The sequence below is a fragment of the Raphanus sativus genome, chromosome 3 (genome assembly GCF_000801105.2).
Source record: "Raphanus sativus cultivar WK10039 chromosome 3, ASM80110v3, whole genome shotgun sequence".
NCBI classification, from domain to species: domain Eukaryota; kingdom Viridiplantae; phylum Streptophyta; class Magnoliopsida; order Brassicales; family Brassicaceae; genus Raphanus; species Raphanus sativus.
Genome location: NC_079513.1, coordinates 16,149,109 through 16,291,634, shown reverse-complemented (window position 1 = coordinate 16,291,634; position 142,526 = coordinate 16,149,109). Strand labels below are relative to the sequence as shown.

The 142,526-nt window shown below is 32.8% G+C and overlaps 17 protein-coding genes, 5 long non-coding RNA genes and 1 pseudogene across 33 annotated transcripts in view; 11 read left to right on the top strand and 12 right to left on the bottom strand.

The window, feature by feature from the left end:
* The window catches only part of LOC108846534 (jasmonate-induced oxygenase 4-like), a 2,992-nt gene extending 2,947 nt beyond the window's left edge, over positions 1–45 (bottom strand). The window contains exon 1 of the mRNA XM_018619760.2: positions 1–45. This exon is cut by the window's left edge and continues 638 nt beyond it. The gene's annotated coding sequence lies outside the window, so the exon portion shown is untranslated.
* A 6,704-nt stretch (positions 46–6,749) lies between these two features.
* On the top strand, positions 6,750–7,387 carry LOC130509558 (uncharacterized). The gene is made up of 2 exons (XR_008943586.1): positions 6,750–6,933; positions 7,036–7,387. It is a non-coding gene; the product is annotated as an uncharacterized LOC130509558 (long non-coding RNA).
* A 19,690-nt stretch (positions 7,388–27,077) lies between these two features.
* On the bottom strand, positions 27,078–28,933 carry LOC130509083 (bifunctional monothiol glutaredoxin-S16, chloroplastic). The gene is made up of 2 exons (XM_057004664.1): positions 28,520–28,933; positions 27,078–27,678 (listed from the first exon to the last, which is right to left on the bottom strand). The coding sequence occupies exons 1-2, from the start codon at positions 28,895–28,897 to the stop codon at positions 27,178–27,180; spliced, it is 879 nt and encodes a 292-aa protein (XP_056860644.1). The 5' UTR covers positions 28,898–28,933; the 3' UTR covers positions 27,078–27,177.
* Positions 28,934–30,005: 1,072 nt separating this feature from the next.
* Positions 30,006–33,740, top strand: LOC108846758 (ethylene-overproduction protein 1-like). The gene is made up of 4 exons (XM_018619965.2): positions 30,006–32,191; positions 32,419–32,710; positions 32,790–33,099; positions 33,184–33,740. Exons 1-4 carry the CDS (start codon positions 30,225–30,227, stop codon positions 33,402–33,404), a joined length of 2,790 nt encoding a protein of 929 aa, XP_018475467.2. The 5' UTR covers positions 30,006–30,224; the 3' UTR covers positions 33,405–33,740.
* Positions 33,741–40,518: 6,778 nt separating this feature from the next.
* Positions 40,519–41,652, bottom strand: LOC108838479 (uncharacterized; the record flags this gene model as incomplete). The annotated part of the gene is made up of 2 exons (XM_057006368.1): positions 40,519–40,890; positions 41,485–41,652. Coding segments are annotated over 2 exons (540 nt in total), but the record flags the coding sequence as incomplete, so codon positions are not given.
* Positions 41,653–45,297: 3,645 nt separating this feature from the next.
* Positions 45,298–48,010, bottom strand: LOC108838771 (uncharacterized). Its single transcript, XM_057006367.1, has 7 exons — positions 47,939–48,010; positions 47,774–47,857; positions 47,525–47,674; positions 47,111–47,275; positions 46,454–46,507; positions 46,163–46,309; positions 45,298–45,669 (listed from the first exon to the last, which is right to left on the bottom strand). The coding sequence occupies exons 1-7, from the start codon at positions 48,008–48,010 to the stop codon at positions 45,298–45,300; spliced, it is 1,044 nt and encodes a 347-aa protein (XP_056862347.1).
* A 574-nt stretch (positions 48,011–48,584) lies between these two features.
* LOC130509613 (uncharacterized) lies at positions 48,585–52,034 on the top strand. Of its 11 annotated transcripts, none has more exons than XR_008943639.1 (9): positions 48,586–49,164; positions 49,265–49,377; positions 49,603–49,679; positions 49,851–49,916; positions 50,008–50,067; positions 50,155–50,976; positions 51,081–51,141; positions 51,262–51,306; positions 51,494–52,031. It is a non-coding gene; the product is annotated as an uncharacterized LOC130509613 (long non-coding RNA). The 11 variants fall into 11 exon arrangements; XR_008943636.1 differs by having other exon boundaries at positions 50,155–51,141; positions 51,494–51,556; positions 51,706–52,031; XR_008943631.1 differs by having other exon boundaries at positions 48,585–49,164; positions 50,155–51,306; positions 51,494–51,556; positions 51,706–52,032.
* Positions 52,035–52,434: 400 nt separating this feature from the next.
* Positions 52,435–55,635, bottom strand: LOC108845318 (uncharacterized). Its single transcript, XM_057006366.1, has 7 exons — positions 55,564–55,635; positions 55,399–55,482; positions 55,149–55,298; positions 54,406–54,570; positions 54,076–54,129; positions 53,782–53,931; positions 52,435–52,806 (listed from the first exon to the last, which is right to left on the bottom strand). The coding sequence occupies exons 1-7, from the start codon at positions 55,633–55,635 to the stop codon at positions 52,435–52,437; spliced, it is 1,047 nt and encodes a 348-aa protein (XP_056862346.1).
* A 275-nt stretch (positions 55,636–55,910) lies between these two features.
* On the bottom strand, positions 55,911–57,760 carry LOC108844775 (uncharacterized). Its single transcript, XR_001948508.2, has 2 exons — positions 56,941–57,760; positions 55,911–56,817 (listed from the first exon to the last, which is right to left on the bottom strand). It is a non-coding gene; the product is annotated as an uncharacterized LOC108844775 (long non-coding RNA).
* Positions 57,761–63,657: 5,897 nt separating this feature from the next.
* On the bottom strand, positions 63,658–63,987 carry LOC130510030 (probable fructokinase-1; the record flags this gene model as incomplete). Its single annotated transcript, XM_057006365.1, has 1 exon — positions 63,658–63,987. A coding segment is annotated over one exon (330 nt), but the record flags the coding sequence as incomplete, so codon positions are not given.
* Positions 63,988–64,483: 496 nt separating this feature from the next.
* LOC108846098 (abscisic acid receptor PYL4) lies at positions 64,484–65,443 on the top strand. The gene has a single exon (XM_018619307.2). It carries the CDS (start codon positions 64,679–64,681, stop codon positions 65,300–65,302), a length of 624 nt encoding a protein of 207 aa, XP_018474809.1. The 5' UTR covers positions 64,484–64,678; the 3' UTR covers positions 65,303–65,443.
* A 662-nt stretch (positions 65,444–66,105) lies between these two features.
* Positions 66,106–68,698, bottom strand: LOC130510029 (uncharacterized). Its single transcript, XM_057006364.1, has 6 exons — positions 68,069–68,698; positions 67,339–67,569; positions 67,136–67,265; positions 66,761–67,057; positions 66,457–66,678; positions 66,106–66,393 (listed from the first exon to the last, which is right to left on the bottom strand). Coding segments are annotated over exons 1-6 (1,170 nt in total). The 5' UTR covers positions 68,071–68,698.
* A 296-nt stretch (positions 68,699–68,994) lies between these two features.
* On the bottom strand, positions 68,995–69,768 carry LOC130509768 (uncharacterized). The gene is made up of 2 exons (XM_057005957.1): positions 69,363–69,768; positions 68,995–69,276 (listed from the first exon to the last, which is right to left on the bottom strand). The coding sequence occupies exons 1-2, from the start codon at positions 69,516–69,518 to the stop codon at positions 69,007–69,009; spliced, it is 426 nt and encodes a 141-aa protein (XP_056861937.1). The 5' UTR covers positions 69,519–69,768; the 3' UTR covers positions 68,995–69,006.
* A 38-nt stretch (positions 69,769–69,806) lies between these two features.
* LOC130510028 (uncharacterized) lies at positions 69,807–73,001 on the bottom strand. The gene is made up of 3 exons (XM_057006363.1): positions 70,638–73,001; positions 70,010–70,541; positions 69,807–69,927 (listed from the first exon to the last, which is right to left on the bottom strand). The coding sequence occupies exons 1-3, from the start codon at positions 72,691–72,693 to the stop codon at positions 69,807–69,809; spliced, it is 2,709 nt and encodes a 902-aa protein (XP_056862343.1). The 5' UTR covers positions 72,694–73,001.
* A 4,802-nt stretch (positions 73,002–77,803) lies between these two features.
* Positions 77,804–81,516, top strand: LOC108846139 (protein trichome birefringence-like 34). Its single transcript, XM_018619361.2, is given in 6 exon segments — positions 77,804–77,840; positions 77,843–78,152; positions 80,202–80,379; positions 80,529–80,725; positions 80,814–80,972; positions 81,129–81,516. Coding segments are annotated over 6 exon segments (1,227 nt in total). The 5' UTR covers positions 77,804–77,818; the 3' UTR covers positions 81,490–81,516.
* A 3,340-nt stretch (positions 81,517–84,856) lies between these two features.
* Positions 84,857–85,607, top strand: LOC108846581 (uncharacterized). The gene is made up of 2 exons (XR_008943353.1): positions 84,857–85,235; positions 85,334–85,607. It is a non-coding gene; the product is annotated as an uncharacterized LOC108846581 (long non-coding RNA).
* A 10,169-nt stretch (positions 85,608–95,776) lies between these two features.
* On the top strand, positions 95,777–99,598 carry LOC130509081 (protein DETOXIFICATION 44, chloroplastic-like). Of its 2 annotated transcripts, XM_057004658.1 has the most exons (13): positions 96,071–97,066; positions 97,140–97,249; positions 97,323–97,475; positions 97,559–97,680; positions 97,760–97,895; positions 98,033–98,129; positions 98,245–98,345; positions 98,423–98,586; positions 98,677–98,748; positions 98,830–98,946; positions 99,025–99,120; positions 99,213–99,334; positions 99,419–99,598. In XM_057004658.1, exons 1-13 carry the CDS (start codon positions 96,849–96,851, stop codon positions 99,477–99,479), a joined length of 1,569 nt encoding a protein of 522 aa, XP_056860638.1. In that variant the 5' UTR covers positions 96,071–96,848; the 3' UTR covers positions 99,480–99,598. The 2 variants fall into 2 exon arrangements, 1 of the variants encoding a protein (XP_056860638.1); XR_008943221.1 differs by lacking the exon at positions 99,419–99,598 and having other exon boundaries at positions 95,777–97,066; positions 99,035–99,120.
* Positions 99,599–101,035: 1,437 nt separating this feature from the next.
* LOC130509082 (PRA1 family protein B4) lies at positions 101,036–102,082 on the bottom strand. Its single transcript, XM_057004659.1, has one exon. The coding sequence runs from the start codon at positions 101,996–101,998 to the stop codon at positions 101,333–101,335; it is 666 nt and encodes a 221-aa protein (XP_056860639.1). The 5' UTR covers positions 101,999–102,082; the 3' UTR covers positions 101,036–101,332.
* Positions 102,083–103,178: 1,096 nt separating this feature from the next.
* Positions 103,179–105,046, bottom strand: LOC130509080 (WEB family protein At2g38370-like). The gene is made up of 2 exons (XM_057004657.1): positions 104,613–105,046; positions 103,179–104,376 (listed from the first exon to the last, which is right to left on the bottom strand). The coding sequence occupies exons 1-2, from the start codon at positions 104,805–104,807 to the stop codon at positions 103,255–103,257; spliced, it is 1,317 nt and encodes a 438-aa protein (XP_056860637.1). The 5' UTR covers positions 104,808–105,046; the 3' UTR covers positions 103,179–103,254.
* Positions 105,047–114,003: 8,957 nt separating this feature from the next.
* On the top strand, positions 114,004–115,183 carry LOC130510188 (uncharacterized). The gene is made up of 3 exons (XR_008943863.1): positions 114,004–114,298; positions 114,382–114,704; positions 114,851–115,183. It is a non-coding gene; the product is annotated as an uncharacterized LOC130510188 (long non-coding RNA).
* A 3,519-nt stretch (positions 115,184–118,702) lies between these two features.
* LOC108844308 (peroxidase 22) lies at positions 118,703–121,680 on the top strand. The gene is made up of 4 exons (XM_018617538.2): positions 118,703–118,990; positions 119,146–119,337; positions 119,430–119,598; positions 121,119–121,680. The coding sequence occupies exons 1-4, from the start codon at positions 118,763–118,765 to the stop codon at positions 121,580–121,582; spliced, it is 1,053 nt and encodes a 350-aa protein (XP_018473040.1). The 5' UTR covers positions 118,703–118,762; the 3' UTR covers positions 121,583–121,680.
* A 5,138-nt stretch (positions 121,681–126,818) lies between these two features.
* Positions 126,819–129,035, top strand: LOC108844285 (peroxidase 22). Its single transcript, XM_018617511.2, has 4 exons — positions 126,819–127,102; positions 127,428–127,619; positions 127,713–127,878; positions 128,431–129,035. Exons 1-4 carry the CDS (start codon positions 126,875–126,877, stop codon positions 128,889–128,891), a joined length of 1,047 nt encoding a protein of 348 aa, XP_018473013.1. The 5' UTR covers positions 126,819–126,874; the 3' UTR covers positions 128,892–129,035.
* A 9,272-nt stretch (positions 129,036–138,307) lies between these two features.
* LOC130509435 (alanine--glyoxylate aminotransferase 2 homolog 2, mitochondrial-like) lies at positions 138,308–141,005 on the top strand (annotated as a pseudogene).
* Positions 141,006–142,526: the final 1,521 nt, after the last annotated feature.

Below are 142,526 nucleotides of genomic sequence, written 5' to 3'. Positions count from 1 at the left end.
TTAGTGACACGATAATATCTTATTCTACTTTTTCATTGTGTTTTGAGGTTGACCTAGGTTGACCTAAAAAACTTTTGCATGCTGAATGGTTAAATAAGACACGTTTTTTATAGAATTGTGGGTGATACTGTGTGTGGTCTATTTTAATTGTCTTTGAAGTGAAGGAGCCGTCGAACGAATCACGGCACCGTGCGATTGATTTTGCAATTCATTTACTCCTATTAGTTAAAAGCTTACGGGAGAGACCAAAGCTAACACTTTATCTTTCACTTTTTGTTTTGTAAAAACACTTTATCCTACTAAAAATCGTCCTACAAGATTCAAAGTAAATTTTCAGTTCTTTGAATACCTTAAATTTTAGTTTTTGTTTTGCTTCTTCCTTTTCTTTTATAGCAAGATGCATTAAAAATTTAGATGCATTAACCACAAAGTGAACAATTTACCTTTCGTTAAATGGGCAAAAAAATTATATCCACTTTACAAATATATAAAATCAAGAATTTTCGAAATTTTGTATAAAAATTAGAATTTTCTTTTAGAACATTTTGAATTTTTTTTTCTGAAATCTTTTTTTACGGGAAGCGTCTTAATTTTATTTTATTTTTAACATTTCTGAAAGTATATGATCTCTTTCTAAATTTGAGTTATATGAATATTTTTAAAAAATTACTGAATAAGTATAATATCTTTCAGAATTTTAAGAAGATAATAATAAATATGTAAAATACCTTCATAAAATTTTTAAAAAACTTTCACAAATGTGTATTTAAGAAAAAAATCATGAATATATATTTATGAATACCTTACTGATTTCGAATTATATGTATATTTAGTAAGATATTCTTACACTGACACACACACATATATATATATATATAACATATCCCAAAGTTATAAGAAGATCTTGATATGTAAATTTTATAAAAATATTATACATATTTAGAAGTAACTTTGTAAATTTTAGAAAGATGTTATGTATTCAATATTTGTTTTCTAAATATGTATATAAATTAAATTCATGAATATGTCATACCTGTTATGTATTAAATATTAAATATTTGTTTTCTTAAATATACATGCAAGTTTACATTCAGGAAGTCTAGTTATATGCTTACAAACACAAATTTGAATTCATAATTTATTTTTATAAATTCATAAAGTTACCATATACATCTAGGAAGGTATTTCAAACCTTTTTTAAGATACAAATCATGCATTTTCTAAAAAGATTCGGTTAACTAAAGAAAAAGAAACTAAGACCAAAAAAATCATAATCCAAAACTTATTTTCTTTTTATAGTGAAATTCGTCTTTTGATTCCTATTTTATATAAATACTGGAATAACTAGGGGTGGGCAAAAAAACCGAACCGAGTCAAAACGAACCAACCGAACCAAACCGAACCGAGTCAAAACCGAATCAAACTAGTTATGGTTTTTCGTTGGAAAATTTTTAGAATCGAATTAACCAAACCGAACTGAACCGAAACCGAATTCATAAAATAACCGAAGTGCCACTCCTATTGCCTATAGTATTTATATTAGGTTCAAAGATAATAATCTAAAATAAGTAAATTACATTTTAATGTTTGGTTTTATATTTGTTTTTACGTTTAAACACAAAGAAATTATTGATTTAGGTCTATATTGGATTTAATTCACATAATTTACTTTTTATTTTCACCAACATGATGATTTCATGACCATGCGTTGATGTTTCAAAACATGATTTTTCTTAAAAAAACTAAACTAAGAAAATCTGATTAAATCGAACCGAAACACAAACCGAACCAAATACAAACCGAACCGAAACCGATCTAACCAAACTAAATATGGTTTACTTCAACTTAAAATTTTCTAAAACTGAATTAACCAAACCGAACCGATAAAATAATCGAAGTGCCTACCCCTAGGAACAACGAATTGAAATGGAAATTTTTTGGTTCAAATGAGTTTTCTAAGTATAATCATAAATGTTTGAAAACTGATATAATAGATTTTGACGTTTTTGATTCCTTCGTTTTATTGGTACTTAAAATAAATAATTAAAAACCAATAGTCATATGATAGAAAATAGAATTTTGGTTGAAATGGTTTTTCTTAAATTTAACATAAAAATTTTCAAAATTGATTGATAAGATTAATCCTTTGGTTTTTAGGGGTAGAAAAAACGAATCAAACCAATCAGAATTGAACAATCCCAAACTAAACCAATCCAAACCAAAACTAATATATATATATTTAAACCATTCGGTTATAGTTTTTAACAATCTAAAAATTCAATTTGGTTTGGTATTAAACTAAACTAAACCAAAAACTCGAAACATATTTAATTAGATTAAATAAACATAGTTAACTATTTTTAAGATTCAAAATAGTTAACCACATAACCTAAAAATTAAATATAATTTTATATAAAATACTTCAAATGAATACAAGAAATACAACTAACAATAAATAAATAAAATATGAATTTTCTGCACAATCATCAAAATTAAAAACGGTCTCTGATAACTATATTATGTTTGGAAAATGATTTAAAATATTGAATCATTTCTTCTATATTTTTACTGTGATATTTTATATAAAAATATTAAAAATTAATGATTAAGTAATTAAATAATGATTTGTTTTATATTTATCAATTCTTTTCTTAAAAGAACTAGACCAAAAATAAAAATTAACTTGATTGAACTAAACCAACAACAAACCAAATTAACTCAAACTAAAGTAATTTCAGTTGGTTTTGATTATTCTTTTTAGAACCAAACAAATCAAACTGAATCTAAACCGAAAACGAACTAAAAATCCAAATGCTTATCACTCATCCACAACATATACATGTACCAATATATATATATATCTGAATATTATGAACTCTAACCAAGTGAGGACGGCCTAGTGGTCTTGAGGGAGCTTCGGCCCCAATACGGACCCGGGTTCGAATCCCGCTGGCCACTGGGGGTTAAATTTAAAATCTGGGCTCCTCCAGCGTCCGGTGACCGAGGCGTACTCCGGCCGATAATGTAGGCTGATACGGACACTCGCCGCTAGTCTGGATCCACTTCGGTGGATGCCAGGATACACCGGGTTATTCAAAAAAAAAAAGATAATGTTGGTATATGTAATGTGACTTGTTACTCTTAATAGTACGTTTTAAAAACATTTAGAAACATTGAGTAGACAGAAATTCATTGCTTTAATTTGTATTCTTCATATTGTAATTTATTTGGTTAATGAGAATATTTCCAGTCATTTTCTAATATAGCTGCGCTCAACCGTTTTTCTCAGATCACCTTTTCGTTTTGTTTCCATTTTGTACAGTTCATTGGAATTTTTCTTTTTCTTTCATACGTACGTAAGTTATGATGTAAAATAGTGAGTATTATGTCATTTACCACAAGTTCTTTTTTGAGAAAGAAGACTAAACCAGTAGATTATTTTTACTACTCAAGTATATTGAGCTTCTTTAATTTTATTGATTGAAAAGCAAATAATTTGCACCGTGCTCTCAATATAGCACAACTACTTGTACAGTATTATTAATACCTTTTATTTATCAATACGAATTGCATTTTTCAAAAAGGATTTAAACACGTTTTCAACCAAATTTTAGTTGTCGGACAAAATGTTCTTTCTTTGAAATATTATTGATAACAAATTAATAATGGGGACCATACGTTAAAGAAGAGGTTATGTATATTTAGGTGTATGTATCACATCTATCTTATTAAAACAGAAACATTTTGTTGGACCTAACATTTATTTTGTAAGTTTTTAAATTAAATACATCTTTATACTTTATAGTTAGACCTACATTAAATCACTAATGTTCTTTTCTTTATACTACTATCCATGTTTCCAAATATCTATCTTATTTAAACAGAAACATTTTGTTGGACCTAACATTTATTTTGTAAGTTTTTAAATTAAATACACATTTATACTTTATAGTTAGACCTACATTAAATCACTAATGTTCTTTTCTTTATATTACTATCCATGTTTCCAAACAATATACTTATTTTTTATACTACTATCAATGTTTCCAAACAATATATTTTTATACTACTATCAATGTTTCCAAACAATACAATAATTAATCTTAGTTATTTTATATATATCATTTTCTCTTTAAAATTTTGTAGAAACGTTATAATTTCATAAACTGCAAAATAATAAACTTTAAAATTTGGATTATAAGATTACAAATTATGAAACTATTACAATTTAAATCCAATTAGATTACATATCGGTCATCCATCAGTTCAATCGGTTAGTCTCGGGTTTTAATGATTTTTTTTAATATGTATATTTTAAAAACCTAAATTGAATTGTTAGATCTCCGGATTAACCGGTATAATCACAATCGGGTTGAATTTAAAAACACTGATTTAAATGCAAAAATATTTTAAATACACTCTTTTAAAATTACCAAAATATTTGTTAAATTATTAGTGAAATTTTTCATCGTAAAATATTCCGCGCTTCCAAAGCGCGGGTCAAAATCTAGTGTCTTAATTAAAATCGGCTGAAACATCGGTACTATAACTCCTTGTTGCGACTTCTGTCTTTTTTCCTGAACGTTTTCGAATGTTAGTTTTAAATTACATAAATAGATGTTTAATATGGAAATGTCGATCCACATCCGAGATATAAACAGTTTTTTTTGTTTTCAAATAATGACATTCACCAAGTTCATAATACTATATTACATGGTGGATATAGTATATTACTTTTAGAGTTTACGGGGAACTAAACTTTAGTTCTCCTTAATAATTCAGGGAACTTTAGTGGCAAAATTATATGGATTTTGTACTAATATATTATTGAATAGAATAGACTGATATTACCACATAGATGGGATCATATCACTAATACAAGTAACAGAATAACTAGGGTAAATTAGTGAAACTCCACCCAGATGATAACACTAAACCCTAACCTGGAAATCTCAACCCACATTTGTGATATAAACAATTTTCCCTGATTTAAAATAATGACTTTTACCAGGTTCATAATACTATATTACATGGTGGATATAGTATAGTACTTTTATAGTGTACGGAAACTAAACTTTAGTTCTTGTTCAATAATTCAGGGGATTTTATTAGCAAAGTTATATGGATGTTGTACTACTATATTATTGAATAGAATAAACTGACATTACGACATAGATGAGGTCGTATCACTAATATAAGTAACATAGTAATAAGAGTGATTTAGTGAAACTCAACCCAGATGATAAAACTATACCCTAACTCGGAAATGTAAACCCACATCCGAGATATAAATAGTTTATCCCATTTTCAAATGTTGACAGTCACTAGATTGTTACATTTTTAAGAAATAGTATAAAAATATATCACAAATAGTATAGTAACTTTACATAAATAGCTACATTAAAAAATATATACTATACTATTTTGTTCACCAAAAATAGTATAGACGGCGAATTCATCTTTTTCAATTCTTCTTTTTCTAAACATGCTGATACACCTTCAATTCGTTCACCGTCATTATTCTTCATCACCATATAAAGATCATCTTTATCTCCTTTTTTTTTTTCGACACAGCGACGCTTTTGTTGGTCCGCCATTGTTATTTTTCACCATTGGATCACTGAAACAAAAACAGAGTATAAAAATAGAAACATGGTATAAAAACATAAACAAAGTATAAAAACAGAAACATAATATAAAACAAAACAGAGTATAAAAGCGCGATGTCACATCATTCTCTATGGTGCTATCTTCTCCTCCAAACTCAATTTTGTAAGCCCCGAATTTTTGTTTCTTCATTTCTTTGAAATTTGGTGGTGTGTGTTTGTACGTATGAAGAAAAAATAGAGATACGGTAAAAAGAGGATGAAGAAGAGAAGAGATGTGCATTAATGATAATCACACTATTCCAATAATACCAAAAAAAACACTTCTAATTTTATAAGCACCATGAATGGATTCAAACAGGCTGGAAACACAACTTTTGCATCATGCGAGAGGCCCCATGGCTTAGGATCAAAATTTTTCCATCTGCTTTGAGTGGAGAGACATACGGAGGCCAAATAAGAATGCAGTCATTAAGATCCATAAACATCATCTGTTCCACGTCGGAAGATCTGCTCGATGTCCGACAGAGAAACAACCAAAACACTGAAAGAAACAACATAAGCCAAAGCTCTGATGTGCATATGATATACCGAACATGGCCGAGATACCAATATATTAAAATTGGATCTATGATATCAAGTTGATAAGTGGGTTATTCACTCCTTCGATCAAAAGATCCGGAACATCTATCATCATAGAAGAAAAGTTCATAATCAAAATAAAAACATTCAACCAAAAATCGCTCTAATCATGCTATTTCACAACAACCTTCTTCAGACCGAAACAGTAGCAGAAACATCACCGAAAACAAGGCATGTTTATCCTTAAAGCCGGAAAACACTAAAACACTAAAATATCATAAAAGAAGACAAATAAGGATAAATGAGATTGAGGAGAGTTTCTCTTGGTGACGGCAAAGAGAGCCAACTGCAGGAAGAGCAAGGATTTCACTAAAAAGTTTAAAAGCAGCTGATAGATCTGAGAAAAAAATTGAAAAAGGAGTTGATTATCTGTGACACCAAATTACATGTGACATTTAAAAAGTGTTTTTTTTTTAAGAAAAACAACAAATAAATGTATTTAAACTAACTCCCCATCTCTTTAGCTAAAAGAGTCAACTATCAACTACACGTCACAAGATTCTAATTTGCTGAGTACTCTGTCAATTAAGAAATAAGAGACATGTTTTAAACTTTCTGATCACAATACCGTTGGATACGAGAAACCAACCAGCCATGTCATGAGTTTTCAAGTCACAAATTTTCTAATAAAAATATAGACACAAGCTTCTTCTAGGCGTTTTCGGTTGATCTTCGATTTGATTCTGTATCCAGTATTTTAGCCTTTTGTTATTGCATATATATCCTGAGATCTCTTGTTTCTTCTCTCGTTTTGATCTTCTGTCTCCTTGTCTTTTGCATGCGACAGAATCTGGAGTCAATTGCAACTGCTCCTTGTTATTTACATGATCTGATCGAGGTCTGCTATTTTTCAAGTTCAAATTGGTGTTTAAAGTCATCTCATCGACATCGCCTTGTCCGGTTTGAAGATTATGGAAAAAGATTGTCATGTTGTCTCTCGGGTTCTGAAGCTTTTTTCTCTATCTTGTTTGGGCTATTCTCTATATGAAGTTGCGTATCTCGGTGGTTTGATCAAGCTTTATCTCCATCGTTTGTCTATTCCTAAAATTCTCTTTTAAAGTCTACATGCAAAATGAGTTCTTAATTTGTTCTGGATTTAGTTGATTGTCCCTTGATGTTATAGAAGTTTGTTTGTTTCATCTTGTCTCCTTCTTGTGGCCAAATGTTTTCGGGGGTATATGTTTAATCCACGGGACTGGTTGTGTTCTTATGTATAAGCTCTTGATATAATCTTCAGAATCAATATAATCAATCATGTTTAAAAAAGGGCGTATTTAAACTAGCGTACTAACCTTTGGATGAATTATTTTCGATTTATAGTAAATATATTGTAGGGGTGTCAAAATGAGTTATATCATGAGTTGGCTCAGCTCAGTTCAACTTTTCATGAGCATGAACTCTATTTCTTAGACTCATTTAATAAATAAGCTTAATGATCGAGTTTAAATTAGATCACGAGTTATATGAACGATCTTTAATGAATATGAGCTAACTAATGAGCTTGGTTGCTTATATATGATTTCTGTTTTTCTTATTTAAGAAAGATAGTTTCTATATTAATCATATTTATTTTATAAAATTAACATGTTTTCAAAATTTTATAAATATATACAAGAATATTGATATCAATGTTCATATTATATATCTTTAGAATTAAAATATAAAACAAAATATTTTTAAGACTCTCATGGAAATATATATTGATACGATTTGAATAGATAAAGAGTTTGAAGATGAATCATCTCAAAACTCTTATGTAAAACAGATTTTTGGATCACTAATTTAGCTTTGATTTAATATATTATAAGGTGTTGATTTTATTCGGTATTTAATATTAACGTCTTGGATTTCTAATATTTAAATTTTAAATTATATTATAAAAATATTCTATATTTTAATTATTTTGATAATTTTGATAATTTTTCATATTGATCGTGAGTTTAACTCATTTAATCCATGATCTAAATGATCTGAGTTCGAGTTTACATATTGAAACTTATATAATAAATGAGATGAGTTTAGCTAACTCATGAAATAGACAAGCTCATTATGAGCTGAGCTGAGCTGAGCTGAACTGAGGCAGTTATCTCATTTTGATATCTCTTATACTTTGTAAGTGAACACAAAATGCATTTAATATATAAATGAGTATAATTAGCAAATTAGTACTTCTCCGTTTCTTAAACTTACATATTCTAAAAAAGATATTTTAAAAAGATCTAACTTTTTAAATTTTTAATGCATGTTTTATTATTTAATTGTAAACCTGAAAAAAAACTTAATTGTATTTATTGAATTTTTATGCGTATAAAATTATGGAAAAAAGATAAAAAAATATAAATTTAATGTGTTTTATTAAAATGTGTGAGTATAAATGATAATGATAAATAACGTAAAATCCACTCACACAATCTAAAAGCTGAATCCGTACAACAATAAAGTGACAATTAATCTCAAGAAGAGAGTGGTAACAAATTTATTTCATAAACATTGATTATATTGCGACAGTCAAATATAAATTATTTGGGTCAAACTAAAGTGATTATTACATTATAAAAAGAAAACGATAGAAATATCCACATCCGTGACGTGGATAGATAATACACTTTAGTTAGAGACTAATCTTTTTCCAAATAAATGATTTCACATAATCAAATATGACACAGTTACCGAAAGTTTTTCTTTAATATTTTTGTCAAAAAGAAAAATACAAAAAGTTAAATTGTATTAGAATACATAGAGAAAAAAAGAGTAAACGCGTCGACAGATGGCGACAGGAGAAAAGAATGACGATCAAAGAAACTAGACATCTTTCTATAGACGTTTTCACATTGTATTTCTCATTTTCGATGTTGAAAAGTGAAAGCCCCTAAAAAGATCTAACCTTTGCTTTAGTCTTTAGAGATCTTAGGTGGTTCTTGTTTCTCTTTTACCTGGTTTCTTGATTATTTCTTCATATGGATGGGCATCAGCATCAGCTTCACCACCTGCAATCCCTCAATAAATATCAACACCATGTTCATCCTCAATCTCAAACGCCAGTAGCGTCTCCGCAACTGTGGCTGCAGGGGAAAGGTTTCCACAGTGGAGCTTAGAAGAGACAAAAGAGTTGATTGCCGTAAGAGGAGAGCTGGATCAAACTTTCATGGAGACAAAACGGAACAAGCTTCTCTGGGAGGTTGTCTCTAACAAGATGAGAGACAAAAGCTTTCTTCGTAGCCCTGAACAGTGCAAGTGCAAGTGGAAGAACCTCGTCACTCGTTTTAAGGTCCCCATTAATCTTCTAAAGGCAGTGCAGAGACAGAGTGAAGAAGATAACTTTTATGTTTATTCAATAGTTTCTTGCTTGGCTTTTACGCTTACAACGCATCCATATTTATACAGAGTAAAGGTAGATTGAGTAAGACAAATAAGAGGACAGTTCAGCACGTCACAGCACACACTCCCAATGCATCAAATCTGTTTGATAGCTGTATATCCTGAGCTGTTAATCCCGTACGAAGACCAGCTTTTGTCTTCTCTGAAACAAAGTCTTTGTGACCGTTAGAAGAGATAGGAGTGGGCCTGATATCAGCTTGGGCTTTAGTAGAAACGTTTGCAGCAGTTGGGCTTATACACCCCCTCAAACTTGGGGCAGGAGCATCACGGACGCCAAGTTTGCTGCGTAAGTTACAGAAAGCTTGTTGAGGTAGAGGTTTGGTAAAGATGTCAGCCAACTGAAGATCTGCAGGGACATGGCTGACAACTAAAGCTCCAAGCGCCACACGCTCCCGGACATAGTGGAAATCTGTATCGAAGTGTTTACTTCTGTTGTGCATCACCGGATTTGCTGAGAGATAGACCGCAGACAGGTTGTCACAAAACAGTTCCGGCGTGTCAGGCAAAGAGATTCCCATTTCACCAAGTAAAGATGCTAACCACTTGAGCTCAGTAGCAGTTAAGGAGAGGGTACGATACTCTGCTTCAGTAGATGATCTTGAGACAGTGGGGTGGCGTTTAGCGGACCAAGAGATGATGTTGGAGCCAAGGAATGTGCAGAGACCACCAGTTGAGCGTCGAGTCTCGCGACAACCTGCCCAATCACTGTCGCTAAAACCATAGAGAAGAAAGCCTGTGCTTGAGTTGATGTTCAAGCCATATCGGAGTGTACCCTTCAGATAGCGTAGTATACGCTTGAGGTTTGCAAAATCTGCGACCGTAGGGGCATGCATCTTCTGACACACATAATTCACAGCAAACTGGATATCCGGTCTTGTCAAGGTGAGATACTGAAGCTTACCCGCGAGACTGCGGAAGTAGGTGGGTTCTGAGAAGAGTTGATCTTGTCCGGAGACTCTGTCCAACTGAGACGGAAGAGGAGTGGGCATTGGAGCACAATCTGACATCGCTGCACTTGCCAGAAGATCCTTTGTGTATTTCTCTTGGCATAGGAACAGACCGTCTGAAGTAGTTGTTACCTGAATGCCAAGGAAATAGTGAATTGGCCCCATGTCCTTCATGCGGAAAGTAGTGTTGAGATGAACCAGCAGCTGCTCCAGTAACTTGTCATTGTTACCAGTGAGCAACATGTCGTCAACGTACAACAACAAGTACATCACATCGTCTCCATGTAGATACACGAACAGAGATGGATCTCCATGAGTACATTTGAACCCAAATTCAATCAAAAATGTACTAAACTTATCAAACCATGCTCTCGGTGACTGACGCAAACCGTAAATTGCTTTTCTCAGTTTGCAGAGGTAGTTAGGCTTAGTTGGATCCTCAAAACCGGGTGGTTGTTTCATGAACACCGGTTCCTTGAGATCACCATGCAAAAAAGCATTTTCAACGTCTAACTGTTTTATTTTCCAACCTTTGACTGCAGCAACATGAAGAACAGAACGTATTGTTGCAGTTCTCACAACAGGACTGTATGTCTCAACGAAGTCAATGCCTTCTTCCTGTTCGTTGCCACGAGCCACCAAACGAGATTTGCGTTTGTTAAGAGTTCCATCTGCATTCAACTTGGACTTATGAACCCAACCACAACTAATGGGCTGGATATCTGGCTCAGGTGGTACCAAATCCCAAGTGTGGGTTATCTCCATGTTATTTTTCTCATGCTGCATAGAAGCTGTCCAAAACGGGTCTTTTAGAGCTGCAGCAACTGACCGTGGTTCAGGGAACTGAGGAGTTACTGCAAGCAACGCATAGCGAGGATTTGGTTTTCTGATGCCGTCTTTGGCACGTGTGACCATTGGATGAACAGGTTCTGGCTGAGGAGCCTGTTGAACAACCGCAGCAGGTACCACTGGAGGAGCCTGAAGTGGTGGAAAATCATCAGCTGAGAAGATCGAATCATTAGACTGTGTTGAAGCAGGAGATAACAGAGGGGCTGCTTGAGGCTTATTTCTTCTTGGCAATAGCTCATCGTCCACTACAGGTGTCTCTAGCACAGGCTGCTGAGGTTTTTCCACATCGTACAACCACGCAGACAGCAACGGTGTGTCCAAGGACTGGAGAAAGGACTGATACTCCTTGTTGTAAGGAAAGCTACTTTCGTCAAATAGAACGTGACGGCTTATATACACACGTCCAGAAGGTGGATGAAGACACCTATAGCCTTTGTGTTTATCACTGTAGCCAATGAAAACACAATGAAGACTCTTCGGATCGAACTTGTTTTGACCATAAGGACGAAGAAACGGGTAGCAACTGCATCCAAAGACGCGAAGAGAAGTGTACACCGGAGCTCTCCCAACCAGTACTTCATACGGACTCTTATGTTCTGGAAGAACAGAGGAAGGAAGAAGATTTCCCAAATATGTCGCCGTGAGAAAAGCTTCAACCCATAGCTCATGAGGAACACGACTGTGGAACATCAGAGACATACCAAGCTCAGTAACGTAGCGATGTTTCCTCTCTGCTAAGCCGTTCTGTTGAGGTGTATGTGGACATGACATATGATGCTTTATTCCACACGAAGTCAGATGAGCACTAAACTGTTTACTGGTGAATTCACCACCACCATCGCTTTGAAACGTTTTTATTTTGCAGTCTAGTTGTCGTTCTACCTGATTCTGATAGTGTATGAAAGCTGAAAAGAAGTCTGATTTCATTCTCAAAGGATACAACCAAGTGAATCTTGAGTATTGATCGACAAATACAGCATAATATCTAAAACCTTGCGTAGAAACCACTGGAGATGGACCCCATAAATCACAGTGGACACGCTCAAGAGGTTTAACAGCTACAAAATCAGAATGACTAAAAGGTAAACGACTCGACTTTCCCATCTGACAAGCCTCACAGAACTTCAGACTGGATTTATTGATGACTACGGCTTTATTGCTTGACAAACGCTGGAGAACTTCTTGGTGAGGATGACCTAGCCTCATATGCCACACATCACCACTTGCAGCTTGCTGTCTGTGAGAATAGAAAGCTATAAACTTCGTGTTCTCCAGGATGTAAAGATCCTTTTCTCTAGTTCCTTTGGTGAGCAGCTGCCTTGTCTGTTTGTCCTTCACAATAACACTATCAGCATCGAACTCAATAGAACAGGGGTAGTCAGCAGTAAGCTTTGACACTGAAAGTAAGGACTTAGTTATGCCAGGACAAACGAGAACGTCATTTAAGGGAATGTTACCTTGAAGACTAGGCAAAACTGCAGAGCCAATCTGGCTGATGGGGAGATACTCACCATTACCTACGAGAACCAAGTCATCACCTGAATAGGCCTGTGACGACTGAAGGTTAGCCGGGTTGTTTGTGATATGCGCAGTTGCTCCAGAATCTGCGTACCAGTCATGACCAGGAGGATGTGAGGACTCAGTTCGAACAGCAGCCAGAGCATGGGGAGGGTCTTCAGTCTGAAAAGAGTGGTCAAAACGCTTGTAACATCTTGCAGCAACATGACCAAACTTATTGCAGATTTGGCATGTTGGACGGTTGTTAGCGCCAGTAGAAGAACCACGACCAGCGCCCTGACTGATTTGCTGTGGAAAGCCGCGACCTTGTGTGGAGTAGCTCCCGCGTCCACGGTGACTACCACGCTGACCACGACCTCGAGAGTAGTATCCTCCTCTGTTGGCGTAAAAAGCTTGATGGAGAGAAGTTTCGGTGGGAGCTTCGTAGGCAGAAAGCTTTTCATTAAAGCCAATAAGCTTAAAAATGACATCTTCGAAGTTAGGACCTGGAAAGGAGTCCATGGAGTTCTCGATGACGGTGGTAATAGACTCATACTCCTTGCCAAGACCACGCAAGACACCAAAAATTTTCTCTTGTTCGGACAAAGGAGCACCAATAGAGGCAAGTTGATCGCAAAGGGACTTCATTTCGGACAGGTACTCAGACAACTTGCGTGTTCCTTTCTTGGTGCTCTGTATTCGGCTCTGAAGATCCAGCTTTCTTGTCGGCGAGACGCGGTTGTACTTCTGCGCTAGATACTGCCACAGTTCTTGAGATGAACGCAAACCATAGACAGACTTGATGGCTTCTTCAGAAAGAGAACCAACAAGCCAGGCCATGATGCGTTGATCTGTTCGAACCCATCTTGCGTACTCTGGATTTGGCGTCTCGGTGACATGATCTTCAGCTTGGATGGTAAGAATCGGCTGGGGACGAGGAGTTTCACCGGTCACATGACCAAAAAGAGACTGCGAGTGAAGAAAATGCTCAAACTGGAACTTCCAAGACAGATAGTTCGAGTCATTGAGCTTGAGAGTCACACACTGTGTGATTGTTAACGGAGAAGAGATTGGATCGTCGTCCATAGCTCTGATACCATAAAGGCAGTGCAGAGACAGAGTGAAGAAGATAACTTTTATGTTTATTCAATAGTTTCTTGCTTGGCTTTTACGCTTACAACGCATCCATATTTATACAGAGTAAAGGTAGATTGAGTAAGACAAATAAGAGGACAGTTCAGCACGTCACAGCACACACTCCCAATGCATCAAATCTGTTTGATAGCTGTATATCCTGAGCTGTTAATCCCGTACGAAGACCAGCTTTTGTCTTCTCTGAAACAAAGTCTTTGTGACCGTTAGAAGAGATAGGAGTGGGCCTGATATCAGCTTGGGCTTTAGTAGAAACGTTTGCAGCAGTTGGGCTTATATCTTCCATCTCTCTTTCCTTTTATTTTATTTAGGTTATTATGTTTAATTATATACTCTGCTATAGTTAGAGGTCGTGCATGAAAACTATGCTATATACAAAATAAGTATACATGTTACAAGAAAGTCCGAATCTTATTAGTAGTCCATAATCTTTTCGGGACAGAGACCCGCAAATTAGTATTCTCCATAGGTAGAGATTATCTAAGTAGTTTTCAATATATGCATGTTATCCTATTGGTCATGTGTCTCTAGGGAAGTGAGACAATGGATGCAGAGTCAGCAAGACAACAATTCCGTTTTTTTGATAATATGGAAATTATATTTACAAGTAGAATGCAAAAAATGATATGGGTCGAATCCGAGGGAAGAGAAGGAGTAAGTGGGACAACCAGAAAAAGATGTCACTCAGAGCAGTTTTCTTCAGATGAAGAAGAAGAGAAGGTGAATGAAGAGCTAGTAGATATCAGCCACGACCCAAAAATATCAAACCCGAAAAAGAACATGGTGAAGAAGCAAAAAGGAGGTATTAGTAATAGTAATACCAGTAATAGTGTAAGAGAGGTTTTAGATGAGTTTATGAGACATCAATCGAGAATGGAGACTGAGTGGAGAGAAAGATGGAGGCTAGGGAGAAGGAGAGAGTAGAGAAAGAACAAGAATGGAGAAGGAAGATGGCGGAGATTGAGAAGGAGAGGGTAGAAATGGAGCGGATGTGGAGGGACAGAGAGGAGCAAAGGCGGTCCAGGGAGGAGATTAGGGCAGAGAAGAGAGATTCACTGATCAATGCATTGCTTGCTAAGCTTACAAGAGATGGTTCTCTCTAGGTCTAATATTTTAACGTAAGTTAACATGTTCTTTCTAGACATGGTATAGGGGTGTGGGTGTAGGTGTAGTTATTTGATGGGAATAGTTAGTATATCCTTGGAAAAACTTAACACTCGTACATTGACATTGAGTTTTCTCTTTATGAATGCATTAACCCCACATTCTTTCTTCCTGGTTTTGATTTCGGTTAATCTGTCGGCCCATAATATTTGTATGCCATTTAATCTTAAACAGTGTTGTCTTTACAGTTTACATTAATCTAGTTGATAACAATTGAACGCAAAGTGCAGATATATATATATATATATATATATATATATATATATATATATATATAATATATTTGGATCATTTATAATTTTCAACTAGATGTTTCACTCACGTAAAGCGCGGACATAATCATATTACAAATATTTACTATCATAAGATAATTGATTACACAATTTTAGTTACATCTTCTCATAACAAACTTGTGTACAGATCTATGTTGTACGTACATCAATAAAGATATCAGTTATAACATCTACAGTTTATTCTCATAAGAAACTGAACAGAGACATATACGAATATAACTACGACTGATAGAGGCGACTGACTGCTAATAGTTCCGAGTCCTTCCCACTGCACGAAAGAACAAACAAAGAAGAAAAGCCAAGTTTTTTTTTTTTTTTTTTTTTTGGTATGAATGTAAATTTTATACCATTTTAATTTTTGACAGAAGTTACTGTTGTGGAATCGATTCAAGACGAGAACAAGTTCGATGCGATCAATCAACAACAAGCAAGTACGAATGTGTGATAAATCAATACGCAAACGAGATAAGAGAAACAAGAAAGCATAAAAGAGACACAGCGAGATGTTATCCAGTTCGAGCGCAAACCGCGATTCTACGTCTGGCCGAGGATCACCTCGGAATTCACTAAGCTCAGTGTTTACAACACCGCCGTATCACCACCGCAAACTCTCACCGGAAAAGCCCCAAGAGAAATCACTCACCCCGTAGAAACTCAATTTCTCTCTATCGCTTTTCTCTCTCACCGTGTTTCCCAGAATGATCCACACACAACAACACGTCACACCAGCTGGATAATAACCGTATTGAACGGCCTCCAGAGGTGGACCCCACTCTGTAACAAACTCTCGATGAACTAAAGAAGACGACGTGATACGACGGCGTTTACAATTAAATCGAACCGACTCCTAAACCGGAATACAAATCTAATTTCAATCAGACCAATTCCGGTTCTGATTTCCTTCAGTCTTCGCAACCAACTTCCAACAAACTCCACCTTGATTGCAAGACTTCCACTGAGCTTAAATGAATCCCATCCTCGATTTTTCCTTCTGTCTCTAGTGAGCAGAAGAGCCGAGTAAGCTCAACAGATGTTTGAACTTACTTACCGGCAGTACCTTCGTGAAGATATCAGCAATGTTCTTCTCCATATGAACCTTTGACACTTGAACTTCACCTTTCTCCACCAATTCTCTGACAAAACTAAGCTTCCTTGCCATGTGCTTTGTTCGCTCATGATGAACATTGTTCTTAGCAAGAGCCCTAGCACTTTGAGAATCACAGAAGATCTCAATACTCTCTTGTTTATACCCAAACTCTTCACTGAGACCCATTAACCACACAGCCTCCTTTGATGCTTCAGTTAAAGAAATGTACTCAGACTCAGTAGTAGAGAGAGCTACAACTTTCTGTAAGCTCGATCTCCAGCTTATAGCACAGCCTCCAGACAGAAACGTGTAACCTGAAATAGATCTTCTTCTATCCAAATCACCTCCAAAGTCAGAGTCACAGAAACCAACAATCTTGAACTCTTCTGATTTCTCAAACTTCAAACTCAAGCGACGAGTCCCATTAACATATCTCAGTATCCATTTGACTGCATCTCAGTGTTCTCTGACAGGATCACTCATGAATCTACTTACTAGACCCACAGGATACGCAAGATCAGGTCTAGTACCTATCATCCCATACATGAGACTACCAACAGCATTGCAGTAAGGTACTGATCTCATGTACTCCTCATCCACTCTAGCCCTTTTAGGATCCGCTGTCATTAGTTTGAAATGAGCTCCAATGGGCGTGTTAACACTCTTAGAGTTTTCCATAGAGTACGTCTTTAACACCTTTCCCATATAACTTTCTTGAGACAAAATCAGAGTTCCCTTGGTTCTGTCTCTAATGATTTCAATCCCAAGAATTTTCTTGGCAGCTCCTAAGTCCTTCATCTCGAACCGTGAACTTAGTTGATCTTTGATGTCTTGAATGATCTTTATGTTCTTGCTTGCTAATAACATGTCATCAACATAGAGCAACAAGTACACGTAATCTTCTCCCACACGCTTAATGTAGACACACTGATCATGACAGCTTCTCTTGAAATCAATATCCTTCATGAACTGATCAAACTTCTTGTTCCACTGTCTTGGACTTTGTTTGAGTCCATACAATGACTTTCTCAATCTGCATACCCAGTCCTCCTTGCCTTTTACTTCATATCCTTCAGGTTGAGCCATGTAAATCTCTTCTTCAAGATCACCATGAAGAAATGCGGTTTTTACATCTAACTGCTCTAACTCCATATCTTCTTGAACCACAATGGACATCAGGTATCTTATAGATACATGTTTGACGACTGGTGAGAAAATTTCATTGTAATCTACTCCTTCCTTCTGAGCATAACCCTTAGCTACAAGTCTGCCTTTGTACCTTGGATCCTCTACTCCTTCAATACCAGGCTTTCTCTTATAGATCCACTTGCATCCTATGACTGTTCTTCCTTTTGGCTTCTTTACAAGATCCCACGTATGATTCCTTAGTAAAGAATCCATTTCATCATCAGATGCAAGAATCCATTGTTTCCTATGAGGATCTCTCATTGCAGACTTGTAGTCACACGGCTCTATGATGTCTCCATCTTCAGAGACCATACATGCTAGGTATACATAGTCATCAAGCTTCTTTGGAGGATTTGGTTCTCGTCTAACCCTATCACGGGCCAACTTGTAGCTTCCCGGAGCATTATCTTCACCTGAGCTTTCTTGATCTGAAACCACTTCCTCAGTATCACTGTCGTCAACTGAGACTACCTCTTTGTTAGTAACACCTTCGTTTGAATTTTTCTGACTCTCTCCACCTGAACTCATACCCTTCTCTTCAGATACTCCAAGCTCAAGATCAAGAAATCCAGTGTTACTGTCTCTCTGTTCAGACGACTTTCCCTTCAGATCCTTGTAACATTCATCCTCCTTGAATGTAACATTTCTACTGATAATACTCCTCTTATCTTCCAGCGACCACACCTTATATCCTTTCACACCTGGAGGATACCCAATGAAAATACCCTTCTTTGCTCTAGGTTGTAGCTTTCCTTCATCAGAGTGATGATAACACACACAACCAAACTTCTTAAGATGGCCAAACTGCGGAACTGTTTGTGACCAAACTTCTTCAGGTATCTCATTTTCAATGGATGCAGATGGAGTACGGTTTATCAGATAAACCGCTGTGTTAACAGCCTCAGCCCATAAGCACTTAGGAAGTCCAGACTCATTCAACATGCTTCTAACTCTTTCCAGAATAGTTCTGTTCATTCTCTCCACAACACCATTCTGTTGTGGAGTGTAAGGAATAGTCTTGTGCCTTGCTATCCCATTCTCAGAGCAGAAACCATCGAACTCTTTGTTACAAAACTCAAGACCATTATCAGTTCTCAGCTTCTTCACTTTAAGACCAGATTGCTTCTCAACTAAACTCTTCCACTCTGCAAACTTATCAAACGCCTGATTCTTAGTCTTCAAGAAGTAGACCCATACTTTTCTTGAGTGATCATCAATCAGGCTCAAGAAATAATGACAGTTACCGAGTGATTTTGGGACTGAAGGAGAGCCCCAAAGATCAGCATGAATATACTCCAGACATGCCTTGCTTGTATGTTGACCAGAACCAAAACTTACACGATGAGCCTTTCCAACTACACAGCTTTCACAAAACTGCAGTGTTGAAACTTTCTTCTTATCAAGAAAACCTTTTCTTATTAGTACATCCAATCCCTTTTGGCTCACATGTCCCAGTCTACTATGCCATAGACTGGTTTAATCTCTCAAAGACACCAGGTTCACTTCATCAACATGACTTCTTCCTTGAAGAAAGTACATATTACTCTCTCTCTTGGCTTTCAAAACAGTTCTGCAACCTTTTGTTATCTTTAGTAAACCATGTTCTGAAGAGAACGAGCACCCTTCACTCTCAAACACTCCGAGTGACAGTAGGTTTCTTGAGTACTGAGGAATGTACCTTACATTCTTAATCAAGACAAAGCTCCCGTCTGTTGTTTTTATACGAACTGTACCAATTCCCTTTACAGAGGATGTGGATTCATTTGCCATTCTTACTGATCCTGCATCCTTCTCTTCAAGCTCAATGAACCAATCCTTTCTTGGGGTCATATGAAAGGAACAACCAGTATCCATTATCCAAATCTCTTTGTAGTCAAATGCTTCAGCTACATTGACTTCTGACACAGTAAGAGATTCAATAAACTCAATACCAGTAACTGCAGATGACTCCCCGTTCTCCTTGTCAGCTTCCTTCCCTTTCCCATTGCTTCGCTTGGGACAATTTCTTTTGAAATGTCCTTCAGAACCACACGTCCAACAGGTAGGTTGGTTCCCTTTTCCCCGAGACTTCGATCTACCTTTGCCTTTGGACTTGTTCTGATTCGTCTCTCGAGTCCCTGATCTTCCTCTGTTGTTATAGTTTGAGTACAACACTTCACCATGAGGTTTACTTCCTTTTCCATTTCCATTTGCTCCTAACTCCAGTTGCTTTGAATGGATAGAGCTTATAACTTCATCAAGAGTCACAGTCGTTTTGCTATATCTCAATGTATCTCTCAGTTGATCAAACTGTTTTGGGAGAGACATCAAGAGCAGAATAGCCTGATCTTCATCAGATATCTCCACCATGACGTTACTCAAATCTGTTATGATTCTCAGGAACTCATCAATGTTATTCTCAATAGACAGAGACTCATTCATACGATAGCCATACAAGCACTGCTTCAGATACATCCTGTTTGGAAGCGACGTAGACATATACTGAGCGTCCAGTATCTTCAACATACCAACTGCAGTCTTCTCCTTTATAATCTTCCTCAAGATCTGATCAGTCACATACATGATAATGGTACTCCGTACCTTCCTCTGCTTCTCTGCTAACGATACATCGGCTGTTTGCTTTGAGTCCGATGTATCATCACTGCCTTTAAGCTTCAGATCTTCAGATTTTCCTTCTAATCTCTTCAGATCTTCTTCTTGGCTTATAAGAGCATCTCTAAGACCAAGAAGATCCAGGTTAGCTAGTAACCTCTCCTTCCACATGTTGTAGTCGATAGTTCCATTGAACTTCTCCATCTCGATCTTCGCCGAAACCATCGTGACGAGATCTCCTTCGTCACCGCTGATCAGCCAACCTTCGATCCCTTCCTGTAACAGCCGAACCAGGCTCTGATACCACTTGTTGTGGAATCGATTCAAGACGAGAACAAGTTCGATGCGATCAATCAACAACAAGCAAGTACGAATGTGTGATCAATCAATACGCAAACGAGATAAGAGAAACGAGAAAGCATAAAAGAGACACAGCGAGATGTTATCCAGTTCGAACGCAAACCGCGACTCTACGTCTGGCCGAGGATCAGCTCGGAATTCACTAAGCTCAGTGTTTACAACACCGCCGTATCACCACCGCAAACTCTCACCGGAAAAGCCCCAAGAGAAATCATTCACCCCCGTAGAAACTCAATTTCTCTCTATCGCTTTTCTCTCTCACCGTGTTTCCCAGAATGATCCACACACAACAACACGTCACACCAGCTGGATAATAACCGTATTGAACGGCCTCCAGAGGTGGACCCCACTCTGTAACAAACTCTCGATGAACTAAAGAAGACGACGTGATACGACGGCGTTTACAATTAAATCGAACCGACTCCTAAACCGGAATACAAATCTAATTTCAATCAGACCAACTCCGGTTCTGATTTCCTTCAGTCTTTGCAACCAACTTCCAACAGTTACAATGAAAACAAATAGCAGAAAAATAAAGACAACTACACAACACCAAAATACAAAAAGAAAAACACAGCAAAATCTAGAAATACAAAAACTGAAACAGAGCTTGGATAACATAACAACGCACTTTGCCTAGGATCGCAATGAGCCAAGAGCTGGAGTCTCATTGTTGTGGCTGCTAAGTTGCCGCGAGTCTACGGAGGATTGGCCAGCCCTCAAAACCCCTCCGGACCTACAGCTTCATCACATACACGCCTTTGATAACCTGCAAAATTAGCTCACACACCTTCCAAGAAAAGCCAAGTTGTATATTAAGAAACGAACCATCCAAACATACATAAAACATAGAAGAATACTTCCAATTTACAAAGCCTACATCTAATGTAATAAAAAATACAACAAAAGAGTACATGTAGTCATGCACTAAGAAAATCTATATATATATATATATATATATATATATGTCAAACCTCCAAAACAAATCTAGAAATAAAGAGAGAAACACACAACAAAATAATACAAAACCAAGCTTTGTTGTTGTTTATATTACCCTTCACGCAAACAACTATAACCAGTTATATTTTCTGATCTGCACCGAACAACGATTGAACCACTGAAAACAGAACATCCGTATCAGCATGAAAGTGGAGAATGGAATGTTAGCAAATAAAACAAACAGGGTAAACGATAAATCATAGTATGAAAAAAGAGTAAAACCAAGACGACTTGGAATGAATGAGAACAACGAAAGCTATAGAGATAATATATTTGTGTCATATTGTAGTCGTAAGATTATGATATATTTGTGTCATATTGTAGTCGTAAGATTAATACAGTAATATATTTTAGAGTAAAAATAATCATTTATTAAGGGTATCAACAATAATAAGATGTCTAGTTTTAAATTTGAGAGATCAAATATAAAAAACCAATTCGCAAATGATAGTATAGATTTATAATTTTATATATTATTTCGTATTTCTACAATTTCATTTAAATTGTCATTGTACGATAAAACTTTTATTTCAAAATAAACTAGGTGTTTTCCTGTACCATGTGCAGTGATAAATTTTTAAAATTCGAGTTTTATTTAAAACTGAAATTATTAATATTATATATTTTATTATTTTTGACTAATATTTAATATAAATTTGATTTGATTAAATATAAGATTAAGAATTTTTTTTGTTTATTTAAAATTATATTTAAGAATATGTATATATATATTTAAAATTTAAATCTTAGTAATTTTTATATATTTCTTTTGGTTATATATATATTAAATCAACTTATATAAAACTACTAAAAATTCATATAAAATTTGTATAGTTATCAAAAATTAAAACTAAACAACATTTATAACATTTGTATATCAAAAAAAAACTAATAATATTACGATTATAAATTTATAATTTTTAAAAAATTGTAGAAAATTTTTGCAATACAAATTCTATAATTATAAAAATAAAATTCAATAATATTTCAAAATTTATAGTTTCATATTTGAAAATATTTATTTTAGTGATGATTTATGAGTTATTACCATATTCTAAAAAATTACCAAAAATATAAATCGGCATTAAATATAATGAATGATTTATTGTCATATTCTATAAAGTTTTCCAAAAATATATGTTAATATTAAATGCAATTGTCTATGTCATATATAACTATAAATTATGTCATCTTTTGTAAGTGTCATGTCATATTTTTAAGTGCTATGTCATCTTTTTGCGAGAATGATTGTAATAATAACACGTATACAAATCACTTCGTAAATAATGTGCATGATATATTATTTTAGAATTGCAATACAAAATTTTATTTTATTTTCTATATTATATCATTTTTATAGTTTCCGGTCTATTTTTCTATTGATTAAGATATAATTTAAAGTAGATATAATAATATTTTGGGAAAATCCCATGAAAAACCTTCAAAGTGGCAAGTACTTCCACTTTAAACCTCCAAATTTTATGTTTCCATAATAAACCTTGAAATTAAAGATATTTTTAACAAAAACCTTCAAAATGACTAACGTGTTTTATGTGATGTTAAGATAACTAACGTGTTTTATGTTTCTTAGAAACGACAACGAAGAAGATAGTTTCTTTGAAGTCTCTGATGTATCTGTTCATCATTTTCGCCTACGGTATTGCAATTTCATCATCGGTTTTTGCCAGAGCACAAGATGAAGAGAAGCAAAGAGAAAACCATAAGATGAAAAGACGAGAAGCATTGGGCGTAGGTTCCTTCTAGATTTCAAGGAAATTCCGAAGAGAAGCAACATCACATTCGAATGATCTCTTTGAGGTACTATCTTACTCCATGGACTCGAAAATCTAGAATAAGAAGATTCAAAATATTAGAACTATCTTACTCCATGTTGTGTATAACACGATCTCTTTTTCACTTATAAATTTTTTTCTTAGATTTTCTATTATTTTCTTTCATAAACACTTATGATGGCTCATGAATAAAATAAAAAATGGTTTGTTAAAAATATAAGTAATTACAATAAGTCACATGTTTTATCGAAAGGAGACAGAGTTAATAACAACATTAATAGAGTTTATTATTCTGTTTATTTTAACATCACATAAAACATGTTAATCTTTTGAAGGTTTTTGTTAAAAATATCTTCAATTTCAAGGTTTATTATGGAAACATAAAATTTGGAGGTTTAAAGTGGAAGTGCTTGCCACTTATAAGGTTTTTCATGGGATTTTTTTTTATTTAGAAAATATATAAAACTAAATATTTTCTGCTCACGGAACATAGTGAGTATTTCACACATGAGACTTTTTATGTAAAAAATACTTAATAAAAATTATTGTTACAAGAGATGTGTCTCTCCGTTGTCAAGATCAATCGTATTAATTGATCAATGTTTTTTTTTTGCTAAAATATTGATTGATCAATGTTTTGTTGCAAAGTTGATATTTTGCTGCAGACAATTTTTTTCTGTTGCGTATTAGTAAATAATAAAATTTGTAATTCTATTTTATCCAAAGGACCAAAGATGCCGTTCAAGTTTTTTTTTAACATAGTTTTCCGACCGGCATCTTAGCTCTCGTAAAGCAGTCAACTCCTGCTGAGTCGCACTAAACCAGAATCGATCCTGAGATTTAAAGGATCATAAGTGATTTATTAAAGATGTAAATAAAAATTATTTTTAACAAATTTTGTGGTTAAATTTTTTTTTTTGGGAATCTATATTCATGTAGTTTTCAAAAAAAATTTTTTTTTGGGAATCTATATTCATGTAGTTTTCAAAAAAAATTGGGGATTTAAAATAAATGTTTCATTCAGTTTTATTTAGGACCGGCCCTGTACTAGACACAGACCCTTCTATCGGTTCATGATATTTTAAAATTTGAACTTACATTTTTGAATTCATTGCTGATTAAACGAAGCTTTCAGGATATAGAATTTGCTCAAAAGAGGGGACAGACTAAGTGGCAGACAAAGTTACCTTTATCCCACGTCTGGATTCAAAATGTTGAGAAAACGTTTTTTTCCTTGATGTATTTTGATATCAACATGGTAACTAATTCGTACTCGTAACTATATCTTCGTGGCCCATAAGAATATCTAACATTCTAAGCATATCGAAGGATGCAACACTGAGAGAAAGATGATTCACGTGCTTGGTTGGTGCATGCATTAGAGAATCGTGAAGCGTTTGGTTGAGAGGGACAACAAGACATACCATCACCGACATTGACCTTTTTGACAAAGCAAATACTACAACTTGTCTGTCGAGACTCGAAAAATCGGCCGTTAATACCATTTCTGATGGGGAAGCTGTTAGTATTCTACCCTTTTGCTTACTCTTTTCTTTCCTCGTATAAAGAGAAAAGAATCAAACTGAAAATTTCTTTACAAAATACTTTGTTTGTTTGATTTGATTCTGTTATCTGGCATGTGTTAAATATGTAACTGGCATGTGTACTCTTCTGCAGATTCATAAAATCTAAGAAAGATCATGCACCTATCTTAACAGCTATTAAAAGTACTTCCAATATGAATATCTTCTTGATAAAAAATATTTTAGAAAGCAAAAAGTGAAGATAAAAAAGACATTTTTGATGTGGCTGCAAATAATTTTATTGTAAGATCTTAGCTGTAGGTTTAAAAAGATTTAATTATTTCTATGTAAATTTTCTAAAGCAAAAAAATAAATGCTCTGGATTTATTGCTTTCCACAGCCAAAGATAAATAAAAAGGAAATAAAAATCTGTAACTTTAAAAAATCTTTATAAAATACGATTGATAAAATAAAGTTGGTTTATAGAAATAATTTGGGCTTTAAGAAAGATTCTACAACACTTCTAAAGCATTTGTCAATCATCCCCATAATATCTCGAAGAAAAGTTTGTCGAATTATATCAGATAGTCACTTCACATAGCTAAATTTATATTAAAAACGTATTATAAAACTATATTAGAATACTAATATACAAATTTTATGAAATTATTGGTTTTCGAAATAGTATGGTTGCTCTAAGATCACCTTCATTAGTATAAGTTTTATATAATATTTGAAAAATATTGATATTTAAAATAATTTGTTATATAATTGAAATTGTGGTTAAAACTATCAAATAAGAGATAAAGTAGCATTTAAAAATTTCATGATTATGTTAAAATATCTTAAATCTGAATTATTTTTCTCTCTTATATTTTTATTATTTTTCTTTAATAAAATTTTTTAGTTTTGGTATTTTAATGGATTTATAAATTCAAACAAATTATTAGTCCTATAGTTTTCAGTCTTTTGTTAAAAATATGTTTAATTGATTCTATGATTTACAAATTCTAATTCAGATAACATGAATTTACCAATATATTTGATTTAGCAATAGATTAAATCCATTTAAATAGTTTTTTTTTGTTAAAAATGTGAAGACACAAATTAAAAAAAAAACAAAATTTTGTGTTTACACAAAATAATCTGAAGACACAAAATTTTGAATTTTTAAATACTAATGATAATCAAGTGGTAACCTAGTTACAATCTTTTGGAACTTAGTGTGTACCCACATTAATCATGTATTCGGTTTTTTATGACACCTAAATTAGCATTATTTGGTCAGTTCTCACTTAGGTTTTGGTCCATGTAGTTTATATAATAGACCGTAACAGATAATCGATCTTTCCCTTAACATTAATTGGAATGCATTTCAAACTCAGATAAGACAGTGTGGTATGCTTTCGGATGAGTCAACTTTGTAGTACTAAGTGTGTTTACCGACAAATCAGTCGATAGTATTTATAAAAAAAAACTACTAAATAAATTAGGCATTTTGTTCGCACTTGCAGACTTAATAATTTTATAAAAATTTGTAAATGAATATATTATCAATTCAAACACCATTAGAATCAATTATTTTCAGATTTTTAAAATATTTAATAATTAATTAAATTTTAAATTGTTTAAAAAAAATATTTTAATAAAATATATTTTATTACATGAAATAAACTTGAAAACATACATATATACATAAAACTATATACATGATTTATATTTATTTTTAAATTATTATGATATAAAATATTTTTGGCTAACATAATGCATAATATTTTAAAAAAATGATGATTATCAATTAATGAAACTCGTTTATAATTGATAGGTTATTATATATTAACAAATCTAATATAATTTTTTATTAAGGGTAATTAAGATTTTAGAGGTTCATCAAAAATCAATTTGCAAATAATATAATATAAATTTTTTTTTTTGTATTTTTGTCAATTTTTCTAAGAAATTATCATAAATTTGCAAATAGTAGTTTAACAATCTGGAAGCTTTAAATATGTGAACAAGCAAGTTTCAAATTAAAGAGGTTCCAAACGTTTATGATAAATGTTTTGAGTTATACAAACTAGAAACAGAGAAATAAACAGAGATGAAACTACTTAAACATATTGGCAAGCTCGCCATTCTCGTACATTGAGGTCAATATATCACAACCTCCTAACAGTTCTCCTTTCACAAACACCTGCGGGAACGTAGGCCAATTACTATAACTCTTCAGCTTCTCTCTTAGCCCATGGTTATAATCATCGTCAAGAACATCAACCGTTTCATAATCCACTCCTTGGCTCTCAAGAATCCCAACAACTCTCTGTGAGAATCCACATTGAGGAGCGCTTCTCGACCCTTTTATGAAAGCTACCACCTTGTTCTCTTTCACTAACCGGTCAATCAGTTCCTCTAAGGGGACATTGAGCTCGACATGGCGACCTGGAGTGAGACGGATGTCAGATTTCTTCCTTGGAGTCTGTTTGACCCATGTGTTGTTCCCTGACTTGTTCCCTGGAGGGACATTTCCCGTTACTTTTATGTGCTCTTCTATCCATGATTTCCATGCTTGTGTTAGAACAGCTTTGTCTGGATCTTCTACTATACCAACCTAAGCAAGCAATGATGACACATTCAAACATAATGTCAAAACTTGCCACTATTCATCATGTACATAAAGTTGTTGTTGGCTATGAGTCCATGGGCAAACAAACAAACAAACACAACAAGGCCTCTTACAGTTTCTATTTCCATGTTAATCTGTAATGTTAACTAAAGTTCAAAAGAGCTATTTGAGATATCATATGACTGTAAGCTGATAAGAGTAAAGTATCATGGACACAATACAAACTAACTCTTCTTATTAACTGAAAGTACAAAACATCAAATAGAACAAACTAACCTTCCAAAACTCTTCAAACTAACGACCACTATTCATGTATCTACAAACAAAAATCCTCGGAACCAAGTAATGAAAAGGAAGTGCAAGGAAATGAAAAATCCTAACATAATATGGTTCACACTCTCTTTGACCTGTCTCAGTCTTTTCCATATACAAACTATCTCAAGGCTTGGAAACATCTTCTTGTGGTTCTCTATTAATTAGGCTCGTTCATGTGGTTGCGTATTTTAGCACTTGTGGTTCTGATAGACATGCTCAATAGATGAATGTTTCGTATGTGAGCTAAGCTAAGTTGGATAACATAATACTTTCCTCACCAAAATTAACTCGACAAGTATATTGTGCGCTCTACTCCTATACACATATGTGCTGACGTGGCATATGAACATGATAATGTGCATACTCATTCCGATTATTTATCACAGTAACATAAAATACAATAATGAACGGCTAATGTGACAAGTGTAGTTGATGATCATCAAGAACTTCATTAGCTTCCAAACAATCAATTCACTGATTCAATTGTCAATCGAGGAGACGATGAGCTCACCTTGACGGAGCCACAAAGCTCCGGAACCGATTTCACGTGAGCAGCTACACTCGCCCCGATGTTCCGAGATATTCCGACGAACTGAAGCTCGTCGCTCTTATCGTAGACGGCGTACACGCCGGACTCCGCCGGAATCGACTCGGCCTCCGCGATCGGGAGCTGCTCCGTCTCCCCCAGTGACTTTAAGGCGGAGGCGATTAGGAAGGGACGGCGAGATCGGGGTGTGTCGACGCGGAGGGTGGAGGAGAGAGAGGGGAAGGAGAAGGATGGTGTAAAGCGTGAATAGAGAGTAAGGGTAGGGGTATTTCTGGAAATATGTGGACGGGAAACACGGGGAGAGGGTGAGGCGTGCACAGAGGAGAAACTGATTGCAGCCATTTTTGTCGCAGGAGAGATTCGAGTTATCGGTTGGGATGAGATCATTAGTTTTTTTAACTGTAGTCATATGGATATGGGCTTTATTTTAAGGCCCTATAAATATTGGGCTTTAAAATCTCATTTTCGTTTTCTTGAGGTCGTTTCGTTTGTATACTTGTTTAGATTTTCATGTTTGAACTCAATCGCTATGGTAAACTCCACTTGGTTTTAATTATAAAAGCTCTCACTACAATATATTCTCATGCTTTTTCTCATTAATTACTCATTTATTTTGGACCTGGTGTTCTCCATATCTTTCTTCTTGTTACATAAAACAATCAACAAACATTCCCTCCATAGTTCTATATCTCCTCTCTGTAACATCATGGTTTTACTTCAACATGTAAGTCTCTATTTGGAAACATCCACCGAGATCTCTAGAAATTAGAGATCACGTCAAGCAACTTTGTTATACAAAACAGTTTATTTTTCTTTTGAATTAATTTAGCATTCATTCAAAAATAATAATCTGGAATGGTAATAATCATCTTTAGAGCCAAAGAAAAATAACAACAATAGAACATCATTGTTGACTCAGAAGCAATGAGTATAACAACATTTCTCCTTGTCAGTTAGAGAAGGTTAGATGTAGAAGGTAGACAATAATCTCTTCTAATTTTCCTCCATAACTTGAGACCAAATCCGTTGTTTCTAAGCAAATGTCTTCATTTTAAGCTCTCTTCAGTTCCTATATAAACATACTTTTTTGGACTTTGTTGAAGCTCAATCAATTATCTTCCCTGAGAGTTTCCATAGTATCTTATGCAAGAATCTAGACAAGTAACTGAGGTAAACATCAAGATTCTGCAACATGGTTTTATATCCATATGTAAACCATATCAACCAGTATCACACAAAAGGGAAATAAAAGACAAACTCCCCAAATAAAAAGACACCAAAATGACATAACCAATAATAAAACACTGCATTTTTAGAGAGAGAGAGAATAAACCAAAAGCTGAAGAGAGAGAGAGAGATCATTCCTCCAATTCCCTTCTCTCTACTTTTACGGACATAACGAGAAAATAGAAAGGAAATAATGAAAACTACACTGCGAAAACACGTTTTGTGTCCAGAACGAGAATCAAAATAAAGGAAAGAGAAGAGAGACGAAGAGATCTCTCTCGGTGGTCTCAGGTTCAGAGATCTCCGGTGGGACATCCCGGCGTCATCTCTAGTTTCCCGATTAGCCCTTTTAACTCAAAATCTCAAATTGTCTAAATTTAGAAACTTTCCTTAAAAAGTTACCCTATTTTTCTTCATTTGATTGACTGATTGATTGAAGAAGATGCATCCTAATCTATTCACGACAATGCGAACGTTGAAACTCACCGAAGGATGCAAAGCCACGACTCTCAACCCTCCTCCGCCGCCACCTCCTCCCTCTACCACCGAAAGAGCCGGCGAAAAGTTGTTTCACCATCTCCACGATCATCTCCGAGTCAACTCGTTCCGTTCCAAATCCACCCGGACTCATCAAAACGCCGTCGTTTCGAAAGACTCTCTCCTCCCTTACGGTCTCCCCGTCGCAAATCTCCTCGAACCGCAGATAGACCCTTCCCTCAAATTCGTAGACTTGATCGGCAAGCTATCCGAAGTCTACCGACAAATCGAGAACTGCTCGCATTTCGAGAAGTCTGATGCTTATCTAGAGCAATGCGCAATCTTCCGGGGCTTATCGGATCCGAAACTTTTCCGGCGGAGTCTCCGGTCAGCTAGGCAACACGCTTTTAACGTTCACACCAAACTTGTCTTAGCTTCTTGGCTACGTTACGAGAGGAGAGAAGATGAGCTGATCGGGACAACATCGATGGATTGCTGCGGAAGAAACCTCGAATGCCCTAAAGCGAGTCTCGTCTCCGGGTACGACCCGGAACGGGTGTACGATCCATGTCTCTGTTCCGGGTACAACGTTGACGTTGATGTTCAAGAGTGCTCGACGTCAGAGGTGGATTACGACATGTCCTTCTGTATAGGCGACGAGGAAATTCCTTGCGTGAGGCGCAAGATAGCGTCTTTATCAGAACCCTTTAGGGCAATGTTATACGGTGGCTTTAGAGAGACGGAGCGAAATACTATCAGCTTGAACGGAATCTCTGTGGAAGGGATGAGAGCTGCTGAGATGTTTAGTAGGGTTCGAAAAGTTGAGATGTTTCCTCCTAACGTTGTCTTGGAGCTACTCACATTAGCGAACCAGTTCTGCTGCGACGAGTTGAAAGCAGCTTGTGACATGACTTTGGCTCGTCTCGTTAGTAATCTCGATGACGCGGTGTTGTTGGTTGAGTATGGTTTGGAGGAGGCTGCGTACCTTCTTGTGGCTGCTTGTCTTCAGGTTTTTCTAAGAGAGTTGCCTAGCTCGCTGCATAACCCGAACGTTGTGAAGATTCTCTGTAGCGTCGAGGGGCGGGAAAGGCTGGCCTTGGTTGGGCATGCTTCGTTTACGTTGTACCTCTTCTTAAGCCAGATTGCTATGGAAGACGATATGGAATCAAACACAACGGTAATGGTGTTAGAATGTTTGGTCGAATGCGCGGTGGAGGCTTGGCAGAAACAGCTCGCTTGTCACCAGTTAGGTGTTGTGATGCTTGAGAGGAAAGAATACAAAGATGCTCAGAGATGGTTTAGCGCAGCGGTCAAGGCAGGTCATGTTTACTCCCTTGTTGGTGTAGCCAGGTGTAAGTTTAAGCGAGGACATCGATATTCGGCTTATAAGACCATGAACTCGTTGATTTCGGGTTCCCCTGCTGCCACTGGATGGATGCACCAGGAGAGGTCTTTGTACCGAAGCTGTGATGAGAAGATGTTTGATATAGAAATCGCCACGGATTTGGACCCTACTTTGACTTTCCCTTACAAGTTCAGGGCAGTGTCGTTGGTCGAGGAGAGTCAGTTTGGTTCTGCGGTCGCGGAGCTGAACAAGATTCTGAGGTTTAAGGTCTCTCCTGACTGTTTAGAGATGCGGGCGTGGATTTCTATAGCCATGAAGAACTATGAAGGTGCTTTGAAAGATATTAGAGCGCTTTTGACATTGGAACCGAACTTCCTGATGTTTAACAAGAAAATTCATGGTGACCATATGGTGGAGCTCCTCCGACCATTGGTCCAGAGACGGAACCAAGCTGATTGCTGGATGCAGCTCTATGATCGTTGGTCCTCTGTCGATGATATTGGATCTCTGGCTGTTGTTCATCATATGCTGGCTAATGATCCAGGGAAGAGCCTTCTGCGTTTCAGACAGTCTCTTCTTCTCTTAAGGTACAATTCTGTTTCATAGAAATAGATTTTATGTTTAATATAATTTTTTATTTAATAATAGTAAATTTCAAGTAAATTAGTTGAGTTTATTGAAGTAAACTTCAATAAACTAATAAGTACGTAATATAATGCATTATGCTATTTATTAATGTGTTTTGGGTATATGTTTTGTTACACTATAAGTGATATGTTTAGTTTCATCTGAATCTTATTGTGTGATATTTCAGGCTAAATTGTCAAAAGGCAGCAATGCGTAGCCTTAGGCTGGCTCGGAACCATTCAAAGACGGAGCATGAGAGACTTGTGTATGAAGGATGGATATTGTATGACACAGGCCACCGTGAGGAAGCTCTGGCCAAGGCTGAGGAATCTGTTTCTATACAAAGATCCTTCGAAGCGTATTTCCTTAAAGCTTATGCTCTTGCAGACTCCACGCTCGACCCTGAGTCCTCAAAGTATGTCATTCAGCTCCTTGAAGAAGCACTTAGATGTCCATCAGATGGTCTCCGTAAGGGACAAGTAAGTAAAGAAGCTGTTCCCCATTAGTTTTATCATCATCTGACTGCAATTTCATGAAGAGTTTCTGTTGTATTTGCAGGCTTTGAACAACTTGGGAAGTGTATATGTTGACTGCGATAAGCTGGATCTTGCAGCTGATTGCTACAAGAACGCGCTAACCATCAAACACACACGAGCTCACCAAGGCTTAGCTCGTGTTTACCATCTGAAAAGCCAAAGGAAAGATGCGTATAATGAGATGACAAAGTTGATAGAGAAAGCTCAGAACAATGCATCGGCCTTTGAGAAGCGTTCAGAGTATTGTGACCGAGAGATGGCACAGAGAGACCTAGTGATGGCGACACAGTTAGATCCTCTGAGAACTTACCCATACAGATACAGAGCCGCAGGTCTGCAAAAGTTTCACATCCATTTCTTGTTTCTTATTGCTGTTTTTTGTTTGAGAACTAACCCTCATGATATTGAGTTTATAGTTCTTATGGACGACCATAGAGAAACTGAAGCCATTGAAGAGTTATCAAAAGCTATAGCCTTTAAACCTGACCTCCAGCTGTTACATCTCCGAGCAGCATTCTTCGCTTCAATGCGTGAAACCACAAACGCTATCAGAGACTGTGAAGCAGCTCTGAGTCTTGATCCATGCCACAAAGATACCATCAACCTCTATCACAAAGTACGTGAACCACAGTCATAGACAAACCCATCTGCCATCTTATTTATATCCTAAACTATGGCGAGAGCTTCTTTCGTCTAAAACCACATATACATGTACCGTTCCATATCTATTATGGAACATTCCAATGAGAAACTAAGCTTGGTTCTTTTTGTGATCAATAAGTTTTGATAGAAAGATCTGGGAACAAACCAAAAGGAGCAGCAACATAGAATGTAAATATAACTTCATACTTTGGGTTTTGGGATTGATTCTGGTTTGATGACTGGATAAGGTTAATATATGATTAGTGCAGAGTGTGTTCCGGACAAAACAGAACACTAAAAATATTGATATGTCATGTTTTGTTTTTAGATATCTCACTTTGTGTTGCTTCTTCTTTTCATTCCTTCATATTTTTAATGTGTAATTGTGTATGTGACATTATTCTTCTCATGATCGTTAAATTGATTCTCAGACCCCTGAGATTTTTTCCCGTTGCAAAACAAGAAACATTGACGTGAGTAATCAATCATCACTATAGAAATTGTACATATAAAACCCATGTAAAAATCTTTCATTTTAAGCCCACAAATTGGACATTAAATTAGCCATAGAAATATGTAATTTTAGTCGTTTCTTTGTATTTTGAAAGTTAAAACAACAATTCCATATTTTTATACCCTTTGTTTAAAGTATATATGAGAAATATACAACGGATTTTAAAAAACTAGAAAATGGGCTGTTCAAGCATTATTGTTGTTCATAACAAAACATAAGCAAATTATAAGTAAAATACAAGTAAACATTAGTAAAACATAAGCAAGGTATAAGCAAACAATCTAAGTGGAATGCATGCCCACTTATCGTATATGCCAATATGATATCAGTTTCAAATTCTTCTAAGCAAATATTACATTCGCTTTCCCCATGCACATAACATGAAATTAATTCATTTCTCCTAACCTATTGTCCAAATTTTCAAGCTTTTATCTATCCTCTTAAATTTGTTCACATCATGCTTTAGGATGTGTTCTAATTGCCACGTGTAATTTATTGGTGTTTGATTAATTTGGAAGAAAATACGTTTTCAAAACTTTTTGGAAAATTTTGGTTGTTTTAGTAGAAAGTAGAAACGGTCTTCTTTTAACTATTTGAAGCACATCAGTAAAAATTAAGTGAAACGACGTCGTTTTACATGATTTGAAAATAAAATCAAGTCAACCACTAGGTTCGAAACCAGGTTATTTGGATAAAATGACAAGGTATTTTATCACTGGGCTAGTGGCTCAGTCAATAAAGTTACTAACACATGTAATTATATTTGGTACCGATTGAATATAAAAAAATTATCTAAAAACTTAAAAAAAAATTTAAAATTTCTAAAAACTGAAAAATTAATTCCAAAAAAGAAAATTTTCATTTCTCAAATTATAAAAAAAAATTGAAAAAAAATCGAAAAAAATTCCAAAAAGTTATAAATATTTCGAATCTGAAAACATATAATCAGAAACAATGAAAAATAATTTATTATTATTATTATTATTTATTTTTATAGTTTCTGATTATATGTTTTCAGAATTGAATTTTTGTCACTTTTTTTTTGAATTTTGTTTTTGAATTATTTTGTTTTTTAAATTTTCTTTTAATAATTTGAAAAATGAAAATTTTCTTCTTGGGCATTTTAAAAAAAAAAAAAAATTATTTTTTGTAGATTCCGATTATTTTCAGATTCGAATTTATTTTTATAACTTTTTTTTCTATTTTCGATTTTTTATTTAATTTCAAAATTTTTAATCCTAAAATGATTTTTTCTTTTTGAATTTGTTTTTAAAAATGAAAATTTTGGAAGATTTTTGATTTTTTAAGGAAAAATAAAATATTATTTTTAATTTCAGTTTCAAAATTAATTTTATAAAAAAATTTCAAATTTTTGGAATTTTAAAGACCTTTTAATTTTTATTGAATTTTTTATATTCAAAATCAATACCAAATAAATCTAAACGTGTTTGTTTCTAAATTGATTGAGCCACTAGCCTAGTGGTAAATATCTTGCTATTTGATCCAAACAACCTGAGTTCAAACCCTGGTGTCTACCAATTTTTATTTTCAAATCGTGTAAAATAAAACGACGTCGTTTCACTTAACACCAACAATTAACGTTGTCTTAACTCTCGTTTAACGGTGTGCTAATTTGGTCAGTCAGTCTTAAGTTTCTTAATAATCTAAATAAATCGATAAAAATTCAGGGTTTTATTGGTCAGACAAGTGTACAAGTTTCTTTTGGCAATTCTTGAAAAGTTCAGTGTTTTTTTGGCCGATTTCCCGAATGAAATTTGTTATTTGCTTAGTCAGAATTGGTTTAATTTGCTTCCCTCAAATAAAAACTCATTTGCCCATCAGATTTTCATCTTTGGGAATAATACTCAGCTATCTAAATGGACTTTAAACTCACGGGTTTAACGCATTTGTTCTGAAAACTTAATCAGTTACTATTCGTAAGATCTATATTATTAAAACAGAAACATTCTGCATTTTTTCTAGGTGAATTTTTAAATTGAACCTACTTTTGTATGATATATTTTATCTGATCCTATTAATTAACAATTAATGTTAGTAATTTTTTCCTTATTCTATTTTGCTAATTAACTTAATATCTTATATGCATTTCATTTTATGTGTGATTTTTCTATTTGGATTATTCACTAAAAATTTACAAAATGTATTTCAATAAGACTTATAATAAAATATTTATAATTATTTTATTCATAATATCTTTTGATATCTTAAATCAAACTCTTGGTTTGAAAAGTATAACAAAACTCTTTCACCAATTTTAGGCAGCGAAAATGAATATTAGTGATTTTTCAGACAATTATTGAAAAATTAGTTTATAATGATTTTTCAGACAATTATTGAAACATTAAAAAACACTAATGTTGGTTACAAGTAAAACTTTTAGTATAAATCCAAAAAGCATTTTAATTAACTATGTAAAATATATTTTAAAATTTTATTAAAATGACGAAAAGTACTAACAATATTTTAACATTCACTTTCTCCATGCACAAAGAGGAAGTTCTCCCTACTTATAGGAACCAGTTGTATTTCTTGGTGTCCTAACTCTATATCTCCAGTATTCACAATTGGAACCGCTATACATATCAAATAATCTAATTACCCAGTACAACACTACAAACACGCCTATAAATATAGAAATATAGACGCATACACTAGAATCACAAAGAACTTGTTTCCAGATGAATTATAACCGTCATCATAAGGTGGTGATGATATCTACAAAAAACTTAAGAAAAGTACAATGTGTAAGTCGAAAAGAATCAATGTGTAAGTCGGAAGAATGAATGGGTTGAATAATTTTGAAACAAACCAAAATGATATGATTATGTTGATATCAGATTAAGGGAGAGAAAGAGAATATATAATCGACGACAAACTAATAATTACATAGTTAATTGATTCTCAGACCCCTGAGATTTTTTCCCCTTGCAAAACAAGAGACATAGACGTGAGTAATCAATCATCACCATAGAAATTGTACATATAAAACCCATGTAAAAATCTTCCATTTTGAGCACACAAATTGGACACTAAAGTAGCCCTTGAAATATGTAAGTAGTTGTTTCTTTGTATTTTGAAAGTTGAAACAACAATTCCATATTTTTATACCTTTGCTGAAAGTATGAAAAATGGATTTTCAAACAGCTAGAAATTGGGTTGTTCAAACATTATTGTTGTTTATAACAAACATTAGCAAAACACAAGTAAACATTAGCAAAACACGAGTAAAAATTAGCAAAACATATGAAAAATATAAGTAAACAATCCAAGTCGAATGTCAGTTTGCAAAAGAAAATCAATTATATAAGTTATTATATTTCTAACAGTATTATTTCTTACATTTAGTCGTTATTTAAATTAAGTGGCGACGCGTGTAGGCATTTTCATATTTTATGAATTTATTTTTACAGTTTTTGGCAAAAATATATATTTTACCTAAATGTTTAAAACCCTTTTGACTTGAAATCAACTCAACACATTTGATACACAGACTTTCTTTCTTCAAATTATTTGTTTTCAACATAACATCTACATTACTTAGTTTTTCGAAAATTTTATCATTCTGCTAATATTTGTGGATTTACATATATAAATTAATGTTCTGTAACAACGCTTAGAATTGAGTAATTGTTAACTAGCTATACAACGTAGAAAGTCTCTATTAAAGTCTTGATTGATTATTTTTCTACGGCTGTTTTGATTTGATTTAAGTAATCAGTCAGCTCATTTAAATCTGAAACTTTTCTTGCAAAAGTGTGGAAGGAGATGAATTTAAGAGATGTGAAACTTAATTACTTATACTACAAAAGTAATCTAAATTATGATTGAAGGGAACTATGCTCCTACTGATTTTATATTTTACTCAGTGATTATTTACTGAGATCGTTTGGAGACAATGAAACTGTTCTTTATTATCTCTAGATGGCAGTCTATTCTGAAAACTTAAAAAAATACATGAGATTAATTAGCATAGTAGCTCATGTAAGCAATGGATTATATTCCAAGTTTGTTTATGCATGATCATTTTCCCAAACCTTTGAAAATGATACAAAAAAACAATTAAACCAATTCATCTGTCTTTGACTCAGAATCTTTCAAGGATATATAACACCTTACATTTAACAAAAGAGTCAATGGAAGTATAGAACTTTTCTCCCTTACATAACCTTGCCTAATTGTTGTTCACTAGTCATTAGTATCATCCAAAAGCATTGCTTCAACAACCACGTAACATAGTCTTATTATTACTAAAAGACTAAACAAAATTTATACGACAAGTTGGATAGTTGTTTGCATTCCATCTACATAGACAATGTAAGTGGAATGCATGCCCACATAGCGTTATTGGCAAATACGACGTTGGATGCAAATTCCTCTAAGCAAATTTACACTCCCTTTCCCCATTCACATATGAAAATTTCCCTTAAATAATAGTACTTCGTGATGCCCATTAACATCATCAACATCAATAACCCCTAGCTATATATCTCCAGTATTCAATAACCCGTAGCTATATATCTTCATCATAGTGCGAAGACATCTATAAAAACGTATGAAAATAAAATATATGTAAGTTTAAAAGAATCAATCAGTTTTGAAGAAAAACAAAATATTATTACCTTGATGATGAAGAAATGAGGAGAGCGAACAGGGAAGAGGAAAAAAAACTATGAAAAAACGATGGTCCCTCTAGTTTCTATACAATAAACTAAATTGTTTATATACAATAATGTTATTTTAATGTTAAAATTTCATTTATGTTTTACTTCATCATTTTCCCAAATTAAAAATTGCTCTTTAAAATTTTAATGTTTTAGTACATTATACTGTTCAGAATAATAAATTGTAAAATTCAAAAATTGATTGTATATTGATTTAAAATTATTTTAAATAGTAACTATAAACAGTGATACATTTATAGTTCATTTAATTAGCTTTTTAATAAGTGTGAAGACACAAAAGGATATCCCTCGGAAACAAAGTAATATCTTAAGAAAAGTCACAATTCTTTTAAGAAAACATTCAGGCTTCTGAAATATGTGCAGATGTGCCCTCATATTATATCTTTTTAGTTTTTAATATAGTTTCTATTAGTTTTTCTTATTAAAATCACATTATGCTTATAAATTATAAATATTTTCTTAACGCTTTTGGTTCCAAAATTATTAGGATGGCTTCAGCGGGAATTGGGGATTAAAAATATTTAATAAAGTATTTTATTACATGTACCATAATCTACTAGTTATGTTACATATTTTCATTTCATCTCAAATCTATATTTTATTTTGACTCTAACAATACCAATGGATATGTTAAGTTTCATATGCTAGCATCAATTTTATGAAAGTAATATTTTACTACTAACCAAAATTAATAAATATATTTGAAATAAGTGTTTTAATATATATCCAGTTGAAAAAGTATTTTGGTTAGTGAATCTTTAGGTTATAAGAAAAGTACTTCAAAAAATAAAGATTTTAGTTTGAAAATTTCCTGTAGTTTTACGGACAAGAACAAGATTAAGAACTTATTTTAGATGATTATGCTAGCTCTTACAAGATTATTTCATGTTTAATTGAACCAAAATCCCCACCATACTTGAATCTTGTGGTGTTTCAGCAGTGGATGTTTAGGTTTACATTTAAATTTAAATATGAAGAAAGTAATGATTTAGTGCCAAATGATGATTTTTTATGTTTATATAAATTATATTTTTATAACAGAACTAGATAAAAAAAAATCAACTCGATTAAACTGAACAAACACAAACAAAACAAAATTAAACCAAACCGAACCGAATATACATCAAACTGAAGTAAAACTGAATCAAACTGAATACGAACCAAACAAAACTAATTTGGCTTGAATTTGGTTAAAGTTTTCCTGGACCAAAATTAACCAAATCGAGCCGAACCCAAACCGTACCCATAATTAAACCGAAAATGACACCCCTATGTGTTAGAGTGATTTTTTCTCTGTCATAGCATTTAGAGTTAAAAATAGAAATTACCTGGAGATGCTCTTACTGAGAAAAAAATAGTGGTGAGTTGGAATAGATTTTACTATAAATATTATTATATAGGTAGATATACATTTGGGTTGGAGAAAATGCTCTAATAAACTGTACTAATCGATTATATGACCTGCAGATACTTTTTTTTTTTGATCGAATACCTGCAGATACTTAAATTATAAATTTGAGCTTTGTGTATTGTTTTCTGGATTGAGGAGAGAAATAGATCATGTAGAGTGATTGTTTCTTTTATTTTGAAGAATAGATGATTATGTATTTAAGGTCTCTAAAAGGGGTTATGAAATCACCAAAAAAAATATTTAGTTAGTTTTTTTAGAGAAAGGGTAGAGAGATATAATAAGAGAAAAGAAGAGAGAGAAGAAAATTGGTTAGTTTGTAAATTTTATTTTCAAGGTTATTGAGTGGAATTTCTGTAGAAACAACCATAGAAGGAAGTTTGAGAGAGAAAGTGAGAGATGATGAACACAGTTTAGTCAAATTTTATTTACTTTTAAAATTTGATAATTTTGATCGGTAGTAAATATGTAAAATTCATAAACATCAAGTACCACAGTCTACACCTGGACCTCCAAAGGAGAAGGATACTCCATTCGATTTCACATAACCCCAATAAGATAATCTATAACACTGGTACGAATCTGAATAACGTCTTGTTTTACTGTCTTCAATATCAACTAATTGATAGTTAGAGTTCTTAACTTTGACATGCAGATAATGTGAACTCTTCTGAAAATCGATAACCAGAAAATGTCCATTTCGCATGGGAGGACTTATTCCATCCGGAGACATAAATGTATTTCCTCCAAAACGTAATAAAGATGCTCCATTGTTTAGATGAGTGAATAATTCTTTAGGCCAGTAACCAACTACATCGTTGAATATTTTTAATCCCCAGTTTCCGCTTAAGCCATCCTAACAAATATTAAAACAAAGAAAAGTAATTAAGAAAATATCTAAAATTCAGATAAGTAAAACTAAGAGAAGCTATATTAAAAACTAAACATATATAATATGAGGACACATCCAAACATATTTCAGAAACCTGAACTAAATGTTGGCTTAGTGGCAGTGTCTAGTAGGCACTCCATCACTTAGGTTCAATTCATTTTTCGCTGAAATAGATTATTTATAATGTTTGGGTTCCCGGTAAACAGGTTAAAACTATTTTTTTACTAAAAAATATTTCAGAAGTCTATTTAGAAAAAGAAAATTGTAACCTTTATTAACATATTTATTTGTTCCAAGAGATATCTTTTTGATTTTTTTTCAATTTTTTTTCTTTTTGATTTCACATATTAAAAACTCAGTAAATCTAATATATATATATATATATATATTGTCTATAGTTAACTATTTAAAATAACCTAAAATCAATATAAAAATTTACAATGTATTATTGGAATAATAAAAATCTACTTAGACATTAAATTTTTAGTTTTCGAACAGTAATTTATATTTTAGAATACAATGAAGTAAAACATAAATGAAATTCAAATATGTTTTTACCTGGAATACTTGCGGTGTGAAAGAAATTGTTTCGTTACCACCGTAAATAGAGGTTCTAGAAAACACTTTTCCAATCCAAGGAATCTGAGTGACAATAACAAAGCCAGGACATTGTATGTTGTAACACCCCGAGTTTTTATAACCATCTGCCTGATAAACTAAAAAGAATTAGAGGGAACGATACTATGGAAGGAGAAACACTATGGTTTGCTTTGTTTTAAATATTCACGAATTGTTTACAGGTTTGCAATGTATAAAGAAACATAATTACGAAAATAGTTGATTTACTTACGGTCCAAATCTCGTGCGAGTGTCACCATACAATCTTGGATGTGCCTAAATACAATTATTAAATACACGACGAAAATACAATTATTTTCTTAATAACAATAAAATATTAACAGTCAATTACACATTTATTTTTTATTTTGTTTTTAACCTCTAAACCACTAAAAAGTTTATATGTGACATGAACGTTATAGCTTAATTTTGAGTCAACAATTTTAGTCATATTATTTTATTAATTTATTGCTAGTCATAAAAACCAGTTTGACTGTTTGAGTTAATTTAGGTCAGGTCTACAAAACTATAAAAAAAAAAAATTGACGACGTCTAGAAACCTATCTCCTATATCAATAAATTGAAACAAGTTTCTTCGCAACAAGCCACATCAGCAAGGGTTTTGCTGGGATTTTTTTCTGGCACCGGAGAGACCCTCTCTCTTCTTCTTTTATGGTTACCCTGTTCTATTCATGTTCTTTGGTCCTTGCGAAGTGACTTGTCTATGCGGTGATCCTTGCGAAGTGACGAGTCTTGTCGAATCTCTCTGTCTTTCATTGGCGTTTCCTGGCCTGATAATGCTCAAGTATCTCGTGTTGGCCCTTCTCGAGGAGTTGGTTTGTCTGGAAATTTCTTGTTTCAATAGATTATGTTCTGTTTGGATCGTATAGGCTTCGGCGTCATTTGATTCTCGAAGAGATTTGCCTGGTTGGTTAGGTTCTGTTGGTCTTTTCAGTAAGTTGTTGGGTGGTATCTTACTTCTTTTTGCAACGGGATGGTTTCCCTTCATTGGTTGCCCATCATCAATGTCTAGCTTTGATGGTGGTAGTTCGGTTCGGTTTCTTGTTAAAATCTGGTATCAGTTCTTAACTCTGCTTGTTATAGGTGGCCAGTTTGTTCTCTCGGTTCTTGACAGAGGGGATAGGCCTTATTCCCTGTTTCATAGTGGCTTCTACTAGTCGTGTCATGTGTTGATTGACCGACCTCGTCGTATTCCGAAGTCTACGAAGATCAATTGATCTTATCTTACCGGATTATGAAGCCTCAAGTTCTTCGTGATGAAGTGGTGACCTCTCATCATTTTTCAAGGGGGAAGAAGTATCATGTGCCTTGCTGTGGACGTCAATATGCAGGGGTTGATTCTAGGCAGCCATGGCTGAACAAGAAATACTTGATGGATAAAATCGTTTCAGCCTTGTTTGATAACTTCAGTTCGTTCCTCCTCAGCTTTGGTTTCAGTGCAGTTTTCCGGACCCATCACTGTTTGTATATCACAGTGGCTCTTATTTGATCTACTCTATTTTTTTTTCTTTTCTTTTGAAACACTATGAGCAAAAATGAGCAATTGTTGAATAAACTGTTACAGGAACTCAGGTATGTGTTTAGAATGAAAAATATCGGGATCCAAATCCAACGTCATAGCAAAGGGTTGTTTCTGAGTCAAGCTAAGTATGCTCCAGGAATGAGAGACTGTTCTCATATGGCTACCTTTGAAGTTAAATAACCTGACAGGACAAGATGTAGCTTTCGAGGATCCAAGCTACGTCAGAAGTTTGGCTAGTAAACTGCAGTATTTTAACTCTCACAAGGCCGGATCTTCAGTTTGCAGTAAACTACTACATATGAGGCATGTTCCCAGCATCTCTGACTTCAGCCTCTTGAAAAGAATACTCAGGTATGTTAAAGAGAATTATGAAAGGAGCATAAGTATGCTCTCATACAAATTTGACTCTCATATGCTATAGTGATAGTGATTGGGCAGGATGCAATGAATCAAGAAGGTCTACGGGTGGATTTTGAATATTTCTCGGTTCAAGTCTGATATCATGATCTGCAAAGAGGCATGAGACTGTCTCCAGATCCTTTACTGAAGCAGAGTATAGGACTACGTCTCAAGTTGCGTCTGAAGTTGTCTGGTTGCAGAACTTGTTGAAGATAATGAGATTGTAGCAGACTGTTACTCCCTTGATGTTATGCGATAATCTGTCAACCGTATGTCTTACTGCCAATCCTATGTTCCACAAAAAGAACAAAAAAAAAACATTTTGATATTAATTATCATTTTGTAAGAGAAATGGTTGCTCTGAAGGCAATGGAAGTCAATCATATCTCTGCAACTCTCCAGCTCGCATATGTCTTCACAAAGTCCTTCACAGTCAAGAATCATTCTTCACATTACGCAAAAAACTCGGTGTCTCTTTTCCCTCGACTCGAAGTTTGAGGGAGGGAATTAGACTAAAGTGTCTCAAACACTTCAACTAAAGCAGAAAGTTCAGCTACTGGGAAGACTTCGAGTCTTTCAGAGGGTTCTGTTTCATCACTAGCCGTTAAAGCTCTTAATGTCACCTGCAGTAAAAAGAGCAACATACATCCTTGTCGTCAAGATTGTACAAAGCTTACAGCTAAAGGCATCTTTACCTCCAACGCCTGGATTCATGTGCAATCATTTGCTAACGTCAGCTTTACGATATTTTTATATTCTGTATAAGGACACATCCTATTGTAATTGTTTTCTTCACATCTGTGCTGGTATTTTTTTCATTTTATAACTTTAGTATTATCATAATTTTTTTGAATACATGATTTATATTTAAGTGTTATGTATTCTAGAACCATTAAATTTTATTTTTTAGGTTTCTTATTACTTTATTAATATATAGTTATTTGTAATGTATTTTACCTTTTCATTAATTGTTATTACATTTTTGAGTCTTGTGCAATTAATATATAATCTGAAATAATCAAATAAAAAATCTTTTTCAACATATGATTTTGAAAAAATATATAGCTATAGAAATAAAATTTCAACATATGTTAATAAATTTATTTTGGTATAAGAATATTACGTAATTAACAAATTTAAACCCGTTTAATGGTAAATGATATTTTATATAAATGAAGAGTTTAAATAATTAAATAGGTTAAATTACCAATTTAATATAATTTTATCATATTTTATTTTTATAATAATTCTGTTTTAATATAATGCAGACTATAATATACACTTATAAAAATAGCATAGAACTTTTTTGTTTTGTAATAAATTTAATTAATGTTAATTAATATTATATTATTAATTACAAAATTAATTAATGAATTATTTAATTAAAAATATTTAAAAAGATTAGTACGATTTTGTTAGATTGTTCTCAACAGAATAATTGATTTATTATTAATATCTTTATTGATTATTATTTTATATTATGTAATTAATGCTATGGACCTATTATAACTTTTTGTGGTAGATAAAAATAATATTTCTCTTTTAATAGAAAAGATTGGTTAGTGAAATAGATTATATGACCTGCAGATTCTTAAATTATAAATTTGAGCTTCATTGATTGCCTTTTCGACTAGTGAGAGCAATAGATTATGTAGAGTGGTTGTTTCTTTTATTTGAATAAATGATGATATACTTTTTGGTAAAGAAAACATGAATGAGAACCTGAAAGATGAGCATAGTTTAGTCAAATTTTATTTAATTTTTAAATTTGATAATTCTTGTCGGTGGTACATATGTTAAATTCATAATCATCAAGTACCACAGTTTCCACCTTGACCTCCAAAGGAGAAGGATACTCCATTCGACCTAGCATAACCCCAATAGGACAATCTATAACACTGGTATGAATCTGAATAACTTCTTGTTTTCCTGTCTTCAATATCAAGTAATTGATAGTTCGAGTTCCTAACTTTGACATGCAGAAAAAATGAACTTTTCTGAAAGTCGATAACTGGAAAATGCCCATTTCCCATTGGAGGACTTATTCCATCAGGAGCCATAAATGTATTTCCTCCAAAACGTATTAAAGATGCTCCATTATTTAAATGTGTAAATAACTCTTTGGGCCAATAACCAATTACTTCATCGACTACTTTTAATCCCCAATTTCCACTTAAGCCATCCTAGTAAATATTAAAACAAAAAATAATAATTAAGAAGATATCAATAATTTATAAGCATGATGTGAATTTAGATTTAGAAAACTAATAGAAACAATAATTTAAAAAATATATATACTATGACGACACATCCGAACACATTTCATAAGCCTGAATGTTTAACTTAAAATTATGACTTTTATTAAGATATTTCTTTGTTTCCGAGAGATATCCTTTTGGTATCTTCACACATTAAAAATTTCATTAAAACCAATTATAAATATATCATCGTCAATAAGTTAACTAGTTAAAATAATTTCAAACCAATATACAATCTTTTCTGAAATTTTGCAATTTATTTTTCCGAGTAGTAAATTGTATATAGAACATTACAATTTTAATTTTAAAATAAATTTTTATATTTAGAATATGATGAAATAAATCATGAATGAAATTTTTAACTTTATTTTTTCAAAAACACAATTGTAAAAACCCTTTGTAGTATATAAGTTTTTACCTGGAATACTTGTGGTGTGAACGTAACTGATACATTACCATAAATAGACGTTCTAGGAAATGCTATTCCAATCCAAGGAATTCGAGTTACAATAACAAAGCCAGGACATTGTATGTTATAGCATCCAGTGTTTTTATAACCATCCGCCTGATACACTAAAAAGAATTAGAAGGCAAGATACTATGAAAAGAGAAAGACTAATGGTTCGGGTTTGTTTTAATTAACCACAAACTATTTACATGTTTCCAGTGTAAAAAGAAACATAATTACGAAAATAGTTGATTTACTTACGGTCCAATACATTGTAAATCTCGTGCGAGTGTCACCATACAATCTTGGATGTACCTAAATAAATTTATAAAATACATGTAGAAACGTATTATATCCAAAAATACGTGTTAATATGGATAATTGGTTGGCTAACTGTAAAAAAATTCTTTAAATTTAATTATAATATATTTTTATATACTTATATTTAATACTCCCTCTGTTTTTAAATAATACATGTTTTGAGATTTTCACACTTTTTTAATAAAACATATTAAAATTTACTTATTAATGCATAGTTTTTTGTTTATTTATATTTCCTATATTTCTAAACCAATAAAATTTCAAAAAAATGCAATTAATGTTTTTGAGATTCACAATTATTCATAATTAGTTGACAAAAATTACATTGAAAATATGAAAAATACATCTTTTTGAAACAAAAAAAATTCCTAAAACATACATCTTTAAAAAAACAGAGGGGGTATATCTGTAAGAACTAAATGAGAAGAAAATTTTTACAGTTTTTTCTACAACTTAAAAATCGATATTCTACCGTTTTAAATGAAAATTTCATTAATACGAGAATCTAATGATAAAAACACATTTTTAATTTTTTAATAATAATAACAAATATTTCAGTGGTAAAGAAAAACAAAAGTGTGATAGTAATTAACTTACTGCCCAGCCGACTTGAATGCTATTGAGTTCATTACGGGGTCCATTCTCTAACCAAATTTGACTTTTACTGTACTGATTATTCTGCACAGTTAAGCTATGAAGACTTATCCATGCTTCTGCACCTCGATAGATGCTCCCATCCAATACAGTCTCAATTGTTGCAAACTGTCCTCACAAAAATATAAAAGTTGACTCATTGTATTATACTTCAACAAGGCTACTTTTTTTTTTTTTGAACAAAACTTCAACAAGGCTACTAAGAAGGCAATAACATGACTATCTACAAAAGCCAAAGTCATATTTATCAATTCCAGAAAAACTGTATAACTGAGTTAGAGGAATAATATAGTGTAATCTTTTGTAGTGCAATAAATGGATATATTTCTAAAAACTAATGAAAAGAATAAATTTTACATGTTGGCCCGGATACTCGACTGTGTCAAGATGAACTCTCTTAGTTCCATTTCTTTGTTTTAAGATTGGCACTGTTCCTTTTGGACAACTTTGATAATTCGTTTTATATTCACTTTTTGTATCAAGATTTGCATCCAGACTGAAAATTTCCTGTAGTTTTAACACAATGACAAGATTAAGAATTTATAATAGAAGATTATGTTCTTACAAGATTATTTCATGTTTAATTGAACCAAAACCACCCCATACCTGAATCTTATGGTGTTTCAGCAATGGATGTTGGAAAGCTGGTTGTTTGTATATTTCAACACAATCAAAATCCTGTAAAAATGATTAGAAAATGAATTCGACATGAAAATTGAAAATACTAAATCTTAAGAAATTGAAAACGCAGTAGGAGTCGTAGAATCTCACATCAATGTTTCTTTCGACCGCTTGCGTTAAAAGAATATAAGAAGATAGAACGAGGAGTAGATGTAAAGCCATTGTTATTTTAGTTCATGTACTCCGTTGATATTGATTGTTGTATATAAACCAATTTAACTCAACAACTAATTAATTTATTGCTAATTATATTATATTATGAACGTTACGTTAATTTGAATCATATTATCAACCAATTTGAGTCAACAGTAGTTGAAACCTTTATTTAGTAAACTAAAACACATTAAAGTTATGTATTCTTCTGGATAAAAAGGTTTAAAAATAGCTTTTATTGAATTTTGGTCTTTGTTAATTTATTGCTTTCTAACCATTTATTACCAATTTCTATAGTTATTGATAGATACAAAATAATCATTTCGTTTCATTTTACTTGTCGTCATTTTAGGTCAGGTTAAAAAATATTTAATTTATACATTTTCGAAATAAAAATATCATTTCCTATTCATCTAACCATATTTCAACCGATAGAAATCTATTTATATAAAGTACAGTTGAATCTCTCCTTAGAGAGACACCTAGGATGCCACATAAGAAATTCATCTCATGGTGTAGCAACACGTGTCCAGGAAGAAAACGTAGTGTTTCATTAAAACATTAATACAATTCGTTTGGGTTTTATTGTATCTGGGCTTCATGTTTTAGGTATAAACCCACATATGTTTCTCCCGTCTGCTTTCATACGACGCCATCGCCGTGTCGATCCAAGTACAGGCCACCGCCTCTTACCAGAAGAGGTGTAACGGTCTACACTTTCATTCAATCTCCATCGTTTACGTTCTTATTCACTCCATAAACTTGCATTCAATAGCACCTTCACTCTTCCCAGATGGTTACAAAACTTATCCTATAAAAAGGAGGTAAGCTTTGCCAAAATTCACCAATCATCACCTCTCACCCTCAATCATCATAATACTTTGCTTCAGTATTGTGATCTCTTCATAGAAATTCTGATATAGCTATAGAGTTTCGAGATGTTGATTCGTTTTGTGAATCTTCCATCCCGTTTTATCTTCTTTTCTATTCAACAAAAGCTTATCGGGAGAACTATTCAAGACAAATCGCGATGAATCTGATGATGGGCCGTGTCTCGGTTTGTCCGGATTCAACGCTTATACGAATTTCCTACCTCCAACAAGAACGACGCTCTCATTCAGTGAATATCCCGTCAGAGGCCGTGATTCTCAACTTATAAATAGGTAAGATTTCCACCTTTGAAGATATCTCATTTTGTGATATTCCCTAAAACTTATTTGCATTTATATGGCCAATCCATATGTTCTTCTTCGTGATTTAAAGGGGGCCACTGTTCTTCCATCGTCGAAGTGAGGCTTCTAAGATTTTGGGAAGCTGGAAAGCTCAAACGCGGTGGGGGAGTTGATAGGCTGGATATACTTCTCCTTGATGCCAAGGTTTTCTGATCTTAAATCTCTATTTTTATTTGAAGTTTTATTTTTCCCGGTCTTAAATCTCAAGTTTTTTTAAGTTCCACCCTGACATTCATAAACTTTGAACTGTTGTATACGCAGGTTTTGCGATTTATATCTCATGTTCATTGTTTTTAAAAGTTTTTTGGCCTCCACATTTATAAATTTCAAACTCTTGCTTAAATCAAGAAAAAAAAATGATATACACAGGTTTTGCGATCTTTGACGATTTCAGTTTCAGTACATCCTCCTTTCCTTTAAGTCCGTGCATCTGCAGCTATATATAGGTGAGTTTCCATCCGTCAAATCATCATTTTCTTACTCACAATCATATCAAACAAATAAACTTTTGAAGAGTAGAATGGTTAACTCCTTTCTTCTCCTTGCTAACTTCAAAACCGGTTGCTGTAGAACCACAATTGAAGTTCGTTTGCTTATAGATGTTTGTCTGTTGGCAGGCTAAATTTCAGAAACATGGGGCAGAGCAGAGGGAAGAGCAACTGGAAAGTCTCAATCATCATAGGGTAGGAGTCCTTAGCGAAGGAAAAATATTTTTACCATTGCTGCATTAAGCAAATTATTTTTAACTTGGGAATTTTGCTATATCTCTCTCAGTTTGAATTTGAAAGGTTCAGCCTTATGTAAGAGTGGATAGTCAATAGGGAGAAGTTAGAAGTAAGTTAAATACTTACCCTTAGATTTTTCTTTTATTGAAACAAAAAACAAATGGGCACTTGACGTTTTACTGCTATATATTTGCAGCGAGAGTTGGCTATTTCCTCTCATGAGATACTTGCTGCCGGAAGGGTTCACGGTGCACGTTTATAATTGGTCAGTGATCCATTTCTCCTCTCCGAGTTTTGTCGGACCCAGCGACAACGTCAATAAAAGGTTATCGAGATGGTAATATATCCGGCAGTGAAGCAATTCAGAGATCAGATGATATCACCATCAAGTTGATGGCATCAACAGCACATCCTCTGTTAAGCGTCAGCCAAAGGTCCCATTGTTGTGAGGAAAGCTTAGTTGTTCTCTTCTCGAATCATCTCTTGAAGAACACACAACTTCCTCTGTGTGTTTTCCTCTTCCAAAGGTTTTATTAGTCATAAAAAGGAGGGCAACGATAGAAAGCGGATGTGGAAAAAATAAAAGAAAGGCCTTTTTTATACAAAGGTGAAATCAATTCCCTTAATTCACAACCTCAAGGATCAGAGATTCAGACAGTTGCAGTGTAAAAACGCCTTCCTACCGTAAAACATTGCAGTATCACATTCACTGTTTATCATTTTTTACTGTTCCTCTTCAAGTGTTTTTCTAGACGGAAGATATCAAGTATATACCACAGTCTCCACCTGGCCCTCCAAAGGAGAAGGATACGGCATTCTACTTGACATAACTCCAATATGATGATCTGGAACACTGGTACGAATATAAATAGTGTCTTGTTTTCATGTCTTCAATATCAACTAATTGATACTTCGAGTTGGTTTGACACACAGATGATGTGGACTCTTCCGAATAATTGTATTTCCACCAGACGTATTAAAGATGCTCCGCTTTTTACATGTGTGAATAATTCTTTGGGTCAGTAGGTTACTTGGTTGAATATTTTTAATCCCTAGTTTCCTCTCAAGCCATCAAAATAAATATTGAAATAAAAAGTAATTATGAAAATATCTATGATTTAGATAAACTAAGAGAAACTATAACAATGAGTCAGATTGTGAGAGTTCGAGCTTCACACCGAAGGTATTATTTACCATAATTCCTTCTCAGACTATGTCCCAGTATCGTTTGAAATCAACATTATTCTAAATACGACGTTTATTCTAAATATCTTGATACCTACGGTACTATCTTGCTGAGTAGCTCTGCTCTTAAGCTATACCATGTCAAGATTATTCATCTAAACAGGTATGCTTCCTCAGTCAATATAATTAGTCGTGAATATATATATATATATATGACCGCTTTTCTTCAGACAAGAAAATAGATTAGCACAGAATTAACAAGGTGTAGTTTAATTTAAAAGCCCTTATCGCTCATAACCACGATTTGATAGTGTTGTTCAATGATAATCTGAGTTTCTACCTTCCTACAGGGTATGCACGGACCCAGGTTTAAGCTGGGCGAGTATTGCACAGTTGGAAGAAGAATATTAAAAGTAACTGATGTGGGATGCATCATTTTTCCCATCATGCATTTATAACAAAGATCTTAAGCATATACCTTCTTCCTAATGCGATGTGTAACTTTCAGTTCGCGACACATTTTCCGTGAGTCTTGGTTTACTAGATGTAACCCATGTCGCAGGTAACTCACTGCTGGTCAAAACTCGTGAAAGCCCAACCTCAAATATGGAACTGAAGGTTAAAAGATTGGGTGTATTAAACCAAGTACACTACGAGAGGTTTGCATAAGAGAGAGGCTATTTGGAAAAGACAATTGGCGGGTCTTCTAAGTTGAGTACTAATAAAATCATTGATGCATGTTGAGGTGGGAGTTCTGAAGACCTATAAAAGAAAATTCTAAGACTATTTCTTTTGAAAATGAATAGCAAATAAACCTCTTGAGTTTATATAAGACATTTTGAAAGTTTTTTTTACAATAGTATAAAGATAAATCCCCAAATCTCACGTGATACAATACAAAGGCGTTTTGAATATTTTGTTAACTATTTGGATTTCAAGTTAAAGTACTAAAATATTAGTTGGATTTCTGTCAAATAAAAATGACAAAAAAATTGAGAGAGTGATATAAAACCATCCAATCATGTGTTCCAGAATTTGTTGTGGGCTCTTGATAATTATCATTACCTTTAAAATTTTAAGCTTTTAAAAAGGATTGGGAGCAATAGATTATGTAGAGTGGTTGTTTCTTTTATTTTGAAGAATAAATTATGATGTAGTTAAGGTCTTAAAAAAAGACCCCACAAGGAAGTTTGAGTGAGAAACTGAAAAATGAACATGGTTTAGTCAAGTTTTATTTATTTATTAAATTTGATAATTTTGGTCGGTAATACATATGTAAAGTTCATAAACATCAAGTACCACAGTCTCCACCAGGACCTCCAAAGGAAAAGGATACTCCATTCGACTTGAAATAACCCCAATACGTTAATCTATAACACTGGTACGAATCTGAATAACGTCTTATTTTCCTGTCTTCAATATCAACTAATTGATAGTTCGAGTTCTTAACTTTGACATGTAGAAAATATGAACTTTTCTGATAGTCGATAACCGGAAAATGCCCATTTCCCATTGGAGGACTAATTCCATCCGGAGATATAAATGTGTTTCCTCCAAAACGTATTAAAGATGCCCCTTTGTTTAAATGTGTGAATAATTCTTTGGGCCAATAACCAATTACTTCGTTGAGTATTTTTAATCCCCAATTTCCGCTAAATCCATCCTAATAAATATTGAAACAAAAGTAATTAAGAAAATATCTAGAATTAAGATAAGAAAAACAAAGAGAAACTAGATTAAAAACTAAACATATATAATATGCAACCACATCCGAACATATTTCAGAAGCCTTAATGTATTTTTTTTTTAAATGTGACTTTTATTAAGATATTTCTTTGTTTCCAAGAGTTATCATTTTGGTATTCACACTTATTAAAAAGCTCAATAAAATCTAATTATAAACATATCATTGTCTATAATTAACTATTTAAAAGAATTTTAAATCAGTATGCACTTTTTATTTGAACTTTACAAATTATTATTGTGAAAAGTAAAATTGTATTTAAACATAATTGTTTAATATTTAAAGAGTAAGTTTTTATTTTAAAGCATAATTGTGTTTAAAGAATTGTGGCTTTTTTATCCCAAGAGATATCATTTTTCTGTCTTCACACTTATTAAAAAGCCAATAAAATACAATTATTATTAATGATTATATTATTGTCGATAGTTAAATATTTCAAATAATTTTAAATCACTATACAATTATTATTTTTAAAAATTTACAACTTATTATTGTGAATAGTAAAATGTGTATAAAACATTAAAATTTTAATTTAACAGAGAAATTTTATTTTTAGTATATGATGAAGTAAAACAAAATTTAAATTTTAACATTTTTCAAAAAAAAAACACTACTCCCTCTGTTTTTTATGTAAGTAGTTTTAGATGAATGCACAAATATTAAGAAAGTCATTATTTTTTTCAAAAGTAGCATTGGATGTATAAATTAGGTGTAGTTAAACCAATCATAAATAAGTAAATATTATTTGATTGGTTACACTTAACCCAATAAAGATAGAAATTATTTAAAATTATGAAAACTATTTATATTTTGAAACAAATAAATTTTGCTTAAACTCTTACAATAAAAAACAGAGAGAGTATTGTATAAGTGTTTACTGTATAGAGATATTACCTGGAATACTTGCGGTGTGAAAGAAACTGATTCATTACTACCATAAATAGAGGTTTTAGAAAACGCTTTTCCAATCCAAGGAATTTGAGTTACAATAACAAAGCCCGGACATTGTATGTTATAGCATCCAGACTTTTTATAACCATCCGCCTGATAAACTAAAAAGAATTAGAAGGCAAGATACTATGGAAAGAGAAAAACTAATGGCTAGGCTTTGTTTTGATTAAACACGAACTGTTTAATGGTTTGCAATGTTTAAAGAGACATAATAATGAATATAGTTGATGTACTTACGGTCCAATACATTGTAAATCTCGTGCGAGTGTCACCATACAATCTTGGATGTACCTAAATAAAATTATAAAATACATGATAAAACATACTATATCCAAAAATATGTGTTAATGTGGATGATTGGTTGGATAACCATAAATATATATGTAAAAATTAAATGAGAATAAAACTGATAGCAAGTATTTTTACAGCTTAAAATTAATATTCTACAGTTTTAAATGAAAATTTCATTAAATATTCCTACGTGAATCTGATGATAATAACACATTTATATTATTTTAATGATAGTAAAACATATTACGTAACAAAAATCTGATACTAGTAACTTACTGCCCAACCAACTTGAATGCTATTTAGTTCATTACGGGGTCCATTCTCTAACCAAATTTGACTTTTACTGTACTGGTTTTCCTGCAGATTTAAGCTATGAAGACTTATGTTAGCTTGTGCTCCTCGATAGATGCTCCCATCCAAAAGGGTCTCGATTGTTGCAAACTGTATTCACAAAAATCGTCAGTTAGTTTAAAAAAAAAAAAGAAAAATATATATACAGTATAACTTTTTTAAATTAATAATTTATAAATTAATATAATTTCATAATTCCAAATTAAGTTTTTTATTCAATTAGTATTTTAATAAATTAATAATCTCTATAAATTTAATAAAAATATATAGTTTTGATGTAGTCCCAACATTATTAATTTATAGAGGTTTCATTATATATACAGAAACGGACCTACATTACAACGAATGCCCCCGACTAAAATTTTGAATTCTTTTAAGTAATCATCTATAAACTAGTACAATTCTCATGAAAGTACCCCCGACTAACTCAAAATTTATGTTAATACCCCCTACTAAAGTCTCTACTAGATCTGCCCCTGTATATATATATAAATTGACTAAATTGTATTATAATCAACAAGGCTAGTATGCAGGCAACAACGTGACTACCATACAAAAGAGAACGTCAAATTTTATCAGTTCCAGAAAACTGTATAGTTGAGTATTTGAGTTAGTGATCAGAATTATAGTATAATCTTATTGTGCATAATGAAAAGAATAAGTTTTACGTGTTGACCCGGATACTCGACTGTGTCAAGATGAACGCTCTTAGTTCCATTTATTTGTTTTAAGATTGGCACTGTTCCTTTTGGACAACTTTGATAATTCGTTTTATATTCATTTTTTCTATCAAGAATTTCATCCCGGTTGAAAATTTCCTGTAGTTTTATGCACAATAAAAGGATTAGAATTTATTTTAGAAGATTATGCTCTTAAAAGATTATTTCATATTTAACTGAACCAAGAGCACCACCATACCTGAATCTTATGGTGTTTCAGCAATGGATGTTGGAAAGCTGGTTGCATGTATATGTCAACACAATCAAAATCCTGTAAAATAGATTAGAAAATGAATTCAATTGAAAAAATGAAAATTTCAAATCTTAAGAAATTGAAAACACAGTAGGAGTTGTAGAATCTCACATCAAGGTTTCCTTCAACCACTTCCGTTAAAAACATATAGGAAGATAGAACGAGGAGTAGATGTAAAGCCATTGTTATTTTGGTTTGATTTCTCCATTGATATTGGTGGTCGTATATAAACCAATTTGAGTCAACAACTAATTAATTTATTGCTTGTCATATTATATTACGAACGTTACGTTTTGAGTCAACAATTTGAGTCATACTATCTCCGTATTAATTTAATTTGAGTCATATTAGTCACCCATACCAAATTGAGTAAACAACTAATTAATTTGAGTTATTATTTTCTTTTTTAAAAACCTAGTTAGAGTGTGACTGTAATGTATAACTACCGCAACAAATAATTGAGTAAATATGTTTATTCTCATTTTCTTTTCTTTTTTTTAAAGGGTTTTCATTAATAAAGTGAAGCCACTAAGTAGCTTTTAAAGTTTGAAGATATTACAAAGAGCTGAAAACGAGCTAGAAACATTAAGGCGGTTTCTAAATGCGCAAAAGAGAAGCCCAAGGTTCTGACCAAGAGAGAACATTGCAGTACACTTGTTAGTGACAGTACGCAGGATTTTGAAGCCCAAGACTGATGCAGGAACAGTGAGACCGGAGTAGAACCGAGTGTTGCGTTCCTGTCAAATTACATAAATCGCAGCTTGCCATGCTTGCAGAAGAGCAATTCTACGCGATCAGGAGAAAAAACAGATGCTAACCAACATAATACATCGTTCCAAGAAGATGACGGGGACCGGTGATTAAGTTTAGCACAGAGCCAGAACCAAACTTCATTAGAGTATTGACACAAAAACAAGTGATTCCTTGATTCATTAGCGATACCACAAAGGAGACATGCAGTATCAACATCGAGACCCCAAGATGCGAGGCAATCCACTGTTGGGTTCCTATCTAGGACAAATAGCCAAGAAGTTGTAGCATGACGAGGGATAACTCCATTGTGCCAAAGCAAAGGGGCCCAAGATTTAGCTGGAAGTTAAGGCCTAATTGCATCCCATATTACCTTCGAGGTGAAGGTTTTATGAATTTTACCGTTAACAATCCACAAAGGCTGATCATGCCTATCAGCTAGGGATAAAGTAGTTATGAATGAGAGGAGCTCCAGATGATTATTAGACCTAGCAGCAGAGAGAGACTAGCGCAAACAGAGGAACTCCCAGCTGAGAAGGACCATCAGATCCCAAGAACATGTATAGAGAACCAAAGGGAGTCCACGGGTCCCAGCAGAAGTAAGTGTCCTCACCCCTGCCAATAGTAATTCTTAAAAAGTTCAGAGCCTTTAAGCGCAGCTTTAGTAGTCTTCTGAACATCCAAGAGTAAGTGTAGTTCTTTTCGTTGAGAGACCAAAAGGGAGCTTTACTCAAATACCTTTGCCTTATCCAAGCAACCCAGATCGATCCAGCTCTGAAGTAGAGCATCCATATGAGTTTCAACGCACATGTTTCGCTCCAAACCTCAATGTTTCGTTATCCATGACAGAGTAGAGTAGTTATTCATGGCGAAAAAAATCATCACACAATGAATCAATCAATCTCCAATTTTAAAATTAGATAACTTTTTTCTTTATTAAGAGATTACTTACATCATTTTAAGCTTCTTTTTGGCAATGGCCTGAAAGTGAGAGTTGTGGCTCCTCTTGGTGCCTCTGATGAGATCCTGCAACGGCCGAAACTCTGGATGAGAACAGGACAACGGGACATAACCCCGTAAAGAGTATCTCTGCTTTGCGCCTTGCGGTAGGAGAAAGCGTTGGGACTTCTTTGAATGAGCGTATATGGTGATTTGTAGCCTTTTTTTTTTTTTTTTGATTTGTAGCCTTTTTCTCAGTAGTAAATGAGTCATCCATAACCAGGTCGTGGAGAAAGGCGTAGAGACAGACTTGTCGGATTCCTCTGAATAGGCGTCGTATGAATAATAAAGCAGCCAGTGCCTCGGAAGTTGACTTCGCAGTATTCATTTCGAATTTAAGGTGACTTCGGAGTTCGGAGTAGGAGAAAGAGAGTTATGGAGACATGTAACAGTTTGGAAATTCCACAGAGAGAGAGAGAGAGAGAGAGAGAGAGAGAGAGAGAGAGAGAGAGAGAGAGAGATGGTTGTAAATGGAAGCTATTAACTAGGGAGAAGCAGAACCGAACGAATTGAGAGGGGAACTGGAGAAGACAATCGTCCGTGACGTGGCCAAAATACTCTTTTTCTTTTATTTTTTTTAGAGAAATGGGCTTTCATATTTAAATTGCAGTGCTGAAAATAAAGTTACAGGGCTATAAGTTTTGACATCATAGAGTTCAATATATATATATAATATATATATATATATATATATATATTACCAAAATTTTCAAATTAAACCTTTAGAATTTGAACATTTGATACACAGACTTTCTTTCTTCAAATTATTTGTTTTAAACTTTTTTTTTTTACTAAAACTATATTATTCTAATGGATGATTTTGTAGAATAATGCAAGTAAAATTATATCTCTAACAATAAGTGTATATAATATCACTGTTTTTTATTAGTTTTAAACTTAACGTCTACATTACTTCGTTTTAAGAAATATTATCATTCTGCTAATGTTTTGTGATTTTACACGTATGAATTAATGTTTAATGTGATGTAAAAAAGTTGATGGACGAACATAATCATTTATTCATAAATACATACAATATTTTGTGTACAGAAAACTAAACTAAATTACTACGACACACCGGACAACTGTTTGCATTCCATCTACGTAAACAATATAAATGGAATGCATGCCCACAAATCGTATCTGCCAATACTACGTTAGGTGCAAACTCTTCTAAGCAAATCATACATTCGCTTTCCCCATGCACAAATAGAAAATTTTCCCTTATTACTGGAACTAACTCAATATCCCCGGTACTCACATTTGGTACCGGAGATTGACTAGCATAAAACATTCTGATTAATCTAACTAAGCAGTACAATACCGCACCTAGCCCTATACTTGCCAACACTAACCATAGCAGCATGACGAATTGGTTTTCCACTAATTCAGAACCATTACTATCAGTAGAAGACATCTACAAAAAAAAGAACGTAAGAAAATAAAAGATTTAAGTTAAAAAAATAATCGATATAGGTTAAAGAATTTTATGGAAATAAAAACAAAAAAGATTACCTTGTTCGAAGATGTGAAGGGGACTGAACGGCGAGAATGTTAATGATCGAAGAACTGAATTGAGACTGAACGGCGAAGGAAGAAAGAAAAGGTCTACAATGATGAAGAGCGAAGGGAAGAGTACGGTATGGTTTTGTATTATCTTTAACCGAAATTTCAAGATTGTCAGTGGCTGAAAACTTTAAATTAATCTTAATCTCAACTGAGGCATCCTCCCGTCTATATTTGAAATGAGTTGGTGAGTTTGTATAAAAACAGAAGATCTTTATTTGTATAAAAAACAGAAGTAGATCGTTTTCCACATTATATTCCTAGGTTTTCTTTTTTTTCTTATTTTTTTCTTTTTTAGAAGCTGCCTAAAAGAATCCATAAGAAGGAAAAGGCCTAGAGACGGATAATTTGTTCACATAACTAGTTCTTTAATATCACTGATAATTAGTAGGGTCAATTTGCCCTATATTCATAATAAGCAAAAAAATCAAGAAAGTAACCATGTATGACTTTTATGGAGAAGTGTGTCTTTTTACCACAAAAGTGGACAAGAATCTCCTTCTACGCGCGTGACCGTCTGTTTGCCGCATTGTGCAAAATTAACTAACTATATACTATACTATACTATTTTAAAAATAGTATAGAAAACAAATACATACCAATATTATAAAAAATTAGATATTTGGTTAGTTTACACTTATATTTATATTATTCGATTTTACAATAGAATGAAACACATTAACATCTTCCACTAGTGCAAGAGAAACATGATGAAATAAGGAAGGGAGGGAAGGAGGGAGAGACTAAATACTAAATATCATAAAGACAAACAAATAAACATAAATCTACATACTTTAACCCATAAACCCAACCATATATCCTAAACCCAACCATATACCCTAAACCCTAAATCCAAACCATATACCATAAACCCAAACCATATACCCTAAACCCTAAACCCAAACTATATACCCTAAATCCTAAACCCAAACCATAAACCATAAATCCAAAGGAAGAGGATTTCCAATTTGTGAAGAAGCTAGTGGCATTATCAATATATTTGAAGGATTAGTAAAAAACCACCATAAGAAGTAGAGGAGAAAATGAGACATACTATACTACAATCATTAAATAGTAGAGTCGTCCAGTGTAAGAGGATACATCATTAGCAAATGGATGATGGAAGTGATGAAGTAGGAGAAAAAATACCCACAAGAATTGGAGAAAAAGAAAAGACAGTGGAAATAGGTGATGAAACAATGATTGGCGACATTGCTGGAAGACAAGATATAGAGATGATGTAACAATACACATCGTTGTGTACTATCCTATGTTTATCAAATAGCATAGTTCGACGAAGTGTATAGTTCATCTTCTACACTAGCTATAAACCCAAACCCTAAACCCTAAACCCCAACCATATACCCTAAACTCAAACCCTAAACCCTAAGCCCAAACCATATACCCTAAACCCTAAACCCTAAACCCAAACCATATACCCTAAATCCTAAACCCAAACCATAAACCCAAAGGAAGAGGATTTCCGATTTGTGAAGAAACTAGTGGTATTGTCAATAAATTTGAGGGATTAGTAAAAAATCACCATAAGAAGTAGAAGAGAAGATGAGCCACACTATACTGTAATTATTAAATAGTAGAGTCTTGCAGTATAAGAAGATACACCATTAGCAAAGAGATGATGGAGGTGATGAAGTAGAAGAAAAAAATACCCATAAGAATTGGAGAAAAAGAAGAGACGGTGGGAAAAGGTGATGAAACAATGATTGGCGACATTGCTGAAAGACAAGACATAGAGATGATGTAACAGTACACATCGTTGTGTACTATTCTATGTTTATCAAATAGTATAGTTCGACGACGTGTATACAGTTCATCATCTACAATAGCTCTAAACCCAAATACTAAACCCTAAACCCAAACCATATACCCTAAACCCAAACCCTAAACCCAAACCATATACCCTAAACCCAAACCCTAAACCCAAACCATATATCCAAACCAATTACCCTAAACCCAAACCATAAACTCTAAACCTAAAGGAGGAGGATTTCCGATTTGTGAAGAAACTAATGGCATTGTCAATAAATTTGAAGGATTAATAAAAAACCACCATAAAAAGTAGAGGAGAAGATGAGACATACTATACTATAATCATTAAATAGTAGAGTCGTGCAGTGTAAAAGGATACACCATTAGCAAAGGGATGATGGAGGTGTAGTCGGAGTTGATGAAGTAGGAGAAAAAATACCCACAAGAATTGGAGAAGAAGAAGGGACGGTGGGAATAGGTGAGGAAACAATGATTGGCGACATTGCTGGAAGACAAGACATAGAGATGATGTAATTGTACACATCGTGGAGTACTATTCTATATTTATCAAATAGTATAGTTCGACGAAGTGTATACTGTTCATCTTCTCCACTAGTTCTACGCATCCTCTGCTTCTTAATCATATATATTGGATAGTAGCAAAATTGTAAACTCAAACAAAGATATGAAGAAAAACTCAGATACTTGGTGGATATGATAATTATATGTCGTGTAACGTACTCACTGAATTTCATATAACTTGTAAATAATCATTGAATAAAAGAAAGAAAAAAACAAAGATCAAGTGAGAGTGAGAATAAACAGGAATAAAGGATAATTTTTGTCATTATACATATTATATAAAGAATATCGTAGCACTCCGTTCACTATAGTTACCGTCTCAATTCTAATTGTACTATAGTCATGTGTCCAAATTTCCCTAATTAGTATTTGTTCTGGACGTTTTGTCATATATTTTGATGGTTACGTAGCTCATACGTGAATCGGGAATATTCGCTTCCGACTAGAATATTGGGGAACGTAGGATAAGAGTTCATCATCTACAACAACGGGTATTGATTTAGCAAAACAATTCATATATACATATACATCAATGGATTAAATTTGAGGTAGCTTGAAGAAAGCGATTAGTATGAATAAATATTGGTAAGTTTTCAAAAAAAAAAATGAATAAATATTGGTTTTGGGTCAAAATAATTAATATATTATATATAGCTCCAGAGATTAAACAATTCGAAAAGCTTTTATTATATATAGCTCCAGAGATTAAATATTGGTCTGTACCATGTAATTTTCTTTATTAAAAAAATGTATTCCTTTATATATATATAAGAAAAACCTTTATCAAAACAAAAACAATTCAAAAAGCTATCCTCTATTTGGGTCAAAATTTTGTTTTTGTTTTTGTGGGCCTTGAATAGATTTCAAAAACTTGGATAGAGTTCTTCAAGGAAATCCATAAATATTAGATGATGTGTGTGCGTTTTCTATGTTACCTCTTAAACCAATTGTAACTCTGGAATCTGTAAGTGTGAAATATTGTAAAAATTATAAGAGCGTTAAGGAACGCCTTAATCACGTTTCAAAGAGTCCAATTACTTCTTTTTCATCTTCTACTGAAGTGAAAATAACACGATAAGAATGTTCTGATGAGCATATATATACCTATGCTCACAGCCAACAGTTATATAATGTCTGTGTGCAGAATCAAACAGCATTAAAATAGAAATTAGAGAAATATATGGAGTTATGTGTCATCATGTAGAAAGATGGGAATGCTGTGTTTTGACTTTAGTTATGTACTTATGTGCATTGGTCTCAATTCCGGTGAATGATCTGGATGGCTGACTTTGTGGATTGAAGTATTTATTCGAACCTCTCATACGTCACTGCATCGATTCTCTAGGCTGTGCACAACGCAAAAGCTCAACCATCGTGGTCACACTAACGTTTGAAACATGATATGATTACCAAAAATTTGATCCCACATCCAGGGGCGGTCCTGAGCATACCGAAGTGAAACATTCGCTTAGGACCTCCAAAATTTTTACAAAAATTAATATGGAGAAAGGCCCCAATTTGTAAAAAAAATTTTTTTTGAAAATTCATTACTAAATTGTTTAGGATCTCTACTATATGAGGAATGCCCCTGCCCACATCTCAATCATCTTCAATTCACAAACGCTTTGACGGACTCTCTCCATATATTTTGTGCAAGACATGATGTAAAATGGGTCTAAAAGTGGTGATGCAAGATGGACGAGAGACATTTACTTTGAAATTGCATACGATACCAGTATATCATAATAAAGAAAGCAATACAGTATTTTTTTCTCAGAAAAACTTGTTCCATTTACTTGTTCAATCAGTACGGTTATGAATACACTTGAATTTTAATCTATTCAGATATGATATATATGGATATGGGGTTTGAGGTGTAGGTATCCGGTTATCCCCTACTTCAGAATAGTATTCAACCATCTAGAATATTAAATAGAAAATTTGGAAAACTTGTACTCTTTTCGTTTCAAATTGGTTTTGTTGTTCAAGGTTTTTTTAAGTTAATTTAGAACAATGTTAAATGTTCAGTTTTACCCTTGTTTAATTCTTATTATTCTATTACTTTTATTTTTTCTTAATTAGTGTAAGGGCAAAAGAGATAAATTAATAACATAAATCGCCATAAAATATTTAAAATACTTATTTTGTAACGAAATTTTTTTTTCTACAACGGCACTTAATATGAAACAGAGAGTAACTAAAATTATAATTAAATATATATATTTATTTTAAATCAGTACTGATTATATTTTAAATTTCAAAAAAATTATAACACTCTTTCTTTTGAAAAATATATGTTGATTCTTAACAAACTTAAATTCTAAACTATATTTTCAAAATTGGTTAATTATATTATTACACTTATGAAAAATATAACATGTATAGTTATAGCCGATAATTTTATATGTTTTTGTGAAATTTCCAATCTGATTTCACCACTATAAGAGCAACTCCATCCCTAAACTCCACTTTGGGGTTTATAGCATTTAATTTAAAAGATTAATAATTAAATAAAATGGGTTAAGAACTTTCTAAAATTTAGAGGTCCATTGGTGAATCAAAATTAAACTCGAGATTGAGTTCATCGGGATGGAGAAGCATATCGACGCTAGGATTCTGGTAAAACATAAACTCCCTATCTCCGTCGAAGTTGATCCCTTCATCAGCAACGCCGTTTTTTCTCAGCATCCCAGCCAACATGTGGCCGAACTCGTTGTCGCCGCCGAGTTTTCCGACGAAAGCTGAACGTCTGCCGAGACGAGAAACGGCGATGGCGATGTTAACCGGAGCACTGCCGGGAGCTTTGAGGAAACCTGGAGTTTCGGCGAGTGAGACGCCAAACTCGGTGGGGACGAAGTCGACGGAAGAAATTTACGAGATGCAGAGAAGAGTGGAGTAGTGAGAGAAGAGGAAGAGGTTAACAAGAGCCACTCATATCGTGCCACGTCGCTAAGGATTCACCTCTAAAAACACTAATCTAAGGGGCATCTCTTAACTATACTGACTATTATATTTACTTTTTATTCAAAAAGTGCTAAGGGGTTTCCCTATGAACCTCATAAAAGACCCCAATGGAGGTGCTCTAAGCCGCTTACAAGATCTACACCTGACCATGTTCATGTTTCATGGCTGGATAGAGTTTATGTGAATCCATTTATTTATAAGATCAGTATAAACCGAAAACCAAACCCAGTTTAAATGGAGTTAGATATGTATCACTATTCAGATCCAACCGTCCTAGACCTGTAAAACATAATTGTATCAGATTTCAAAACAGATTGTATCATGTTAAATATCGCTTGAATTCAAGTCAACAAAACTAAACAGGGGCATATATGTAAATAACAAAGATCAACTTGCCTTTTGTTTTTCGTTATCACCACTCACATGAACTCTGCATTAAAAACTGTCTCTCTCAAATCAAAAGACACAACCCAACTTTTTCTCAAGTCGCTGTGAGGTTGATCTTTGCTCCTCTTTTATATACTCACATCTTCTCCTCCCTTCAACATCTTTGCTTCTAAAGAAACTATATCAAACATCAAGAACGTAGATCAACATGCTCGCCGTTCACCGTCCTTCCCCCGCTGTATCCAACGGAGACTCCCTCCAGGTTCCCACGATGATCGCTTCATTCCAAAAACGTTTCCCTTCTCTCTCACGCGACTCAACAGCAGCTCGTTTCCATACCCACGAGGTTGGCCCTAACCAGTGCTGCTCCGCCGTAATCCAAGAGATCTCCGCCCCTATCTCCACCGTATGGTCCGTCGTACGCCGCTTCGACAACCCGCAGGCTTACAAACACTTCCTCAAAAGCTGTGACGTCATAGGTGGAGACGATGGAAACGTTGGCAGCCTCCGTCAAGTCCACGTCGTTTCCGGCCTTCCCGCTGGTAGCTCCACCGAGCGTTTAGACATCCTCGACGACGAACGTCATGTCATTAGTTTCAGCGTAGTTGGTGGGGACCACCGGTTATCGAACTACCGGTCCGTCACGACTCTTCACTCGTCTCCGATCTCGGGGACCGTCGTTGTTGAGTCTTATGTCGTTGATGTGCCTCCGGGGAACACTAAGGAAGAGACTTGCGACTTTGTTGATGTTATTGTTCGGTGCAATCTTCAGTCTCTTGCTAAAATAGCCGAGAGTTCTGCGGTGGAAGGGAAGAAGAAGACGTCCATGTAATGAGTGTTTTGTTGTCTGAATATGTAGTTTCATTTGTGAGTCATCGTCCTTTTGTAGTTTTTAAGCCGTCGTGTGATCTGTTTTTCCGGCTTATTGTGTGAAAAAGGCGAATACATTAGTAAATTAATCTCTCATGCATCATAGTCTTATATTCACTACAAGAAAGCAGGCGGATACTGACGGACGAATTCGTCAGAATATCGTCGGAATAGACATATTTTGACGAATATCTGACGAAACTGTCCGTCGGTATCATTTCGTCGGAATTTCGAACTTCGTCGGAATTTCGTCAGCCACACCGACGAATTTCTGACGAATACCGAGAAACTTTATTCTGACGAACTTCTGACCACATTCCGATAACAGCTCCGACAACAGTGGTCATCGGAAAATTGGAAATACTGACGAACCAAGTCCCTCGGAAAATACTGACGAACGTTGGTTTGTCGGAAAATACCGACGAACTGGGTTCGTCGGAAAATACCGACGAACCTTGTCCTCGGTAAATACCGACGACCTTGTTCGTCAGTATTTTCCGAGGGACATGGTTCGTCGGTATTTTCCGAGGACCGCAATTCGTCAGTATTTTCCGAGGGACATGGTTCGTCAGTATTTCCAAATTTTTTAAAAATAATTATATTTTGCATTTTTAAATATTTTTTATTATAGAATTAAATTTTGCAATTTTATAAATTTAATTAAAATAAATCTGAAATTGAAAACTAATAATATTATAGAATTTAAATTCATACAAACCGAAATATTAAAAAAAACATTCAGAAAGTTTTAAAATTCAGAAAAAACTAAGAACTCGAAGCAAATAAACGGTTTAGCTTCTCCATTATCTCGGCGTTGGTCTTCTTTTGGGATGCCAACTCAGCAAGGATAGTGGCATTCTCAGCTTGGATAGTGGCATTCTCAGCTTGGATAGTGGCGTTCTGCTCCTCCAATGCCACAATCCGTTCACCTTTGTCATGTAGCTCCTCGAGAATCATGGGATCGGCATACGGAACCTGCGAAGAAGATGCCGGATACGAAGAAGCACGGCGGGCCAATCCAACTAAAAAGCCTCCTTTCCTTTTAGGAACAGCCTACAAAATATTTTAAGTTAGTAAACTACATTATAAAATGAATATATTGATAAAAAAAATTACCTTTTCAACCATCTCATTTATTTGCAATCGGGACAAGTTGGTTGAAGCTCCCACTGAATCGCCGTCATCAGAGAGAGGCTGAGATTGAGATGCTATTTCAGTTTCCACCAAATCAACGACATCTTTGATCAAGAGGTCCTGAATTTGACCCGTCGTCTTGTTAGTGTGAGCCACCTTAATGAGTTGGAGTCGATCAACGGGATTACCGTCATTTGCTTCGATCTAAAAAACCGCCATTATTAGCCAAGGAATATAAAAAATATTTATATAAATAAACATAAAGATAAATTAAAAAAAAACTTACAAGTTCATCTTCCTTAGTAGACATAGAGCAAGCCCCGAGGTTGTGCACATACATACCTTTCCCGCCACGATCACTCTTCCGGTTCTTAGAGTTCCTAGAAGACGTCTCTGCAGTTTCGTCCTTCTGCCAATGAACTATCAACTGCTCGAACACCCTCCCGTTGATGTTCCGTGGCCTCTTGTTCTTCTGCCAAACTTTCTTCCACGCGTTCACCTGCTTTGTATAAGAGTCCATGGCCTTAGCTTTGAATCTAATACGGACTGTTTCCGTGTGATCGGGGTGCCAGTTGAACTCTTGCTACAAAACACACATAATTTTAATAAGTAGATATATTAAAAAAAATGTAAATAATTTTAAAAAATGAAGAGTTAGTACCGCAAATTGACGAAACCACAACTCTTGGTCGTCTTGAGGGATCTCACTCCACTTCGTATATCCAATTTGGAGCATGGAATACATCATCTGGTTGATGCTCCTGCTAATGCCATTACTCGACTTGGTGAACCTTTAAAAAAATACAAGTTAGCAAGTTAATTAATGGAAAAAAACATAATGCTACAAATAAAAAAAATACTAACCAAGTGCTATGTCCTCGTCGTGGGGTGGGATGGAGAACCGGGAGATGCTCTCGACCCGGTTGTTGAACCAATAGTTCAACTGGCATGACCCCCGGATTCTGTTGAGCAGGAGCGGGAGGTGGAGCGGGAATATATGCGGGAAACGAGTTTTGTTCGTGAGACGATCCCGATGCACGGGAAGAGCTCACCGAACTACGTCGACGGGCTGCGGGGCGGGGTGATTCCTCGGACCTAAAAAAATTAATACATCAAATTAATTAAATTGATTTTTACATAAAAAATGATTTATATATATATATATATATATAAATATAAAAAATATAATTTTTTTTATAAATATTGAAAAAGGTTGTTAAATATTTTTAAAAATCGTAAAATGTTTTTAAAAATCAAAAATGTTTTTAAAAATCAAAAAACGTTTTTAAAAATCAAAAAAACGTTTCTAAAAATCATAAAAAAAATTAAAACGTTTTAAATAATACATAGTTTAAACTGTAAACTTGAAAAACGTTTTTAAAAATCAAAAAACGTTTTAAAAATAGTAAAACGTTTTGAATTTTAACAAAAACACCAAATAATTCCAGAAAAAAAATTAAAACAACAATCCTAACTTATATATCCTAAACAATCCATTCAATCCTAAAACATTCAATCAAACAACCTCAAATCGGAGATCTAACATCCAAAACCCTAAAAAATTGAAATAAACAAAGGTTAGGATGATTCTTACATGATTTCGGGTTTGGGGGAAGAGATATGAGCGTGGGTAGAGGAATCGCCGGGGATGGGAGCTCGAAAACCGCCGGAATCGCCTTGAAAGAGAGAGAAACGGCGGAGAGGATAGAGAGAGAGGCGGAAATAACGAAGAAGGAAGAAGAAGGGTAATTATATTTGATGATTCCGACGGACACGGGTTCGTCAGTATTCCGTCGGAATCATTAAATATAAACCAATTGGCGGTGCGCGAAAATTTTCACGCGGTTTGGTTTTCCCGGGTGAACAAAAATTCCGACGGACACGGGTTCGTCAGTATATTCCGACGGAATACTGACGAACTTTACCGAGGGAATTCCGACGACATAGTGTTTAGGGGTTGATTACAAGTTTCTAAATGTAAAATCCTAATCTTTGATAATATATATAGTATTTGCATAAATATTTAACAATAAAAATGTTTTTATAACACAATTTTACACAATAACATTTTTTGAAGTAAGATTAGATGAATATGATTGTATAAGTATATGAGTGTTAAGATGAGATGTTATAAAAACATTGATATGCATAAACACTTATTTTATGAGTTGTTATATTTGAATGGTTGCGATCTAATACTATACTAAGCACTTATTATGTGTTATTTTCGTAGTTTTGGCATCAAATTTATAGATTTTTATGTTTGAAATTGTTTTGAAACACATGTCCTCGGTATTCCGTCGGTATATTCCGACGAATTACCGACGAACTAGACCAGTTCGTCGGTATGTCGTCGGAATATACCGACGAATTACCGAGGAAGTATACAAACATCAATGAAACCCTATGTCGTCGGAATTCCGTCGGTATATACCGACGGATTACCGACGAACTGGCCTTGTTCGTCGGTAATCCGTCGGTATATGCCGACGGAATTCCGACGGACCGAGAAAAAAAAAAAAAAAAAAAAACCTAATCCGAATCTTCTGAATCTTCATCAAACTCCCCAACCTCAGCTTCTGGCTCCGAATGTACAACAGCATCAAGTCCAAACTCAGTAAAATTCTCAACGAATTCAACATCTGCCAAATCTTCAACTGCCTGGGCGTTGCTGGTAGACTCTGGTTGCAATGGTTCATCATCATCAGAACTTCCATTCAATCGTCCTCTTGGGTTGATTTGCGTTACTGTGACCCATGGATCGTCTCTGTACGTCACCCGAGGGTAACTGATGTAGCACACCTATACATATCAATTTTACAAGTATTAGTAGAATATATAACATTAATTAATGATATTGGTAAAAAATTATGAATATATTGACATACCTGATCAGCTTGCGAACCAAGAATGAAGGGATCATAATATTGAAGTTTCCGCCGCGAATGAACCGATATAACACCAAACGCATCAATCTTCACTCCTCTATCTGGGGTGGTGTCATACCAATCACAATAGAATACTACACAACGCAATCCAACCATTCCAGGAAATTGGATTTCTAATATTTCTTTTATGTTGCCGTAGTAGACATCGTCACCGGAAGAAGATGAAACACCAGCATCATATGTTGTCTTAGAATGACCTTTCTTTGTGAATGCATATCCTCGCGTACAGAATTTTGGATATGATTTGACCACATAGTTTGGTCCCTGCACAAATTCGCGTATCCAATCATCGAACACAAAACCTCTGGCCAAACCATCATTCACCTATAAATTAAAAACATATATGAGTGAAAAGTTAATTTGTTTATATTAAAATTAAACTACTCATTTGTTTATATGACTCACATAACTACGAAGCCACACAGCAAATCCATTATCTCTAAGTTGTTGAAGCTCAAGTTCTGTTGCATGCCTGTGAGTCATACGCAACTCCGCCATATATACACTATATACAAAAATATTATATCAATATGAAATAAATTTATTGAATATTAAAAAAAACAATGTAAATGAATAAATATTTTTACCTCTCATATTGTAGAACATCTTCACAGTTGGTGAGCAAATATGTTTGCAAATGAGCGTGCTCAGTGTCCGTAAGTCTCCGCTTCGTGAATGTTCCACTAAGTCGTCCTATTTCCTTGAACATGCTTGGGACAGTAACATGATATGTTGCTCTCTCTCCTCTGTCATTGTGCCGAGAAGGTCTTCGATGTTTTGTATGCACTTCTGGTGGAAAATAATTTTCAGCAAAGATTGCAGTTTCTTCATTGATCACCTGTGCCACTATAGATCCTTCCACCCGGCTTAAATTTTTGACCATTTTCTTCAGATGATGCATATAACGCTCAAAAATATACATCCATCTGTACTGCACAGGACCACCAAGTTCCAATTCTCTTGCGAGATGAATAACAAGATGTTCCATAACATCAAAGAATGATGGAGGAAATATCTTCTCGAGGTTGCACATGCTGACTGGTGCGTTTGTCTTCAAATTATTAATACCCTCTTCAGTCACTACTCTGCTGCATAAATCGCGGAAGAAAACACTTATCCCTACATAGATAAAAGACATAATTTTCATAAGTATTAGTTTATATAAGCATAATTGTTAAATATAAAAATAAATTAAATTGTAAAAATATAAGATACCTGCAATTGCTTCATGAACATTACGTGGCAATAATGCTGAAAAAGCAAACGGAAGGAGGCGCTGCATAATTACATGACAATCATGACTCTTCAAGCCAGTAAACTTTCCTTCGCTTCTATCAACGCAATTCCCCAAATTTGATGCATATCCGTCAGGAAATTTCACTTTATCTGTAATCCAATCAAAGAACTCTTCTTTTCTAGCACCATCTAGACGATAAATGGGAAAAGGGGCCGTACCATTCTCATCCACATGAAGTTCAGGACGATCACAAATATCGACTAAATCCAACCTTGACTTCAAGTTATCCTTCGTTTTACCTTGGATGTTAAAGACTGTGTTCATCAGATTGTCGAAGAAGTTCTTCTCAATATGCATGACATCTAAATTATGCCGCAATAGATGACTTTCCCAATATGGCAGATCCCAGAAAATACTCTTTTTGTGCCAGTTATGTAGCTCTCCAACCGCACTGACTCGAATGTTTTCATGTCCACCTACATCTGGCGTCCTTTCTGCATCAAAATACCTAAACTGCTTCAACAAATCTTCCCCACTAACTTCCACAGGTGGACCATCAAACACCTGCTTGTTCTTCGTAAATGCATTCCTACTCCTGCGGTATGGATGATCAGGTGGTAGAAATCGCCTGTGACAGTCAAACCAACACGTTTTCCTTCCGTTCTTTAGTTGGAAAGCAGCTGTGTCATCTTGACAATATGGACATGATAGTCTCCCATGTGTTGTCCATCCAGATAACATACCATATGCTGGAAAGTCACTTATTGTCCACATAAGTACTGCCCGCATATGAAAGTTTTCTTTGCACGAAACATCGTATGTCTCAAAACCATGCGCCCATAGTTGTTGCAACTCATATATCAGTGGTTGAAGAAACACATCTAGTGATCTTTTAGGATGCTCTGGCCCGGGGACGAGAATTGAGAGGAACAAAAACTCTCGTCGCATGCACAAGCTCGGCGGTAGGTTGTACGGTGTCACAATAACTGGCCAAAGAGAATACTGTCTTCCATGCTTTCCAAATGGGCTGAAACCATCAGTAGATAATCCAAGATAAACATTTCTTCTCTCTTCTGCAAATTCTTGATATATTGACTGGAAATGTTTCCAAGCCTTCGCATCTGAAGGATGTCTAATCTCACCATTTGTGGAATGCTCTGCATGCCATCTCATTGCTTTTGCTGTGCGCTCACACTGATACAACCTCTTCAATCTTTCCGTCAATGGCAAATACCACATTCTTTTGAACGGGATCGGAACTCTTCCCCTCGTCTCCTGGAAACGAGGTTTCCCACAAAATTTGCATTCATTCCGTGTCTCATCCGCTCTCCAGTAGATCATGCAGTTGTCAATACATACATCTATCACTTCGTACGGTAGTTGAAGACCGGCAACCAGTTTCTGAACTTCGTAGTATGAACCCGGTGCAACATTATCCTCAGGTAGAATGCCTTTGACAAAATCAGTAATCGCATCCATACATTCTTCAGCCAAATTATAGTCTGTCTTAATACCCATTAATCTAGTTGCAGATGATAAGGCTGAATGACCATCTCTACAATTTTGATACAAAGGTTGTTTTCCTGCATCCAACATGTCAAAAAATCTCCTAGATTCGGGATTTGGTTCTTCCCCTCTATAATGATCATGTACCATCTGCTCAGTACCTACACCATAATCTATATCCGTTCTAGATTCTTCTAACCTAATATCCGGCTGAAATTCACTAATAGGCTGAGGTTCGCTAGTACTACCATATTCATAACCAGTTTCCCCATGAAGATACCAAACTTTATAATTACGTGAAAACCCTTTCATATACAAATGAGTCCAAACATTAAATTCTTCTATAACTTTATTATTATTGCAACTAGAGCAGGGACATCTTAACATACCATTTTTTGCATCTGGTTGTTGTTGAACAAGCCTCATGAATTCTTTAATCCCTTGAACGTATTCTTCCGTAAGCAATTTGGTGTTGGGATCCAAATGAGGTTTATCCATCCATGAACGATAATAACCTCCTGAAGACATGATTTTTACGGAATTGTTATGATCAAAGAGAATGAAGAGAGAATGAGGAGTGAAGAGTTGAAATGAGGAGGGGTTGAATTTATAGAAAATTGGTTACGGCTTTCCGACGACTTTCTGACGGAATTCCGACGGACATAAAGTAGTGCGTCGGAATTCCGTCGGTATTTACAAATTTCAAACGGCTATAAAACGGTCATATGGATTTGTCGGCAACGGTCACATAGTCCGTCAGAAATTCGTCGGTATTTTCTGACGGAATACCGACGACCGCAACGGTTATATTTGTTGATCGAAATATCGTCGGATAGTCGTCGGTATATACCGACAAACAACAGTTCGTCAGAATTCCGTCGGTATATTCCGACGGAATACCGACGACCGCAACGGATATATTTGTTGATCGGAATATCGTCGGATAGTCGTCGGTATATACCGACGAACCCTGGTTCGTCAGAATTCCGTCGGAATATACCGACGAAATTCCGACGACCTCATATTTTTGGCTTTCGTCGGAAATTGGTCGGAAAATCGTCAAATTTGTCCGACGAGATTTTGGTCCGTCGGAACCTCCGTCGGAATTCAGCGTGTTTTCTTGTAGTGATTATTTTTTTATTTATATCCATAAAGAACCGATTCTGATAACCCTATCCGGCTTTCACCACCCACAGGCCACAGGTAATAAAAACTAATGATATGACAAATTGGTTTCGTCCGTTTAGGCTTAAAGTTCAAGAGTAAAAATCAAAATGAACATATGAGAAATTGGTTGCGTCCGTTTAGGCTTGAAGTTCAAGAGTAAAAATCAAAATGGATATAATAAATTCATGCCCACATTTTTATATTAACGATAAACATGCTGATGAAATAAAATATCTTTTGAACATGGTGATGAAATATAAAAAATTTCAAGTGGACAATGAGTTGAATGAGATAACCACAACCACACATGCCAAGCTGTTCTTCTTTTCCACTTAATAAGAATGCAAGTTGTTATTTCACCTCCTTTCTTTATGCTTCTTTTTTTTTTTTTTTTTTTTTTTTTGGCTGAAAATTTTGAAAAGAAAATTATGGAAATGAGCGGTTGAACCCAGCCTCTCACGTGCCTATTTTTTTTTTTTTTTTTTTTTTTTAAACTACTTCAACTTTATTAAGGGACAAACCCCAGCAAAATACAAGAAAGAAAAGAGTTCAGGAACTATAGAGTCGAAACCAAGAGAATAATACAATATTAAATTATAGTTATAAATATAACAATCTAGACTAGAGAAGAGAGCAAGTTGCCTGTCCTATTACATCACGAGAGTCACGATGTGTTTCGTAGGGGTTCCGAGTGATCTCAGCAGCTCCAACCGTAGTATTAAGGAGTTCTAAAGCTTAAAAGAAAAGATAAAATCAGAAAAATAAGAAAGAGTATTTGTAAAAGTTCTAAAAGAATGAGTTTATAGGACCTCTTAAGAAGTTAAAGCAACAGATGTCACTTTAGTAATTTTTCAAAAATTCAAAAAGATAAATATATAATTGTATGATTATAATATAAATATTTTTTTCACCACTTTCACTGGTAATGGTTCTCTAAGAATATTAAATACTTTAAACTGATTTCAGTTGTTTTATATTTATTATAAAATAAAGTACATTAGCTTTATGATAGCAATGACTTTTACTCTAAATGTGTTCTTTTAAAATATTGTTTCTATAATTATAGTAAAAACAGAATGCTATTTCTTTCTCTGTTTATAGAGAAAAACTAATAATATCAATGTTACACGAATAACTATAAATGTGTTGGAGTAGATTTACTTGTAATACTATATCTAACATATATCAAATTTTAATAGAGAAAAAACTATAATAAAAGTGAATTTTACTATAATTTTTGCCTCTATAATATATTTATTCTAATTATAGAGGAAAATATAAATATTTATTTGATTTTTGTATTTAGATTTAGAATTAGTATTCATCTATATGTTTCCCTAAAAAATAAAATCTATTAGAGATGTATACATTAGAACAAATTCAACTTTATAATAGAGATTATTTAAAATTATATTTTAAAATATAAAAATATAAAACTATACTTCAAAATATATAATATATGATATAAAAATAGAAAAGGGCTATAAATGTCCTAAATGACACTGTACATATATATAGATGAATTGAAGATCTCTTAATTTCTAAATGAGTCATCTTTTCATCTAATTTTGAAGTAATTTTGTGTATATATAACTATATAAGCACAAGTTGAGATCTTTTATTTGTCAATCATTATAGAGAGTGATCTGTAAGTGTTCTGAGTGCTTTCTACATTTTTCTTTCTACAACCATTTAAATTTACCATCATAATTTAAGGAAAAAAATTGCAGTCTAAACATTTAAATAAAAAAATATATCGGACTTGGTAATCAATTTTTCTAGAGTTTTATATTTAGTGATTTGAAAATTATTGATATAAATCTAAAACAATAGTTTCTACTACATCTACATCAAAATTATTTATGACCTATGTTCTGAAGCAAAAAAAAAAATTCAAATCCTATATATATATATATATATATATATATATATTAAGAAGAGCATTTTCCATAATATATTTCTAGGTGTTTTTTTGTTTTTTGAAAAAAATATTTTAAAGCATCCATGGGAAGGAAAAAGTTTACATCCGTATATTTTATTCACAGAAACTAGTTATTTTTATTTTATATAAAGGATAATTAGTAGTATTTGTTTGAGATGTTTTCGTATATTTTGATGAGTAGCTCATGTTTGAGTTAACAGTTTTTGCTGAAATATTCTGGGAGCGTAGGTTAGAAGTTTATCATAGATTATTGATTTTACAAAAAAGAAAATCATATATGCATATATCTTTTTGTCAACATATATATATGCATATACAGCAATGGAATCTTGAGGTAACTTGAAGACAACGAGTATTATGAATGTGGTAACGTCAACCACTGAAACTCACCTTTACAGTTCCATTGTATAAGATTTGACCAAAAGCAAAGAGTTAGACCAAACTGTCGCATAGAAATACCATAATGCCCCATTTGAAACACTTTTCTCCGTTATCTTTTTTTTTTCTTTTCTCCGTTATATATTAAACTATTTTCAATATTTTGTTCTGTTATTTTCTTAAATAGAACATTTGTATAATAGAAATAGAGTATACTCCAATGTTTTTTTTAAGTAGTATTCTCTTAAATACATAGCAAAATTAGAGGAATACTATTTGTTCTTATATATAGAGGAAAATATAGATAGATGATAGTAAATTTCATATTAAATGTTATTATAAAAACAAAAATAGAAATAGTTAGAAATACTCTTATGAAGAAAGCCATGAGGTAGTCTCGTTAATCTATTTATCAATCACGTAAAAAAGTTTAAACTAAGGCAGATGCAAACTAGAACAAAAATGAAGTACCCGTTTTCTTTTAAATAATACTCTCTCCGTTCTTGAAAATAGGATTTTCTGGATTTTATTTTTGTTCCACAAAGATAGATTTTCTATATTTTTAAGGTACCTTGTATACATTTGAGGATCGCTAATTGTGAATATTTGAACTGGTTAAATTTTATTGGTAGATAGTTATTGGAAATTGTATAAAAAGATAAAATAGTAAACTAAATTGCAAATATTTATTATAGTCTTAATAAACGTAAAAACTCTAGAAAATCTTATTATCAGGAACGGATAGAGTAAAAAACTATCAGCTTATTCTTGTTTGCCCCACCAATTATATCCAAAACTATTTATGGAACTCGTTGACTAATCATTGTATTTTTTTTTTGTGCACCTTCTTTTTTTGTGCACCTACTAATCATTATATTATGTGAAAGTTATTCAGGACTTAACGCTGGTTGGACTAAGGACAGGTTCACCGTGCGACCGTTAAGGGAAGTCAAAAAGAACACTAGAGTCGTGACACGAAACAGACGGCTACAATACAAAAGTTCTCTCCATTTTTCTTGTAAGGACCTTTTATTCGCTTGCAAGTCCTAGATAAATGATTATATATAAACAATAATTTAGCTAGTCTAAAAATTATAATCTTATTCTTTTTTTTTGATAAATGTTAATATTATAATCTTAGGCTAGGATATATACTAGAATCACTAACGCATTGCGCTAGTCAGTAAACCCCATTCCATTATACTCCATAACATTAGAATCCTACTTTGTGAGTGATTCACAGACTAAAGCACAATAAGTATGCGAATTTATATCTCAAGCTCACTTTAATTAAGCCTTCAAATTTGTCTTGGAGAGTTGGGAAATATTTTTTCCCACTTTAAGATCTGACTGGTGTAATCGCATCGACTACGGTGCAGTTGCGGACCTATGCGGATGTGAACATTTACGAAAATAGATGATTGCAGTTTTAAGCATTTTGAAGAGATTTGTATGATTGATAAATCGGTTAGAAATTGATGTGTTTGCATAATATACATTACTGGTTAACTAATAAATGGAGCAGCTGTTAAATAGTAAATTAACAATATTTACATTTTATATAATTATAAAATTATTAAAAATATAATATTGTAATAAATGTAAATTATATATATATATATAATTATACTGTTATTTTTTTCAAAATTATAGAAAAGATTTCTGTTTTAAGTTTTATAATATAAATTAAAATATAATATATACATTTTAGTATTTCTATTATTTCAATTTAAAACTTTTTTGAATATTTTTATTTTTATATTGTTTTTCTTTAAGAAAAATTATCCTCACACAACCGCAAACGCTATCTGGAACTAGTTTTTGAATTTAAAATGTTTAGATCGATTTGAATCGGTTTATAGAATTTATGTGATTATTACAAAATTCTAACAATTGTTATCAACCGCAAAAACTGCATTTGCGGGTGGTAACAGAAAAACCAATACCAAAATAAACATTGATTTTCTCGCAAGTGAGCATTGCTTGAGAAACCAACATAAATTTTAGAATTATACCAAGAAAATACCAAGAAAATTTGAAATTGATTGGCCACCAAACTACAAAAACACTTCAAGAAGGCTGAAGTTCAAAGGCAAGTTAGAGATGGACACATCAATATAACCGAAAACAAAACATGATAACTATAACATTAACAGCACACAACCAATGGCAAAGCAACAACTGTTGATGCCGGAATCAGAGCGAGCTTTCACACTCTCTCCGTCGTGCTTATAGCCGGATTAATATTCACTGCCGTGTTTTTGTCTCGAAACGTTTTACCCAAGGAACCTCCTCAAAGCGACGGTGCTCCCAACGTGGAAGACGGCAGAGACTGTAATTTGTTCGAAGGGAAATGGGTATTTGATAATGAGTCAAACCCTATTTATAAAGAAGAAGAGTGCAAGTTCATGTCTGATCAGCTGGCTTGTGAAAAGTTTGGGAGAAAAGATTCGAGTTACAAATTCTGGAGGTGGCAACCTGACACGTGCAATCTTCCCAGGTTTATATTTCTTTCTTTATTGTTTTAACTTCAGATTTTACATCTTTGTATTGTGACAAGAAATATAAACATGTTGCATTTGATCAAAAAAATAAAAATAAACATGTTGCATTATTTGTGGCAATTAATATAAACATCTTGCATTATCTCCGCTGGTAATACACTTTTCCGTTGATAACACAAGAAAAAGTTTTTTTTGTCTATTAATTTAGGTAAAAGAGCTAACATAATTCAATTAACATCTTCTTTTCCCCTATTTATGCATCTCAATTTCTAAATAAACTGTTGGAATGATTTCATTTAACTATTTAATTGAGATACTTGGCTGTATCATGTATGTAACAAATAACCATTTGTACCATAACTCTACATCAGTTAGTTGATGAGAATTAGCTTAGAGATAAGAAAGAGAAATAATATTTTCCCTGCTATTTTTTTGGAAACTCTAAATACTTTCCCTACTTTTTGTTGATAATACCGTTTCTAGTCCTCAGCAAAGCAAAAAAAGAAACTGAATTACAAATGGTTCCACTTTTTGGGTTCTTATAAGAACACCCCCGATGAAAAATTATAGTTTTGGAGTTTATATATATATATATATATATATATATAAGTAGTTATAAAGTTCTAAATTTTACGGAAAACTTAATATTTTTTTTGAACACAAAAACAAAAGAAGATAGTTGATTTGTAGAGATAAGAAAGTGAAAACTTAATCCAAAATATCTAAAATAATATATTTTAGGATGGTTTCTCAGAAAATTTAGAATCTTACAATTACATACACGTATATGTTATTTTTAGAATTTCAAAACTAAAACCTTTCATTGAAAGTAATCTTAGCTTCTTATTGTTTTCTATCTTTTTGGTTTGCCAATTCATCCATTACGTCCATTATTATTCGTTATAATGAATTTAAATGAACGAAAAATATTTATCTTATTAAAGTTGAAGTATCATTTTAACCTAATCATTGACTCACCTAATTATTTACAATTTGTACCAGTGGAAATATATCAATACCTAGAATTTAGTATTAATTAGTATTTTTCTCATTTAAAACAACTATAAAACATTCCTAATTTACTAACAATACATACATGCACTTTTCTTTGAACCAGCATACTCTCAACCTTTTGCACCAGATTTTTATTGCAAATGTGTCATTTTAATTGTTTTGTTTTTATAAATAAAGATTAGTTGATTTGTAAATATTCGTTCACCTCTATATACATAAAACAAACAAGCTTAATACCTAACAAACATCTTAAACATTATTGTGAAGGGTATATACAACATGCATAGATATGAAAATATCTGAATTGTGGCAAGCCGCAAATGGCAAATATATATATAGTTCACGGTTTCAAAACAGAACTTTAGAATCCTTTTCAATTTTTTTTTTCATTCAATCTTGTGAAAACTGAACCGGATATTGACTTGGTATAATAATTGGATCAATGACCAAACCGTTACAACTGAGTTTTAATATTTCAATATAGTTTTAAATAGAATTAGTTTTTATAAAACTTTATATCATTTTTAGAATTATAAAATAATATATTTAAAAAATTAATGTGTTTAAATAAGTATTAACAATAATGTGAATTTTTATGAAATTATTTTTAAATTTGTAATTTTTTTTTGAACTTAGATCTGAAAAAAACTGAATTTTAATATGGAATCAGATCACCGGTTTAGCAAATTTGACTAATTTTGATCAATTTTGTCGGTTTATCTTTAATCATGTTATTGACATAATGCATAACGGATTAAAAAGTGAGTCATTATTCGATCGGACTAACCGGCTGATCCGTTTTGCAATTAGTTATATAGTAAATATAAAAATATATATCACTAATCATGAAAAATAAATATTTATATAAACTTTGAAAGCAGACACTCCGCGTTAAGGCGCAGATCGAGCTCTAGTAAGGATTATAAGCTAAGATAATTAAGTATTGTTACCAAATTGATACCATTGTTATCATCATTTATTCTTTCATGTACGTTTGACAAAAATACCGATGTTTTAATGTACGTAAAAAGGTTTAATGGGACAAAGTTGCTGGAGAGTCTAAGAAATAAGAGGATGGTGTACGTTGGTGATTCCTTGAACAGAGGCCAATGGGTTTCCATGGTGTGTATGGCTAGTTCTGTAATTACTAACCCAAAGTTGATGCATATGCACAACAATGGCTCTAACCTCATCACCTTCAAATCTCTAGTAAGTCCTCCAAAAACATCCACACGCAAATAAGTGCAATTGCACATAATTTCCTATACTTTTTAAATTTTGTCAGATATACTTTTAACGTAAAGTTTATAGATTGATCACCAAATAATCCATGACCTTCTTTGTGAATATATAATCAGGAATATAATGCTACAATAGATTTTTATTGGGCTCCCTTGCTGGTAGAATCCAACTCGGACGATCCAACAAACCACAGGTTACCCGAACGGATAGTTCGGATCCAATCGATAGAGAAACATGCAAGGCATTGGACGCAATCTGATATCATTGTCTTAAACTCTTACCTATGGTGGAGAATGCCTCATATCAAGACATTGTAAGTTTCTTTACTAATATATAGTTAAACCCAATGATTCTCTATATATCTCTCATTAGATGGATAAGATACTAGAAATAAATAATAGGTGGGGGTCGTTTGAGAAGTTAGATGGAATATACAAAGAAGTGGAGATGGTGAGAGTCTACGAGATGGCTTTGCAAACATTATCTCAGTGGTTGGAAGTTCATGTTAACTCTAATCGTACAAAACTTTTCTTCATGTCCATGTCTCCCACCCATGAAAGGTACTCTTTGCAATATATCCATCATCATACCTTTTTGATCCTAATTTCATTGTCACATAGATCTGTATCTTGATATTTTAATTTTCTTTTGACAAATTGAGATTTTTATATTGGTACTGTGTGGTGAACATGTTCTTATGAAAAACATGTATGTAGGGCTGAAGAATGGGGAGGCAAAACTAATCAAAACTGCCACGGAGAATCAAGTTTAATTGATAAAGAGGGATATAATGGAAGAGGGTCGGATCCAAAGATGATGAGGGTCGTAGAAAATGTACTTGACGGGCTACAAAGGCGAGGACTGAGCATGCATATGATAAACATTACACAACTATCAGAGTATAGAAAAGACGGTCACCCTTCGATATACAGAAAACAATGGGAGGAGTTGAAGGAAGATCAAGTCTTGGATCCAAGTAGTTACTCAGATTGTATACATTGGTGTTTGCCTGGAGTTCCTGATGTCTGGAATCACCTTCTTTATGCTTATATCGTTGATAACCACGACTCTACTTGATAACTCTTCTTACATCTTTTATTTTCCTTTCTTATACTCCCCTTCAATTGTACAGCTGATTTACACATTTACACTTAACCTTCAATTATTCCTTTCACAGCTCATTTTCACATTTACACTTAACCTTCAATTAATCCTTTCACAACCTTTTCAACAGTTTTTCTTAATTTGTCTTTTCTTGTAATAAAATTGATGATTTTTCTGCGTGAGATATTATTTTCTCTATTTTTATTAACTTTTCCTAGACTTATCTTAAATATTATTTTGATAATCATTAACTATAGTTTGTTTCCTCTTTTCTTTATTAAGGGTGTCAATTATACTGGAGTTTCTGAATAATTTATACTCAACAAATGACTAGAAATGCTAGCCCTTTTTGGGTCAACATGACTTTTTGTCTTCATTTCACCAAAATTTGGTTTTGGGCCATGAATATATATATATAGAAAAACTTGGATTGTTCTTCAAGGAAATCCATAAACATTAGATAGTGGAGTGTATTTTTCTTTGTTACCTCTTAATTACCCATTTGTAACTCTAGAATCTGAGTGTGAAATATTGTTTTAGTTATACATATTAAATAACATGTCTACAATCATACAACCGTTAAATGTGTGCGTGTGTGTGTCAATTTTAGTCATGATTATATATGTCGCAGTTTATTTTGGCTTTTATGGTTTTGGAGCACAGGGTTAAGTGGGGAATGTTGGTTATCATACCGATTTATGTAGTCATTTTGCATGTCTTATCTAAGTTTCAGCTCGTTCTTTCTTATTATTTGAATTAGGTTGATGATTTTAAATATATATATATGTATGTATGTATATATATAAATATATAATATATATAATTCTTTTTCTATTAATATTTGAGAAATAATTTGAATATTTATAATATATTTAAATTTTAATAAATATTTAAATTTTACGAGTATTTTAGTTTGTTATCAATCATAACCACTGTTTAATTCTTTTTTTACACCGTCTTATTGACCATGTCGAAAAATTGGGTGAGGTGACCGCCTGATCGGTGATAAGTCGTGCAGCGGACCACCACTATGAAAAGTTGCTACTAATCACAGCTAATGTATCGAAATTTCTGTAATCCTATGTTTTTGATTCAGTAAATATTTAAAATTAAAACCACAAGCCGGTAGTCGGGTGGATCTCTAAAAGGAAATCTGAATTCGAATTCGTGCCACTCAAATTACTTTGACTTGTGGCCACAAAAATATAGATTATGCTTTCGGTCCATTTGAAAATCCGGAGAGATGGTCCATTTATGGACTATACCTTTCTTTAAAAATTAGTCTGGGCTTCGGCCTTGGATACTCCAGATTAAACAAAAAAATATCTAAAATTACTTTATTTTAGCTAGTTGGATCTTTTAAATCTACATGGATTTTGAAAGATTTTTTTTTTTTGAAACTCTAGGATTTTGAAAGATTTGAACAAAAAATGATTAAAAGAACTAAATCTCTGAAAAGAAAAGAAGAAGAAGATGGCTGGTTTTTAATGACAAAGCAATATGAAAAAAGCATAACTAAATTTTTTTTTGCTTTTTACTTAAAAAAATAAAAAAGAATTTTCAGCTTTACCACTTTGTTAATATCATTATTCAAATTTATCACTAATGAAAGAACGATTTCAAAAATACTTTCATCACTATAAAACAAAAGACTAACCTTATTCTAAAAAATAAATATTTAAATAAATAAATTAACTCTAAACCATCAACTATAAATCCTAAATCCTATATTTTCCGAAATTCGAACCCTAAACCCTAAATCCTAAACGCTAAAACATCAACTCTAAACCATAAATATTCAATTCTAAACCCTAAGTCCTAAACCATCAACTAACCCAAAACCCAAAACCTTCAACTGTAAACCCTAAACTCTAAACCATAAACCCTAAATCTTAAATCCTATATTTTTTGAAATTTGAACCCTAAACCTTAAAACATCAACTCTAAATCCTAACCTTCAACTCTAAGCTCTAAACCTTTAAATCTAAACCCTAAACCTAAATCCTAAACCATATCCCACCTATCAACTGTAAACTCTAAAACCCTAAAGTTTAGGATTTTATGATTTAGGGTTTAGGGTTCGAATTTCAAAAAAAAGGGATTTAGGATTTAGAGTTGAGAGTTTAGGGTTTAGGGTTGAAGGTTGAAGGTTTAAGGTTAATAGTTGATGTTTTAGGCTTTAGGATTTAGAATTGATAGTTTATGATTTACGGTTGAAGTTTTAAGTTTACATTGGTTAATCATAAGAGTTTTTTGTCAAAGTTAATCATAGGATTATAAATGTCTTTTATCTTTCATAAAATTGAAGATAAAAATGATTATTGTAAACATGAAAAGTCGTATTATGAATGTGGTATTTTGACAATTTTTGAAAAATAAAAGAAAACGTAAACTGAACCATGAAAAAGCTGAACTCGGGTTTTTTTTTTGAAAAAAAAAACACAGAAATATCTAAGTTTGATCGTTTAAGCTACTGAGTTTTGTTGTTCATCCTATGTTCAAAAAAAAAAACACAGAAATATCTAAGTTTGATCGTTTAAGCTACTGAGTTTTGTTGTTCATCCTATGTTACACAATTGATATATTTATATTAAATACACAGAAAATATTCAAAAGTTAATCTCTGATAATCACTGATTAGTTTTATTTTTAATTATGGATCAACTGCCAATTCATTATCATTCGTACCCTAAATAAATATGTGCATGAAAAGCTGTGTATATTAAATTCTGTGATTTCACCAAAAAGTATTAAATTCTGTGCCACTAGGTAGAAGGCTGAGTAACTGCAAAGTTGGCAGGACAGAATCATAAAGCCGCCCTGAAGTGACGCTCTAATAATTGTTTTGATTTCTTCCCAGAATTTTTCCTCCATTCTTTTTAAAGCATTTCCTCCATTATTTCTCAATCCAAAACTAAAATACCTTAAATTTCAGTCGACTTTTTAAAAATTTCTTTGTATTTCATTTTTTCCCTTGGCGTATGTAAAGATTACTTTTTTAATTATATGGCATATATAAAGTTGTGATAAATCTATAATTGATAGAATACAAGTCAAATAATTCGGATTTTGTAATTCTTCAGTTCGTAAAACATTTAATCTAAAGAATACAATAAGTTACATAAGGATAGAATTTTATAATGGTAACTTTAAAATGTATGATCGTTGACAATGCCTGTCCAAGCATTTCAAATATACCAATAATGGCCCAAAGCTAAAATAAACAATGTGTGTGATTGTGTATTCACAGAGTAAATTGGTGGAAACATTGGAGGTGGAAAATAAATTTTAAAAATTGGACTAAAACATTTCACTTGTTTAAATAGAGAGAGAGAAATACTCTATTTTTATTGTTAAATGGAGTGAATTTTTTTTATTTGATTGGTAAAAATAAATCGAACTTAGAATAAATATTAAAATTAGAGTAAAGATTTACTCCAAAAAGTACATCCAGTCACACTCAATGTTATATGGACGACATCCTATCCTTTTCTTTTCTTATCTTGAGAAGATGAATCTTCAATCTGATGGTGGCTGTAAAGCTTAGCAAAAGAGTAAGTGATACAAGTTTTTAAGTCTCAGCAATTAATTATGTTCCTTTGTACAATTTGAATTTCTTTTGTTTTTTGTTTCCTTTTTTTTGCAAGGAAATAATCACTGTTACCACATCTTCACGTGATGAGTTTCTTCCTAGAACCAAAGCTCCTCGACTGAAGAAGGTCAAAAAGCTGGAAACATCTTTTCATTTCCTTTATGTTTCAGATTGGAACCAAAGTAAGTGAAATGTTGATATATTATTATCAGAAAATTGAAACAGATTGATGAAGAAGATATCTGAGAAGAGAAGACTTCAACGTACAAGGCAATCATCAACTTTTTTCTGCGCAATCATCAACTTAAAGCAAAGAAAAATCATGTTCAAAATTAAAGTCGATCGCGATTGAAGAAGAATGGAGACAACTTACATGCTAATTTTGATTACTAGGTAACCTTTTAACTACTCAAAGAAGACATAAAAATTCTTTCTCATGTTTGACCATAGTAAACAATAATTTTTTCAATACGCTTATTACAAATATTATTTGAAACAATTATTTGTTGTCTCTTATCTACTCAATTTAACTCCAAAAGGTAACGCTTAACTATAACTACTTTAGTACATTTTTACTCCAGTATTGACTGTGTTTGTAAACGTAATTGATACTAGATTTTGACTCGCGCTTTATTATTTTTGACTTTTATGAAATAAATTATTTGTTTGTAATTATTGAATGTATTTATCTTAATAAAATTTTCTTTATAATAAATTCGACATATAAAATGTCTCTGGTAAACTATGTGTTTCTATGGTTTTGTTTTATTCCCTCTCCAATCAGTATATTTATGTGGCTTGTTGTTAAAATAAATGATTTTAGAACGCAACTGTACAATACTTTTACATTGATATTTTGTTTAAACAATGTGACATATTTCTATATTAATTAAATATTTACATTGTAATTTAAATTTGTATACAAATCAACATATTTGTGTAGTTTGTTGTTAAAAAAATGATTTTGAATCCAAATGTACAGTACTTTTATATTGATTTTTTCAGTTCATATAAATTTTTAAAATATATTTATTTCAACTGAACCAACTAATATTTTGTTAAACTGGCCCTTGAAATATATTTTTATACATAGATGTTTATTTTTCATAATTAGTGTTATATATTTTAGATGTATTATAATATAACTAACGATATTCAAAAGACCTGGACCGAATCAAGTTATATGGCTATTTTTTTTTACCAATATCCAAACTCGTTTTAGATACATTGATTATTTAGATATTTTAGGTTCCTATACAACATAACCGAATTCATCCAGATCCAGAATGACCCAACTCAAAATCCACACATAAGTTTATAATATTCAAGCGAGACTTGGTTTAAAAAAAAAGATACCCGAAAGGAAAAACATGTACCTAAATGGACATATAATGTTCATGTCTAACTGGTTTTATAAATTAATAAAAAACTATTTCTATGTGTTTGGCTAAATTAAGTGAAATGAAAAGAGTTTTTTTATACATCGATATTTATTTTTCATAATTAGTGTTATATATTTTAGATGTATTATAATATAACTAACAATATTAAAAATACCTGGATCGAATCAGGTTATATGGCTATTTTTGTTACAAATATCCTAACCCGTTTTAGATACATTGGTTATTTAGATATTTTTAGGTTCCAATACATCAGAACCGAATTCATCCAAATTCAGAATGATCCAACTCAAAATCCACACATAAGTTTATAATATTCAAGCGGGACTTGGTTTCAAAACAAACAAAAAACGATACCCGAAAGGAACAACATGTACCTAAATGGACAGATAATGTTCATGTGTAACTGATTTTATAAATTAATAAAAAAACTATTTCTATGTGTTTGGCTAAATTAAGTGAAATACAAAGAGGTTTTTTATACATCAATATTTATTTTTCATAATTAGTGTTATATATTTTAGATGTATCATAATATAACTAACGATATTCAAAAGACATGGACCGAATCAGGTTATATGGCTATTTTTTTACAAATATCCGAACCCGTTTTAGATACATTGGTTATTTAGATATTTTTAGGTTCATATACATCAGGACCGAATTCACCCAGATCCAGAATGACCCAACTCAGAATCCACACATAAGTTTATAATATCCAAGAAGGACTTAGTTTCAAAAAAAAAATGATACCCGAAAAGAACAATATGTACCTAAATATAAAGATAATATTCATGTCTAACTGATTTTATAAATTAATAAAAAAAAACTCTTTTGATGTGTTTGGCTAAATTAAGTGAAATAGAAAGAGTTTTTTTATCAAGTAAAATAATTATATGGAGTGAAAATTAAGTGGCAATAAATGTAGCACATTTTAACTATTTTGATTTAAGTTATTATTTTATTCACAAAACATATCTTTGAACTATGTTTTTGGGTACATAATTTCACCGATTGAAACTAAAATAAAAATACTTTAGTAAAATAAACTAAACCAAACGTTTAATCATATGTAAAACCTAATTATTTAACATTTTTGATTTTATAATTGGCACAAAGTTAATATTGATTAACTAATAAAAAAATATGCACTATTATTATTATGGTAATATAATTAATGATGTAAATTATTATTAAGGTAATATAATTAATCAAATTGTTAAACTAAGTGAAATATGGAAACACAATTAATAGATACTATTATTCATGTATCCAAATAGCTTTTATTAAGATTACTATTTAAGTTTCCAAACATTCCAATTTTTCTTAATCCTCCTATTCAAGTTTCCAAACACTCCTATTTTGTACTTGAGTTTTAATAATATAGATTTATCTAATAAAAAGTATCTGATTTTGTTTTGCAATATGCATAAAAAATAACTAGCCAACCCGCGCTAATGCGCCGACAAATATCTAGTAGTAACATAAATCAGTTGATAAATGCAACTTGTTTTTTTTTGCGTTTGATTTTTTTTGCATTTCTGTTTTTTTCAATTGTAAATATATAACATTTGCAGTTATTTTCTGCTTTGTCCATGTCAGTTTTTGCATATTTTGCCGTTATTAAAAAAAAAATTCCATTTGTCAGAATTTTATTGGAGATGCAACTTGCACGAGATTAAAAGGTCAAATTATATGAGCCGGCCGGCATTATTAACCAATATTCCAGAAGAGAAATAAAATGGTCAAATGGCCATTTTTAGCATAGTCATGTTGTTAGATAGGGGTGGGCATAGAGCAGATATCCAGAAATTTTAGGATATTCGTGATCCGATCCTCTCCGTACGAATAATTAATTTTTTGATCCGATCAGATCCGTAATTTTCTGAATATTTGGTATTACGGATATCCGGAAAAATCAGTATATTTTATCGGATCTTCGATTCGATCCGTCGATCCGGTAAAAAAAAATTATTTTTCTGAAAAATATTAAAAGAAAAGGAAAATTTTTAATATAAAATAATAATATTTCACTATAAATTATTTAAAAACTACATACTTTTAAAAATTTAATGACCAAATAATTAATTTAGTGGATAAAATAACTAAAAATCTATATAGATATATAAATTATATATAATTTTATATATACATATATATGCTTATGTACATTACGGATCAGATATCTGTTTTCTAAAAAATGAATATTATTTGCTCCTTATTTGACGGATATTAATTTAATATTTGCTTCGATTCTTAAAGTTACGGATAATCAAATTTTTCAGATCAAATTAGAACGAATAACGAATCAAATCAAATTCCACGGATATTTTGTTCACCCCTATTGTTAGGTATCTATTTCTTTCGACAGAATCATTAAAATTAGGCCATTTTGTAAGTTAGTTCTTTTTCTGAAAAAGCACTTCGTAGTTTAGGTAATTTTGTAAATTAGCTACAATTTTTTTTTGTTAGAGCACAAATAAATTACAAATATATAATATATTTGTAAATCCCATATTCTTAAACTCTATAATATATATATCCATGTACTAGATTATGGATATATACAGCTTTATTTAATATATGGTAAAAGTCAAATTTATTTTGTACGGTCTTCTTTTCGTCAATGATCGTCATCATATATTCTTTCGAAACCTAGTGAATGCGTATTAGACTTCTGACCGTAGTCGGCAGGAATGCATGACAAAAAGCCGAATAACAATCTAAAATGATAAAGTAAAAGTCTTGACATTCATCAATGATAATTGGGAAACATTTATGGGAAAGGCACTTTACCATTATTTAACAAGAAACTTACCTATTTGGCAATTTTTTATTTTTCTATTCAAAAAAGAAACTTACCTTTTATTTTTTTTGTCAGCAAAAAAAAAAGAAACTTACCTATTTGGCAAGAAGTGTACCTCTGATATTATTATCCATCCACCTAAATATCTAACTATTAAGTATTAACTCTTGCTAGTTGTTATGCTTATATTTTCAATAGCTTATAATATTACAGGAAAATATCTGCATATTTAAAATTAGTAATACTATTTTATACCTTCTATATATGTTAACCACTATAAATAAATAAATATTGTGAAGTCTCGTAGTTTGCAAATGTGAATAGGGCCGGATATTTTGAATCTCGATTCAACGATATTCAGTAATATGCGCTAAATAAATATAATACCGATCGAGGAAATGCATTATGCGTGTACTGGTAAGATCAGCAAGTATTAATTTTTTTTCATAGGGTTTAATGGACCTTCACTTTTCCAATAATATGTACATCTTTTTGGGCCACTGAAAATTTCATCAAATTATTGCAATGCTAATATATTGATATATATATATATATATTCACTTAAGTCTTAAAGTCCGGGATAGTATGATAGTATGGAGTAACAGATTATATATTTTTTTTTTTTTGAAAAAAGGCTTAGGAGTAACAGATTGTAGATGCCTCAATAATTGATTCGTCAACATAATAATGAATTTGATGAACTAACTCTCCTTCATTTCTGTGAATCAGAGGATCTGGAAAAAATCAAACTAACGATACGGGATGAATCACATGTGGATTATATATAGTACAAATATTATAAGATAACAATACTTTCCCAACAAGAAATAAATTTTGAAAAGAACTTTCAGAAGTAAAATTAATACGAAAAAGGATATGCAAAAAATATAGCGAAAAAGATGACTTAACAATATATTGATACATATATTTGTCCTTAATAATATACTAGATCATGTGCTTAAATAAGCAATGTGCTAAATTACTAAATTTGATTTTTAAATTTTATGATAACGTAAAGTAGATTTTTTCTATATTATTTAAAATATATAGTGCTATATATTTTGTATTTTCAACATTTATCATACAAAACTCACATAGGGGTATTATTTATATGAAATATGTGTAACATAATATATTTATATATTATATAAACATATGCACACCCGCACGGGTTTTATTTTTAAAATATATTCTACATTTTTTAATTTTATGTAGTATCGGGTTTGTATAATTCAATTTTGTGTTTAAAGAACAATATCAAAACTGTCTTTCGTATGTAAAAATAACATTTTGCAAGCGCGAGTTGTTTCTTTTTATTGTAACACAAAATTTTATATAAAACTTATGTTTTTTTGTACATTACGAAATTTAATTTTTGAAAATAATTATTACATAATTTCAAAGTGAATTTTATCTCTGAGGTCTAATATATTTTGTGTGTAATGGTTCAAAGCATTTTCGATATATATTATATTTCAGTTTGGTTTGTTTTTAGTATTATTGTATAAGTATAATACTATACAATATTACTATATTCTATACAATATATGAAGCTATGTGTTATTTGTTTTAGAAAGTAGATTAGGCCCAGCGTAGTTATAAGAATAGTCATATCTTTATGTATGTGTCTATGACTTATCTACTTAATGTTATTCATACTAATAAAATCAATATGGCCAATGAAAGTATACTGATCAATTTAAAATAAATTGTATAGGATAATTATAGAACGATTAATATTTTTAGTATTCTTAGTATATATCTTATTTAAATCGACATGTAATAAATGTAAAAATCATATATGGAATATGGACAAAAAGAAGAAATGTATTTAAGGAAATATATTAATGCAAAGTTAGACTATGGTACGTATTATATATAAAGAATGAGACATTTAATTTAAATATATGAAGTCCACTTTTAAAAATCCACCTAGAAGAAGTTGTAATGTTCCTGTTTTAATAAGATAGATGAAGTCCACTTTTAAAAATCCACCTAGAAGAAGTTGTAATGTTCCTGTTTTAATAAGATAGATTTGGTAGAATATGCAAATCAATTAATTCACGTTCAACGAAAGAAGGTGATGTGTTCCTTTGAACCCAAGTTCCTTAAACTTGTATCTTCTGTCTATAAATAACACTTTATCTTCACCTTCAGCTTCTTCGATACTCACTCCCATCCTCTTTTTTGCCAAATACTCATTCCTATCCTCCTAGCTTCACTTTCCTCTCAAATCTCTTTAATATTTAACAGCAGAAAAAGAAAGTAGAGAAGAATCTGTAAAGCTCAGGAGGGATAGCGCCATCTTTTTTTTTTTTTTGAAAAGGCTTTCATGATAGCGCCATCTTCATCACCACATTACATCGATATTTTGGCGCTGTCCATCCTGAGTTTCATTGGCTCTTCTTACTATAATGCAAGAAGCTTAGAAGACACCTAACATGTGTCGTCTTTGACCTCTTTCTCCGGTGCAAGTCAGCCACCGACGGGCGACGTGTAGGTTTCGACTGTCTCTTAATAACTACAATAAGCGTTGTTACTACCGTTTTAGTAAAAAAAACATACTTTGATTAATTAATGTCCGGCTAAACTTTATAAACCAATTATTCTGGAAAAAGCTGAACTCCTAATCACTACAAATATTCTTACATTTTTGACAGAAAAATATTTTTTATATATTTTCTAGCCATAAGCTGCAATATCATAAATATTTTTTTTTCTTTTTCTTTTGGATTTGTTAGGTTTTAGTGTTTTACTTACTTTGCAGTGCTTGTGCCTGTGGTTGGGGCCAGGCTAAGTGGGGAACATATATGCTCGGCTGCATGAACCACGTGGACTATCATGCATATCCACTGTTACATTTATTTTCCTGAGAAATGTTTCTACTTATATTACTATTGGGTCGAGATAGAAGACTTCATAAAAAAACAAAAGGAAGAAAATATGCATGAGTATACTATAGAAATTAAGAAAAAGATTAATTGATCTTTAAGAAATAAAACTAAATCATTTACTGAACTTCTAGATACTAACAGAATCATTGACTTCATTCATTACTAAGCGTAAAATGTGTGCACATGACACGATAAAGCTTTAGTTTAATACATTTGAAACTAAACCAAATCTGATAACCAACATGGAACCGATTCTATAGGTTATTTTATTTCCATAAATGTCTGTCAAACGAGTAATGCCATAACAAAATTCTTCAAACAGTCCTGGCATATAATTACCTTACAGAAGTTGAATAAAGAGACAAGTATGTTCTAAAGAGGGGGGTGGGTGGGTTATGTGAGTTCAATAAGAGTTATGGTGCATTTAGTTAGGTATTACTTTTGTGCAGCAATGTCTAATGGTTATAATGTTAATATGTAATATGATATTGCCATATTGGTATAGATTTTTGTTGTATATCAACGTGCATAATCAGGCATTGGAAGAGTAAATGAAGTCAAAAGGTAGGTCTTCTTCTGTACATTTTACTGGGACCGCAAGTCATGTAAAGCTGCTCTGCTGATGCTGCACGGCGTCGCAATCTCTATTTTTATTTTATTTATTTTAAACGAACGCTCTACAACATTTGCCCAGTTTACTATGAGAAGTAAATGGTGAATTCAGTTCTCTGAGTTTAGGCCATTTTCAACCACCACACTATATTTAGTGTCAAAATTATATTATTTTATTGTAATTTTAGCACAAAATTTCTTTTATCTCTAACTATAATACCAAATATACACTAAAAGAATAGTCTTTTTATTATATTATTAAATAAAAAAGTTCTTAACCACTACAAGAAACATGTGTCAACTCCGATGAATTTTTCCGAGAATCTGTTTTGTCAGAAAAGTTTTGACAGATTTTCGAGAATTTCCCGAGAATATAAAGAAATCGCCGGAATCTGCTCGGAAAGTCCCGATGAAAATCTGTTGTTGAAAGTTTCTCGGAATATTTTATAGGAAATTTCTCGGAAAAATAATTATACCGTCAATGATAATTTTTCTCGGTTAAATGTCAGAAAAATAGGCAAAACTTATCGGAGCTTTCTCGGTAAGGTATCTTAACAGTTGCCGTCAAAATTTGTTGGATACTCGTCACTTTTTTCTGACAAACTCCCGTTAATTTTTATAAAAGTTTATTAGTTTTATAAAAAATATGTCATAAAAGTGTTTTATATCAATATATTCATTGATCGATCTGCTTCCTTTAACTTATTTTATTTTCTCCTTTTTTCCTTTTTACTCTTCTCTTGCAATCTTCTTCCTTAGCTTCTTCAAATCTTTCCTTAATACTTCGATCTTTCCTTAATTTCTTTTTCTTTTTCCTCGTCAGTCATTAGTCCTCTCCTTTTGAATCTGATAGTTTCATTAACTTCAGGGATCTCCGTTTTCCTTTACATCCATTCGCCGTCTTCTGTTCTTCTGCTCATCTTCTTGATTCCTTTTCCTCATATCACCTCTTTATTTAGATCATTTTCTAGATCTGATTTTTTTGGAGAAGACAACCGAAGATTATACATCACCACCGATGATGCTTACACCACCATCTTTGCCACTGAACGCCGTCCTTGCTTCAACGGACACCACCACCGCCAATTTTTACCACCACCGCCATCACCACCGTAGATCCTTCACAGAGAGAGAAAGCGGACCCTATGTATATGTATATTTGATTATTTGTTATATTTGTTTACTTTTGTGTAATAAAATATTTAATGATTTTAATAAATAATTTCTTTTTCATTTTAATTTTTCGTTATTTGCATTATTTTTTTTAATAATTTTTTAAAAATTTGTCGGAACTTCATCGCTAACCACCGATGACGATTATCGACGAACTTTCCGAGAAACTCATATTCTCGGTGACTACCGACAAGTTGCCGAGGACGTATCATTTCCGAGGCTCAAACTCCGACGTTTTGGAGGTTCTCGGAAAAGCGTCGGAGATGACGTCTTCCGATTATGTCCCGACAAACATGAGTGTCGGTATGGAGACCTCTTTCTTGTAGTGAACTATTTAGTATTTTTGATAAATACTCATTATTCTTATAACATATATAAGTAATTATTTTAATAAATACTAGACCAACAAATTTAAAACAATAATTATAATTATTGCATAATACTTTAGAAATACATATGAAACTAAAATAGCTAAAAACATACAAACAAAAATACATATGAAATTAAAATAACTAAAAACATATAAACAAAAATACATTACATAAAAATATATATTACATCTTACTAATTATTAGAATTATCATATCCGTCCCATAAATGTTCAATTAGTGCATCTCGAAGTTTAAAATGATCATTTCGATCTTTGATTTTATTGTGTCGGACTAATTTTTTTTGAAATCGAGCATCATTAACACTTGTCATCTCAACTTTTGCATTTGGAACTTCAACTTGTTTTTCAATTGTTGCATTGATATCAAGTTCATCTTCTATGGTCATATTATGCATTACGATAAAAATTGTCATTATATCATATAATACCATTTTATTCCACATGTGCGATGGTCCTACCGCAATTACAAATCTTGACTGCAATACACCAAATACACGTTCAATGTCTCCAAATGATTAAAAATATTATACCCCATATTATAATTATCTTGATTGAGCTGATAATAATTTTTGAGGCTATTAGACTATTGTATTAGTTTATCTGATACTTTCAAATTTTTTTTTGCAAATTTATTTTCTTTTATTCACTTTTTGGGGTTTGGTGTTTATTTGGGTAATTTTATGTATTCTAAATCATTTTATGTATTACAGTAATTAATAACTTATATTAACTAAAATGTAGAAAATACATAAAGATTTAAAGTAAATTTAATATCATAATTACATAACATTGAATTTATTTGTAATTTTGTAAAATAAATATAATCAATTAAACTACTAAAATAATAAAAAAATAAAAAAATACACAAGTTATCCCGTCTTATAGACACTATATTTAGTGTAACATTCTGCAAAAACAGCAAACTAATATAATGCCATTGAGTTTGCCGTCAAGTTGGAGAAAAAGTCAAATTTCTATAATGGTGTTTTCACGTCCTCCTTGAAGATAGCCTTAGAAAATCTCCAACAATCTCCCTTATTTTAAAAAAGAGATCCACATAAAATAACGAGATAAAAGAATAGTTCTCTAACGGTGGTCTTTAAATATTTTTAATAAATTATACTTTAATCCTTAATATTATCAGTAATTAAATATAATTATTAAACTTTCAAAAACTACTAAAAAATATTGTTTGACAGATTAGAATAATTTTTTTTTGAAAAATATTATAATATGTAGTCACATATAACTATAAATAATTTATAAGGTGTTAATAATGTTTTTTCATCGAAATCGGTTGAAGAAATATAACAATAAGTATGATATATAAAAAGTTATTCATGCAATTCTGAAACATAAATAATTGTAAGGATAAAATGAAAAGTGAATAGTATTTTAAATAATAATTATTTATGTTCGAGAGTGTACTTTTCATCATATAAAAGATAAAAGGATAAAGAGATGTTGAAATGCAAAATCCCTTAGTAAATGAAGAGATAAAAGGCTGTGGGAGATGTTCTTACTCGTGTCCTCTGTGTTTTATTTTTTTGTTAACTAAGTCTCTATGATTTTTAAAGGCATACTATAACATTTAACTCTGCTTAGCGGTAAAAACGTTGCGGATATTTATATTAATATGTGTATATATACTCTTATAAGGTACTATTATATTTCGTGAAAATGCATTCTGGGGAGATTCCAGATAAATATTCAAAATCTGATTTTGTTAATAGGTTGTGAATACATGAACATTTATTGGAGGATTGTTTCCACTAATACGACTAATGTTCGTCATATGGCTCCAAATATCAACTACAAAATGTATGCATATGCACGCCAGTAAACCCAATGCATGCTAATATGAACGGAAGAAAGTAAAAATATGCCTCCGCCTCCACGCAATAATGAACCACTACAAACTAGACCAGACCAAAAAATTAGGCATTAATCATGTCTTGGTTAAACGAGTGGAAGGGAATGTTTTTGGACCGAAGATCCTCTCTTATCATCTTCTTGGTTCTTAGTTCCCTGTATTAATTTAGGAGTTTGTAGCTTTGAGTTCAATGCCTAGGTTGAAACAGAGAATCTGAACTGCATTGTCTCTTAACAAAAGTGATATGAGCTACAAACACAATGATAACGATTCACATATCACAACGATATCCCAATTACCCGAATTAAAAACTATATAGATTTGGTTTAGACACTTAGATTTCAGATTAGAACAGTTATGTAAACTGATAAACTGAGTTGACACAAAGGAAGCAAAAGCCTAGGAAGGAAAGAATGCAAGAACCAAACTGAAAAGCCCAATAAAAGCCCATAAAAGGCCCATGATTAAAAATACTTCAAACTCCTCTCATCCGACCGTTTAATCAGTTACTACAGTAGTAGTATAGATAAAGAACATGCGGTTCTCTTTTCTTCCCCTCCGCCGAGACTTTCTGTCTTCTCTCTCTCCGTAATGGCGGCGGTCGCGACGTTCCTCTCTCTCTCCCCCTTTCGACGATCCTCAACTTTACAACTTCGCGATCTTCCTCGTAATCACAATCAATCGATTCGAAGAAGAGTCCACCTCAAATCTCCCGCCATCCAAGCTTCTTCTAAAAACTCCTCTCCTCAAAATGTACAGAACATAGTGGAATCTCCCGAACCGGATCCTGATCCTAAACCTCAAAATGGGTAAGCTTCTATACTCTTGTTCCTGCTTCCTTATTTTTTTTAAAGTTGATATCTTGTTTTATATGGGTGTTAGGATTGGTAATATCGGAATGGAGATCATGTCGATTGCGTTACCAGCGGCGCTAGCTTTGGCCGCTGATCCTATAACATCTCTTGTCGACACAGCATTTGTTGGCCACATTGGTAAAGTTTTGAACTTTCTCTTGTCTGTTTGTAACATTGATATTGAAAAACTCTGTTCCTAAATGTGTGACAGGCTCTGCGGAGTTAGCTGCAGTAGGAGTCTCGGTTTCTGTGTTCAACTTGGTGTCTAAGCTCTTCAATGTTCCTTTGCTGAATGTGACTACATCGTTCGTTGCGGAAGAGCAGGCCGTTGCAGCTAAGAATGATAACGATTCTACGGAAACAAGTAGTGTTTTGCTGTACTTGTGTAAAGATTGTTGTTATGTTTTTTTTTTTCTGACTTTGAATTTTTTTGTTTGGTGTTGAAAGGAAAGAGAGTGCTCCCTTCTGTTTCAACGTCACTGGTTCTTGCAGCTGGTGTTGGTATCGCAGAGGCGATAGCTCTCTCTCTTGGATCTGATTACTTGATGGACATCATGGCTATACCTTTTGTATGTTTACTCTTGGATCATTAACTATAAAGCTATCTATCTTTGCAGTTTTGTAAGGGGCTTGTGGTCTCTTTTGCAGGACTCACCGATGAGAATACCAGCAGAGCAGTTTCTTAGACTTAGAGCGTATGGTGCACCACCAATTGTAGTGGCATTGGCTGCTCAAGGAGCTTTTCGAGGTTTCAAGGACACAACAACACCTCTATATGCCGTTGGCAAGTATTGCAACATTCATCTTCTCTCTTTTCTATGTGTATATATATATATATGCATGAATATAGAAGTGTGACAAACATTTACAATCAACAATCACATTTAGCTGTTTCTGATGTGGTATACTCTGTATGGACAGTTGCGGGGAACGTGCTAAACGCGATACTGGATCCTATTCTGATATTTGTTCTTGGTTTTGGTATCTCTGGTGCTGCGGCTGCTACTGTGATTTCTGAGTACGTCACAAAATGTGGTAAACTTTTGATACTTAATTCGGTTTCTGTAAGTTGCCTTTGTCTTTGATTCGTGGCTTCTTATTGTTCATTCACTTGTCAAAAATGTTATTTTCAGATACTTGATTGCGTTTATTCTTCTGTGGAAGTTGAATGAGAATGTGGTTTTGCTTTCTCCTCAAATCCAAGTGGGAAGAGCCAACCAGTACCTCAAATCAGGTATCAACGCAGTCTCTTTAAACGATTCAAACGCAGAATGCTAGTATATATATGAAAATGTGTTGAATGATGCTTAGGTGGGCTTCTGATTGGTAGAACGGTGGCACTGCTTGTGCCATTCACGTTGGCAACTTCGTTAGTGGCTCAGAAGGGACCTACTCAAATGGCTGGCCATCAAATCTGCTTGGAGATCTGGTTGGCTGTCTCTTTGCTCACCGATGCTTTAGCCATTGCTGCACAGGTCTATCATCCTTTTTGCAACTTAATAAGATACAGCATTTTTGTATTTGTGGAAAAGTATTCACTTAAATGTTCTACCCCTTTGATTCAGAGTCTTCTTGCAACAAGTTTTTCTCAGGGAGAGTATAAACAAGCTCGGGAAATTCTCTTTGGTGTCCTTCAGGTTCGTTTTCCCTAACTTCCTTGTTTATGTGATTCAAGTTTGATACCAGAAAAAAGTTCCAACATGTTTAAACTTGAGCAGGTAGGTTTAGCAACTGGAACTGGTTTGGCTGCTGTTTTGTTCATCGGATTTGAACCATTTTCGAGCTTGTTTACAACGGATTCAGAAGTTTTGAAGATTGCTTTGTCAGGGACCTTAGTAAGATCTTATCTTATACCCTCCTAAAAGTTTCAGAAGGGTAGTCTTAAGACAACTTTGAATGTTATTTGAATGTAGTTTGTGGCAGGATCTCAACCGGTGAATGCTATAGCGTTTGTTCTTGATGGGCTCTATTATGGAGTCTCTGACTTTGGATTTGCCGCTTACGCTATGGTCTCTCTCTCTCTGCTTCATCAGTAGTAGGAGTGTTTGTTCTCCCTTTACATTCCTACAAAAAAGTCTGATTAGTTGTCGTTTTGGAACAGGTGATTGCTGGATTCATATCTTCCTTGGTCATGCTTGTGGCTGCACCAACCTATGGACTCGCCGGGATTTGGACGGGTTTGTTCCTCTTCATGGCGTTGCGGTTAGTTGCCGGAGCCTGGAGGTAACGAAACAAACAAACCATTCTTGTTTTCAACTACGTCTAAACAACTTCTCTTTAAGGATTGGTTGCTGTCATTGTTTTCAGATTGGGGACAAGAACCGGTCCATGGAAAATGTTGTGGTCAGCTCCAGAGAAGCTAGAATGAGTCCGCGTGTAACATTTTTTGCGGTTTGAAATGTGACACTTTAAGATAATGAAAATAAAGTGAATTAACAATGTAAAAGCATAGTTCTACAGTATGATTGATGCCGCATAGAACCTCTACCTAGAATCTGGAATACTTTAAATATGGATCCAGTCCACTTCTGTGGTAAATAACCGGATTCATTGTACAACAATCCGCTATCCAGTTCGATTCGATCAAAGTTGTTATCTTCCTATGGTTTCACTACTCAGTCTTGTCTTGGACGTTAACCGGTTTCAGAGACGTTGTCATCATTCTTCTTCATTTCTCCACCAGGACCGTTTCCAAGACTGCCCGGGAAGTTTAACTGTGCATAGCGTCCATACATGTGGCACTAGCAGCTCTGCCGTAAGCCAAGGCAGCTTCGGCTGCAGTACAAAACGTTCTAAACCAAAGTCGGTTTAGGTTTCCGCCACGGTGACTTGCTGGCTCACGTATCTCAGCCACCCATTTACCTCCAAACTTTTTGTCGAACACCCCCAAAACCGACAAACTGGACTCTCTAGTCTGCATTTTCCTCTCATACAACCTTTTTCAGAACCTGTTGCTTGAACCCTACAGAAGCAGAGAAAATGATATTTCCTTTTTAGGGTTTTTAGCTTATGGTGCAAGCTACCAATTTGACATCTTCCACATCCTTCTGATAATCAGAACACCGAGAGTCTAAGACTAATACAATTTTGGATAATAATTTCATAATATTTTATTGGTTTGTAGAAGATGACTTGTTGGTGGCATGTATCAAAGCCCTAACAATCACTGAAGGTGGAGTGTCACCTAATTATATAAATCTCGGGTAGCAATTCACTTTAAAGAGAAAGCTTCTTTAAATGGTTTGGCGCATGGCACACCCCACCAATTTGGCATTTTCCACTTCCACGATATAAACTTGTCTTCTTCCCAAACATAAACTTTATACAGCGGCCAAAAAGTTAAAGGTAGCGTTTTTTACAGGCACCTTACTTCTTTGAATTGCAAATCCCACTGCAGATATGGTCAAGATAATCAACACTGAAGGAGAGTTTGTAAAAGCCAAGACCGGGGGTAAAGGAAGCGAATATTGACACACCAGCTGCTATAATCCCTATATGAAACAAACCTAAGATCGAACGCAGCAGCCAATTTCAGGACACGAATCTGCTAGACAAGTCTTTTGTGCGTATCTCATCTACTCCCGACCCAAAAAAACTGCGTTATCCCACTTCACATCCAACGTAGACGCAACCAGATAAGGCAAAACACATAACATATGCGTGGTATTTTCAAGTCATCTCTTTGGTTAGTCCACAATACACAAAAAAATGTTTCGTTCATCGGGTAGAGCATTTCACAGGCTAAAAGTTTCAGATTTTACTTTTTATCAGTGAACTGAACAGAGCTTAAAGAAGCTTCTTTTATATCTCTGGTTTTGTCTCTGTGTTGTCTAGATCCTTTGCGTACAGATCAAGATTTAATAAACAGGTGGAACAAGAACACAAAGCTCAGATCTTGGACATTAAACAGATGATAAAAGAAGGTTCTTTAAGCTGTCTAAGGAATCTTATATAGATCAAAAGGCTGAAGAAGCCAATACGATTACCAAAAAGAGAGACAAAACATATATAATATCATCATATCATCTATAGTTATATCAAGAACACAACAAAACATTGCAATCTCACAACTTTTCACGTTTATTTTTCAGATTTATAAACCCTAAAATAAACAAACGAATCATATTGAAAAGATATTTCGTAAGCAAAAAAAAGAAAACAAAAAAGATTACACCGACGCGGTAGTGGATCTGAGCCGTCGATCATTGACCCGCATTGTCATCACCCGCGAGCGGCAATGACAGCTGGCGCAGCGGAAGAAGCGGCCCCACCAAGGAACGAAAGAAAACCAGTCGCAGCCGGCTCCTGCTCATCCAAGAAAAGATCCTCTGGAGCCCTAAACGCACCATGCGCGCAGATCAACGCCACACTAACCATAACCGCCGACACGAGCACAGATCCAACGTCAGTTAGGAACACCACGAAGATGCTGAACAAGATCAAGCAACCCAGCGTCTCCCGATCGGAGAAAGTCCGACCTAGAATCACAATCGGCTGATCGGAGGGGCGGAAGAGGTAGAGGAAGAGCCAGGAGGCGAGGAGGCAGAGGAGGAAGGCGAGGGAGAAGGGGTGGGTCACGAGGGAGAACCCGACGATGGCCGTCGCCACGGCGAGGTAGTTGACCTTGAAGTAGGAGTAGTTCTTGCGGATGCGGACGGCGGCGTCGGAGATCGATTCGGGTTTGGAGAGGGCGGAGCGGTCGGCGAGCTCGGCCCAGGGACGGCGCTGGGAGAGGCCGTTGGAGACGGTCTCGGTGATGCGGTTGATGAACGCGCGGAAGGCGGGGGTTGCGATTGGTGGGGATTGGGATTCGAGGGAGGATGGGGCGGCGGAGGGGACGGTTTGGGGGTTGGAGATTGGGAGGGTGGGAGGAGATGCGGAAGCCATTGTTGTTGTTGGCGCAGAGTTTGGCAGATCTGAGAGAAGAAGAAAGAGAGTTTTAAAGATTAGAGGTATGAAACGTGACAAGTAATTAAAGAGAGGGAAGGAGAATATATATGGGAGAGGAGATTGTTGACCTTCCTCTTTCCTTCCTAGCTACGGGTCACCGACAATATATGCCTCACTATTTTCTTTTTTTCTTTATTTTTTCCATTTTTATTTCACTTTTATAAATTCACTATTTGAGAATGTGTTATTTCTTTATGTAATTGGATTTGAAACTATTTATATAAATTTATATATTTAATTAAATTTTATGATTTCTATTTATAAACCCCAAACTTTTCTTTCGAATTTTAGTTCTCTATATTTTCAACTTAGTTCTTATAAATCTAGTAAAATTCATTTTGAAACTCTATCTATTGATTTGAATTTATGTCTTATAAATTTAGAACTAATAACATTCTCCCTCCGTTTAAAAATAGTACATGTTTAGTAATAAATGGATAATTTTCTGTAATTTTATATTTTCTATATTTTAAAACCAATAAGATTTTACAAAATATAATTAATGTTTTTGAATTTCACAATTTTTTATTATTAGTTGACAAAAATTACATTACAAATATAAAAATTGTGTTTTGAAACAAATTTTTTCTTTAGAATATGTATTTTTTTTTTGAAATAGGGGGAGTACGATATTAAAATCATAGATAAGACTGATTTAGGTGTAGATTTCTAAATCTATTAAAATACAAAAAGCTATAACTTGTTGTACTTATAATTACGATGTATAAAAAAGGTTGATTGACAAAAAGGTTTCTTTTAAAAGATGACAGATGAATCTGGCAAAAGAGCCAAAGCAAGACCCTGAACACAACAATATTGAGGTTCAAGCAAGAAACGGCTTTAAAATAATGGGGCTCATGAGTGCAGAGACTCCTTTGATCAAGTTGAGAAAAAAATAGAAACCTATGGTAGTTCTAAGCTATGTTTGTTTAAGCTAAGCTTGGAGAATGGTTAGTAAGCACTGAATTTCATTAGATGGTTGATTCTGTTTTCGAAGTTGTAGTCTTGATCAGACTAGCTTGGTTACTTTACTAATCCATTCCACTAGATGATGGTGATTTGGTTAGTCTCGGAACCCATTGTTCTATGTATCTTAGTAAACTCTAATCAGTCGGGATATAGAAGAGACTTCTTAATAGAATGTTTGTAACAAAACACAAGCAAGAAGTCAAAACACACATTGATCATTTCTATCACCTCAACTTCACAGCTATCTTCTTCTTGTCCTTGCTCTGTTTCTTCAACAACATAGCGATCTTAGCAAACCTCTTTCGAGTCACTGATCTTTTCCCATTCTCCTTCCCTTCACTCTTCTTGCTCCAAGTTTCATCATTATTTGCCAGCATCTGACCCAACGACATTTTCTTCCTCTCGCTAGCAACATTCATCACATCTGAATCCTCAGCAACAAGTAGTAGCTTCTTGCTGAGTATTTGCCCTATTGACATTGTTGGCTTCAAGACAGGGGCCGAAGATGATGAACCAACAACAGCAACATCATCATATGTCAGATGCAGTCCGTTTACATCCATCAGACGCGTTGCTCTTGGTGTTGTTGCACTCTCTCTTCTGCTCTTGAACTTGGCAGTGTTGTTCACTGATGAAGATAATCTTCTCCTCTGTCCTTTGTCTTTCTGCGAGTTTCGTAGCACATCTTCTCCTTCGAGTTTTGTAGCATTTGCAGTGTCCACTCTCTCCACAGCTTCCTCCACTGCCTTAATCTCTGCGAGTGCAACAGCCTCAGCACCTCTGGCAGCTTCCTTCATCTTTCTAGCAGCAACCAACCTTATCTTAGCCGCTTTGATCTTCTCTCTAGTGTCTTCAATCTCCGCCACTGCTTTCACAATCTCCTCCCGTGCGTTCTCTCCCGTCTTCCTGAACTCTTGAGCTTCGCGGCCGAGTCTTTGAACCTCATCATCCATCATTCCAAACGCATCATTCTCCACCACCTTCAAAGACCTTTGCATGAGTCTCTCGCGAGTCTTCTCAAGTGCATCCTTTTCTTCTTGCAGTTGCTTGTTCAAGACCTCAACAGACCCTCGTATACCCGCGAGATCTACCGTCCTCTTGCACAAATTCATCTTAGCCTTGCTTAGATCCTTTAGTACATCACCCGCTGGCTTGATACAACCGTCAACTTCCTCCTCATTCTTCTTCTTCTTCTGCTGCAGCTTCGAGTTTAGCTCTTCAACAGTGGCTTTAGTGGCATCAAGCTCCTTAACAACCTCGAGCGTCTCTCGTTCTTTCGAGATTAGATCGTTCTGTAGCTCAGCAGCCTGTCCCTTGAGTCTAATGATATCACCTTCCACGTTTTCCTAACACCAAAAATCAGAAAACTTTATCATCATTATGTGTGGTTCAAGACATGAGCCAGACAACATCAAACATCAGTTCCAAGTAATTCAGCAAAGAGGAGAAAAACATTTAGTTTGTGTCGGATATCTTCTTGTCGTGTTCAGACAAGAGCATTGCTAAACAAACTTAATCAATTAACAGCAGAGAAACCCTAAAAGTTACAATCTTTCGGACAAAGCTTAAAGAAAAGAGAAACCTGAAAGGCTCCTGGGGATTTATAACTGTGAGAAGGTCTCCAGAAACCGAAACCGCCGAACCGGTTCGCCGCCTCTCTGACTGACTCGAACGGTGTCGAAGTGTCTATCTCGACTCGGCCATTGAACGACAGATCGGAGTCAGGGTTCAAGCTCCCAGGCCCAGTTACAGAGCCACTTTCTGAGGACTCGGCCATAGAAGACAGATCTTCGGGAAGGAGAACAGAGAAGGCCAGAGAGTGAAGTGGGGAGAGAAGAGAGAAGAGAGAAGAGAGAGGGGGAGAGGGTTTAGTTTTAGTCGGTGAGAGTGGAACCAAAACTCCTGTTTTGAGGTTGATATGCTGTTGTGAATGTGACTAAGACGTGTCGGAACGATACGCCCCGCGACTGTCGCCTGTATTTGTCGTATACTGTGAGAGAGAGAGAGAGAGAGAGAGAGTGTGTTGAAAAGTCATGTGTATGTTTCCGTATGTGTTCAGTTTCGGTTTCTTTTTAGTGTTGTGTTTATTTTTTTCTCTCAACACTTGTGTTCTCGTCTTTTCTTGCGTCACCGGATGGATTGTCTGAGACTAAATAGGCAGGATCAAGTAGAGACGAGACCAAGATGGCTTGTTCTCGTCCTGTAACAAGTCCGACAAGAGTAGTTATCAAATTAAGATTACTTTTTATTTTGACGAGAGATGGTTGGGCCAAAGGCCAACTGTTTCTCCACGAAAACAATAACCATGATTAGTCCGATTTCGGTTTAATAACAATTTCATCGGCCCGAATTGAACTCAAACCTATGAACTTACGTTGTCTCAAGTCAATATTTACTGTTAATCTACTACTCGGTTAAGATTAGGTATTTTGGATAAATGATAAGCTCTTGTCGATAGCTTTGAGGTATTTTATATAATTTGAGTGAACTTGAAGAACATATAAATGCATGATTGCATAATTTTAAAGATTTGATTACCAAGATATATGACTTTTTGTTCCATCCATATATTCATGGGAGTACATATAACCTTATCCGTTGGAATGAATTATTTTGATTATAAACTCTTTTTGTTGGAATGAACTAGTCTTGATGTAAATAACTTTAATCATATAACATAACGTATTGACGTCGTGTCTAGCTCATCGGTAGGGATGCTAAACACAGGCCAGGGTCTAACCCTCTTTTATGTTATTACTAGGGTCGGCCCGCCCTACGGGCGGGATGATAATTTAAAACTAATTAAAAAAATTAGAGTAATATTTGTTATTTTTTGTTTAATATTGTTTTTATTTTAAAATATTTTATTCAATATTAGTATGAATCATTATTTTATTGATTATTATTTTTTTATTCAGTTTCATTCTCATTACAATTAATTAATTTTTTCTTACAATTAATAAGATTATTTATTTGAAGTTTCATTGCTTACAATTAACTAAACTTATGTGTTTAATTTGAAGTTATCTAATTTTATTCATTCTCTTACATTATTTTATATTGTGTGTTTCTAATTTGACTATAAAACTATATATTTTATTTTTGTGGATCTATGTTTACATGTGTATCCAATAATATATATCTAATAATTAATAAATGTATAATTTCAAAAAGAACCTGTTAGCTTTGTGGGAAATTGACGGTCCAAACATCAGCCACCTAATTGGGAATGGTGTTTTTGGTATTCACCGGTAATTTTTGGCAGAGAAAGTTCTATTGTTTGTGGACATACGTCCGACTAACTGCAGTTATTTCAATTGGGGGCTCCTTCTCATTGTCCTTAGCGCCGAAAGATAATTTCTAAGAAGAGAACTCATCCCTTGGATATCATCTCCATGGCCACCATTGCCTCCCTGTTATGGCAAACAAACGAATGGTTATCTCCATGGTTGACCTATAATGTTAAATTATAGGTTCTTTCAAGCTTACACCAGACACAAAATATGGGATCCATAGACGCCTAAGCTTTTTAAAATTACTGGAAATTGTCAATGTATGATGTTTGATACTAAATTAAAATGGTTCAATCTCAGTTGGAAGGAGTACGTTTTGCCCACAAGATCGGCAAGGAAAGGGAGAGATGATTAAATCAGTGAGTATATTTGATGTAGCGTAGCTGTTGTTTAAGTTGATAGCCTATATAATCAGACAATCAGATTATTTACTTATTCCTCACAAATCTGACGGCAATCTAAGGAGGATTTTATGTTAAAAGGTATAGACATACATGAAACCTACCTGGCTATGCAGCTTCTTCTTCTTGTTTCTACCAAAAACAAAAATTCTTTGCACAGCTGAGACTCAAATAAAACAAAACTACAAAAGTTCATATCAGCTTCTTATTTCTTATCCTCCTCTTCCTCTCTTCATCTACCGCTTCTGCATTTTTATGACTCTCCAGCATCTCAGCAGCTTCTCCTGTGGTTTCCCCTCTCTTCTCATCCATCTCATTCCCTCTCCACTCTTCCTCAATTGTGCCTACCGTGGAAGGTTTAGTCACCACCAGGTTACAATTTTGTAATTGTGGTTGCTGTTTCCTACATTCCCTTAGACCATAACTGCCTCTGTTAGCTTCTTGACCACCTGAAACTATCTGATACATTTCAGTTACCACCATTGACAATGACTCGTGTCATAGAGAACAACTTACACCATCAGCCCAGAAAAGTTATTAATTAAGAAAAAAAAAGCAAGAAGGTTGTATCTTGATCAACACTTACAGATGAAGTAAAACTCAAAGAGCCAAGCACATAATTTTTTAAAATTATGTTGTCGCAACATCAGTTGTGATGGGAAGATGACTCCAGTAAGTACTCACCAACAGCTATGTCAGCAGAAGATAAGACCAGCGCATGTCCCCCAAACAGATTTCCCCGTCTTAACAAACTCACGTAGAGCCGGAAACTTCAAAGAATCAAAATGGAAGTAAAATTAGAACACATAAGAGTCTTGCATAACTATTTGTCCTCATTACTAACTCCTTCAGATTAGTTTCATCGACTAAGCCATTAAGTGTCACAGAGACAAACACTGGAACATAAAACAGAGAAACCAAAAATTGACAGATCACCTTATGTACTTGTATATTAAAAGTCTTCTCCTTTTTCAATCTCAAAGCCAATGTTTTTGGACAGAGATACTCTCTAGCAGTTAGAGACGATCATCAAACCACAAAGTTTCCTAACTAATACAGAAATCATTTCTCCAAAAAGATCAGAACTTTGGAACAAACGAACTTTCCTTAAGACAAAACCTCAAACTATAAATTTGATAAACATTCGTTCCAACAGACACATAAAAAGAGAAATCTTTCCTAGTTTCACCAAATTGGCTCCTCGTAAAAACAATAAATTTCATTCCCAAACAATTGGATTACTGAATAAAAAAACGTCAAGATTCGAGATAGAGAGAGGGAGAGAGGACCAGGTTCTGGTACTCAGCGAGTTTGGCCATGGTGGTGCTATCCATCTCATTCCCTCTCCACACTCATCGTCTGTGTGTATTACTTCGCGGCGTCACCGACTCTTCCTCAGTTGTGCCTAAACAACAGCTACCAGCCTTCAAATCACCATGAAAAAACAGATGTGTTACAGTGTTAGCCATTATCACACAAAAAACTCTGCAAATAACTTTTTTGGATTATCATCAAATGGGAAGATGATGCTCAATGGATGCAGGATTACTTATTTATACACGAAAAAACACCGCTTAGAACTGTGATAATTATCATTGGATGAATCGTATTCCTTGATTAAAGATGTTTCTTAAAGACAATGAATCAAGAGATCCCGTAACATTTCAGGGGACGAAGTGAAGATGAAGAAGATTCGACGCAAAGGCGCAAAACACAGTTTCTCTTCAGGCCGATTCGTCCAAATTAACAGCCCATCAAAAATTAAACGATCAAAGCCCAACCTGGATTAAATGAAACGCAAAGTTTCACGACCTGAATGAACACGTGTCACACGCGAGATGAGCGAATTTCTGATGTGGCAGCTGATGTGTCAGCAGGAGAGATCCAACCTTTCTTTATGTTATTATATATAAAGCGTAGTTTTCAAAGTTACTAATTAACATGATTGTGACATGTGTCAACAATTTAAGATTGTGACATATGTCAAAAATATGATACAATTCTTTTTTTTTAAGATTTAAAGAGATTAAGAAAAATGACTCATTACAAAAATAATCATTTAAAATTCTATTTAGATTTAATATTTTTAGAAAAATAAGATAAAATAGTTAACATTTTTAGTATTTTACATTATATATTGTTAAAATTTTTATTATAGTAATTTAAAAAATTTGATTGCAACAAGTGTCAATAAATATTTAAGATTATGACATGTGTCAGAAATAAGATACATTTCTTTTTTTTTAGAATTTAAAAGAGGTTAAGAAAAGGACATTACAAAAATAGTCTTTTAAAGTTATATTTTAAGATTTAGAATTTTAAGAAAAGGAAATTACAAAATTGAAATTTTTAGTATTTTACACTATATATTGTTAAAATATTTGATAGTAATTTTAATTTTTTAAACAAAAAAAATTGGAAAAATACACTCATTATTTTCTTATAGTTAACAAACTTTTCTTTTTAATATATAATTGTATGATAAGCAATTATGACAAAAGCTACAAATATTTCACATCTATATTTAGGTTTAAGTTTCCATATATTGGTTTTACAAAATTCAATAGTATTTACGTGAAAAAAATATTACACGAGTGTTTTTTTTAATTTCTTGATAAAATTCAATTTTTATTATCATTATTACATCTTATGATGCTAACATATTTTTTTAAATTATGAAGTTGTTATCGTACATGAGTATGTGTGAATATAATGAATATGTGTTTGTTATGGTTATTATCTTAGTATATACTTTTAATTATGAGATATATTAACACAAGTCACATTTTTAAATATATAATTGTCATGTATCGCCATCATATTAATTATCATCTTTGAAGAACCAAGCAACTTTTAAGAAAAAATATTAAACAAAAAAAAATTATAAAATCCAACAAGTACAATAAATTATTTAATAAAAATCACGAATAAAAACTATCTATTAAATAAATAAACAAAATTCATCTTTGTACCATGATTATAAAATACAAATTTTAACTCGAACTTATGTATGAAAATAATTTTTTTAATTATAAAATAAATCTCACACAACATATGAAAATTAATCATAAATTATAATAAAATGATTACTATTTTATATTTTTATTCAATTAAAACATCAAACAAAATACGTTGCAATCCAACGGGCTCATATCTAGTTTAATATAAACCCAATTCTATTTTAACCCAACCCTATTTTAATCAATGGTTAGAGCTGGTACGGGATTAGCCCAATTAAATGAAAATTTATATTATTCATTTTTTTCTGTAAGTTCTAAGTATGAAAATAGAAAAATTAGAATGTGATATGATTATTTCTTCCAACTTGTTAGTCATCAAAATCATGTTCTCCATTAAAAGTTAAATATCGAGTTTTCACGTCAAAACCAAAAATAAGTTTTTTTTTTTGCTAAAACTTCAAAATCAAGTTTTTCCGGCCAAAACCGAAAAATCGAGTTTGACTGTCAAACAAAAATCAAATTTTCCACCAAAACCGCAAAAATCTAAATTTCTCACTAAAATCGCAAAAAAAATCTAGTTTTCCGCTAAAACAGCAAAACAAGTTTTCCCGGCAAAACAAAGAAAAAAAACAAGTTTAATCGCCAAAAACACAAAATCGAGTTTTTTTGTCAAAAACGCAAAATCAAGTTTTTCTAAAACAAAAAAATCGAGTTATCCAGACAAAACAGAAAAATTGAGTTTCAGCAAAAACCGCAAAATCAAGTTCGCTCGCCAAAAACGCAAAATCTAGTTTTCCCGAGAAAACCGAAAAAATCAACTTTTCCCGCTAAAACTGAAAAATCAAGTTTTCCGTAAAAATTGTAAAATTAAGTTTTTTTCGCTAAAATTGAAGATCAAGTTTTCCCACAAAAAAAAAACAAAATTTCCGTCAAAAACGCAAAATCGAATTTTCCAGCCAAACATAAAATTGAGTTTTTCCGCCAAACCGGAATCGAGTTTCCTACCAAAACAGCAAAATCGAGTTTTTTCGCCAAAATCGTAAAATCAAGATTTCTTGCAAAAACTCGATTTTTGGTTTTGGCGATTTTGACAAGAAAACCCGATACTGAGTTTAGGTGGAAAGACTCGATACTAAGCTTTAGGCGGAAAACATCATTTTGAGGTTTTGGCTGACAAATTCGATTTTGCGGTTTTGAACCCTGGACCTATATAAGTATATTTAAATATTATATAATATTACATGAATCAAAACAAAAAGATTAAAATTTAACCCTGGACCTATCAGGTCTAACCCTTTTAAAATCATATTTAAAAAGTAAGGGTTAACCCAGTACCGGCTTAACAGGGAGGGCGGACGGTGCGACCGCCCTGGCCCGCTCCAAATCCAGCAATATTAGGGGCCTTAATTTTTTTCATTAGCTTGTATATGATCTAGGTTTGGACTGCATTAAACACACATTGTCACAAAATTTTCTAGTTGAAATATGAGATAAAAGGATGTGCATGTTTTGATTCTCGTGTGAATAGCTCAAAGAAAAATATTTTCTTTACCAACGTTAACAAAATGTTTACTGTAGGGCCTCTAAAAGAGTTTTGCCCAAGGGCTCTTGTTCATCTTAAACCGGCTCTGGCTAACCCTGTTAGGGCAAAATTATTGCGGTCCTTACATCGAATCTTAAGGAGGGGGACCATAAAATGGTAAAAACGAACGGAGAAATCGTTAAATAAGAGATGACTTCGGAAGGTTTTCAACTGTTCGGGGATTCCACCAACACGTAACGGTCCGCAATTGGTTCTTTTTCTTTTAATTTTTCAGACACAAAAAATTAAAAAATAAAAATAAAAGAAATAAGAATCCCATTAAAGGGTTTGTGCGATAATATTGCTCTTAGGTTGAGTCTATATTAACATCCCTAATGATCATAAGACTCGTGAAAGCCTCCTAGAGCAACGAAAATGGTGGAACAAGTGTCCTAGCCGGCAGAAACAGCTCTGAGGCCTAGCATGTGACAATGCCTTTTATTAGATAAGTATGTTCATTCTCTGATTTCCTGTCCTTCTCACCAGAATCTACCAAAACTGAAAAGCGTCCATATAAGAAAATGTGTTTTACTTTCAAAAGAAAAAAGAAAAAAAAAATGTGTTTGACGTTTGGCCATTTCCTAATTACATGTGTAATGCGCCACATGAACTATACATGTAGCTTCATTGTGACTGAGGATATCATTTTCATTCGCCGAAAACACAGTTTCTTTTTTTGAAAAAGGGTTTTCATAAAACACAGTATTTTTAGTTGTCGGTCTTCCAATAATGAGAATGATCTATTCATCTGAACTCATGTGGTACCAGACATGGGTTAAGTATTCCCTTATCCCTATTAAGTATAACAATCCTCCATACTTCTACTGAAAAGGATCCAGAAAATTAGAAAGCCTCTCTTCATACTTTTATACAGTACATTCACAAAGACCCTCATACCTTTTCTTTAACCAAAAGTCTTCTGTTTAATTCTGGTTTATTTTATTTTTCTCACCTAAAAGATTACATTTAGTACTAACGTGATCTACGTAGTGTTTTCGCCAATTATTTGTCCAACTTCTTGTTTGATTTTTCTGCCTTTGTCCAAACACTTTAAACCAATATTTTCATTTTGTTTCTGTCTCATTTGTCTTAGATTTCATCTTGATTTGAGGATGGCTAATGCAGTCTATAATGTTTTAAATTACCTTTACTTGCACCTTTATTTTATGAAGCACTAGTTTTCCATTTAATCGCAATAACAAATTTAAGAGCAATTCTCTAAAAATATACACTTTTTAAGTGTTTGTTTTAAATATAACTTTTATGGGGAATCCTTAGTTTTGGAAAATAAGAACCCAAACATATTACTTAAAAATTTCTTGGAATTCATTTAAGGTAAACAAATAATTTATGCTATTATTAACGTAAAATTTGGTATATTATATTTGAAAAAAAATTATCTTTTTTCTTTATTTCTCTAAATTATTTAATTCTTTGTCTGCTTTGAAATCACGAAAAGAAAAGACAAGAAGCTAAAGTATTGATTAGGTTAACCAAGCCTGGAGTCGTATGGAATTGATACATGTATAATTAGATAGCAATTTTTATCTCAGATTAAATTATTATGTCCAGGTTGTGAAAGTCGAGCTTGTGATGCTCTCTTGTTCTCGGGAAATAATGGGCAAATAATTTACAAAACGTTGTTCACAAGTGATTTGTATTACATCGTTAAATATTAGGGAAAATAGTACTTGCTGACTAGGAAAAAATCCTAGTTAAGAAGATTCTACAAGGAAAATAGTAGAGGATACTTAGCAAATGATCACATAATATTATATGATTAGCAAACCTTAACACGTTGATCAAAAAAAAAAAACCTTAATAACACAAAATATGGATAGAGTACATTTTAAAGTTGATTTCTTACAAGAAAAGTAAATAGATATTATCTTAGAGATTCAGAGATTAACAAGAACATGTTACTTATAAAAATATGTTTATCGTATGCTATATTTTTTTTTGTAACTTAATCGTATGCTATATTGATACAATGATTCCTAGATACGTACGGTTATAAATTATGTGTTAACAATATTTTTAGCGGTCCTACACGAATGAAAATTTGAAAATTGTAATCATTTTAAATTTGATTTTAGTATCATATATACAATGTAATTTCGTACTATATGTACAGCTGACATTTATAGTCGTTTAATGAGTTATTTATCAAATACACAATAATGTGAATTCAGTTCTCGTAAGGAATCATGTATGCCTTGAAATAGATGTACAACTAAAACTTAAAATATAGGCGTCACTGAGAACTCTCTCTTTATAGAACTATATTTCGCCGATAAAAAGTCGAAATTCACAATGAAAATGTGTTATGGAGTTAGTTAAAACAAAATTATACTAAAATATATAATTATGTGAAATATGATCAGTCTTACGGCCGATTAATCACAGTGAAAAATGCAACCAAAGATTAAAGAACTATATCATGTTCAAAGAATCTGAGCACCGTCAAAAGAACCAGTGAATTTTATTTTATTTTAAAACTAATAATAATTTTTCCTTCAACCACTCTAGTAAATAGATGATTTATGACCTTAAAACAGTACCTAATCTATTTATATAAAGTATGGTTGCTTCTCTCCTGGGCCGCCACGTCAGCTGCCAGCGCACAAATTCCTTCTCCCAGCGTCTGACACGTGTATCTGTTTAATGAAACGCAGAGTGTTGGGTTTCGTCTATTGGGCCTTGCTTCAGGTTATGGTTTTCGGCCCAGCGACCGCGTAAGCAGTGTGAAACCCTAATACGTGTTGATACGAGTTCTTCGTTCATCCTCGACCGCGGACATGACGATCCAGATTCTGTAACATATGAGTCGTGATTTATTTGTCTTAAATCTTCTTAATTCTTTAGCCCACTACAAAATCTTCGATAACCCTCCTGAAGCTCTGTATATAAGTTGCCTGCGATGAACAGACCCACATGGCACTCTCCAACGATGGGATTCTACCCGAGGTCTCTTCTGATTCATGCTTTCGCTCCAAAGCCGAGATTCGCATTCTTCGTCTTCCCAAATCGAGGTATTTTTACAATCCCCTTCTTCTTGGATCTGATTGCGATTTAGTTAAATCTTAACTCAATTGTGATTCATGAATCTTAACAGAGGAGACTGGTTGTGATTTAGGACTGTCTTCTCCTCACTTATGGTGTTATTCTCTACGAGGATACTTATTAAAATCGAAAAGCAACCATAGCTTCAAGAGCTTTGTGCCAGAGCTTTATTTCATAGTTTTACTGACTATACCTATTTGTTCTTCTTCTTTTTTCCGTCTATAGGCTGTCTTTAATTATTATCTATTGTTTGTGGATTTCATTTTGCAGTAGATTCTACCTCACAAGTACTTCAATTTTCCACCTCCTAACATCGACTCATGATCTATCTGGGATTTTCTAAGTTTGTGGCCTTCCTTCTTTCGAGTATTCAAGGTATTCTAAGGTTCATGCTCATCCAGCGCATTCCACCTTCTGTTTCACATATTTTAGATTTGATATATATACCCATATTTTATAGATGCTTTTTTGTCTGAGTCTGCTCTCTCTCTCTTGATCGTTATGTTTACTCCCTTTTACAGGATTGGTTTTACTTCATATTTTCACCAGTTGCCTTCATACAGCTTCGCAAAGCACACAACTTTCTTTTTAGCTCTTCATCCTAGGTAGTTTGGATTGTGATTGCTGGTTTTTTTCCTTTTTGGCTTTTATTGAAAGTTCTGATTCTTTGAATCAACATGGACTTCGATAAAAAAAAAGTGAATCAACATGGACTATTGACTTTAGATTAGTTTTTTCTTTTGCTGGATATGTAACAAAAACCGATGTCACTTGCTTCTACTACAAACATTTTTAGAATTTGTGCTCATTATTCAACAAAAATGTAAAGTTTTGTGTCAGAACTACATTAACAAGTTCAGCAAACAATGGGGGTGACTGTATAGTCTTTTTGGAGTAGATATTTTGGAGTAAAACAAATTTACTCTAAGTTCAGCTGAAATGCTACCAATCAGTTTAGTCAAAAAAAAGTTATCGATCAGGTTGACTATTATTATTTTACTTTTACTCTGTATACTATTGATAAAATAGAAAAAGCAGTTTAAGTGTTACTCTAGAATTGACAAGAAAAATACAACTAATGCTACTTTTTGTTTCTCTTTCATCTTTCCACCTTTTAATATTTACTCTGTTTTTCACCATTATATTTACTCTGCATTATTCCAAAAGTTTCCAATTCTAACCAATATGACATAAACATTCAGTTTTGAAATTAAACTTTAAGTCACTACTCGGAAAGTTAGAAAGTTGTTCCTTTTCAGAAAACCCAATAAAGACAAGACTGAATGCCTACATGAGAACGAGGAACTGATCTGCTGGTCAACACGAAGAAACTATAAAGGATCCTGATCATTCCAACTATGGAGAGAAGGTCCAAATCTTAAGAAACTAAAAAAGATCCTGACCACTCCAACCATGGAGACAATGAACCTGGCCAAAAGTTTCCCAATTCCAGTTCCCAAGTTTTTAGAATTCACTGAATAAAGTAATTGTCTTTCAACTTCTTAATTAATTAGTTCTGGTTTCGTTTGTTCAAGTACAATTGGTACACATGGTAATTTTAGTATTTATGTTGTTATAAAACTTTTTTGTTAGACTAGAACAGATGTAGTTTTTTTAGTATTTGGTTAACAAGGAAACCAAAAATCTGGTTAACAAATACTAAAAAAATATATTTGTGGGAATCAAAATTATATAGCTATAATAAACAACAATATATTACAAATGCAATAAAAATATACATCGAATTAAATACATGCAGCACACCATATTATTTAACTACTCTTAAAATTAAAAATTAACAGCATATAATTTTTTTAGCCACGATTGTTAAAATATCTCAAACAAAAAATATGATTCTAGAAGTAACTAATTACCTAATTGTAAACATATGAAATTTTTCTAAAAAATAATTCAATAGCATAAAAACAATTCTGAAAATAATAATGTATTTTACAATAACAAATATTCCGCGTGAAATACAAAAATACGAGAAAACTAACAAAATATTATAAAAATGGAATAAGTCACATAATTTTAAAATATTTTAAAAATTAATTGAGAAAAAATATAATAAATAGAATTAAAATAATTAATTATAAAAAATAATGAAAATATTATTTATATAATAACACATTAAAGAAATCATATGAAAATAAATATAACTAATTTAATACTGATATGAAAATAAAATGTTTGAAATTTTAAATTTTAAATTGAAACGTAATAAAATGATAAGATATAGGAGTATAAATGAAAGTAAAAAATATAAAACAAACCAATCAAAATATCTATATTACCAAAATAAAGAAGAACACATTTCTATTGAAATCATATCAATCATCAAAATATAAATTTATTTAATTGCAAAAAAAATAGTGAAAAAATTATAATAAAACCCCACAAAATAAAGTAACTACGAAATAATTGTTCAAACCACATATATTAAAAGCATAATAAAACCATCTCAAATAAGAAAAACTACTAAACCAATATTATACATATATTTAATCAATATGTTTTTCTTTGCTATTTATTATAATTGTAACATAAATTTTTTAAAATATCCCCAAATAGTTGAGTTCAGATGAATGACAATAAAAGTCAGTGTATGAGATTAAGTAAGAAAAAATTTACTTTTTTTTTTAAAGCTGGATTTTATTATTAAGCCTTTAAGGCAAATAGTTCTAAACAATGAGAATTATCAAAACAAAAGTAAAAAAGAGATACACCAGTAGGGATCCAAAGTAAAATAACACACATCTTGCGTATGGATGACTAAAGATTTTCACATAAAAACTCCATATTTGCTTTTGGAATAGCTGAATCTCAAGGGAGACTAACTTCGTATTAATCCAAAAATACCACGCTTCAGATTGAATTGAAAACGATTGTCACTCTCTTTTTAATACTCGAGTAGGAACCATTGAGACAAGACAACTCTTTATATTGCCCCATTGCTGATAATAGAGTCAAAGAGATTATCGTTCCATAGAATTTGATACTGTTTTTTGAAGTAACCATAGTTTGCAGCAAGAACTCCATCACCATCACATGAGGAACCATCAACGATTGAAGCCGGTAAGATCCGTCGCCACCATCCGCAGTAGATCTGTCAATTACTTTTTCTAAACGGTTCAATTGAACCGAAACTTTTGTTTTGCCAAATCTATTGAAGAAACATACAAAAGAACAATAAAAAACTTTGCCAAATTTAAAATATATTGGCAATCGAATAAAATAAATAACCAGAAGTAAATCAGATCAAAGAAAGAGAAGCAAAGCGAAACAAACAAGCCGATGACGGAGCTGTAGAAACTTCCTGCCATCGGCTTGAAACTATAAAAAAATCTCTCCTTTTCTCTCTTGACGGTTCGTCACTGAAGAAAAAATTTACTTAATCTATACAAGATTTATTATTAGAAAAAAACAAATAACTTTGACTTTGAAAAAAACATCTTCACATATTAGCGAACAACAATTATGGTAAAGGTAAACTATCTCTATGCCATAATTTCGTTATGCACATGAGAACATGAGGAATGCATGAAATTTATGGATTGTCATGAACAGAAAACCAATATGTCTCAGGCTGAAAAATGCTGAGATAGATCAAACATTCCTTATGAGACGTTTCTATATTGAAAAAGAAGTGTTATGTAACAAATATGATTGTTATAATGCCATCACATCATAATAATCTCGAAAATTGTATAGGGATTGTTATTACTATTAACAAACAGAGAAGTTGTTAGTGTTGGTTTTATATTGACTGACAAGTGTCTACACTCATGGTCACTATTCAGTTTTTACACTTTCCAATTTCAATGTGTTCTTATTTTAATTAGCTTTGCATTAATAACTTTTTCTCATTTAATTTAAAATTTAACTTTTAATAATAAATGCTACTTCAAATAATAATCACTTCCACTCCAATAACATGTCAAAAAGTATGATTTCAACATAAGGATAATTACTTTTATAACATACACAAAAAATTACCCCATAGCCAAATCATTTTGAACCTAAATATTACAAATCACAAATAATATACTAAATACGAAATCAATTTTTTTCTAAAAAGAAACAACATGACAAAGCTACAACTCTTTAATAAAGAAACAATTATTGTAAACGAGCAAAATATATTTTATCAGATATAATTTCTCATATCTAAAACTTTTTAAAAGACAAAAGTAATTATCATATAATTCTTTTGCAAATGTAAACCAAAAATACAAACTACAAAATCATTCAAAAATAATAATCTAATCAAAAGTAAAGTATATCCCGCCCGTAGGGCGGGCCGACCCTAGTAGTGTAATATTATAGAAGAAAACACTCAAGCTTTTCTATATAATGCCCTTTTTGCTTAAGCTAATTCACCATCATCCACACTCACCACTAAAAATCAGCTTTTGTCTCACTCCTAGAAAATGAAGTTTTTTCCTTCATTTCCCTGCAGTGCTATGGGAGCCTTAATATTGGGTTGCCTTATGCTTCAAGCATCCATCTCTAATGCTCACTTGAGGTCTGATTTTTATTTCGGAACATGCCCGCAAGTTTTCAATATCATTGGGAATGTCATCGTCGATGAATTGGCCTCCGACCCTCGTATTACCGCTAGCATCCTGCGCCTTCACTTCCATGACTGCTTCGTTAATGTAAGGACTCACTCAACTTACATTTCCATATACATAAAAAACTTACGTGTTCATGGACAAAGTACTTTACATACCATTTACATATCGAATAAAGGGTAAAAGCATTTGTTACATTAATATACACAATGGTCATATAATGTAATATGGTTTTGCAGGGCTGTGATGCATCGATCCTCCTCGACAATTCCACATCATTCAGGACTGAGAAAGATGCTGCTCCAAACGCAAATTCAGCTAGAGGATTTAATGTCATAGATAGAATGAAAGCCGAGCTTGAGACAGCTTGCCCCGAAACAGTGTCTTGTGCAGATGTTCTCACTATCGCTTCTCAAATATCAGTCATTTTGGTATATATATCATATATGTACATACCTACTTATATTTATGAATTAATCGAAAAATGGTATATATGTTGACGTTAGTGTTCCATGTTTTATAGTCAGGAGGTCCATGGTGGCCGGTTCCGTTGGGGAGGAGAGACAGCTTACAAGCTTTCTTCGATCTGGCTAATACAGCTCTTCCTTCTCCATTTTTCACTCTTGATGAACTTAAAGCAAGTTTTGCTGCCGTTGGTCTAAACCTCACCTCGGATCTAGTCGCTCTTTCAGGTAAAAATATCATGTTGATAGTTAGATAGATTCACTTTAACATCTAAATATCTGGTAAATACAAAGTTAATTCACATTTTTAATCTAATTTTATAATTATAGTTAATTTATTAGAGTCATCTGTTATTTAGTATTCATTCCATTTCTGAAAAACATATGTTTTTTCGCGGATTTACTACAAATAATTTTTAGACAATATAACTCTGAGGAAAGTCATCCCCTTAAGAATTGTCTGTTTTTAGTATTATATGCAGTTTATATTAATTCAATAATAAACTGTGAACTTAAAAATAATTCTATTAATTGAACTATTATGGGAAAAGAGATAATTATATAGTAAAATTTATTATCTATTTTTAAAAATATGTGCAAAAACATCAAGACATTTTTTTTTGTTTTGAAGCAAAGGGAATATATATTTATGTTATGAAATAAAACGTGTTTTGGTATTGTAATTAAGGGCTTGATTGGCAGAGCATTAGCATTAGCATTATGCTCCTTATTATCCAATCAACATTGATCACAAAAGCATTTAGAAAAGCATTTACAATATGCTAATGCTCTCCAAATGCTATTTGCTCAATGCTCTCATATGAAGCTTTTGAAAGAGCATTTGCATTTTGAATTTATATATATTCAAAAATAATTATATGTAATTAAATTATGTGTGTTTAATAATATAAAAAATATGCTTATAATCAAAAATAAATTTATATTTAAAAAACTAAAATTTGTGATTAATTATTTTATTTTTTTAAAATAACAATATTTCACATTTAAAATACAATAAAATTAATATAATTACACATAACATTCATTATTTTTAATAAATACATAAAATAATATATATTTATATATTATAAAATAAACACATTTATATTATTTATAAATAAATAAATTATATGTCATAGATTATTTTTATGATACACATTTATATTATTTATAAATAAATAAATTATATGTCATAGATTATTTTTATGATAATATTATATATGGATCATTTATTTCTCAACCAATAAATAAATAATGATAATTTTTATATAAATTACTTTTTAAAATTTATTTATTTTATTTAATATTATCAAAATTATTTTTTCCAAAAATAAATTTTATTTTTAAATAGTTTTTTTTTATTTTTAAATAATACTATTTCACATTTAAAATTAATTTAATTTATAAAATTAAATAAGATTCATTATTTTTAATAACAAATATATTATTAATATATATTATAATTTAATATATATTATTTTAAAATAAATATATTATATACTAACTTTTATGATAATTTTAAAATTGTATAATGTTACTGCTCACCAATCACTTTATTAAAAAATTTAGTGAGAGCATACAGTTTCTACAGCATACTGGTTCTACAGCATTCTGCTACTGCTTCTTCATCTGTTGTACCAATCGAGGCCTAAGAAGAATTTTGTAAAACGACAAAACATGACTCATGATCATCTTTGATTAAAACATAAAAAGATGTAACTCCGCTTTTATTTTTGTCAAAATGTTAGGTGGTCACACATTTGGAAGAGCACAATGTCAATTTGTGACACCTCGTCTTTACAACTTCAACGGTACCAATAGCCCAGACCCGAGTATTAACCCAACTTACCTCGCCCAACTACGTGGACTGTGCCCTCAAAACGGAAACGGCACCGTTCTGGTGAACTTCGACCCTGTGACTCCAGATGGTTTCGATAATAAATACTACACTAATCTTCGTAACGGGAGAGGTCTGATTCAGAGTGATCAAGAACTGTTTTCAACTCCTCAAGCCGACACGATTACACTAGTGGAGCAATACAGTAACAACAATACCTTGTTCTTTGATGCATTCGCAAAAGCAATGATTCGGATGGGAGATCTTAAACCTTCGACAGGGAATCAAAGTGAGATAAGACTGAATTGTAGGGTTGTTAACTCAAGGATCATGAGTGTGGAGAGTGATGTTGATGGTGTTGTGAGTTCGATTTGATCATGTCAGAGACATATATGTATGAAAGAAAGCTTAAAATGCATGGGGAATAATAATGTATTTCGACTAAATAAATTTTCGAGCGAGTTATGAGATAATTATGGGTCTAAATTCTTTATGATTTTTGGGACCAAACAGTGTTGTGATTACAAATTTAGAATATCTCCAACTCAACTTCAAATCTTCAGATTCTAAAGTTTTTTTCGTTACAATTTAATTTCAAATCTTCAAATTTTGATATTTTGAATAGTGACACCTCAAATTTTAAGATTTCATTATTCTAAACCTCAAAATTATTATTCATATTTTTTTTAGTTTTTACAATTATTTTCTTTCATAAATAAAATAAATACATCTATTAACTTTATTTATAATAACTTAAATACACCAAAATAAAATAAAATAGAATAAATATTACATAACATTAAAATAAAATTCACACAAATAAAAAAAAATACATTAAATAAATCTCACACAAAATAAAAATACATCAAACAAACTTAAGATAAATACAAGCAAATTACATAAATATTTAAATATTACTTTGGAATGGATAGATTGAGCATATATGAGAGCATTACGGGAATAATGCTTGAGTAATTTGGTATTTGTATGTTGTTTTCTAAAAAAATTGTGTCTGTGTGTTGTTTTATTATATATGTAAATTTATATTAGTTTTTGTTATATAACATTGTAAAATTGTGTGTTGTATAATATATTAAAAGTATGTTTTATATATATTTGTGAAGCTTTATCACTATTACTCTATTAGTAACTTTTGTTAATGTCAAAGACTATAGTACAAATAAATAAAATTTTAAAGATATTTTTGAGGATTTATGGTTGGAGTAATCAACCCTTTAATCTTCATTTTGAGGTTTTACTCCCCTTAAAATAAGGTATAGAGTTTGAGATGCTCTGAGAGGCATCATAAACAATTTAAATGTGGCCTATAAATTGGACTGAAGAATTCAATGAAATATGTAAGCTAAAAACAATTTAAATTATATTTTCAGTAGGTATAAACTCTTTATAAAATTACATTTTTTAGTTTATCGCTTTGTGTTATTATATCCGAGATCAATTGGTTGCTGAGTATTGAAATATGTTTCCTTAAGAAATGAGAGTATGTATCCAATTTATCCAAAATAGATGGAATCTCCTATGATGGATGTGCTCGACGAAATCTCATTCAAATCTATTATATGCTTTATTCATGTAGGTTTTAACGGTTATATAGCATCACTTTTTGTTTGGGAAGTTTCCAGAAGTATCTCATGAATGATGAGAACATTGTCTGCAATGGCTCAACCCGAGACAAATGTCGACTGGTTTTCAAAAAGGATCCGAGCGAGAAGACGCTGTAGTCGCTGGGTCAAGATCTTGGAATATATCTTATAATACACATTACAAAGTGTGATGTGTCTACAATAATCAACTCTTTAAGGGATTGAGATCTTCATGATTAGTCTGATATGAGTGACGTTGATGTTTGGGGGTTGATTCCCTTCCCTAGAAAACCTTGAACTTCTTTAACAATGATATCTTCAATATCTTACCAGTGAGTGTGGAAGAAACCCACAGAGAATCCGTTGGGTTTTGGAGTTTTATCGGCATGGATTGAATAGATTGCCTAGCAAAATTTCCAGGGTCGAGGGTAATCCCATGAGAGATTCATTCTCTGTTTTAGAGATAATTGGATCCAAAGCATGGTTGACAGTTTCCGCTCTATCACCGTTAATTCATTCTTGTAATACATCACTATAACTTTAGCTATTTCATCTTCTTTGAAAATCGCCATGCTTTCAGCATCCTCAATCACAATAAAGGTGTTTGCCCTTTTCCAATTTTTTGAGACAGCGTGGAAGTAACCTGTGTTACAATCGCCAATACTGATCTAAAGAAGCCGACTTCGTTGTCTCAAAAACCTTCCTCTGTTGAATATTCTCCATTTAAGGCCTCTCAAATCTTTTAGATAAGTTTTGTATCATCCACTAGACTGGAGGAGCAGATTCCAGTTTTTTTTTTACTTTATCAGTACTCTATTATCGCGACACTGCTCTCTGTTCCACTCTGCGATAATTCTGCGAGCCACTGCGATCTTTGCACTGACTGAAAATTTTGGCCTTAAGCCATGATCTTATTCATTGTTCCTCAATCCTCAGTCATAGCAGCAAAAGACCTGTTAACTTTTCCCATCTACTTCGAAGAAATAAATGACTGATTTATGGTCTAAATCCTCATAGTTCAAGTACTAGTAGTCCGCAGTTGTGTAGTTTTCAGCTCAAAGACTATTGGCCACTGCTTGACAAAGTCTACTGCTCACAAAGTGAATACCGCGGTGGCCTCGATATGAAAAGAGGTAACCTGATTCGTGAAAATCATAGAGGTTACACTCGGAGAAAAAAAGACTGAAGAACAGAAAACAATCCCTCTGGACTTGTTGTGCCTCCCAGCTTTTCTTCATTATTCAAAAGATCATTGATATTACTGTAGTAAACCAATGAGCTCTATTGAAAATTTCTCTGATTTTTATCAGTGTTCCCCTAGATAAAAGAAGCATAGAAGCTTGCCTTCAAATTCAATAAATCAATCATATTAGCATTATAATACATGATGTTGATTCTAATTGCATGCTTCCAAAATAAGACAAAATCCCCTGCATCATGTCTAGTAGGACAAACAAGATTATGAGTTTCATACCCTAGAGTCAAGAAAAGTTAATGGTTTTTAGTTTCCATAACAGGGCATATTTTTTGTTTAATTTCCCTTAACCTTCAAACTATCAAGGGATTCCCCAAACCATGAAAATTCTACCTTGCTATCGCTATGGACCAAGCTGAGCCGGACCTTGAAAATCCATCTTCTTTCTAGTCGGGGCTGGAATCATATGCTTAGCCGGATATTTTTTAGGAGCGCAAAGCATCATCACCCGACTAGTAAGCAACAACTTTACTTCTCTGGTGAGGAAGCTTGGGAAATCCTGTATAAGGACCCCTTGAGCTCTGATTTTTCACACAACTAAGAAAACAAGTTTAGAAAAGAGTTAGAGAGGAGAAACGAGTCGATAAAGAGAGAAGTCCAAGAAGAGAGATTCATCGAGGAGGTACTAAGTAGTTCGGAGTCTTCAAATCTTTGAGATTCAGCTAAGGTGAAAGTGTGATTCGCAGCCACTTAATTTGTATTTTGGTCATAGTTGGTTTGTTAGGATGAAAATTATGTGTTAGAAAATTTGTTTATGAAAAGTTCATTTTTCGTTCTTCGAGATGGTTTTCAAGGATCAAAGAAATTTCATGGTAGATTGTGTGTGATGATGATCCCAATCGGGAAAGAATCCAAAAATTAATAGGCAGAGCCTTGCAATTTTCAAGAGTTTTATCCACAAAAGGTAATAATTTGAAAATAGAGTGAAAAAACTTAGTGATTTTAACATTTTAGGTAATAGTTACATTGTATGAGGAAACTGTGTGCTTCATGTCTCTTAGGTAAATACTAAATACTAATCTCGACAAAATTGTTTGTGAGCTTTTAGGATTTTTTTTTTCTCTGGTACTGAAACATTTTTAGTGTGAAAAACAAAATTTTAATTTGGAAACTGGAACTCAGACAAAATATTCTTCTTTTGTAATTCTTTAAGGTCAACAATATTAAAAAAAAAAATTGTGCTACTTTTAGAATGTAAAGTTTGTTTTATTATATTTGAAAAGAAACTATTTTAAGGATGTTTCCTAAATGCTGGAGTCGTATGGAAGTGAAACTGATACATGTATCTCAGATTAAATTTTGGGAAAGATTGTGAAAGTCGCCTATGAGGCTCTATTCGGGTTATTCACGGGATTCCCAAGTGGAGAAAATGAATTTGTATTCTATCCTTATTCACAAATCATTACAAATATATATTCACGAGTAGTTTGTATTCATTTTCAAAAAAAAGTTAATTTGTATTCTATCGGTATATATGTCTGATGGTTATCTTTATTTTCTCCCTCAAAATGAATTTGTATTTTGTTTTATTGAGTTCCTTATTTAAAAAAATATATTTCAAATATATCATATTGGTACTATTTATTATTTTATAATATTTACAAATATTATCCAAATAAAATTATATTTGAACTAAATCTTCATTATATAAATAGTTTCAAAATATATAATGATTTATACAAACTTATAATTATATTATGAAAGTATTAGTAATTATGTAAAGTATAAAAGACAAACATTAATTTTTTTGATATATAAAATAAAATTATAAAAAAATGAAAACTAATTTATAAATAATAAGCTTAACACTAAAATAAGTTTGTGGACAGTGTTTTTTCAAATTTGAGGAAACACTATTTATAAACTCATTTTCTCCTTACAGTTGTATATTATTAAGAAAATATTCTTTTATTTTTTGATGTTTTCCATCAAAATAAAAAACCATGGGAGATGATCTAAATATAAGAAAAAATAATATGTGCTAATCAGGAAACAATCCTAATTATTATAGGCTAATTCGGGATTGATCACACATTATTATGTGATTAACAAACCTTAACCTATACCATATATATAGTCCATAGATTGATCGGATGACGTTTTTAAATCATTTTAAGTTGCTTTCTTACAAGAAAAATATATTCTTATTAGAGATTCAGATCAACAAGAACACGTTACTGATTTGAATAAGGGTCCCTTTGAATAAAAACGTTTAACACATGGTGATATTGATACAATAACAATATATTTAGCGGTCCTACATGAATCCAAATTTGAAAATGTTAATCATTTCAAAATTGATATTATTATCATGCAATGTAACTTTCGTACTATGCACTAGTTGACATTTACTGTCGTTAATAAGTTATTTCTCAAGCACAATAATGTGCATTCAGTTCTCATTAGAAATCATGTAGGCCTTGAAATAGACCTGCAACTAAAAATACAGGTGGAAGTGAGAATTATCTCTTTATTGAAGTAAAAGTCCACATTCACAAATGAAAATGTGTATACGGAGTCAGTTTTAAAACAAAACTTATGTAAAATATATAATGTAAGTGAAATATCATTATTCTTAATTACGGTTGATTAGTCACAGCTAAAAATGCACCTAAACTAATTGTTATATATTTCTCATTCACTATATTAAACAGATAATAGATTATTTGTGGCCTTACAATACCTAACAGTGTAAATACTATAGAAGCAAACACTCAAGCTTCTATATATAATGCTCCTTCTACGCTTAAGCTAATTCACTCATCCACACTCACCACTCAAAACCAGCTTTTGTCTCGCTCCTGGAAAATGGTGGTTTCTCCTACATTTTCTGGCAGTGTTATGGGAGCCCTAACCCTGGGTTGCCTTCTGCTTCAAGCATCAAACTCTAACGCTCAGTTAACGCCTAATTTCTATTCCAGAACATGCCCGCGTGTTTTCGATATCATTGGGAATATCATTGGCCGTGAATTGGGCTCTGATCCTCGTATTACCGCTAGCCTCATTCGCCTTCACTTCCACGACTGTTTCGTTAATGTAAGGACTTTTCTTTTTTGACAAAGTTAATGTAAGGACTTACTCAACTTATCTCTTCATATACCCAAAGAAAAATCCACTACCTGTTAAATAAAGTACGTTTACATATAGATCAAAGGCTAAAAGAATTTGTTATATACACAGAGGGGCATACCAGATCTGAGATTATAAACATTTTTAGATAATCTTAAAAATTGGGAATTTAAGGATTATGCGACAGATGTATATTATCTTTTTTAAATTTGGGATTAAGATGAATGTTTTATCCGGCTGTTCCCAAATCCTCGTTGACAATATGGTCATGTAATGTAACATGGTTTTGTAGGGCTGTGATGCCTCGATCCTGCTGGACAATTCCACATCGTTCAGGACTGAGAAAGATGCTCTTCCAAACGCAAACTCGGCTAGAGGATTTAACGTCATAGATAGAATGAAAACCCAGATTGAGAGAGCTTGCCCAAGAACAGTGTCTTGTGCAGATATTCTCACTATAGCTTCTCAAGTATCAGTCGTTTTGGTATATAAGTACATACTTACATCATGGCTTATAATATGTATGAACTAATCCAGAGTGGTATGAATGTTGACGTTAGCGTTTTATGTTATGTAGTCAGGAGGTCCAAGTTGGTCGGTTCCGTTGGGGAGGAGAGATGGCTTACAAGCTTTCTTTGCTGAGGCTAATAACCTTCCTTCTCCATTTGCCACTCTTGATGAACTTAAAGCAAATTTTTCTTCCGTTGGTCTAGACCGCACCTCAGATCTAGTCGCTCTTTCTGGTAAAATTTAATGTTATTTCAATATATGATCATACTTTTATCTAGATACACTTTATCTTTATATGTTGATAGTCAGCTAGATTCACTTATCAACTTAAGTATCTAGGAAAATACAAAGTTAATTCGCATTTTATCTAATTTTAATAAAATTAGTTTTTTTTAATAAAAACTATATGTTATTTTACACCTTTTCTGTTTTAAAAGATAAAAATGTAAAATATTTTTAAAAAGATGTTATTTTAGAAATATATATATAGAATTGTTATTAGTTAATCATGGTGAATTGTAAACTTTAAAAAACTAGTTGTACTTAAAATACTATTAGTTTGAAATTATAGAAAATAGCTTATTCAAAAAAAGCAGTTATAATCAAATTTTAATATATCCTTTTTAATGTGTGAAACACAAAATACATCTTTTAGAAACAGAGTGAGTATATATATATTCATTGTATAAAAACATAATTGATTTTGAATTATAATCATCATATTTGATTAATCATAAAGAGAAAGATATATGTGTCTATATAAACCTTTTTGTAAAAATTGTTAGGTGCCCACACATTTGGAAGAGCACAATGTCAACTTGTAACACCGCGTCTCTACAATTTCAACAATACCAATGGCCCAGACCCGAGTCTTGACACAACTTACCTCACTCAACTGCGTGCATTGTGCCCTGAAAACGGAGACGGCACCGTTCTTGCCAACTTCGACCCCGTGACTCCAAATACTTTCGATAACCAATACTACACCAATCTTCGTAACGGGAGAGGTCTAATTCAGAGTGATCAAGAACTGTTTTCGACTCCTCAAGCCGACACAATTTCACTAGTGGAGCAATACAGCAGCAACAGGTCCGTATTCTTTAGAGCATTCATTGAAGCAATGATTCGGATGGGAGATCTTAAACCTTTGACTGGAAACCAAGGGGAGATAAGACTGAATTGTAGGGTTGTGAACTCAAGGAGGAGTGTGGAGAATGAGGATGATGGTGTTGTGAGTTCGATTTGATCATGTCGGGATATGGATATGTAAGAAAGCATAAAATGCATCGGGAAATGATATATGTATTTCGATTAAATAAATGTTCTCACGAGTTATGAATGAGATAGTTATGAAATTTGGTCTTGATTAATACTATTAATTTTTGGTTGATTCTTGTGTGTGTGTTTTAGCAAAATTTCCACTTGTTTCGAATGGTATCGTTGTAGAGAGTTTGATGTCGATAGTTACAAACACTTTGATGTTCGTTCTGTTCAAGGGTTCATCAATTCGGTGTGTTGTAGTCGATCTCTGATTGTTAAATTAGCACAAATTACGGTTCGAAGTTAGGAATACTGAATGTATCCTATAATTCTCAAATTCACTTTTCCTTCTTAGCACTACCAGCATCTGAGTGAGGACCACTCTTCATTTTTAGTGTTCATCTTAATCTATACTATCTATGTTCTCTTTAGTACTGCCATATAGCGCGGTTTGGTTTTATTGTATCTCCCATGAACAGTTTCCTCCTTCAATGAAAAGTAAAGGATCTATAAAATATTGTTTGACCAAAAAAGGTTATTGCTTGATTCGATTTTCTGATTACTAAAATGTGTATGGTTTTCTTAATGATATGACTCGTCTTGTTTATTCATAAGACATATCAGTTTCGAGTTTGTAGCAATAGCATAGTAAATTTTGATTTAATTTATCATTAATTCAAAGTTTATAACACACCGCCAAACAAAAACATGAAGAATTTTGAGTAGTAATAATTATATATCATAGCGGCAAATAATGTACCAATTAAGTGGTTATCACTCAAATGAATGGATCGATGAAGAAAACAATTCAACGAAAATGACACCACTATCTAATTTTTGCATTGTCTTTGAAATTTTATTAATTTATAAAAGTTTTCTTATTTAGATTTTTTACTTTAAGATATATTTATTCTAAAATAAGAAAAATATTTGATTTTAGTATATAGACATTAATTGTTATTTTTGAAATTTGACATTTATATTAATTTTATTATATTATGTGGTGTATATAATATGTATTGCATGAAACTTAAGTGTGGTTTTAGATATAATATTACTAAATCTCATCAAAAATATATTAAATGTTAAGAAATATAAAGATGATTTCATTGTGAATATAAAATAAACAATATAATAATAGGTTTTTTATAAGATATGTATACATACAAATTATTAATTTAAAATTTTAATGGGACCATATATTTTCATAGAATTTTCTAAAAAAAAAATTTTATTATTTAATCGATTTGTGTAAAATTTTAAAAACGAATCAAACTGAGATCGCAAATTAATTAATTTATAGAAATTATTAATTTATCCAATAGTAATTTATAGAGATTCTACTCTAATAAAATGTTTCTGTAATTTAACAATTTTGGGCAAAAGTGAGAAGAAGAGGAGGACTTTTAACACTATACCATGACTGAAATAATAATATATTCAGTAATTACAACAATTGTTACAAAATTTTTGTTTATTTTCACCTGATATATTATATATATATATATATATATATATATATATATATATATATTGTTCTTATAAGATAGTAAAGTTTGAGATTAAAATTTTTCATTGTAATAAAATTGTCCAAGAGCTACATTAAAAAAATGTTGACATATGGTTATTTATTGTACAATTATGTTTCTATTCTATGATTTCTTTATTGAAAAGAACACCAAAAATTATAAAATTATATGAGAAATGTTAAATTATAGGATATGTATTAAAATTTATGTTCTTATTAACATAGTGTATTTGAGTGGCTAAATTTAATCAGAAAGATACCTATCAAACAAAATAAGAGAAATGAAAAGAAAAGAACAAAAGTATATGTGATCAATGGTAGAGAATATTCAAACGTTAAATGTGTGTTTATTATATAGGATATTCAAAGTATTATAACCAACATAAACTTAATTTCTTTTTTTAGTGTATATAGAATCCACTTTCTCTATCATTTATACCTAAAATCATTAGAGTATCTAATTTGCATATTGCTTTATTAAAAGGGAAAATTGTCAAAACAGAACAAAATTTCATCATGGTTGTCCATATGGTATAAAACCATCATTTAGTTGTCTCTTTAGTATAATTTTTCATAATCCCAATTTAGTATATTTTTTTCATAATCCCAAAAATAACTAAAAACGTTTTAAAAAGGGAAAACAAAAATAAAAAATCTTTAGAAACTTTTTAATAAAAAATAAAATTGGTAAAATTTATAAAATAAAAATAATTTACAAAATTGTTATAATAGAAAAATTAAATAGAATTTTAAAAAACGTTTTAAAATATTTTTTTATAAAAATATTAAAACATTTTTGATAAAAATTTAATAAAGTAAAATTTGTAAACTGTATAAAAATAAAAATAAAACTTTACAAAGAGTTTTTAATAAAAACTTTATACAAAATATTTTACAAAGTTTTATTTTTATAAAAAGTTTAAAATGTTTGTAAACTTTTTAATTTTATCAAACTTTTAATAAAAATAAAACTTTTTAATTTTTTTAATAAAAGTAAACTTTTAAAACTTTATAGAAATAAAAATAAAACTTTACAAAAAAAATTAGTTAAAAATTTAGATAAAAAAATAGAACAAGAGTTTGTGAAAATCACAAGATAAACTATGGAGATATGATAGATTTATGAAGAACAAAATGCAAAATCATTTTTCACAAGCAAAATCATTTTTTTACAAGCAAAATCATTTTTTCACAAGTAAAATCGACCATAACACGTTTTAGAAAGTTAGAATATTTTTAGGAGATTTTTAGAATATTTTCTTAACTGAAACTTTCATTAATTTTCGCAAAAACATGTACTTTTATCCGTAGAAGGCGCTTTCTAAAAGTTTAGAACGATGACAAAAATCCTCAACACACTTTCTACTTTTAGTAGACGGAAGAGTACATTGTAGAAAACACATTCTCCAAAATTTAGAATACTTAATAAAAGTAGAAGATGCATCCGGACAAAAAGTAGATAGCTTTACGACTAGTAGATGCGCATTCCTCTTATTTAGAGATTTAGTAAATATTAGAATGTGCGTTCTAAAAGAAGTAGATGAACGTGTTTATTTTAGAAATCGTTTTCTACTATACCATTTTTTGTAGAAGACACATTCTACTTCTAGTAGAACGTATTTCAAATTTTTATTTATCAACTTATTGAAAAAAAAAAAAAAATACAAGCTTGTGTATTTGAGTGTTTTATTAATTGTTTATATTTTTAGAATTTTCTTTTCAAAAAGTATTTATTTTATTAGTTTTTAGAAATACAAAGAATAAATAAAAAATTGGACAAAAAATAATTTATACCAAAGGAACAACACCCTTATTTTTTTGTTATCTATTGGCAATTTTCCCTTATTAAAATATGTTTCCTTATTAAATGAGAGCATTGCCTAGCTATTTTTAAGCAAGGATGAAGCAAAAATGTAGCTATTGGTCTCGGGCTCCTCTACCAGTGGTGATTGGCTACTTGATTCTTTCAGCCGGTTTATGCAAAGCTGCGTGTGGCTGGTGACAATCTTTTGGAGTAGCATTTTGGGTAAGCCGATTTCTACCGAACGTGGTCTCATATTTTATTAAAGGCTCCGAACCCATTTGACAATGCTGCAGTATCGGCCATGGACGGATTTAGAAAATAATTTAACATGGAACATAATATTAATATATATGAACATTTTAAGTATTAGACATTCCAAATAATCTTTTTTATTATAGATTTTTATTCATTTTAATTTCTATTTCTACTCTACCAATTTTCTTAAAAAATTAATAAATATAGTTGTTATATACGGTTTAACATAATATTAGAATACGGTTTAAGTAATATTTGAGCGAAAATAAATTATATATCATGGAAGATACTAATACTAAATAAAAGAAAGAACATTGACAAAAAATAACAAAAATAAAAGAAAGAAAAATAATTACAAAAATAAAAACAAATATAAAAATAAAAACAAATATAAATATAAATATAAAAATAAAGATAATTTTAGGTAGCATAAACAAAAGTGAGAAAGAAAAGAAAAATCTTGCATGAAAAGTGATTAAAGTGGTTAAACAAAACTAGAAAGAACAAAAAAAAAGACATTGGTGGCTCACGAGTTATGTGAGGCACAAAGGCACGTTTTAGCCAAAAGACCCAAACACTTTCATGTCCATACACATTTTTTTTTGTAACATTTCCATACACATTAACACAAAAAATTTATATTAGCGAGCATTGGGCATGTGCAACACCTCTTCCTCACAGGTCCGCCCCTGTATCGGCCAGGCTATCCTTCTGCTAGTGGCATGAGTGCTTGTGTTTAAATGATAATGTTGTGTTCTTTGATCTTGCAATGTTGCATCTTCTTCTTTCTTGGTGTTTAGGTTTTGGTATTTTCTACTACTAGTATTCTTTGATACTGCTGTAAAAAACTTAAAATTTTGGTATAAAATTTAAAATTTACACAAAAAAAAAATCACGCAGCTATTGTCTGACATGGTCATGTTATTTGAGAGTTTAGATATATGGAAAAATGTAACTCGAAAATGTACTCATTGTTAATCTTTTATAAGTAATGTGATTATGAAGTTTCTAAAATTCTATATTTGAAATTTAAGAGTGTTCTTCTCTAAAATCAAAACTTTAAACTTAACTTCAAAACTATTTTTATTTTATAGTATGGTTCTTATATTTTTCATAATTAATTTAAACTCGATTTTTCTTTGTAAACAACTAGCATGTACATAAACATATCACAACAATATTAATTATTAAAATGTTATATAAAAATATATTTTTTTAACAGAAAATACATAATTAATATTAAACTTCAAACAAAATACCATAAATATTCCACAAAATTATTTTAATTAATGCATATATGATCAACTAGTGTATTTCGAAGTAAAAATAACTCAAATTATTTTTAATTTATAGATTACAAACTAAAAATTGTTGAAATCAGGTAATCCTAAACCTGTAAATACATTAGATCTGAATAAGAAGGTAAAAAGGAGAAAAGTAAAAATTGCTAAAAAAACTTAACTTCTATCGACGATATTAATACTCGTGAACACATTTGATCTGAATAAGAAAGAATCTTACGAATAAGACATCAAAACAATAACAACAACCATATTCGGTTAAACAAAATTTGTTTGTACAATATTTTGGAGATTTTGGAGGTTCCAGATCAAATTCACCTGACTATTAGTGTTTTGTAATATATAAATTTGTGTACTAGTTATGTCTTCGTGTAAATTTTTAAAAGTTTTTTGTTGTTAAGTTTCTTTTGTATTTTTGTTGTTTAAATATAGTTTTAAAATATTTTAAATCTTATTTTAAAGTTTTATTTAATCTTATGTGTAAAAATTAAATTTGTAAAAAATAATGAATTTTTTATGAGATAATTTTTTTTTAAAGAATAATTTGATAAACGAGAAAATATTTTGGAATTATAAATGTGATGTATAATTATAAGGACCAAAATGCAAAAAAAAAATATGAAACTTCAAATTTGAAGTTTTGAGTAGTGAAACTTTAAATATAGAGTTTCACTTCTCAGAATTTTAAATTTGAAATTTTGAAGTTCTTTTCTAGAGAGTAAAAATCCTTCATATTTAAAATTATAGAATGTCTTTTGAAGATGTTATTAATAATATAATCTCAAACATAATCAAACTAAAATAAAAATCTCAGATTACTAGTTTTATTCAAGTAAACAAACAAAAGCTAAAAACGAAAGAAAAGAATATACTCAAAAGCCCGATGTAAAATAGATGTAAGCAGTTTGGCCTAAAGAAGAAGAAGATGTAAGCAGATTTGGTTGGAGGTTGGTACATTATCAACTCCCCACCTTTTCCTCTCATGTCCTTCATAGTTCCAACTTCCAACTAATATATTCCCTCTTTTTCATGAAATTTTATATTTAGATGTCACACATTTATATCCAAACTGTCTAACCTATCATTACAATCCATTAGTAATTTATACATAATATGCAATAACAACTAAACATTCAGAACTATTGAGAAATAATTTTGAAAATATTTATCAGCCAAACTAATATGACATACTAGTGTGTACTATTGTTTATGTTATGTTGTGTCATTATTCATTCAGACACCTCATCATACAGCCATAGACCAAAAACAAAACTTTTTTTTTTTGTAAACTTACCAAAAACAAAACTTTGTCCGTTTAGATATTAACCCGGTGAAAAACAAACTGTTGACAGACAAAACAAAACTATATACTATTATATTATATTAATCGCACTCTTTATCTAACGCTACGGAGTTAGTATAAAGATAAAGAGATAAGACGAACAGCATCATGCTCTTTGGTCTAAGTGTGTTAGCTTACACGGCAGACAAAAAAAACAATTTAGAAACTAATTTCACGCCGTAGTCTCTTTATTAAACGCATTTGTTTATCCAGTGGAACCAAAACAATCAGACGCAACCGTTGAAACTAAAGCAACACATAATCCAACCCCACTAATTGAGTTCATTCGACTAACAAATAAACAAACGAGCGGTTCCACTAGCTTACGCAGAGCACGTGCCCCATACACATATGGTCCCTCCATATATTTGTATTTTATACAACTTTATGCTAAGGTTAGACAACTATGTGTCCTATCCTATCTTTGGGAATATAGAACCATTTCAATTTTGTAGTTATCGCGAAAAGAATAAACAAATTATATAGTATTGTTTTTGGACCGTAGATGTTCAGTCTCATGAAATGAATGACAGACATTACATTTTACCAAATGCATTACTGTTTTTTTTTTGGTATTATACCAAATACACTCGAACACTATGATTTATCGCTTTCTTTAACTATACACATGCAACTTGATCTATCTAGTTCTGTTTATTTACGAAACAACGTGTCTATTAAACATTTATTTGTATTTCTCGTGACTCGTGAGAAAAATGAGTTGGGATGTGGGTTATTTGAACGTTTTATTTTTACTGTTTAGTTCAGATATTAATAGTTTTAAGAAAATTTACTGTTTAGATATGTGAATCAAAGTTGTTAAAAGATGTGACCAAAACAATTGCATTAAAATTTAGACTTTCTTTCATATAATTTTTTTAAATGGTTAAATGTGGTAAATGATACGTATTTTTATTGTATAAGATAGAATGGAAGAGTAATTAAGTAGTCAAAACTGATTATAGAAGTAGATCTTTAACCAAACAAAAATGTTAAAAATAGAAAAAAGACTGTTAAATACTGTATCAGTGAATTTTTTTTTTGACTTTTATGTCAGTCAATACATTCATGATTCATTGGATAGTAATAATCTTATTTGAAGAATCTTTATTTTCTGTCAGTTTACAGAAATTAATCTGTGTACACCAAGGAAAAAATCTTACAAATTCGAAAATATTTGAATTTGTTCAGTTTCCAAACTTTAGAATTTGTATAATACTCTTTTGCTGAGAATTTACCATTAAATTGTTAGGGAGTTCAAAGTTTAGTTTTCATCACTTAAAATTTCGGTTTATACATAAATCTAGAATAAAAAAAATTCGATTAATCTGTTAATTTTTTTTAAATGAAAATTGTTTTTTAACTCCAATAGAAAAGGTTAATTCTATTAATTTTCAACTGAGTCATGAAAACATGAGAGAATTCCGTAATTAAATAAAAAGATCAATTTGCTCAATATTCATATGGTCTCTGACAATTAAGAATATAGCTATGCAAGGAAAATTGTGTCAATTTATACCATAATAAGACATTATGATTCTTTATAGAGAGTGAGTGTAAGAGTGAGTGTGTGTATTTCAAACGCCGAACTATATACTATTCTATATATAACATAGATATAGAATAGATTATTCCAAACATAAATGTAAATCCTAAACCCCAAACCGTAAACCCAAATCCTAAACCCTAAACCTAAACCTAAACCCTAAACCCTAAACCCAAACCATATACCATAAACCCAAACCCAAACCATATACCCTAAACCATAAATCCTAAACCCAAATTCTGAACCATAAACCCAAATTATATACTCTAAACACAAATTCTAAACCCAAACTATATATTCAACCATATACCCTAAACCCAAACCCTAATCCTAAATCCTAAACTCTAAATCCAAACCATTATCCATTACGTGACTATGTTATACATATTATGGTATGGAAAACTCGACACACCCACAAACTTTGTATATAGGAAATTCTCTAAAATTTCTTTAGAGAGAGAGTTGATGAGTGGCGACGGTGTTGGAGAACAAAACAATGTAACTGATCAAGTAGTGAGTAAGAAGAATTAGGAAGCAGAAATGGAGATACAAAGTGCAAAAAAAAAAAAATGTATCATACTATACTGTAATTTAAAATACAGTATAGTATGATAAATTGAGAGAGAGAGAGAGAGAGAAAGAGAGAGAGAGAGAGAGAGAGAGAGAGAGAAAACCCTAAACCCAAATCATATAGTATAGGCAAAGACAAATAAACAAACACAAATCCATATACCCTAAACCTAAATCTAAAATTCTAAACCCAAACCCTAAACCCAAATCATATACCCTAAACCCAAACCCTAAACCATAAACCCTAAACCCAAACTATGAACCATAAACCCAAACCATATACCCTAACCCAAACCATATACCCAAACCATATACTCTAAACCCAAATCCTAATCATAAACTCTAAACCCAAAATTTTATCCATTACGTGACTATACTATACATATTATGGTATGGAATACTCTAACACCCACAAAATTTGTATATATGAAATTCTTTAAAATTTCTTTAGAGAGAGATGATGAATGGAAACAGTGTTAGAGAATAAAACAGTGTAACTGGTCAATTAGTGAGTAAGAAGAATCAAGAGGCAGAGAATGAGATATAAATTACAAAGAACAGAAAAAGAAATTTATCACACTATACTGTAATTTAAAATAGTATAGAACATATGACGTATGATCTGGAGATAGGGATTATAAAAAAAATTAGAGCAGTTTACAAATATATGTCAGTTTTACAACATTTAAAACATGTCATATACAAAAAAAAAAATCTATATTTTTAATAAGTATATAACAAATTCAAATTATAATTATTTAAACTTGTAAAGTGAAATTAAAAAAGAGAGGTGGAAGTGAGAAAGGGTAATATGACAAATAATGCATAAATATCATAGCCTAATTGATCTTATGGTTAAAGACTTGGTTTAAATCCTACTATGTATATGCATCCAAATTTCCCTAAATAAAAAGATAAAACGTCTCAGGGACCAACCAACCTGTCAAATCAGGTTCCGTGACTACATACACCTACGACACGTCAGCATTGATCCAATGGCGTCAAGCCTCGTCATCAAATCTCTCTCTATATAATATCAACATTCATCTCTCTCTCTTCTCATCATCATTGTAACCATCGACATCGAAGCAGTCCTCTGCCAAAACAGAGAGAGATAAAATCAAAAATGATGCAGAGATTCACGGCGAAAAGATCGCTCCAGAACGTTTCCTCCTCCCTCCTGCGGCGATGCATCTCATCGACGTCTCAGACGGCTTCCGTCAAGGACTCCAACGAGTTTCTAGCGAGGCTTCCGCCGTTCGATTACACCCCGCCGCCGTACTCCGGCCCCTCCGCCGATGAAATCCTTAACAAAAGGAAGGAGTTCCTCAGCCTTCCATGCCTGTCCTCTTCAGAAAGCCGGTAAACGTTTTTTGATCGTAATCGCTAATTTTTTTCTCGATTGATTTCGTTTTTATTTTTTTGGATCGATTTGGTTATGAATCTCCTGATTTGATCATCATCCGAATATTCTGTGGCCAATGATGGAATCTATTAAATATAATTATAAATTTTTGTTGAATCTCTTTTTTGTTTTATTATTATTTGTTTTCAATCAATGTCACGTGGCCATGTCCGGTCTTATCCGTAGCATTGGCCATGTCCCGTTTTATGTAAAACACTTTCCATGTCCGGTCTCATGCATAGCCGAATGAAAACTTTAGCCATGCCTGTCTGGTCTCATGCATAGCCGAATGAAACATTCATTTTGGAAGAAAAAAATTAAAAGAATGAATTATTAAGATAAATACAAAAAAATGTTAATATCCAAAATTTCATGACCGCTCTGCATGTGTAGGATTTTGCAAATTGAATTAGCTTGAATTTTGATTAAAAAATTGAATTTCTATTTATTTTTACTTGTGAATTGTTGCAGCTGAACATTGTGGATGGGAAGATGCAGTATCTATTCGATGAGAGTGGTAGGAGATACTTGGACGCCTTTGCTGGAATCGCAGTTGTGAATTGTGGACATTGTCACCCTGATGTGGTTGAGCCTGTTATCAATCAGATCAAGCGACTTCAGCATCCTACGGTTATGTACCTTAACCATGCCATTGCTGAGTTCTCTGAAGCTCTCGCTTCCAAACTCCCTGGTGATCTCAAGGTAATACAAGAACCATTGCATGTTCTGCTTTTCTTGTGTTGTGCGTTTTATGAACCAAATTTGATTTGCTTTATGGGGTTTGGTTGATTGGAATAGGTGGTGTTCTTCACCAACTCAGGGACGGAGGCCAATGAATTGGCGCTTATGATGGCTAAGCTGTATACTGGATGTCAAGACATTGTTTCGATTCGAAACGGGTATCACGGAATGCGGCTGGAACAATGGGGGCTACTGCTCAAAGTTTGTGGAAGTTCAACGTTGTTCAGGTACTAGAGACTTTGTTAAACCGTTTTTTTCCTTAAACTATGATGAGATACAATGTTGATCTGTGTTGTGATATTTGTTTTTTTTCTTCTTTTGTTCCTTGAAGACTGGAACTCATCACGCTTTAAACCCGGACCCATATAGAGGTGTGTTTGGTTCTGATGGAGAGAAGTATGCAAGAGATGTGCAAGATCTCATCCAATATGGCACTACCGGACACATTGCTGGTTTCATCTGTGAAGCTATACAGGTAACCAAGTGTTGAAATTTTATATTATAATCAGAGTCTGAATGAATGTTATTGACAATAATATTGCTGCGAATGTGAGAATAGGGAGTTGGAGGGATTGTGGAACTAGCTCCAGGCTATTTGTCAGCAGCTTACGACATTGTGAAGAAGGCTGGAGGATTGTTCATTGCTGATGAAGTACAGTCTGGATTCGCTCGCACTGGAAACTTCTGGGGATTTGAGGCTCACAATGTTGTCCCTGACATAGTAACCATGGCAAAGGTTAGTTGAGTGCGCCTCTACAGTCCTGAAAGAAGCAACAAATATTGACTTGTCTCTTCTTTGATGATATGTGTAAACAGGGAATTGGGAATGGGTTTCCTTTGGGAGCGGTTGTGACAACTCCGGAGATAGCAGGAGTGTTGACACGCCGGTGCTACTTCAACACATTTGGTGGGAATGCTGTGTCTACTACTGCAGGTCTCGCTGTTCTGAATGTGATTGAGAAAGAGAAGCTTCAGGAGAATGCATCAATGGTCGGATCTTACCTCAAAGGAAAACTCAATCAGCTGAAAGAGAAACATGAAAGTAAATCTCTCTCTCCCTCTCTCTAATGTGTCCTCTTGAACTTGCTCAGTGTGTTGATGCTTCTCTAATGTAGTTATTGGGGATGTACGTGGAAGAGGACTGATGCTTGGAGTAGAGCTTGTAAGTGATCGCAAGCTCAAGACTCCTGCAACGGCCGAGACTCTGCACATCATGGATCAAATGAAAGGTTTGTTGGTTTTTGCTTCTTTTCTACTAGTCTCAGCTCTTGAAACTAGACTAACATGTCTGTGTAATGAATGTTGTTACAGAGTTGGGTGTGTTGGTTGGAAAAGGAGGCTATTTTGGAAACGTGTTTAGAATCACACCACCTCTCTGCTTCACTAAGGAAGACGCAGATTATCTCGTGGAAGCGATGGACTACTCAATCTCCAAGATGTGAAGGAAACAAAAGAAAAGTATAAAATGTCTCTTTGTGGGAGATTAATAAGTTGTGGTATAATTATGCTTGTAACTTTGCTTCAAACAACCAAAAATGATTGATGAGCCAACATCTCGTTGCTTCTCAATCACTCTGTTTTCTTAATGAAAAACGTATTTTTCTTATATTTTACGAGCTGTGTCCGATTATCACGGTGACATTTCCAGTGATGATGTCAACCAGACTGTTGTTAGCCTGTCATGGTTTAGTTTGATAGGTTCTCTGCCTTAGATATGACTAATACTTCTAAATCGTCTTCTTGAGCTGGGAGATTTGGCATACAGCTGATTTGGCATGATACAGCTGTGGGGTCTAACGGGACACTAACAGCAGAAAATAAAATTCAGAAAACCCCACTGGAACATAATGACCTGGTAAGTAGTTTATCTTTAAGTCCCATGACATCTCTGGATCAACGTGACCGAGACACAGAAACCAAATCTCCCTGTAAGAGTGTTCTTGATGAAAAAACGCATAGATTCTTCACCAGTGAATAATCTAAACCTTTAGAGAGTTTGATTATCGAACAGTCAGTTAAAAGTACAGACAACTTGTTGCAACCAGTGCATTAGAAGATGAAGAATTGGTGCAGGAATCAGTCAGATAGCCGACATAGTTTATTTCAAATGATTCATGTTCCAGTCCAAGGGTAGTCTCTCACTGAGTGTTCAATCTTAAACACTAGAAGTCCTTGAACCATCTTCAGAAGTGGTTAGACATGCTCTGATTAGCGGAGACAATGATGGAAGCAAGGTGGATCCAATTGGTTTCTTCAAGATCTGGTACTTCTTTTGATGTTAAAAACTCTAACTTCCCTTCTGATACTCTGTCAATTAGTTCAATTTCTGAAGCAAGCAGATACGGTACACGCCATTGACAAGAAATGTATGGTTGATCATTCTTCAAATTTAGTAAAACTCAGGCACGTGTCCTCAAGTGCTTTTTGATAGTCAAAGTGAACAGGTACCTCTCGCTGAAAATTATGTTGAGACAAACTCAGAGGGTAATCTTGATGCTGAAACCGATCGAGTTACACTGCTAATGCAGTTGCTGGCGTTGATTCTTGCTTTAAGCTCAATTTCTGAGATCCCCAAGGAACACTCATGTGCATTTGGCAACACTTGTGGATGTTATATGTACTAGAACTCCATGAAGCCACATTGAGAATGAATTTTCCATGTCTGTTAGATGTCAAAGATATTGGTTCGATTTGGAATGGGTATCATGGAAGGCCACTGCAGCAATGGAGGCTACACTGCTCAAACCATGTAAGAGATGTGCAAGATCTCATACGATATGACACTACAGAACACGTTGCTGGTTTCATTTGTGAAGCTATACAGATAACCAGCGCTTTACTAGTGTTGAAGTTCATATATAATCAAAGACTGAATGATTCTCATTGACAAATATATTCCCACATTTTCTTCATATTTAAAACATGAAACGCTTGATGAAACAATGTACAGAAAAAATTTCACAATCCAAGAGATGTATGTTGATGGTGCAAATAATACGCATGTATCAAACCAATTCACCATCGATTACTTCTCCATATCATCCACACTAGCCCCATCATGTGCACCTCCACCACCAACACCACCACCACACAACACATCCTCCTCCAAATCACATCCTTCTAAACCTG

What these genes read in the sequence shown, in the direction of transcription:
- LOC130510029 (XM_057006364.1), bottom strand. An exon ending in CGACGAGGACATAGCACTTG is followed by an intron (nt 67,266 to 67,338) that starts GTTAGTATTTTT and finishes ATTTTTTTAAAG; the next exon opens with GTTCACCAAGTCGAGTAATG. An exon ending in TAAATGAGATGGTTGAAAAG is followed by an intron (nt 66,394 to 66,456) that starts GTAATTTTTTTT and finishes AATATTTTGTAG; the next exon opens with GCTGTTCCTAAAAGGAAAGG.
- LOC108845318 (XM_057006366.1), bottom strand. Translation starts at nt 55,635, where the DNA reads ATGGCTTTACATCTACTCCTCGTTCTATCTTCCTATATGTTTTTAACG. An exon ending in TGGTTGAAGGAAACCTTGAT is followed by an intron (nt 55,483 to 55,563) that starts GTGAGATTCTAC and finishes TTCATTTTCTAA; the next exon opens with TCTATTTTACAGGATTTTGA. An exon ending in TCACACCGCAAGTATTCCAG is followed by an intron (nt 52,807 to 53,781) that starts GTAATATCTCTA and finishes AATATTTATTAG; the next exon opens with GATGGATTTAGCGGAAATTG.
- LOC130510028 (XM_057006363.1), bottom strand. Translation starts at nt 72,693, where the DNA reads ATGTCTTCAGGAGGTTATTATCGTTCATGGATGGATAAACCTCATTTG. An exon ending in TGTTCATGAAGCAATTGCAG is followed by an intron (nt 70,542 to 70,637) that starts GTATCTTATATT and finishes TTATCTATGTAG; the next exon opens with GGATAAGTGTTTTCTTCCGC. An exon ending in GATGTTCTACAATATGAGAG is followed by an intron (nt 69,928 to 70,009) that starts GTAAAAATATTT and finishes TTTTGTATATAG; the next exon opens with TGTATATATGGCGGAGTTGC.
- LOC108838771 (XM_057006367.1), bottom strand. Translation starts at nt 48,010, where the DNA reads ATGGCTTTACATCTACTCCTCGTTCTATCTTCTTATATTCTTTTAACG. An exon ending in CGGTCGAAAGAAACATTGAT is followed by an intron (nt 47,858 to 47,938) that starts GTGAGATTCTAC and finishes TTCATTTTCTAA; the next exon opens with TCATTTTTACAGGATTTTGA. An exon ending in GATTTACAATGTATTGGACC is followed by an intron (nt 46,310 to 46,453) that starts GTAAGTAAATCA and finishes TTAGTGTATCAG; the next exon opens with GCGGATGGTTATAAAAACAC.
- LOC130509081 (XM_057004658.1), top strand. Translation starts at nt 96,849, where the DNA reads ATGGCGGCGGTCGCGACGTTCCTCTCTCTCTCCCCCTTTCGACGATCC. An exon ending in TTGCTTTGTCAGGGACCTTA is followed by an intron (nt 98,947 to 99,024) that starts GTAAGATCTTAT and finishes ATTTGAATGTAG; the next exon opens with TTTGTGGCAGGATCTCAACC. An exon ending in GATTTGCCGCTTACGCTATG is followed by an intron (nt 99,121 to 99,212) that starts GTCTCTCTCTCT and finishes GTTTTGGAACAG; the next exon opens with GTGATTGCTGGATTCATATC.
- LOC108844285 (XM_018617511.2), top strand. Translation starts at nt 126,875, where the DNA reads ATGGTGGTTTCTCCTACATTTTCTGGCAGTGTTATGGGAGCCCTAACC. An exon ending in TCCACGACTGTTTCGTTAAT is followed by an intron (nt 127,103 to 127,427) that starts GTAAGGACTTTT and finishes ATGGTTTTGTAG; the next exon opens with GGCTGTGATGCCTCGATCCT. An exon ending in CTCAAGTATCAGTCGTTTTG is followed by an intron (nt 127,620 to 127,712) that starts GTATATAAGTAC and finishes TATGTTATGTAG; the next exon opens with TCAGGAGGTCCAAGTTGGTC.
- LOC108844308 (XM_018617538.2), top strand. Translation starts at nt 118,763, where the DNA reads ATGAAGTTTTTTCCTTCATTTCCCTGCAGTGCTATGGGAGCCTTAATA. An exon ending in CTCAAATATCAGTCATTTTG is followed by an intron (nt 119,338 to 119,429) that starts GTATATATATCA and finishes CATGTTTTATAG; the next exon opens with TCAGGAGGTCCATGGTGGCC. An exon ending in GGATCTAGTCGCTCTTTCAG is followed by an intron (nt 119,599 to 121,118) that starts GTAAAAATATCA and finishes TCAAAATGTTAG; the next exon opens with GTGGTCACACATTTGGAAGA.
- LOC130509080 (XM_057004657.1), bottom strand. Translation starts at nt 104,807, where the DNA reads ATGGCCGAGTCCTCAGAAAGTGGCTCTGTAACTGGGCCTGGGAGCTTG. An exon ending in AATCCCCAGGAGCCTTTCAG is followed by an intron (nt 104,377 to 104,612) that starts GTTTCTCTTTTC and finishes TTTTGGTGTTAG; the next exon opens with GAAAACGTGGAAGGTGATAT.
- LOC130509082 (XM_057004659.1), bottom strand. Translation starts at nt 101,998, where the DNA reads ATGGCTTCCGCATCTCCTCCCACCCTCCCAATCTCCAACCCCCAAACC.
- LOC130509768 (XM_057005957.1), bottom strand. Translation starts at nt 69,518, where the DNA reads ATGGTTGGATTGCGTTGTGTAGTATTCTATTGTGATTGGTATGACACC. An exon ending in TTGGTTCGCAAGCTGATCAG is followed by an intron (nt 69,277 to 69,362) that starts GTATGTCAATAT and finishes TGATATGTATAG; the next exon opens with GTGTGCTACATCAGTTACCC.
- LOC108846758 (XM_018619965.2), top strand. Translation starts at nt 30,225, where the DNA reads ATGCATCCTAATCTATTCACGACAATGCGAACGTTGAAACTCACCGAA. An exon ending in CAGTCTCTTCTTCTCTTAAG is followed by an intron (nt 32,192 to 32,418) that starts GTACAATTCTGT and finishes GTGATATTTCAG; the next exon opens with GCTAAATTGTCAAAAGGCAG. An exon ending in ATGGTCTCCGTAAGGGACAA is followed by an intron (nt 32,711 to 32,789) that starts GTAAGTAAAGAA and finishes TTGTATTTGCAG; the next exon opens with GCTTTGAACAACTTGGGAAG.
- LOC130509083 (XM_057004664.1), bottom strand. Translation starts at nt 28,897, where the DNA reads ATGGCTGCAATCAGTTTCTCCTCTGTGCACGCCTCACCCTCTCCCCGT. An exon ending in AGCTTTGTGGCTCCGTCAAG is followed by an intron (nt 27,679 to 28,519) that starts GTGAGCTCATCG and finishes TTGCTTGCTTAG; the next exon opens with GTTGGTATAGTAGAAGATCC.
- LOC108846098 (XM_018619307.2), top strand. Translation starts at nt 64,679, where the DNA reads ATGCTCGCCGTTCACCGTCCTTCCCCCGCTGTATCCAACGGAGACTCC.